The sequence below is a fragment of the Megascapheus bottae genome, chromosome 6 (genome assembly GCF_031878675.1).
Source record: "Megascapheus bottae isolate mThoBot1 chromosome 6, mThoBot2.hap1, whole genome shotgun sequence".
NCBI lineage: Eukaryota > Metazoa > Chordata > Mammalia > Rodentia > Geomyidae > Megascapheus > Megascapheus bottae.
The window spans coordinates 14,832,249-14,973,106 of record NC_143514.1 but is presented as its reverse complement, the minus strand read 5'-3'; the positions used below and the strand labels follow the sequence as shown (position 1 = coordinate 14,973,106).

The 140,858-nt window shown below is 35.3% G+C and overlaps 4 protein-coding genes across 8 annotated transcripts; all 4 read right to left on the bottom strand.

Moving 5' to 3' along the window:
• Positions 1 to 22,563: 22,563 nt before the first annotated feature.
• On the bottom strand, positions 22,564 to 31,735 carry LOC150061411 (pancreatic alpha-amylase 2a5-like). Its single transcript, XM_090333684.1, has 10 exons — positions 31,565 to 31,735; positions 31,082 to 31,228; positions 29,017 to 29,214; positions 28,412 to 28,642; positions 26,393 to 26,526; positions 25,384 to 25,506; positions 25,187 to 25,286; positions 24,187 to 24,305; positions 23,962 to 24,087; positions 22,564 to 22,787 (listed from the first exon to the last, which is right to left on the bottom strand). The coding sequence occupies exons 1-10, from the start codon at positions 31,730 to 31,732 to the stop codon at positions 22,598 to 22,600; spliced, it is 1,536 nt and encodes a 511-aa protein (XP_090189810.1). The 5' UTR covers positions 31,733 to 31,735; the 3' UTR covers positions 22,564 to 22,597.
• Positions 31,736 to 43,513: 11,778 nt separating this feature from the next.
• On the bottom strand, positions 43,514 to 57,942 carry LOC150061410 (alpha-amylase 2B). Of its 2 annotated transcripts, none has more exons than XM_090334288.1 (11): positions 57,861 to 57,942; positions 53,426 to 53,620; positions 52,672 to 52,818; positions 51,620 to 51,817; positions 50,716 to 50,946; positions 49,887 to 50,020; positions 48,629 to 48,751; positions 48,430 to 48,529; positions 46,156 to 46,274; positions 45,922 to 46,047; positions 43,514 to 44,448 (listed from the first exon to the last, which is right to left on the bottom strand). In XM_090334288.1, exons 2-11 carry the CDS (start codon positions 53,591 to 53,593, stop codon positions 44,259 to 44,261), a joined length of 1,536 nt encoding a protein of 511 aa, XP_090190414.1. In that variant the 5' UTR covers positions 53,594 to 53,620; positions 57,861 to 57,942; the 3' UTR covers positions 43,514 to 44,258. The 2 variants fall into 2 exon arrangements, with proteins under 2 accessions (XP_090190414.1, XP_090190413.1); XM_090334287.1 differs by lacking the exon at positions 57,861 to 57,942 and adding an exon at positions 57,621 to 57,692.
• Positions 57,943 to 60,373: 2,431 nt separating this feature from the next.
• LOC150061409 (alpha-amylase 1-like) lies at positions 60,374 to 67,451 on the bottom strand. Of its 2 annotated transcripts, none has more exons than XM_090334286.1 (10): positions 67,250 to 67,451; positions 66,791 to 66,937; positions 65,876 to 66,073; positions 65,190 to 65,420; positions 64,410 to 64,543; positions 63,425 to 63,547; positions 63,229 to 63,328; positions 62,316 to 62,434; positions 62,078 to 62,203; positions 60,374 to 60,598 (listed from the first exon to the last, which is right to left on the bottom strand). In XM_090334286.1, the coding sequence occupies exons 1-10, from the start codon at positions 67,415 to 67,417 to the stop codon at positions 60,409 to 60,411; spliced, it is 1,536 nt and encodes a 511-aa protein (XP_090190412.1). In that variant the 5' UTR covers positions 67,418 to 67,451; the 3' UTR covers positions 60,374 to 60,408. The 2 variants fall into 2 exon arrangements, with proteins under 2 accessions (XP_090190412.1, XP_090190411.1); XM_090334285.1 differs by having other exon boundaries at positions 67,284 to 67,333.
• A 7,863-nt stretch (positions 67,452 to 75,314) lies between these two features.
• On the bottom strand, positions 75,315 to 108,230 carry Rnpc3 (RNA binding region (RNP1, RRM) containing 3). Of its 3 annotated transcripts, XR_016535913.1 has the most exons (16): positions 107,971 to 108,230; positions 106,239 to 106,286; positions 101,367 to 101,485; positions 100,221 to 100,304; positions 99,403 to 99,514; positions 98,705 to 98,773; positions 97,207 to 97,349; positions 94,494 to 94,619; positions 92,562 to 92,713; positions 88,720 to 88,881; positions 87,887 to 87,981; positions 87,751 to 87,809; positions 86,466 to 86,598; positions 85,526 to 85,596; positions 82,507 to 82,584; positions 75,315 to 75,417 (listed from the first exon to the last, which is right to left on the bottom strand). XR_016535913.1 is itself a non-coding variant. In XM_090334283.1 (15 exons), exons 1-14 carry the CDS (start codon positions 108,160 to 108,162, stop codon positions 85,537 to 85,539), a joined length of 1,554 nt encoding a protein of 517 aa, XP_090190409.1. In that variant the 5' UTR covers positions 108,163 to 108,230; the 3' UTR covers positions 82,398 to 82,584; positions 85,526 to 85,536. The 3 variants fall into 3 exon arrangements, 2 of the variants coding, with proteins under 2 accessions (XP_090190409.1, XP_090190410.1); XM_090334283.1 differs by lacking the exon at positions 75,315 to 75,417 and having other exon boundaries at positions 82,398 to 82,584; XM_090334284.1 differs by lacking the exons at positions 75,315 to 75,417; positions 82,507 to 82,584 and adding an exon at positions 83,215 to 84,006.
• Positions 108,231 to 140,858: the final 32,628 nt, after the last annotated feature.

Sequence of the window (140,858 nt, the reverse complement as noted above, 5' to 3'; positions counted from 1 at the left end):
ATTTACTTATCAGAGCAAAGGAAGCTATAACCCACCTCCCTTTTGAAGTTCATATACATTTTCTTTTATTGTTTAATTTGTACTGTATTAAATAACTGATGCTAAAATTGCATGACAGTCAAACCTAGATCTAATTTAACTTAGCTGATTTATTAATGTACAAATATTTCTGGTATTTCCTTTTGAATAAGCAACACAATGACCAATCCAGTTGATTTCCTCTACCAATGAAATATTCAGTATCTAAATATCTTCACTAAGCCTTTAGAAAAGGCCCAGTTATGATTTTAAACACTCATTATTCATCTATTATTTATATTGAAATTAGGATATTCATAATTTCAATGTCCTCATGAATTCGCTAGCATGATCCTGTTCAAACAAGAAAGAAGGAGAGAGAGAAGAAAGGAAGGAGGGAAAGAAGGAAGGAAAGAAGGAAGGAATAAAGGAAGGAAGGAAGGAAGGAAGGAAGAGGGAAGGAACGAAGGGAAGGAGGAAACTATAGTTAAGCACTCATTATAAAATAAGCTCTTAATTTGAATAATTAGTATGCAACAATTTAATGTAAAAATATTCCCATTAGGAAATGGAGCAGTAGTAAACATAGAGTAGGATTTCATACCTATAAGGGCAAGAGAGTTTAATAAATTATAACCATAAGTGCCACTTAACATGAGTCACCATTTTCCAAAATAATCTGAATCCTCTTCCTACATGATCTATGGGGATTTAAAAGGATTAAATAATTGTTAGATTGATATTTACATAAGGTATCTTAGATGTCTGAGACTATTGCATGCATGGATTAAAGTATATAGGTAGAGTTCTAGTTACCCTTGGACATTCCAAATATTAGAGTTGAAAAACCAAGTACAAAGTGGAAAGAATCACTTGGCCTATCCATGGAAGAGTCAGACATGATTTATTGTTACTCAGCAATAATTAACTAATATGGAAAGAAAGGATACAGTTTGAGGACAGACCCATTACAGAAATAGAAATCATTAGATAAATTTAAGAGAGGAGAAAAACAAAGCATGAAAGAATAGATTTTGTACTTTGTCAATACAAATGAAATTGTCATTATCATTTTGATCATCTAGATCAAAATCATGTAGATTAGGGAGCATGCAGAACTATCAACAGGCAATTCTGATATTGAGATATCATATTTAAACACCTGTGGCTCATGGCTGTAATCCGAGCTTCTCAGGAGGATCTGAGGATCTGAGGATTATGGTTCAAATCCATCCAGGTCACTAAAATCTTAACATTTGATCCAAAAGACAATATAGTGATATATGATTTGTGTTTGTTGCTCTTAATGTACTATGTTATTTCTCATCTCTTTTGTTGCCCCTGGGTTACCTAATACTGTTACAGTATTTTACCTTATTATCTGCTATATTATATATGTGTCTATTTGTTTATTTGAAATAGGATAGTAAAGGAGGAAAATAAGATGGGGAAGGGTTAGGGGGAGGGAAATGGGAACAAAAACATGAGAAGGAATATCAATGTGTGTGAAGTAATGCACCTTCTATCTGGTGAATATAAGGTAACCCTTCTATTAATTACAATATAAAAGAATATTAAAAAAGAAAATATAGTGGGGTTGATAAATGTTCAAGAAACTCTAATAGTGAATGAATGGTACACCAAGTATTTGGCAAACAATGACCAGAAAAAACTCAATACCTAAGCAATTAGGATGCAAGGAATAAAACATATTAATTATCGGAGCTGAAGAACTGGATCTTTGACAGCAAGTAGTATATGAAACGAATGTTTATATTTACCACAGAAGATAGTGCAAGCCTCCTAGTTTAGGTAAACAAGAAGATGAAGATGTGATTACACTAGGGAGAATGACTTTCCAAAAAGCAAATTATGGAAGAAAATTTGCCTAAAGTGTGAGAGACTTCATTGATCTGCTTCAGAACAAAAATTATAACGTGACCGAAGGGTAATTAAACAGTGAACAATGACGTAAGGCTGATGCTATACAGAGATGAAAGTTATAAAAGGCATAATTTGAACTTCACCCTGCATTCAAGTTTCCATACAATGAAATTTAACATTTAGACACAACCTCAAGAACAAAACAATAAACAATGGTAATCGTGATCTTTCCATTATCAAGGTATTAAAATGGAATCTTTCTAATTTTCAGTTTTCTGGGAAGTAAAATACTTAGCTCTTCATAGAATTACAATCTTAAACAATAGAATGCAAACATAACTGCAAGAGAATGTATTTAACCTGGAGATTTTCAGGATACCTTGTATTTTCTGGTAACTGTTGTTATAACTGATCGGATGGCTTTCCTATTGAGTCAAAGGAAAATTTTATCCACTTATGCCTGGTTTCTTCCTTGTACTCTGCCCTCGTCTCCCAGAGGAAAACCCGTGTTTCACAAAGAATCAGTACTTGTTTTCTACATGCAGTTTTTGCTCAGATGTACTTGTTCCTTGTTTTTCCTTTTCTTTTTAATTTAAATTTTACTGTAAAGGTGATACACCCATGGGTTATAGCTATGTAAGTTAGCTACTCAGTGCATTGCTTTTGAACATGTCACCCCCCCTCTCATTTTCTCCCACTTTGCCCACCTGACTCCTCTGCTCCACAAGTTTTAAGTTTCATTTACAGTATGGTGTCCATTGAGCATCACTATTGAATTGGTTCACCCTTTATACAACTATTTCTGTGATTACCCATCACTTTCCCAAATCAGATAAACATATACAAGACAGAGGGTACATGAATCAAAAACAGTGACTACGGGGAATAAACCCAAAAAAAGCAGAAAGAAAAATGAAATAATTGAAAACAGTGGACTAAACAAACTCTAGTTTCTGTCTTCTGGAGTTTGAAAGCATCAATTTATGGGATCCTATGCTCACAGCTATTGAGCTATTTTGTTCCTCTCCTAAGTATATCTTCCTTTGTTCTCACTGTGTGATGCTTAAAAGTTTAATTAATCATGTCCAACTGTAATTATTTGTTTTTACTATCCATTGAGTTAACTTATAGATTTAGACATATTCTAATTATTACAAAAGAGGGAAACCATGTACCCTCTATTTCTTTGAGCCCAGATTACTTCACTTAATATATTTTTTCCAAGTCTTTCCATTTCCTTATGAATGGGGACAATGTCATTCTTTCTGATGGAAGCATAGAATTCCATTGTGTATATGGACAACATTGATTTTATCCATTCATCCCCTGATGGGAAGTTGTATTAATTTTATATCTTACTATGGTAAATAACACTTCAGTAAACATGGTGGTGCTGATAGATTTAATGCATGCTGGTTTATGGTCCTTTGAGTAAATGCTTAGGAGTGGAATTGCTGAGTCAGAAAAGCTCTATGTTTAATCATTTGAGGAACCTCCACACTGCTTTCCAGAGGAGTTGAACAAATTTACATCCCCACCAACAGTGTCGTAATATTTCCAAGGGGCAATATGCTGACCAGCATCTCTCATTGTTCATTTTCTTGATAATGAATGTAAGACAACAACGTTTCGATTTGCATTTCTTTTGAATATTTCTTAATGTATCCATTGGCCACTCTTATTTCTTCTTCAGAGAAGTCTCCTTTTAAGACTTTATCCCACTTATAAATAGGGTGGTTGTTTCTTTGAGAAAGGTGGGTTAATTTTAAAACCTCTAAGTATATTTTGGATATGAGGCCCTTGTCTAATGAATAGCTGGTGAAGATCTTCTCCCAATCTAAATAGCTGTGCTATTTATCCTACTAACTATGATCTTGCCTCGTAGAAACATTGAAGTTTAGTGCAATCCCATTTATCCTGCCTTTCTTTCTTTCTTTAATTTGTTGTAGTTTCTGGATTTTTATTTAGGACATTGCAACTGTGCTAAAAAGTCCTAGTGTATCCTTTATCCCTTCCTGTAACATATACAGGGTATCTGGTCTTGCATTGCAGTCTTTGACACAATTGAAATTGATTCTGGTGCATGGTGATACATAGGGAACTAACTTCAGTTTTCAATTTATGTATAGCAAATTCTGTCCGCACCATTTGTTGAAGACTCTCTCTTTTTCCATCCTGTGTTTTTGGCTACCTTATCAAAGATTAGGGGATATAGGTTTGTAGGCTTATTTCTGTTCAGGACTGTTTAAGTGCCAGTACCAAGCTACTTAATTTTTGTATTTGTTGTGTTTTTATTTTTTATTACTATGGCTTTGTGATAGAGTTTGAAGTTCGGTATTGATATTATTCTACCATTAATCTTCCTGCTAAAGGTTTGGTTTTGATATTGAAATTTTTCTGTTATTTCATACAAACATTTAGATTGCTTCTTCTACATTCTTAAAGAATATCGTTGGGATATTGATGGATATTTCATTTAATTTGTAGATATTTGCAGGCTATTTGATATTTTCATGATATTAATCCTCCAAATCTAAGAGAATGGGAGGTTTTCCTACTTCCTTAAATCTGCTTTAATTTCCTTTTCATGTTTTTGAAGTTTTCATCATAGAAAGCCTTCCCATCTTTGGTTAATTCTTAGGTATTTTTTGAGACTATTACAAAAAGAAGTTCCTTCACTGCTCCATTCTTCTCTTTGGTGGCATATAGAAAAGTGAGTGAGTTTTTGTGTGAATTCTATATCCTGCTACCAAAGTTTTCTATCAGAACAAGTATACTGGGAGAGGAGTCTACAGGGTGCTTTAAATTCAGGATCCTGTCATCTTCACAGAGGGAAAGTTCACCTGTTCTTTTTCTGTTTGTATCTCCCTTATATTTGTCTCTTGCCTTATTGCTCTACCCAGTGAAGAGTAGAGAGAATGAATACCTATATTTCCTTCTTGATTTTAGTGGAAGTAGTATTAACTTTTCACCATTAAGTATAATGCTGGTTGTAAGTTTGTCATATACAGCCTTTATTATATTGAGGATTGTTCCATGGATTCCTAGCTCCTCCAGAGCTTTCTTTATAAAGTGTTGTTGGATCGTGCCAAAAGCTTTTTCTGCATTTATTGAGATGAGCATATGGTTCTTGTCATTGTTCCTGTGCACGTGTTGAATTGCATTATTGGATTTGCATATATTGACCAGTTTTGTATCCCTGGAATGAATGTATATGCTGATGATGCTACGTGAAATATTCTGTAGATCTCTGTTAAGTAAAGTTGGTCTATGTGATTATTAGTTCTAAGGTTTCTCTCTCAAGTTGTTGCTGGGTTGATCTATCCAGAGACAGCAATTGTGTGTTAAAATCACCCAAACTCAATGTATTGGTATGTATCGGACATTTTAGGTTAAGTAGTGTTGTTTAATGAAATTGGGTACTATAGCTTTGGTGGTATAGATATTTAGGATTGTTATACCATCCTATAGAAGAAATAACTTTATTCATATGCAATGTCATTCTTTGCCACATCTCACTAATTTTAATTTTTTTTGTTTTTGTATTTTTTATTGTAATTAGTAAAAGGGTTACATGATATTTGCCAGATAGAAGGTGCATTAATTCACATACATTGCTACCCTTTCACATGTCTTGGTACCCGTTTCCCTCCCCCTCACACCCCGCACCCATCTTGGTTTTCCCCCCTTCCCTATCAAATTTCAAATATCCAAATACAAATAAATTCAATATATCAGATAACAAAGTGAGATACTATACCAATATGAGATAACCAACGGACAGCAAAGGAGATGAGAGACAACATAGTACATTAAGGACAACAACCATTCATTATATGGCTTTTGTTTCAGTATCCTGGAGGTCCTTTCAATTAGCTTCACATTATATGTCCTTATGTATCAAGATTTTGCTCTATTGCAAATCTCTGCTAGTAGAGCCCAAGGTTTCTACTGATTATGACGAATGAGGGAAACCATTGAGCCTAAGTTCCTTTGAGTCTGGCTTACTTCACTTAATATGATTTTTTTCTAAGTCTTTCCATTTCCTAACAAATGGGGCGATGTAATTCTTTCTGACAGCAGCATAGAATTCCATTGTGTACAAATACCACAACTTGTTGATCCACTCATCAACTGAGGGACATCTAGGTTGGTTCCATATCTTTGCTATGGTGAATAGTGCTGCAATGAACATTGTTGTGCTAGTGGGTTTAGTATGTCCTTGTTTCTGGGTGGTTGGGTAAATGCCAAGTAGTGGAATTGCTGGGTCATAGGGGAGTTCTATGTTTAGCCTTTTGAGGCACTGCCATACTGCTTTCCATAGTGGTTGAATGAGTTTGCACTCCCACCAACAGTGTAGTAGTGATCCCTCCTGGTCACATCCCCTACAGCATCTGTTGTCATTCGTTTTCCTGATCCTGGCCATTCTAGCTGGAGTGAGGTGGAATCTTAGAGTTGTTTTGATTTGCATTTCTTTTATGACCAGAGATGTTGAGCATTTCTTCATGTGTCTATAGGCCACTTTTGTTTCTTCTTCAGAGAAGACTCTCTTTAAGTCTTTGGCCCATTTTTTAATGGGATGGTTACTTTGGAGGTTAGTTTTGGAGTGATTCAATTTTTTGAGTTGTTGATATATTTTAGATATGAGGCCTTTGTCCGTTGTTTGGTTGGTGAAGATCTTCTCCCACTCTGTAGGCTTCCTGATTAGTTTACTAGTTATGTCCTTTTCCATACAAAAACTCTGCAGTTTAATGCAGTCCCACTTATCCAGCCTTTCTCTGATTTGTTGTGATTCTTGGTCCTTATTAAGAAAGTTGCAACCTGTGCCAAGGAGGCCTAGTGTATCTCCTATTCCTTCCTGTAGAGTTTTCAGTGTGTCAGCTTCTACCTCCAGGTCTTTGATCCATTTGGAGTTAATTCTAGTGCAGGGTGACAAAGAAGGATCCAGCTTTAGTTTTCTGCAGGTGCTTAACTAGTTCTGCCAGCACAACTTGTTGAAGAGGCTGTCTTTCTTCCATTCTATTTTTTTGGCTCCCTTGTCAAAGATTAGGTGGCCATAGGTCTGTGGTTTAATATCTGGGTCCTCAGTTCTATTCCATTGGTCTTCAGGCCTGTTCCTGTGCCAGTACCAAGCTGTTTTGAGAATTATAGCTCTGTAATAGAGTCTAAAGTTTGGAATTGAAATTCCTCCAGCGCTATTCTTTCTGCTAAGAAGTGTTTTTGCTATACGGGGTCTTTCATTATTCCATATGAAATTTTGGATTGCCTCTTCTATTTCTTTAAAGAATGACATTGGGATGTTGATGGGTATTGCATTGAATTTGTAGATAGCTCTTGGCAAGATTGTCATTTTCACAATGTTGATTCTTCCAGTCCAGGAGCATGGGAGTTTTTTCCATTTCCTTAGTTCTGCTTTAATTTCCTTTTTTAGGGTTTCAAAGTTTTCGTCAAAAAGGTCCTTTACATTCTTAGTTAAGCTAATTCCTAGGTACTTTATTTTCTTTGAGGCTATTGTGAAAGGAGTTTCTTTTCACTAATTTTAATTTGAAGACCATTTTGTCTGATTAGTATTGTGATTCCAGACTTTTTGTTGTGCCCATTTGGCTTGATAGGTTTTTTTGCAGGCTTTCACTTTCAGAATATGTTTGTTGTTGTGTGCAATATTTGTCTCTTGAAGACAGAACATGAGTGGATCTTGCTTTTTGATCTGATTAGTCAATTTATATTGTTTAATTGGAGAGTTAAATACATTAATATGGTCAGGGCTGAGAAATATTTAGTTCCCGCATTTCTGGTAATTTTTTAGGGTTGGTGCCTCTTCATTTCTTGATATATTTATCTGGTTCTCAGTGGTATTTCTCTGCCAATATTCTGTTCTTTTTTGTTTTCTATGTGAAGTACTTCTTTAAGTATTTCTGTAAGGCTGGTTTGGTGGAGATAAATTATTTACTTTATTTTCCTTGTTGTAGAAAGTTTTAATTTGTCCTGGGGTTATGAAGGAGAGCTTAGCTGGGTACACTGTTTTAGATTGGTAGTTGTTGCCTTTAGAGTGTGGCATACCTCAATCCCAGATCTCCTTGCTTTCATGGTCACTAATGAGAAATCTACAGTTATTCTGATTGGTATTCTTTATTAATTTTCTGATTGTAGTTTATTGATGGAGTAATATATAGTGGGGTTACAGTTACATTTGTCAGGAAGTAGGTATATCACTTCTTGAACACTGATACCCCTTCTCATGTTTTTGGTATTCTTTTATAGGTAATTGATCCTGTCTTTCATTGCTATTGATCCTGTGCAGATTACAATGGGGCAGTGGGATGTTCTGTTCAGGTCTTACATGTTTGGGATCTAAACCCTTATATCTGAATGGGTAGATCATTTTGGATGTTGGGGAAGTTCTGTGCTAGAATTCTGTTAAATATATTTACTATTCTTTTAGTTTCCTTCCCTTAACCTTCTAACTTCTAACCAGTCAGCATTAAATTAGGTCTTTTTTTCCTGAAGCTATTACAAAAGGAGTTGCTTTCCTGATTTCAGTCTCCCTCTTTTGTTTGTTGGCATAGAGGAAAGCTATTGGGTTTTGAGAGTCAATTTTATACCCTGCTACTTTGCCAAAGTTTCAGATCAGCTAGAGTAACTTGGAAGTGGAGGTGATAGGGTTCTTTAAATACAGGTTCATGTCATCTGCAAAGAGGGAGAATTTCATTTCCTCTTTCCTGTTTGGATCCCCTCAATGTTTGTCTCCTGCCTTGGATTTGGGATTATATGACATAGGTTATAAAACATAGGTTTTAATTTCTTCCATTCATAATTGAATCCCTTTTATATATTTTTCTTTATTTCTCTTGTTAGGAATGCCAATGCCGCAGTGATTGGAAGGGAGAGAGTGGACAATCTGAAAGGAAGTGTCTTGACTTTTGACCATTTAACATGAAATTGATTGAAGATTATCTTAAACAGCATCAAATATGTTAAGGTATATTCACTCTATTTCTGGATTCTCCAGAACATATTTCATAATAAAGATTTTGAATTTTCTCAGTTTTTGGCATCTATTGATATACTTCTGTATTATTGTCCTAGATTTTTAATGTGCTATAATACCTTCACTGATATCTGTATATTTAACCAGTCTTGCATTCCGGGGATGGAACTAATTTGATAATTGTGTTTGATTAATAATGAATTTTTATAGTTATTTTATTAATGAATTGCTTGTCTGTTCACCAAAGAAACTGGTTTATAGTTTAATTGTTTTTTTTGGGGGGGGGTTCATTCTCTGTGAAATGATTGTAATGCTGGATTCATAGGATAAGTTTGATAGTGATTCCTTTATTTCTCTTTCATACAGTATGAGAAGTATTGATATATCTCTGTGATTCTGTTGGTGCCAGGACTTTTGTGAAATTCTTTATTGTCACTTCAATTGTATTACTTGTTATAGATATGTTTAAATAGTGTATATCCACTGTCTTAATTTCATATGCTGTACTTATGAATAATGCATCTATTCTACCAGATTTTCCATATTCTTTGCATAAACATTTGCAATAACTTTCCTTATTTTAGATTTCACATGTATTTGTTGTGATATTCACCTTTCATTCCTAATTTTATTTTGCAGTTTATTTCTCTTCTTTTGGTCAGTTGACTTGAGACTTATTGAATTTGTTTATTTTCTTTTTGATTCTGTGTCTAGTTTCTTATTTCTGATGTAACTTTTATTATTTCTTTTAGTGTACTTGCATTAAGTGGGGTTTGTTCTTATTTTTCTAAGAGTTTGAATTGCTAAATTAAAATATTAACTTGAGTTCTCACTTGTATATTCTTTTTAATGTAAGTGCTCCTGGCTTCACCTTTGCTCTTAGATTTGATGTAGTGACACAAACTTTTGGATAGGTTATGGTCACATTTTCACTAAATTCTAGGAAACTATTGATTCCCCCTCTCATGAGTTCAGATGATTCTTGGATCCTATAGCAATGTTATTTTGTTATTTAGTCTTCAACAAGTGTAGATTTTACCCTATAGCAATGTTATTTTGTTATTTAGTCTTCAATGAGTGTAGATGTAACCTATAGGTTCTTTTCTTGTTAAACTCTAATTTTTTATTTTGCTAAGGTCTGGTAGAAAGCAGGACAGTTTTTTTGTATTTTTAATATTTGCTGAGACTTATTTTATATCCTAGAAAATAATCTGTTTTTGGAGAATGTTTCATGTTGCTGAGAACAATGTGCATGTTGTAACTACCAGATGACATTTTCCTTAAATGTCAGTTAGGCACAAATTGTCTATGGTATCAATTAAATCTGAGATTTCTTTGTTGCCTTATTGCCTGGGTGATAATATGGTGCTGAACTCTCCAGGTGTCAATGTCCTGTGATCTGTGTTTGATTTTTTAGCCTAAGCATGTTTGTTTGAAAATGTTGTGAGCTCCTACATTTGGTGATTAGATAGTAAAAACTGAGGCCTTCTTGATAAACAAGGAAGTGGCCTTCTTTATATGTTGTTACTGATTTTGATTTTAAATTTACTGAAACAGACACAAATACTTCTTTTCCTTTCTGATTATAGGATCTGGGCTTGGAAGATTTTCTTTAAATTTTCACCCTAAGAAAATGTTCAGTTTTACATATTAATATGTTTCTTGCAGACAGCAGATGATTGGGTTTCATTTTAGATCCTATTTGCTATTGTTATTTGCTATTGGACATTTATTAAATGTCCAAAATATAAATAGCATAAGAGAGAAAATAATCTGTTGTAAGATTTCTGTTCAAATTTTTTTCTGTTCAATCTGTTCAAAATTTCTTCTTATCCTATCCACTGATACCATAAATTACTCATTTATCCTAAGCTCTTCACAGGCATCAATGAAACTCAATGTTTATTGAAATAAAACTTGCATTATTAGCATGTTCAGTACAAAGTAGTTACCCCAGAAGTATTTGCATCTGTTTTTGTTTCTTAGTATATTGTGTTAACATTCAGCACTTGGACTTGCTTGGTAGGCAACCATTTTACCACTTGAGTCATGCCAAAGCCAATTTTGCTTTTCTTCCTTTTTGGAATAATATCATATATTTTTACTCTGGTTGGCCCAAGCCTCCTTATTCTTTCTGAATTTCTAGGTGACAGGCATGTATCTGTTGATATTTAATTAGTTAATATGATGACTTATTTTCATTTTCACTTCACAAAATCTTGATCAATTTCTCCCATGTACATAGAATTACAGAGACCATGATTAGTCCCCACTTATAGGTCCTTATACATCAAGGTTTCTTTATAATTAATTTATAAATGAATTAACTGTTAGAGGTGAGACAAAGTAGCTCTTTGCCTTTTGTCCCCTGTTATTCTATATCTCCAATGATTATAAAAGGTTGAAAATCAGAGAAGGCATCATTTGAAATTTATACTTGATTCTATTTTTCAGGTAACAAAATTTACTACTGTAGATATGCATTTAATAATAGGACAATGTATTGTTTAAAACCTGACTTTTTTCACTCTTAATGAATTGGAATATAAATGTTATAAATTTAACTTTCTATGAAGTAGAAAAAGTGGCCTGTACTCCTCAAAGTTTTTAGCTAAAGTAAACAAACTAGTGCAAACATAACTGTTACTGACGAGTGTTGAATGTAGAGATTCTCAGTATACTTGGCCATTGTTATTGCTTCCATAACTGTGCACATTGTTCCTACTAAAAACATTATCAACTCATGTTCTGTCCCCATGCTTACTCCATCATTTGGACTTTCTGTCATTCTGTTCTACAATTTCCAGCCTGAACCAGCAATAAATTATTGCTTCTCAGGCTTGTTATCATCTTTCTCCAAAGAAAGAATGGACACAAAAATGACCAGCACTTATATGTGGCCTGCAATTTTTAGGCACTTCATTTGTTTTCTCTGTTGTTTTTCTTTTTAAACGTTTCCTTCTGTCCTATTTTTGCTTCTTCTATCTCTCTTTTATTCTATTTCCTCCCATTAGGATTCATTTTTTTTTTGTTTTTTTGCCAGACCTGGGGCTTGAACATAGGGCCTGAGCACTGTCCTTGGGCTTTCCCGGGCTAGAGATCTACCACTTGAGCCACAGCACAACTTCTGGACTTTTTTTTCTGTTTGCGGTACTGAGAAATTGAACCCGGTTCTTCATGCAGGCTATGCAAGCACTCTACCACTAAGCCATGCTCCCAGTTCCCCAACTCTAGGATTTCTATTGGTTCCATTTTGGTGTTTAAATATAGTTGTCAGCAAATATATTTAGTTTAGTTAATTCTAAACTTTTCCTTTATAAAAAAATTGGTTTGTCCTTCTGTGTTAAGATTTTATCACAATAATGAAATACCTTGGGGATGTTTTGTAGAAAAATCCTTGACATCCAAAAGAGATGAAGTTATAAAATCATAATTATCTCCAACTATGATCACATATTTTCATATAATTTATTATTTATTATTCAAATTGTAAATGAATATTCCAATGAGCTATTGACTTTCATGAGAGGCTGCTAACCCAACAATAATGTCTTTTTAACTTATAAAGTATAATAGCAATCTAGAAAAAATATAAATAAAGAATTGAAGGTACATGCTCAGTTCTGTATTCCTAGCTATTCAGCTGAGATCTGGGAATCAGAGTTTGAAGCCAAACCTGGGCAGGAAAGTCTGTGAAATTCTTATTTCCAATTAATCGTCAATATGCCAACATTTTACTAAGACTATAAATCCTTAGATAATAATATAATAATAAACCTGGTCAAGATAGTGGTTGTTCTTAGAAAAAAATTGATTCTTCTAAATTTTACAATATTCTGAAACCTTCAAACACCAGTTTTCCTCAAATGAAAAAAGAAAATAACAACACACACAAGCATTCACACACACACACACACACACACACACACACACAACACTCACACAAATAACTTGAACATAAGTGTAAGATAAGTCCTATATTAAAGTAGAAGAAAGAATCAAGTTTCCTACATGATTTCTTTTCTCTTTCTTTCTTTCTTTCTTTCTTTCTTTCTTTCTTTCTTTCTTTCTTTCTTTCTTTCATTCTTGTCAGTCATGATACTTGAACTCTAGTCCTGGACCCTAAGCTCTTCAACTCAAGCCTAGTGCTTACCACTCAAACCACAGTACCAATTCTGCATTTCTGGTGGTTAATTGGAGATAAGAGTCTCATAGACTTTCTTGCCCAGCTGCCTTTGAACTGTAATCCTCAGATCACAGCCTTTTGAGTAGCTAGGATTACAAGAATGAGCCACCGATTTCTTACATTAGAGAACTTCTTGAGCCAAGGCTCAGTGGCATTTCCAAAATAAATAATACGTGCTGCGCCGCTGGTCTCTAAAACAAAGTGTTGTCAATAAATATTTTAAAAAGGAAACTGACAAAAAAAAGAAACTCTGAACTCTGTCCAATTTTGTGAAATTAAACAGTTATTTGAGGACAAAGTGGGGACTGTGTTTCTATATGAAACTCATAGTTTTAAACAAATGATATGTACTAGTTTAGACCAATAATTCCCTGAAACCTTTACTGCAGGATTTAACAATTACAGAAAATAACCTAGTTTTGGTTTTGGTCTCTCTGTCTGCCTGTCCGTCTCTCTGTCTCTCTCTTTCTCTCTCTCTCTTCCTGTCTCTGCACTTCTTTGTCTCTCTGTCTCTCTCTGTCTCTGTCTCTCTCTCCCTGTCTCTGCACTTCTTTGTCTCTCTCTCTCTCCCTGTCTCTGCACTTCTTTGTCTCTCTGTCTCTCTCTCCCTGTCTCTGAACTTCTTTCTCTCTCTTTCTTTCTCCCTACCTCTCTTCCTCTCTCTCTCTCTCTCCCTGTCTCTCTCTCCCTGTATCTCTCTCTCTGTCTCTGCACTTCTTTGTCTCTCTGTCTCTCTCTGTCTCTTTCTCCCTGTCTCTGAACTTCTTTCTCTCTGTCTCTTTCTCTCTCCCTGTCTCTGCACTTCTTTGTCTCCCTGTCTCTGTCTCTCTGTCTCTCTGTCTCTGTCTCTCTCTGTCTCTGTCTCTCTGTGTCTGTCTCTCTCTGTCTCTCTCTCTCTGTCTCTCTGTCTCTCTCTCTCTCTCTCTCTCTCCCTGTCTCTGTACTTCTTTGTCTCTATCTCTCTCTGTCTCTCTGTTACTCCCTTCCTTCCTATCCCAGTATTGGGGCTTGAATTCAGGACACAGGGCCTCTCAATCTCCCAACACATTTTCATTAACACAAGTGCTCTACCACTTGAGTCACATCTCCTTTTCCAGCACTTTCTGGAAATGAAGGTAAGAATCTCTCAGATTTGTCTTCTTGGAATATCCGGGAATGACAATGCTCAAGTCCCAGGTGCTTGGAAAGTTAGGATTACAGGCAATGTACCAAGAATACCAAATTCTTGCTACTTGTAAGCTGAAAGAAAAAAATGTGGATTTTAAAGTAAGAATTTTTGTGAACTCTTTATTGCAATATTTGCACTTACGATCCTACTCAGCTTTCTAAATCTAACCTCTGAAAGCAAAGTAATCTGAGTTCCAGAAGGCATACTCTCAGGCTTGTTTCCTTAGCAAACAATTGTTTCTGCCTTTGTTAAACTAACATAAGTAGTGCCTTGTTACCACTTCTGTTATCTCATACCTCCAAAATTGTTTACTTTCTCTTTATGCAATATCCTTCCATAGCCTCAAATAATATTTCCTCCCTGAAGCATTTGTAACAAGGTAGATAGTAAATGTCATTCTCTATATTTAAATCAAACTGGGCTCATAGGCCTAAATGTAAAAAACAAAACAATAAACACACCTAGAATGAATGAGAAAATCTGGATAGTTTTCAGAGTGGTAATCAGAAAATAGATATGAAATATCTATATGAAATATATGAATCATATATTTCATGAAGGACATAACTAAGCTTCAATAAAACTAACAACTTTTCCCTGTAAAAAGCTCATCTACTGACAACATACAAATAAAAAATGAAAGTATGGCTAATTCAAAATGCTGAAGTACAGTTAAAACTTACCAGTAAGAAAATAAGTATCCAAATTATATAACTGCCCAAGCATTTGAATAGATTCTCATAAAAACAATTGTTGCAGATAAATGAGTCCATGTAAATATACAGTGATTCTTTTACCATTAAGGAATTACAAATTATATAGCAATAATATGTAAATATAGATGTAGAATGATGAAAATAGAGCCAAATATTTCTGAAGATGAAGATCAACAGGAAATAATTTAAGAATTCTGTGAAACACAAATAGTGTAGCAAACATTAAATACATGCCTACCAAGTAATTCAGCAAACATGCTCTCAGTTTTTAAATTAAATCTAGATAAAAAATACCTATGTTTGAAACAGCTTTGTTTATTCTTGACAAACTTTGTAAACAACAATATTTCCCTTAGATGGATTAAAATGTAGAATAGTCATAAAATGGACACTCTGCAGTAATAAAAAAAGAAATAATCATAAAGAGAAGGACTGTTAGTAAGTGAAAGCAGAAAAAATGAAGACTAATGTGTGTAATGTGAACCATATTCTTAAAAAGTCAAGGTATTAACAAAATTAGACAGTTAGTGGCTACCAGTGATTTAGAGAAGTGGCAAATGAATGAATGGTGCTATGTGATCATTCACAGCAGCAGCATTGCTCTTTGCGATGCTTTAATAGAGAAGATGTGTCATTATGCATTTGTCAAAACCCATGTGATGTGCAATGCCAACAATGTACCTTAATTTAAAATTTTTATGATAGGGCCAGGAGTGTGGCCTAGTGGCAGAGTTCTTGCCTAGCATGCACGAACACCAGAGTTTGATTCCTCTGTACCACATACATAGTAAAAGCTGGAAATAGTGCTGTGGCTCAAGTGGTAGAGCTATAGTCTTGAGAAAGCCCAAGGTCAGTGCTTAGGTCCTGAGTTCCAGACTCAGAACTGGCACAAAAACCTTTTTCATGATAAAACTTTTCATCAATAACCATCAATATCCCAACCTTATTCTTTTATGCAATAAAAGAAGCAATCCAAAAAATATGGAATAATAAAAGGCCCTGAATAGCTTCAACTCTATTACAAAGTCATAGTAATAAAAGCAGCTTGATACTGGCACAAGAACAGGCCTGATGACCAAAGGAATAGAAATGAAGGTCCAGAAATGAACTTACAGACCTGTATTTGATAATGGGGGAAAAAACCAGAAAGACAGTTTATCAACAAGTGGAGCTGGTGCTGGCTAAAGTCATGCAAAAACTGAAGTTAAATTCTTATATCACTCTGCGACTAAGTCAATTCCAAATAGATCAAAGACTTTGAGGTAAGAGCAAATATCCTGAAAATATTGCAGGAAGGAATAGGGCAACCAAGCGGGCTCTGTGACACAAGTCAAATCTTCCTTAATAAAGATCCAGAAACACAAAAAAAGCAAAGTAAGGATGAATAAATGAAATTACATGAAACTGCTGAGTTTCTGCATGGCAAAGGACATAGCTAGAAATGTAAATAGAAAACCCACAGATCTACAATAGCCATACAATAGACAAAGGCCTCATATCAGAAATCTACTCACAGCTCAAAAAATTAAATTCACAAAAATAAGTCCTCAGAGAAACAACCACCTTATTAAAAAGTGGGCTAAAGATTCAAGAGAGATTTCTCTGAAGAAGAAATAAGAATGGCCAATAGACACATGAAGAAATGTTTAAAATCTCAAGCCATAAAAGAAATGTAAATCAAAACTACATTGAGATTTCATCTCACGCCAGTTAGAATGACAGATAAAATATCAACGGATGCTGGTTGGGATGTGGTCAAAACAGAACACTACTGCACTGTTGGTGAGAGTGCAAACTTTTTCGACCACTCTTGAAAGCAGTATGGAGGTTCCTCAAAAGACTACACATAGAGCTCCCTATGACTCAGCAATCCCACTCCTGAGAATTTATACAAATGACCACAAACAAGGGCATACTTGCCACCATGTTTACTGCAGTATTATTTACCACAGCTAAGCTATGGAACCAACCGAGATGCCGCTCGGTAGATGAATGTATCAAGAATATGTGGTATATATACACAATGGAGTTCTATGCTTTTATCAGAAAGTATGACATTGCGCCATTTGTAAGGAAATGGAAAATCCTGGAAAAAATATATTAAGTGAAACACACCAAGGTTTCATTTGTAATAACTAGAATATGTCTATGATATTACCCAACCACTAAGTGCATAGGCCCATATATAATGAAGCGTATCAAAATGAACTTCAAGAATTAGAAACAAGAGGTTTTTATTATGTCCTTTTTGCTGCTTTCTTTCTCTTTTTGTTTCCTTATGCTTCGTCTTGTATAAGAATTTATCTGAAACAAACTAGATACTCTATTGGAAATGAACTTTACATCTTGAGTTCATTTCTAATAGAGTGTCTAGGTACTTTCATTGTTGCATTAGTTCATCCTTAGTCCTGCTGTCTCTATGGTTAGTGGAAGAAGTGAGGAAAGGGTAACAATGGTTTAAAAGAAATATATCCATTTCCTTACTTATGCAACTGCAACCCCCATTCATTCACTTTACAATAAAAATAAATAAACAAAATATTTGACATCAGTTGTAATAGATACATACTATATGGTATGGAAAGTTGATGTTGGAGTTGTTTGTACTGGGGTCAGGGCAGAATTTTTGTTTTATTTTTATTTAATATGGGAGAAAATAATTTTTAAGTAATTACTACTAGAACATAGGAAATTATTTAAAATATTCCAAATTGATAATAATCCCAATGTCTGAGGTCTGGGACATCAGAAAGCACAGAACATTAAAACTTAGTAAAACTGGTTTGGGAAAAGTATAGATACATGGGTGATAGACTATGCAGAATAAAGCGCACATAGAAGACATAAAAAATATACTTTCCTAATATCTTTGTTGGGAAATCAAAACAGCACATAACAATAAAGTGTATTGAAATTAAAAATGCCAATATTGTATATTGGAAGGGAGGAAAATTATATGAGGGGGGGAGAGGAGGGAAGTGAGGACAAAAACATGAGAAGAAATAACAATGTGTGAGAATTAATGCACCCACTATCTGGTGAATGTAACTGTAACCCCTCTATATATTACAATAAAAATATTTTTTGTTGTTATAAAAGAAAGAAATTAAATATGCCAAAAAGAAGATTAAGTCTATTTATTGCAGCCTGTATTTGTTACCTTGGAAAAAGTTTATTCAGGTGTAATTGAGTTATAGTGGTCTTTCCCTTGTTTATTTCTTATAGTCCTGAAAGTCATCTCACCCAGTCAATAAAAGGGAAAAAGAGGGAAATGTGGCAGAAAAAGAAACAGTTAAGTCTTGAGACTGGAGTAATGCATCTTTAGTCAAAGGATTCAGCAGCTCTAAACTTAGCAGACCAGTTTTCTAATTTTGCTGAGAGCCTCTTCAAGGAACATGAATGAGCCTGATGATAGTATCATTTTGGATCTGCACTACTGGTTTGGGTTTTCCGGCATCTTGGAAGGAAATATGAGTCTGTCATTTTAAGGTACAAAACTCTTGTTAGCATATGGAAATATCCATACAAATTGAAGAAAAATGCAATCTTCTGTGTACATCAGTACTTTCTAATCACATACCAGCTTGAATGAAGTATAAAAGTGTCAGATGTGGATCAAGTCAACCAACAGAGGAACTGGTGTTTTACATTCTGTTGTGCTCCCAGCTCGTAGAAAGAAATCAGATACCATGCATAACTCCTCAGAAAAATATGAGAATCTACCATAGGACAAAGAGAGAAGCAAGGTGGAGGTGGGGGATGTGATTAAAGGTCTCTCTGGGTTTACAGAGAGAAATGATTGATGGAAGATTTCCCTGACTTTGGATAGGGGTGTATAGTAAGGGAACCTGGACAAGTAAGATGGGCCTATAGCAGGACAGAGTTGAGATCTATACAGGTGGTGGTTTGATGTTTGATCCAGTCAGCTCCACAAGATCAGGAACTGGTCAACATCTCAAAACTTAATCAATAGAATGTACAAAAATGGGTTCAGTACTTCCAACATTCACTTAGTTGTGTAGCTTTCAAATTAGGAACATGACACAATCTGTTTATTCAGTCATGTCATGACAAATTTTAGTTGTTTTCATTTTTTTGGTGAATTTTATTTTTGATAAAGACTCCAAGAAAAATGAAAAAGTAACATTCTTGATACCTGTCTTCGACATTTTAGCTGTTACAATTTTTTCCAGTCCTGATAATTTTAGACTTTTATTGTAAGTATATAAGCTTATTAAGATGCCAAAATTGTTGCACAAGAGAAATGGTGCCATATCAATGTAAGCCATCTGCTGCATGTTACTACTAATATTTATCATTTTCCTCTTTTGTAGCTTAAACACATTATTCCACTGTGACTGAAATGATCTCATTGTGGTTTTCATTTTTATTTTTCATGGCAACATAGAAGTGTCCATTCTTTATCTTTATCGTAAGTGGTAATACCTTCTCATTCATTCTAATTGGAGAAACAGCTTTTTATAGATGCAGCTTTTTTCAACACTTTTACTGTGAAGAGTTTGACAATAATGTGTCTCCCTGTAGGCTCTTCATATTAAATTAGTTACAGATATTTGAATTTTAGCAATATTAATGTCTATTTTTATCTTCATATATTGAAAGTTTTAAATTGTCACTAATTTATATAAATAGTGTATCTGACACTTTTTTCATCTTTTCACCTGTGAAGTTATTAGTATAAATGTCCATTTTCTTCATTATATATCATTGATCATTGATCACTATTTGGGGTTTTTTTCTTTTGGTTTTTTTTTTCTGTTTTTTTTTCCTTGGTGGGGGTGGAGAAGCACTACTAAGTTACCATGAGAGATAGCTCTTCATGCTTGATGTTTCTATATTCTCTCTTGTCAGGCATGTTGCTGGCCTTTTAAGCAATTTTTGTATGCACTAATTAATTTAAGTGATTTCAGTTATGTTACAACTGGGTTCTCTTTTACATTGCTGTGCATTTTTAGAGAGTAATTAAAATATTTTAGCTATTCCTTTCCATTCCATTTTTTCCTTTTTTCTTTTCTGTGCCAGGTTTTGGGCTTGAACTCAGGGCCTAGGCATTGACTCTTAGTTTTATCACAGAAGAATGTTATTCTCCTAGTGCGTCACTTCTGGTGATTTGGTGGTTAGTTAAGAGTCCTATGGACTTTCCTGTCCAACCTGTTTGTTATTTTATTTTTCTTAATTTTTTTTATTGTCAGGGTGATGTATAGAGGGCTTACAGTTATATACATAAGGTAGTGAGTACATTTCTTGTCGACCATTGTTACCCCACTCACATTTTTCTCCCAATTTCCCTCCCTCCCAATCTCAAACAACCCAAGTTGTAAAGTTCAGATTCAACATATTGGGTCATAATACTCAGAGCATGGCCTCCTGAGTGGCTAGGATCAAACACATAAGCCACCAGCACAAGAACTATATTATATCTCTACAGTTTTATGTTAAATTTCTAAAGTAATTGAAATTTCATGTTCAGTTACATTGTCTGTTGCTCACCTATTTCTTTGTGTATTGTATCTGACTCTATCTCTGTCTCTATCACTCTCTCTCTCTCCCTCCCTTTTTCCCCTACTCTTTGATGATGTTTCCCTAGAGCAGCCACAACTTTGCCATCCTTTGCAATCGAATTTCATCCAGAAAAGACTTTCTCTATGCTGATATGTCACTTCTGGGTTTTCTATGCCATGTCTTATTTGAGAAAGTAGGCTGTTTTGTTTTTGTTTTGTTTTGTTTTGTTTTGATCTACTGGTCTTGGGAATCATTTATTGAGTACAAAGGGACAAATCATTTTACAGTCATAACAATTCACTAATGCTATTATCTCCATTTATAAGAGAAGAAAATTTAAGAGCAGTCCAAGTTGTATTTCAGGATACGGAGTGAGGGTGAAGCCTGAAGCAAATTAGGCTAGCTCTAGAGTTATCATCTTTTCTTCCTTATCTACCTGCCAATTTAAGTATGGTTGCTACAAACAAGAAAGATTTTCCATGAGCACAGGCATTTTTTTCTCTGTGCTTCCTGGTTGTCTCTTCTGCCACATACTTTCTACATAATGGACAAACTGTGAGCCCAAATGAGACTTTTCCTTCCCTTAAGTTATTTATATGATGTATTGATATATCCATGAGAGAGCTAAAGCAAACACCTCCCATAGAAGTAGTTAAAAGACCCTCTTGTCCTCAGCATGGCTTCTTTACTTTGGGTGTATATGTATAGATTCTGTATATTTAATTAAATTATTGACTTGAAGAATGCAGAAAATTTATCAAATTCTACTACATAGAACATGGGTAGTGGACACAAGAAGTATGTCTTTGGCAGCTCTTTATGGAATACATTTGAACTTGCAGTGTAATCTCCTCTATAGTTCTGCACATGCCTTGACCCTCACAAAGCTTGAGTCACATCAAGTAGACATGACCATGTGTATCAAAAAAAAGCAAGGATTTGAAGGTGCAGAAGACAGCTTTAATTGACCTTAGCTAGCTTATGTTTCTTGTCCAGAAGCTTCCCGTTGTGCCTGTAAGCACTGCAGGCTAACTAGTATGGTCTTAAAATCATGGTTCTGGAACTCCATCTCTGATCTACAAGAAGAACTACAGCCTCTCCTGTCTAAATGAAGTGTGCTCTTCTGCTCCTCCAATCTGATACGTGGCACCTTTCAGTACTTGTTTAGCACCAAGGCAGAAATCAGGTTCTAGTGTAGCTTCCATAAAAGAAAAAAAAAAAACATAAAAATCAAGTGGGTGAATGTGATCTAGCTTCCTTCCCCACATAAAGAAAATGGAATTTGGGGCTTTCCTTCTAGACATGTCAGTGGCATGATTCTGAAAATATAGAGACATCTCTAATACAAGATTTCTGCTTAGTTCTCAGTGGGTCATGTTCCCTTGACATGATTTTATAGAAATGTCACAGAAGTGATTCTCTTGTTTTGCCATCATTATCGCCATCATTATTGTTATTATTAAATTTTTCATTGTGATTAAATGTGCCAATGAGAATACATTCTAGGAATGCTCTCTTTCAGATACCAATCTTTGATGTGATTCATGTTATTTTTCAATTTTACATCCCTATGTCATCTGCTGTTTTAAGTAATGATACTGTTGAGCCTTAAAAAGTATTTAAAATAGACAATTGATTCAGGTTCAGTGTGCAACATTTTCTTAGAATTTATGTTTAGATGGAATTTATGTATAGATCCATTTTCTGGCTGACCATCTCTCTTTTTGAGTCAAGGACAATGTTCTAATTGCTGCTTTAAATATCTGTCAACAGATACTTTGCATAAGCTGTGTCTACCTTTCTGGACATTCTAGTTTTCTAGTCAGCCATCAAGCCTTACTTAAGTTCTAGGCACTATAATTTCCAGGAGTTTCATACTTGGTTAAATTTATTTCTGTTATGCCACCCTACCAAGACTACCAAGATGAAACTGTATCTTGCCCAATGTAATAAAGTGTTTTTGCCACATTACCTATGACTGAGCAATTATATATTTTCTAAACCTTCTATCTAGTTTACTTCAAATTTTCACGAAATTAAGAAAAGGATAAGAAAATGAAATAGAAAATAGGATAGTTAATTATTTCTCTGAGTATATATATTTAATTTGCATTTTATAATTTAGATTCCACATGAATGGCAATAAATGGGTCCTCAGCGGAGTTGCTGATAGAAAACTGAGCTCTGCCATCACTGCCCACATAGATTTTGATTCCTGTGCAATTGCCATTGACTTTATCTCCAGAAATGACGTCACAATAGGTCCCAGCAGGAAGGCCAGTTTGCAACGATGTTGACAATGACCTAAAGGGAAAAAGTTAACATATCATTTTAATTCAACAAATTGAAATGCCAGAGAACAGGAGGGTATTAGAAGGGGAAAAAAAGGTCATCTGTACAACTATTTGCAGTTGAGATCTCCATAAGAGAGAAATCCAAGCATAGGGAATGGTGGAGAGGGTGCAAAAGCTTCTCAAACAAGATCGTACCAAAGAACTGGCAACCTCTGTCAGTGGTGACAGTAACAACAAAAATAGAAGATTATTGAAGTATAGATAGGATGGGTTCTGGTGGCTCATGCCAATAGTTCTAGATACTCAGAAGGCTGAGATCTCAGAATTTGATTCAAAGCCAGCCTGGAACCCTTATCCCCAGGCAACCATCGGAAACCACAGCACTGGCCTTGAGCTAAAGAGGTCAGGGACAGGGCTCAGGCCAAGAGTTCGAGCCCCAGGACTGACCAAAAAAACAAAAATATAAATGAATTAAAAAGTTAAAAAGTAAAAATAAAAGTAGTATAACTATTGAATTAATAGCTTTTCAAAGGGCATAGTCAGAACAAATAGTACAATAATCTGCCACAAGCATGCACAACTATTTCATGCTATCCATGTATCCATATTTTAATTTTGTATTTACTCAATTCTGAGCATAAGAAAATACTGTGTGTAAGAGTTAGAATAATATCTCCAACAACATTTTCCATGAGGTTAGAGAAAATGTAGGTTAAAAACAAAAAGAATCTAGAATGTCTAAGTAGGACTATATAGTTAGGAATCTAAAGTTCTGCTTCTGAAATTAATTTAGTTCTCTCAGCCAGCAAAGACAGATATTAAAGGAAAAGATGCTGGATTCTCAGATATATTCTGCCAATATATTTAAAACTTGGACATTAAAGAGAATTAAGATAAATTATCTAAGCTGAAAGAATGTAGGTAAACTGGGCAATACACGTATAATTAAATATGGTTCATTTGAAATGTTTTGTATAGATAAGTGCAAATGCAACATTGAAAATTGTTAATTTTTTTAAGAAGTGATGAGGAAGAACATAACAGTGTTTGGCCCTCATTGTAGAACACTGCAGGCATACATGAAAATATGACAACAAAACTCCCTTATCTATTAAGTATACATTACTAAAAATAAGGAATCCAACAATAAAAAGGTAAGTTTTTTTTTATTGATAGCTACTTACCAGTCATCATTGTTAAAGACAATGAATCCTTTGTTTCCTCTTCCAAAAGCTACTTGGTTGCTCCCATTATCCCACCAGTTGGTAAAAGGCTGGCCATCAACAACATTTCGAAAGGCAACCATGTTCCTACAAATAAATGAGGCAACCTTCAACTTCAGAAGATGAAATCAAATACTAGGGAAGTTCACTACCCAGCATTATCACTAAGTAAGTACACATTCCCACCTGATTTGGCGCCAGCGATGCTCACAGACCCAGCCATTGCCGCAGGTGGTATCAGCGTTAATGGTGACTTCTTTGATAGCTCCATTATTGTTGGGTGGCCCAATCCAGTCATTGACATCCTTAATTAGAGAACACAAAATTGTCACTATAATAGACACCTGTTAGCTATCCCCTTCCTTTCCACTATACCAAACCCAGTCACATTTGCTACATGTGTCCCTGCTGCGTCTTTAGATAGAATTTAAATATTCTAGTTTATTTATGTTTCATTATTGAGTATCTCTTTATGGATTCTTGTTCTGTGGGGTGATTTCTTTGTTGTTGTTTTGTTTTGTTGCCAATCCTGGGGCTTGAGCTAAGGGCCTGGGTTCTCTCCTTGAGCATTTTCTCAAACCTAGTACTCTACTACTTGAACCACAGAACCATTTCTGGCTTTTTCTGTGTATGTGACACTGGAATTGAAACCAGGGCTTCATGCAAGCCCTTTACCAGTAGATCACACTCCCAGCCCCAAATAGGTACAGTTTTTAAAAACAGTAATAAGTTTTTGTCAAAGAATATTTTCCCAAATACTTGTTTCCTATTACCACTATAAATAGATCGATGTCACCAAAATGAGAGCATCATTAGTATTAGCAGAAGCAATACAGACATTTCAAAATCACTTCCTTTAAATTGTAATCAACACATCTAGCTCTCTGTTCCTAAGATACTTCTGCAAATAGGGACACTAGTCATTTGCAAAATGAATTAAATCTGTGTGATAATGCTCTCAATTTATTTCCCAGACTAAAATCAGTTATATATTTTTCCTAGCTTTTAGATGTATCTATTAACAAACATGTCATCCATGACTAAAACAAGTTAACATTTTGATCTCTCTTCTATTTTACAACATTAAATTAATGCTTACTACCATTAATGTTTATACATTTGATCCATACACAGCTAGTCACCACATGAGTTCAGAGAAAGATGTTTTCATAACTCTGAAACTTACTTTTCCATTCTGAAAGTTTCTGTCCCAACGATAGCTTGACATTACTCGTGTAAAGCCATAAGGATGAGCAAGCATGAATCCAACAGCCACTTTATACAGTCTGAAAGTTACATGATAATGTTTGATGGAAGGTAAGTGAGTGAGTATGATCATCTCTAAAGGCAGGTTCACAGGAAGTAGAGGACATGCTTTCCTACCTGGCATCCCAGAACGTAAGGATGGATGCTCCTCCAGCCCCATGGCCTCGCTGATTGTCATGGTTGTCCACAAATACCAGGGCTTTGTCAGAGGGCACCAAGCCCCAGCCTTCTCCCCAGTTCCTATTTAAAATAGAATAAAGTGTGTGTGTGTGTGTGTGTGTGTGTGTGTTTGTGTGTGTGTGCCATTGCAGTAGATAGAGTAATCTGAATCGCTCTACTATCAGACTATACTTAGCAACAGATCCTAATCAAATACATATAGTAGGATTGTGTGTGTGTGTGTGTGTGTGTGTGTGTGTGTGTGTACATGAAACATTTTGTTCACATATTTACTGTTTCTATGAATGTTTGAATGGTTTCTGTTTGTGTGAATATTATAATAATTTCATCATCAGACCAAACCTCATAGTTGTTTGACTACACTAAAATTGAGATCTATTCCATGTGTCAATAATTATACCAAATTGCATGAAATGTGTAAAACCACAATACTGTCATAAAATAAAATTTCAATAGTTCAAATTAATTAATAAATAGGTATAACTGTGGTTTAACCACATTTAGATGATTAACAGTACTAGAGTGCTATTAATGATAACTTGTTTAAACAGGGTGGCTTAGGAGAGACATAAAATTGACCAGTCTACAGTCTCTTCATAAACTGCAAGTTGAACTGAAACCCCTTTGTTAAACCACTTAAATAAATTTATGTAAATTTAAAAATATGAACACAAAAACAGAAAGCATATGCACATAATGAAATCTTAAATGCTTCCAACATACAGAGAACAAATTATTTAAGGCACTATTGTTAGCTCCAACAATGTTTTCTTGTGATTGATATAATACATAAAATGAGGGTTCACTGAGGACTAAGGAGCAGTAACATTGTTATCAATCTACCAAATTGTCTAAATCAGAAGGCCCTATGAAGATACCAAGTACTGGAATAAGAGGACTAACAAATATGTGAAATAATTCAAATGACAAATGAAATTATATTTACTTCAGGTAAGCCATCTTCTCTCCATTCCACTTGCGGATCACTGTACCCAGCTTGGCTCCATATTTGAATTCTGTCACGCAGCCATTTCCAAAGTACTCACTGCTTGAAATTGCCTCACCTCCCAGATCAATGACCTAGGAAAACATAAGGAATTGATAAACAAATATAGGTGTTCTCAGAAAAAATTTTAAATATTAAATGGACAAAATAACACATGACCAAAAATAAATTTAATCTAACAGTGAGCTAGTAAAACTGGTTCATATCCAGTTCTTGATTTCTCATAAACTGTATGGTACAACATTGAAAGAAACTTATGGTGACCTGGTGATTGACAATATTGATCTCAAATGATTTTGTATGTGCCTCATAATAATAGCTGACATTGTTAACATGATATTTACTATCGGGCAATTGTTCTTAATGCTTCATACTTGTTAAATAACTTCAATCAATAAAGCTGACCAGGAAAATTTTGAACATGAGGGAATTCTTCCACAGAAGGGTGACTCTTTTTTGGTTTTGGGGTTTTTTTGTGGGTCATGGGGCTTCAACTCTCCCTGGGCAAAGTCCCTGAGCCTTCAGCTCAAGGCTACCACCCTAACCCTGGGCCTGGAAATTGTCCCTGAGCTCTTCAGCTCAAGGATACAGCCATACCATTGAACCAAGCCCCACTTCCCATTTTCTAGAGGTTAATTAGAGATAAGTATCTCAGGTCCTTTTGTGCCAAGGCTGGCTTTGAACCTTGATCCTCAGATCTCAGCCTCCTGAGTAGCTAGGATTAAAGGCATGAGCTACTGTGCCAGGCAGAAGGTTGACTCTTTTTCTTTTCTAGTTTTGTGGCCTTGATTTTAATGATCAAACCAAGGTGAATATCAGTAAAAAAAAAATGGAAAGAAAAGATGTTATGGATATTCAATGCAGAGTATAGAATATATAGTCATATACTTCCCAGACTACCTTGTTTTGAACTCAACTCCACAACACCATGTCTTTTACATGTATTCTACTGAATTTCTTTTTTTATAGTAATGTTTACAGGAGTTACAGTTATATTCAACAAATAGTGGGTGCATTACTTCTCACACATTGATAGCCAAAGACTAAACATAGAGCTCCCCTGTGACCCAGAGATACCATTCTTTGGTATTTACCCAAATGTCCAGAAACAAGGACATACTAAACCTATTAGCATAACTAAGTTCATCACAGCATTATTTACCATAGCTAGGATATGGAACCAACCCAGATGCTACTCAGTAGATGACTGGATCAAGAAGATATGGAATTCTATGTGGGCATCAGAAAGAATGACATCACCCCATTTGTAAGGAAATGAACAGACTTCAAAAAAATCATATCATGTGAAGTAAGCCACACCCAAAGGAACATAGGCTCAATGGTTTCCCTCATTTGTAATAATTAGTACACACCTAGGACTCTCATAGCAGAGGATTACAATAGCTCAAACCTAAATACATAAGGTCATATAGGATGAGGCTAAATGAAAGGATCTGCAGGATGTGATTGTTGTTTTTAATGTACTATGTTATTTCTCTTCCCTTTTGTTGCCCTTTGGTTAATCTCATATTGTTACAGTATCTGACTTCCTTACCTGACATATTGTATATATATTTATTGGTTTATTTGGGGAAGGGGAAGGGGTTGGGGGGGAGGGAGATGGGGAAAAAAATAGAAAGTTGACTCTTTAAGAAAAAACTTTAGAGCTAACAGTGCTTTAGACAAGATCTAAACCAGGACTGGCTTAAGACTAAAACAACTGAATGATACTTCAGATTCCATGAAGTTATCTGCAGATTCCTCATTAAAAGAGTAAAAATTGAACGTTCAAAAAGACACCTATAGAAGTGACTTCATGTGCTTTACCCAAATAAAATAAAATGAAAGAATCCTGTTTTACACAGAGATTCAGTCATGAAGCCCCCAAATACGTATTTACGTGAATCTGTTTTTACTTTTCTGATATGATATTTTATGAAGATGTACACATTGCTGTACCTCTTGGTAAATAAAAGGCTTGCTTCCTGCATCAAACCATTTGGTGTTCAGATTATTCAGCTTGTTCAAAACAGCCTTAATGTCTCCAGGCCACATGTGCTTAGCTGCATCCAGTCGGAAACCTGCCACTCCGATGCTAATGAGATTGTTCAGGTAGTCTGCAATCTTGGTACGAACATAATCCTTTTCAAGTGCAAGGTCAAGAAGACCAGTCAGTTTGCAGTTTCTGACCTGTTGGAGGAAAAAAATGTGCTTGTTTCAATAAAACATGATCTGTTGGCTATAATGACATTCTACTGCAGATGTGCTTCCTCTTTGCACATATTTGAACCCATGTGGGAGCAGATGTGTATACATGCATATATGTGTTTGTGTCTGATGCAGGATAAGAGTAGCCAATTCTAGGCATGCTGCCAATTGAACCCAGAACTTTGCAGGAAGCTCTTCTATACCTATGGAAATTCTTCATTGGATGCAATACATTCAGCTACCATATTTGTTACATGATATACAGTGTTTTAAATAATGTTCAATCAAATATACCTGTGTTAGTCAAGGCCCACATAGTTATTTATTCTAATTAATTAAAAAACAAGCAAACTAACCTCATTAGCATTGTTGTAGTTTTGAATCTCACCATTTGAAGTGGTACATTTACCATCGTTGAAATCCCAGCCAGAGTATGGAACTGCAGGAAAGTCCCTGTTGTTAGCATTGTAGTAGCTTCCACAAGTGCTGCTTGTTCCTGCACCGCCTCCTGCACCACACATGTGATTAATGACAGCATCCACATAAATTCTCACCTGAAGGCAAAGATTATTTCAGCTTCACTTTAGACATAAAGGTAAGGCTGTATTGAATTAACTGAAGCAAGATGTCAATAGTTCCCAAAGCAGTCTTTGGTTATCATTCCCTCAATTTTTCAAAAGGACAAAAATATTGTGAAATGAAGTCCTGCAGTCTTTCTTGGTAGTTATGCAGACACCTTTATAAGTGATGAACAGAGAAAGGTCAGAGGTGCCATAAATATGAATAAATGGAAAAAGCAATTTTTGAGTAGACATCTATAAGTACAGACAAGAAAACCAATGTTTTTGAATATCAGTGTGTAAAAAGCAGATGGAGGCAGTGAGATTCTTCACTGCTTTTGTCAGCTGAAGAGAGATCCGCAAGTCTGTTGTTATGATCCTCACTGGAGGCACTGTTTACCATCGCACCAATATAAGGGAGAAGACAAGGGAATAGTATGTGGACATATTAACCATATTAAACTGACAACTATTGTGGCTAGATTTGCTAAATCCTCTACAGAATATAAGAAAATGTGTGTATTGCTAAAAGAAAATATTGAATCTCTCAAAAACAATCTTCAAAAACAAACATTCCATTAAAAGTTTGGCTACAGACTTAAAGTCAGAATACTCTGAAGAATAATGGACACATGAAGAAATGCTCGACATCTCTGGCCATAAAAGAAATGCAATTCAAAACAATTTTGAGATTCCACCTCTCTCCAGTTAGAATGGCCAGTATCAAGAAATCTAATAACAACAGAAGCTGGTGGGGATGTGGCCAGGAAGGATCACTACTACACTGTTGGTGGGAGTGCAAACTCGTTTAACCACTATGGAAAGCAGTACGGCCATTACTCAAAAGACTAAACATAGATCTCCACTATGACTCTGCAATTCTACTCCTTGGCATTTACCCAAATGTCCAGAAACGAAGACACGAGCACGACGAAGCCACTAGCATACTGAAGCCACTAGCACAAAGATGTTCACTGTAGCACTATTTACCAGAGAGAAGATATGGAACCAACCCAGATGCCCCTCAGTAGATGATTGGATCAACAAGATGTGGTACTTAACACATAATGGAATTCTATGCTGCCACTCTAAAGAATGGCCTGTTGGTCAGGAAATGAAAAGACTAGGAAAAAATCATATTAGGTGAAGAAAGCCAAACCCAAAGGCACATAGGCTCAATGGTTTGCCTTGTTTGTAGCAATTAATACACATCTAGTACTCTCCTAGCAGAAGATTACAGTAGTTCAAAACCTAAGTACAAAAGGTCACATAGGATGAGACTAATTGAAAGGATCTCTAGGATATGGAAACAAGAGCTTTATCTTGTGTGATTTTTCTTAATGTACTGTTATATTCTTCTCTTTTTTTGCCCTTTTGATTAAGCTCATATTCTTAATATATCTGACTTTGTTACCTGGTGTATTGTATATATACGCATATTTGTGTATTTGAAATAGGAATGGGAAAGGGGAAAACAAGACGATTGGGAGGGAGGAGGAAAATGGGGACAAAAACATGAGAAGGGGTATTAATGTGTGAAAAGTAATGCACCTACTACATGGTGAATGTAACTGTAACCCCTCTATACATTACCCAACAATAAAAAAATAATAAAAGATAATAAAAATAAGAAAATGTGTGAATCTAAATGATTCAAATAGAATGATCAGGTTTTGATTAAAGTCAACTTCACATTTAATTGTACTTCTAGTAGCTAAAAGCATATGAGTAAATTATTTATTTTGAGCAATAAAATATGAATTAAAATAGGAGAAAAAATACATGCAAAATATTCTATACTGTAAGAATAGATAAAATTCTTTATTGAATGATAATTCTGAAGAAACTAAATTTCACTCACCCCAACATTGTTACACCTTGTCACCATGTCTCTGAACTCATTTTCATTTCCAGATCTCGTGCAGATTTTGTAGCTGATAGGTTGGTATCTTTCCCACCAAGGTCTTGGAGGGTTGTTCACTACAATGTTTTCATTTGGTGGGGAAACCTATAAATAAAACAAGATTAACAAATCCTGATTATGACTTCTTCTGCATCAGTAAATACTCTTCATAGTTGCCTGACAGTCTGAAATCCTTTCTGAATCTCTCTATATCTTCAGGTTCCTACTTTCTAATCCCTTGATTATGCATTTCATATTAAACTTGTGCTGGTCATGTCTTCAAACAAAATGTTCCCTTACTGAAAATTTTCTTCTTCAGAAAACCATCTTACAATACTTCCAAGTAAAATAACGAAGTGTTCTAGTTCACTAAAACTTGATAGAGTACCAACTTCTATAACCAGAATAAAGTTCATAACATCTTCTCTGCACAACACTCACCTGCACCCCTCCAAATCCCTTGGGACCTAAGTACCTCTCACATTCCTTAGCAATATCCACCCAGCGCCACTCAAACAGGTGGACTATAGCTGTTCGTCCTGGTTTAGTATTGGGATGACACTGAGCCCAGCAGAGCCCAATGGCTGAAAGCAATAGAAAGAACTTCATTTTGCTGTAGAGCAGTTAGGGTTCTTTCTTAGCAACTATTTATATTCCTGAGAAAAGTAACTGTTTACAAAGTCAACATTTACATGAGTACATATGTAGAGTACGAAATGTTTATTCATAATCAGGAAATGATTACCAGGTGGAGAATATTCATAAAATCTCCCAGGAATGTAATGTAAGTGGTCTAGGAAGATGTAATAAATTTTCTTAGTGAAGTTATATTAACCTACCAAAATATTTTTCCTTCATTGTTATAGACAATCTTTTTTTGTATTCATTTTTAGATTGGTTTACAAAGTCATCCACTTTGAGTGACAAGTAAAATTTGGAATTTAAAATGAAATTAAAATTTTAGATAAAAGTAGTTTTATTTTTAATATACATGAGTTAAACAAAGTCTTTCATTTCTTCCTCAATATTTTCAGTTTACAATGAGATTAATTGTGAAATTTGAATTAACAAGATTAATAGAACAGTTTCTTCGCCATCAGGATATTTGAATCTTTTGAAATGTCTTTGGCTATGAGTTGAAGGACTGAAGCAACAAGTTCTTATTTTGTTTTGGTTTTCTGTTTTGTTTCCATTTTGTTGTGGTTCATACATCATGGGTCTTGAACTCTGGGCCTGATAGTGAGTTCTTCCTATCAAGTCTATCGCTCTGCCCCTTGAATCACAGTGTCCCTTCCTGCTTTCTGGTAATTTATTGGAGATGACAAGCCCAGCCTTGCTTTGATCTGTGATCCTCAGATCTCTGCCTTCTGAGTAGCTAGGATTACAGGTGGGAGATTCAGGTGCCCATCTCAGCCTTAAGTCAATTGAAGAACAGACAACAGTATAAATACTGCAATTTTCCATGGATGAATGAAAGCTTAATTCTCAAGAAACTTTAGGAAGAACTGCAATGAAAAGATCTATGTGTAAAAATGGAGGATAAAACGGGGCGAGTTTAGAAAGACAAGCCAAATAGACAATATAATTACTGATAGACTAGCAAAAAGAAACTCACTGATGGTATAGGAAGGAAAGATGAAGTCTAAACTATTCTTTAGAGAAAAACAATAGAATCTTGCCTCAATAAGAGGCCAGATTGCAGATGAGTGAAATTAGAGAAATAGAAATCTGTAAGAAGATTGTAAATGGTCCAGAAAACCTGTGTATCTCTAAGACTGAAGCAGAGACAAGATTTGCTTTTGTGACAGGATATTTTAGAGACATTTGGTTTATAAAAGATGAGAGCTGATGACTGTGAAAGGAGAAATAGAAAACTAGGGGTATTTATGAGATGAGGAGAAATGGGGAAGGGCCGGCTGTATGGGAGTGCATCTAGCGTGCTGGAGGCCTTGATTCTTCCATATGAACACTATGCATATACACACTAGAAGTTCAGCAAGTTTCACACATGTCATGTTACAAGTTGGGGTTCCAAGAGCTAGTCTTTCTACAGTACTCTCATCTTCATCCATGATACACATTCAACTATAGTTACTTCTTTATCAAGCCTACCCTAGTATTCTGAGCATTTTCTTTTTTGGCCAGTCTTGGAGCTTAAACTAAGACTCTAGGATCTGTCCCTAAGCCTGTGTACTCAAAGCTAATGCTTCACCATTTGAGCCACAGCAGGACTTCCAGCTTTTGGTGGCTAACTGGAGATTAGTGTCTTGAAAACTTCCCTTCCCAAGCTCTCTTCAAAGCACAATGCTCAAATCTCAACCTCCTGAGTAGTTAGGATTATAGGCATGAGCAACCCAGGCCTTCTTAAAAACTGCTCTGCATTTGAACAGCTATAGAGCTGAAATGGCACTATTAAAACTCATTTAAACTTTATCATATACTGTCAATAAGTAAGTATATACAAGGTCACTATTGTAGAATAAGATTCTTAAAAGTATGTTTCATATCTAATGCTCGTAGAATCTGCCAAATGATTGGCATAATGCCTTAATAAATGGTTGTAATATACAGCCATTGCTGGACTTTGTGTAGCATACTGATGTACCTCAATTCTTTCCTCATTTTTAAGTATATGAATACTGTGCCAGAAATCATGTAATAGGAAAAATTTTGCATACATGAAATAACTAAGCAGAGAAGTCTTGATATTTAGGAAGTCTGAGACAATTACTGAGTTGAAAGAGGATGTGAAAAATTCTAGTAGTTCTTGGATATTCTATATATCAGAGTTCCATCACTGGATAATAGCAGGTGAATGTTTCTCATTAAATAGAATTACTTGCACAAGCACCACCTGGTCAAACCATCATGTTAAAAACATCATGTTGTTACTTAGCAGTAATTAATGAACACAGGAAAGAGATCCATCATCTTGGGAGAGAAAGATACAGGAAAAAAGTAGTTAATTGCAGAGGCACAAGAAAAACAGAAGCGAGGTATGGAAAGGAGATACTGCCATCACCATTTAGAGCACTGAAAAACTGTGTTCAGGGAAGCTGGAGAACTGGTATGGGGATTCATTAAAAAATGATATTAAAAATGAAGCCACTGGGGGAATCTCAACAAAGTCTAGTAGTTTGAGAAATGCTACACAAATTATTTAGCCATTCATCTTGCAGACAGGGAACAGAAGAGACGTGATTCCTAAGCAATTACTACAGGAAGAACAACACACAGCAGCTCCATTCTCAGAGCAGGAGAGCTGGAACCCAGATAGCTGACAAAGATACCAGATAAATATTTCATATTCATCAGACAATATGAATACAAAGGTATAAGTTGGAGGAAAGTGTCCCAGTTTGTGTAAGTAGGAAACGAAGGGTATAAAAGAAGTGCCATCATATCAGAGAGCAGGGTTTCATAAATAGAAAGAACAAGTAGTAGAAAAAGGTTTGCAAGGAGTACAAGAGACTAACGATTAATTGAGTATAAGATTCATACCAGGTATATTGTACAAATATTATTTATTTGCAAAAGGGGAGGTAAGGGGAAAACAAGATGAGTGGAAGGAGTGGGGGAGTGAAAATGGGAGAAAAACATGGGAAGGAGTAAAAATGTTCAATAAGAAATGTAACCACTACCTGATGAATGTAATTGTAACCTCTCTATACATCACCCCAACAATAAAATTTAAAAAAATAAAAAGACTGAAAAAAACAATTTTGATTAGACAATAAGTGACATGGGGCTGATTTTGTAAAGGACTGAGTGTTACAGAAGACATTACTTGAACTTCACACTTGATTCAAGTTTCCATGTTAACAAAATGTACTATTTTATATATTACCTCAAGAAGACAACCTATAATTGAAAACGTGGCCTTTTACTACCAAGGACGTGGAATATAACATTTCTAAATTTAAGTCATCTGTGAAGTTTAAAAAATACTTCTAACTTCACAGGGTCATTATCTTAATTAAACAATTTAATGCCAACGTGACTGCTATGTTATGTACACTGTGAGTGTATTGAACCTGGAGATTCTCAATGAATTTGGCTACTGTATTGTTGTCATAACTGTGCTATTGGCTTCACTATTGGTCCTATGAAAAATGTTATCTACTCATGCCCTGACCTCACCCTCACAGTTTCTCAGAATGATTGTCATATCCCCCAGAGAAAATGATGGGAACAAGAAAAGAATCAGCACCTGAAATTTTGCAAACATTTTTTTTGCTTTTGTTGTAATAACCCCTTAGTCAGGTCATGTATTTCATGCATTTGATCATTTTCTCTTTATCGTCAATACCAAATGAGGACCTTGAACTATTACAATGTCTTTATGATCTCTGAAATCAGCAAAAAAAAAAGAACTTGATAGCTTTGGCATTAAGAAATATAAAATAGAAATAGTTGCATATATTTCTATTATGGTATTTTGACAGCTGATTCCTAATAATACTGATATTTCTATTTCCTGCATTGCTCTACAAAGAGGAAATTTCCATTTATTCTGTACATTGATGTTTAAAATTAAAAATAATATAGCAATTGTTTAAACATATGAAAAAGAGTTAGGAATAAGTTTAGACTGTAGTTGAAGAACCTGTGTTTAGCATGTGTGCCCCAGGGTTCAATTTGCATCCCTCAGCCCTCACACCCCAGACACCAAATGAAATAGGACATTTGGAAATATCCTAATGGCAGAGAAGTACTCTTGACATACTATCTGCAATTGAAGTTTCAGTAAACCATATTCTATTGATCAGACTGTTTGAAATTTTAATACATGAATATTTTTTTTTTTGCTGCCAGTCCTGGGCTTGAGCTCAGGGCCTGAGCACTGTCCTTGGACTTTCTCAAGGCTAGAGCTCTACCACTTGAGCCTCAGCACCACTTCCAGCTTTTTTGTATGTATGTGGTACCAAGGAATCGAACCCGGGTCTTCATGCATGCTAGGCAAGCACTTTAACTGCTAGGCTAAACTCCCGGCCCTACATGAATATCTTGTATTAATCCAAAGAGAGAAATGAATATTTCCTACTCCCTGATACTGCATTATGTTGAAAGTTTTCAAACTTCTTTTTTCTGGGTGTTCGTACAATGTATTTAAGTTTTATTAGATAGTGAGCTCATTGATATATATAATTATGATGAGGTTTGGCCTGGGCCTTGACTAATGTATTTATGCTTTCTACATATGTGTTCAGAGTGACACATATGTTTTTATTAGTTGGGATGGAGTCTTGTAAATGTTCTATCCAGACTGGCCTTGAAAAAAATCCTGATCAGTGATTTCCAGGTAGTCACAATTACAAACACACCATGGAGTCTCTTTTCATAACTGTTTATGTATGTAATCATTTTTCAGAATAACTCCCTAGTAAAATAATTTCATTACTAAATTTATATTTTAAAATGCTGTAATATATAAATGAAATACCCATTGAATAAAATGGGAGATCTCTATTCCCCCCAGAGATTGCCCCCAGAGATTTGTAAGTTATGAATTATTCAGAATGAGAAAAGAAGACTCCGTTTGAACTTCACACCTGATACAAGTTTCCATATAACAGAATGTGATACTTGAGACACATGTTCAAGAATAATCCGCTTAGTTCAAAGTCTGACCTTTTGGTTATCAGGCACATATAACCTTTCAAAATTACTTATCTGAAAGGTAGATAATGTAGTTCATACTTCAAAGAATTGTTATCTAACTGAAATTAATTCAAACATAACTGCCATAAGAGTGTGTTGAACCTGCAGATTCTCACTGTAGTTGGCTTCTGTGCTATTGTGATAACTGTGCTGTTCTGTCCCTACTGAAAATGTTATCAACGCATGTTCCATTCCCACCCTCACTGGCAATTCTGTAATTATGTTCCTCGCTTTCCAATGTGTAGTAAGTTCTTGCTGTGTCTCACAAATAACATTACACCCCCCAGAAAAAAAGATGGGCCTAAGAAAGGATCAGCAGTCTCAAGCATATAATCTTACCTACTGACATCTGAGAATTATGGTTCAAAGGCAGCCAAGGCAGGAAAGCCAATGAGATTTTTAATCTCCGATTAACCACCGAAAGGCCAGACATGGAACTGTGTGGAGAGCATTTACCTTAACTAAAAGCTCGGAGACAGAGCCCATGTCCTGAGATCATGCCCCAGGAATGGCACAAAGGAAAAACAAAAAATAGAAAGGAATTGGAATTTTATTCTATCTACAATTTTTGCATTTTTTTCTGTTCTTTAATTTTTTTTACTTTTTTCTTTCCTACTTTTTGTTTCTGTTTTTTGCTATCTGTCATCCTTACTTTAAGATTTCTATTAGTCTTATATTGATTTTTAAATATATATTTTTATTATCTTTGCTTGTACAAAGGACCCTCTATCCAACAAAGCAGATTATAGATGCAATGAGTCTTGATCAATATGATGCTCATATTGATTTTGAAATATATTTCTTGTCATTGAATAATCAGTTAATTCTAAAATTTTATTTTGATAACAAATTAATGTTTCTCTCTCCATTAAGGTATTGCTAAAATGCAGATACTTAGGGAGAATTTTATTGGTACATACTCCCAAGATAGATGAAGATATAGAAATATAATTGTATATTACTAAGATCATGTGTCATATATTTAATCATTTCCTCTTAATCTTCCAAAAACACCAAGTTGCAAAAGCCAATGAGAGGTCCCTAAACAACTTTAAAATATCTGACTTTAAAATATCTGACTTTAAAATATCTGAAATGAAAACAGCAAATAAATCTTTGATGCCTCTTGCATTAAGCACAAATAAAAATACAGAATTGATATAGTTGTTACATCCAGTTTTAATAATGCTACTGTGAAAGCACAAACCAAATGTTACTAGTATCAGTCAATCATATGTGGCCCTATATTCATTTCCTGCATTGATTTACAAAGACAAAATGTCATGAATTCTGATATAATTTAATCTTTTACCCAAAACTATTAGCATAAACCATACCAGTATGAAAAAATGTAAATAGCTACATTATGACGCTAAACTGTTGGTGGGTTGATGGTGGTAGTGGTTTGCTTTGATTTGTTTTTTCTACCAGTCCTGGGTCATGAACTCAGGGCCTGAGCACTGTCCTTGAGCTTTCCCAAGTCTACTACCCTATAACTTTCATGAAAGTTAGGCAAATACTCTACCACTAGGCCACACTCCTGGCACTTATACTGATGAAATTGATATCTGCCCTTTTCTCTTTTGGTCACTACTATCGTTTAATGCCAGAACCTTGTTACTCTACCAGGGAGTCAAGTCCATAGACTTTCAATACGTTTCAAATAAAATCTTACAGTTGTTTCTGGGTACCCTAGACCTTGATCCTCCTATTTTTGGTTTCACATATAGTTAGAATGACAGATTGACCCAAATATATTTAGCTTCCATTTCAATTCATTAAATCAAATGAGATTTCCTTCCTTCTTTCCTTTCTTTCCTTTCTTTCTTTCCTTCCTTCCTTCCTTCCTTCCTTCCTTCCTTCCTTCCTCCCTCCCTCCCTCCCTCCCTCCCTCCTCTCCCTCTCCCTCTCCCTCTCCCTCTCCCTCTCCCTCTCCCTCTCCCTCTCCCTCTCCCTCTCCCTCTCCCTCTCCCTCTCCCTCTCCCTCCCTCTCTCTCTCTCTCTCTCTCTCTCTCTTTCTTTCCTTGGGATAGCCTCAAAACAAAGTTCAGCTGTCTGTTCCTGAGTGACTAGATTTGCTGACATGACCTGCTATGCCTGATGTCTTTAAACTGTCCAGTCTATTAGAAGATTTTTCCTCCATAATAGGAATAACTGTACATCTAAGATACACATTAGAATTTTGAAACATTCAAATGACTTTCATATCATTTATACATTATTTCAAAGCATACAAATGATTTTTTTTCTTTCATTTTTTTTCCAGTCCCAGGCTTTGAGCTAGGCTTGAGCACTGTCCTTGGGCCTTCTCAAGGCTAGAGTTCTACCAATTGAACCACAGCACCACGGCCGGCTTTTTTTTTTCTTGGTATGTTGTACCAAGGAATGGAACCCAGGGCTTCGTGCATGCTAGGCATGCACTCTGCCACTAGGCCAAAATCCCAACCCACAAATGATATTTTATTGTAAGAAAAATTATCTAATTTTCTTATTTATAGTAAGTACAAGACATTTTGTACTTACTTATCTTAATAATAAACAATTTAACAGAACTATACATTTTATTCTTTTCTAATACAATTCATTGCAAAGAACATGATGTTACATCTATACATTCTGTTTTACCAGGTATATCCATATCTATGTGTTGAACTATTGAACTTGGTCAAGTCAATGGCTGTTCTTTCAGAAAAAGTCATGATTCTTTTAAATTTTATATTGATTCTATACCATGTTCTCAAAACATTAAATCTTTAATAAACACTTCCCTCAACAAGAAAATCATAAAAAGGGGCAGAGGGGAAGAACATGAACCTAAGCTTAGTAGAGATGGCAGAAATAAGACAAAGCTAATCAAGTTGGCCTAATAGGAGCCAAGAGTGTGGCCTAGTGGTAGAGTGTTTGCCTAGCATGCATGAAGCCTTGGGTTTGATTCCTCAGTACCACATGCAAAGAAAAAGCCAGAAGTGTTGCTGTGGCTCAAGGGATAGAGCTCTAGCCTTAAGAAAATTCAAGGACTGTTCCCAGGACCTGAGTTCAAGCTCCAGTAGTGGCAAAAAAAAAAAAAGTTTACCTACCAGATCTCTGATATTGAAAATTGGAGAGCTTCTTGAGCTAAGGCATAGACACAGTTCCAAGCTAAAATAGTACATGTTATGCTGCTGCTCTCTAAGTCTCTGTTTTCAACAAACTAAATTTTTTAAGTGATATTATGAACTATTGCAGTCATGTGACAGAAACCACTTCAAGACAAAGTACAGAATGAACCTCTATATGATACAAGTATTTCAGATCAACTGTATTTTTATTTAAATTAACAATAATGCAGTATTTTTCAATTATGTGAAAATTCAAAATTGATCTCCTAGTTTGACTACTCTTGCATTGGAAGCAAAATACTGACTTCAAAATATTACACATTTTCTTTAAAATCTTCATTTAATATTCTCACATATATGTCCCTGCTACAGCTCTCAAAATCTAACTCTATAGGCACTATAATCTAAGTTTCAGAAGGTAAAGCATTGTCCATTTTCACTCTTATTATTTTGGCAAATGTCTTTCCTCCTTTGCTAAATTTCAACCTGCATCTCCACTTCTATTAAACTGGCACCTTTCAGTTGTTTGCTTTCTCTTTCTACAATAACCACCCATGACCTCCATTTTTTTTTTTTTGCCAGAGGCATTTGTATCAATGTTAAGTAGCCAGCACTCTTCATTAGTTTTACAACAAACTGGGCTGTAGATCTAAACATACAATATATTTTTAAAATGTAAAGCCCTATAGGATAATAAAAGAGAGCCTCTGTGTAGCTTTTAGTATATTTTCTGATTAGTAGATTTAATATCAAGAATATAATATATAAAAGGAATAATTTGATTGCCTAAGCTTCAGCAAAAGTAACAATGTTGCACTATGAAAAGTAAAACAAACAATAAATACACAAATTTTAAAATGAGATGGCAATATGTGCAAAAGTCATATGGGTTCAATATTTTATTTAACTTCTGATTTTTCATAACAGATGAGGTGGAGAAATTTCCTTTCTGAAATTGTTTTATGGCTTTCAATGTACATGTTTTATTTTTTCAAGTTATTGTTTTTTGTAGCCTTTGGTCCTATCTTGAATACTGTTAGTACAAATTCACTTTCTAATTGTTTCTAATATATAAGTACAATTGTTTCTAATATATAACATTTATCTTGTTTCCTTTGTTCCCTTGCTAGGACTAGCAGTAACAATTTCTAGGATTTTTTTTTTTGCATAAATGACTATAGCATTTTTCAACAGACATGATTTCTTCTTTTCTAACTGTAAGGTCTGCTGAAACTCCATGCAGTGCATGAAAAGAGAGTTTATTGTGTGAGGAAAGAGCCAACTCTTACCACCCAAGATGGAGTCGGTGAGCAAGAGAGTTTAGGGCAGGAAGTGAGAGATTATATAGGGGGAGGGGTGTGGCCACAGCAGAAGGGGATGTGTTCTCATAGGATGGGAAATACCTCAGACTGGGCAACTTCCCACTGCCCCCAGGCATGCCAGTTGCCAAGGTTACAGATGCTGGGCAGGAATTTCCAGGGTGCAAGGGGAGAGAGCCAAGGGAAGAAGTCATTTCTTCCAGGCAGAACCAACACTAACATATTGTGTTTGGTTTACTAACATTGCCTCCCTGCTTTAGCAAGTACTATGGAAAAAATACTGAATAAATCATTGCCTTGCTGATTACGAGACAAAATAAACTGTTATGGGTTAAATTGTGAACTTTTCAGAAAACATATTCAGAAGTTGATGTTCAGTACCTCAAAAGGGGATCCTATGTGGACTGGAGCTTTTGCAACAGTAAGAAAGTTAAAACCAAATTCATGAGAAATCATTCAAATCTAATACAATTGTGGTTCTTTCAAATGGGAAGAAATTGGTAAAAAGATGCCAAAGATGCCCACAAATGAGACGATAACTGTAGCAATATAGGAAGAATCAGAGCAATGTACATATCAGAAATTGCAAGTAATTCAGCAGCCATGCTCTCTGGGTTTAAATTAAATCTATGTAAAAATTTGATGTAACATGAAAATCTACATATCTATGTTTGAAATAGCTTTGTTTATTCTTGACAAACTTTGGAAACAACAATATCTCCCTTAGATGGATTAAAATGTTGAAGATTCATACAATGGCCACTTCACAGCAATAAAAAGAGAAATAATCATAAAGAGAAGGACTGTTAGTAAGTAAAAGCAGACAAAATGAAGACTAATGTGTGTAATGTGAACCATATTCTTAAAAAGTCAAGGTATTAACAAAATTAGGCAATTAGTGGCTACCAGTGATTGAGAGAAGTCGCAAATGAATGAATGGTGCTATGTGATCATTCACAGCAGCAGCATTGCTCTTTGCAATGCTTTAATAGAGAAGATGTGTCATTATGCATTTGTCAACACCCATGTGATGTGCAATGCCAACAATGTACCTTAATTTAAAATTTTCATGATAGGGCCAGGGGTGTGGCCTAGTGGTAGAGTGCTTGCCTAGCATGCACGAAGACATGGGTTGGATTCCTCAGAAACATACATAGAAAAATGCCAGAAGTGGTGCTGTGGCTCAAGTGGTAGAGCTCTAGCTTGAGAAAGCCCAAGGCCAGTGCCCAGGGCCTGAGTTCAAGGCTGAGGGATGGCAAAAAAAAATTGCCACAAACATCAGAAAGAATCCACTCTGTTTTCGTCTAAAAATTGTACAATAAATATCTGTCATATAAGCTAATCAGTGTGTGGTAATTTTACAATGGAAGCCTTGGAAAACTAACATAAAAAGCATACAGTTTTATCATTAAGAGTGAAAATAGCAAGCACTCCGGAGTATGGCCTTCATGAAACAATACCTGCCTATAAAAGCATGATGCTCTGAGTTCAAATTTTATTATTACCACCACTAAAGAAATTAGCAAGGAGAAAATGAAGGCATAATATTAGAAAAAAATGTAGGAGGGAGAAGAAGAGGAGGAGAAGGTGGTGAAAAGATGACCAGAAAAGAATAAGATCGTCTCAAGAAACTAAAGGAAGACAGTAAGAGTAGCCTGCCATGTTAAATTTTACTACAAACTGGCTGAAGATGGAATTGAGCATTGAATGGATGACATGAATATTACTGATGAGGCTCTTGGGGCCAAATTTACAGAATTCATGGTAGAAATGGGCAAGAGAAGTGAAAATGACTAGCTTTGAAATGCAAGGACTGTTAGATGGATACACACGTTTTGCTAGAAGAAAGTGCATAGTATACATATCTGAAAATAAAATTTGCAGGTCATGGGTTTTAAGAGGTCGTGTTGACTTCTATAATAAATAAGTAAATAGTAGAGGCAGAATACTGCATGAAGTGATTTGATGTCATCTCTGTTTAGGAGTCTGAAAGAATAAAATCAGTTCTTTTTTCTACATTTGCTGAGGTTCTCATTATGTGTCATTGTGACCCACATCACATGCAACCCCAGAAGCCAGAGCAGGATTCCAGGGTCAGCTATGCCACTTTGATACAATTCACTATCTTAGAAACGAACCAAGTTCCTGTAACAACTTGCTTCTATCCTTCTTTAGGCAGTGTCTTCATTGATAATTCATTAATGCACATGAAACACCAGAGATCTCATCCTTATCATATTACCAAAATGCAGACCAAATCTCTGACACAAGAAACACTTGAAGATGTGTCCAAACTAAACTAAAGCAGGAGGTTTTAGTTAAAAGAGTTTTATTTCATCTGAAGGGACCAAAATTTGTTTTGCAAACATGGATGAATAGTACCATGTCATTTGCACAAGTGGAAAAATTAATCTTTGGTGGAAGAAATTTTGTAAATCATAATAGTGAAAAGAAAAAGTTCTAAGGCAAATCCAAAATAATTCTGAAATGGTTGTAAATTAAACTAGTTTTTCTCCTTTCACTTATTGTTCTAGACTTACTCTAGACTGTGCTGAGAATTCTTCTTGAGATCGAAACAAATTGCATAAAGATCACAGAGCAATTCTAACAGAATTAGTTCTTCAAAGCCTAGGACTCCTGCATTAAATATTTTGGGCAAAAGTCCTCATTAAACCATCTGTATATAGCTTAATTCTACAGAAGAATGTAGGCAAAGAGAATTTATAAATACATACCTAAAAAATTGCTATTCTTTCTCCGTGTGTGTGTGTGTGTGTGTGTGTGTGTGTGTGTGTGTGTGTGTGTGTTTAAGTGTATGTATGTATTTGGTAAGTGACTTCATGAGCACTTAGATATTGTTTTGACAAAATGGCTTTTTTCACATATAATGGTATCTTGGCCATACTTATTCTGTACTTGTGCAAGCATATGTAATTCTCTACATTTTTATTTTGTTTACATACTGATTATTTAAAACTATTACTATAAGTCAGAAAATCATAGTAATTAAAAATAGAGAAATATTTGTTATTACTCTGTCTACATATATCTTTCATCTTATAATTTAGCTTCAGTATGAATGGCAATAAAGGGATCCTCAGCAGAGTAGCTAACAGAAAAGTGAGCTCTGCCATCACTGGAAACAGAGATTTTGATTCCTGTGCAATTGCCATCGACTTTATCTCCAGAAATAACATCACAATAGGTCCCAGCAGGAAGGCCAGTTTGCAAAGTTGATGATAATGACCTAAAACATAAAAGATAACAATTAACAAATTCAACACAGAGAACTTCCAGAGTGGGCTATCTAAAAGAAATAATCAGAGAGAGAGAGAGAGAGAGAGAGAGAGAGAGAGAGAGAGAGAGAGAGAGAGAGAGAGAGAGAGAGAGAGAGAGAGAGAGAAAAGTAGAACAGATAATGTACTACATAAAATTGTTTCTTTTTTCTTTCATTTCTTCCCTCCTATGGCTTATCTCCTATTGTTACCATAATTGATTTTGGTACCTAGTGTTTTGTATATAAGTTTATTTGAATTAGGGAAGGGAAAGGGAACAACAAAATGGGTAAGACAAAGGACAAAGGAACCAATGAAATAGCAATACGCACAAGATAATAATTTGGAAATGAACTTTACATTTGCAGGAGAATTATGACAGAAAGTGGAGAAAAATGTGGGAAGTGATAACAATGTTCTACAAGAAATGTACTCACTTCCTTACATATGTAACTGTAAGCTCTCTTTACATCACACTGAAAATAAAATTAAATTTTTAAAAATCTAGGATAATAAAATTCCAATATTGAATTTTGAAACTACAAGTCCTTTCTTTTCATTTTAGCACAGCAGGTATATTAACCACTAGTGTGTTTTGTGGATTGTTAAAGGTGAACATATAAATGTATATTTTATAAACATTTACACTGTATCTTCTTAATTCATTCTTTGCTTTTCCCTGCAAAGCAATATTTTATATATGAAAAATCTCTCAATAAATTGATTAAGATGTGCAGAATAAAAAAACGATGGTGACTCTTATTATATTTTATAGACTTTTGTTTTGAATAGAATTCCATACACACACATGCACACATATATATTTATATATATGTATATACACACACATATATAAGTGCTGTTCTACACATAAGAGGGGAAAGAATGAATAGAAAGGGTAAATGAAGATAGATAAGAATGAAATGATGTATACATGTATATATATGTTATAATGTATATACATGTATACACATACAGGACTTGTATAAAAATAGAACAGTGTGCCAGGCACCAGTGGCTCTTGCCTCTAGTCCTAGCTACTCAGAAAGCTGATATCTGAGAACCACAGATAGGAGCCAACCCAATAGGACAGTCTATGAGACTGAACCACCAAAAAGCCATATGTAGAACTGTGGTTTGAATGAAGGAGCATTAGTATTGAGCAAAAATGCTTAGGAACATTGCTCAGGCCCTATGTTCAAGCCCCAGAATCAGCACACACACACACACACACCCCACATACACACACCCCAAATAAAACCTACTGACTTTTTCTTTTTAGAGAAATGGGGAAAGGGATAAAGAATAGTAATAAAGAATGTGATCTTGATTGGGTACCTTGTGTGCAAATACAAAAATATCACAATGAAATCAGGTTAAGCATATGCTAATGGTAATGTAATAAATATAATGTGAAATATAAATTGTAATTAGTAGCTACTTACCAGTCATCATTGTTGAAGACAATGAATCCTCTGTTTCCTCTTCCAAAAGCTACTTGGTTGCTCCCATTATCCCACCAGTTGGTAAAAGGCTGGCCATCAACAGCATTTCGAAAGGTAACCATGTTCCTACAAGTACAAGAGCACATGAGATACTGCATCTTTAACTTAAGGAGATGAAACCATGCATTAATACAAAGTCACTACAGAAAGTATCTCTAAATAATTGTCCCCAACCTGATTTGACGCCAGCGATGCTCACAGATCCAGCCATTGCCACAGGTGGTGTCAGGATTAATAGTGACTTCTTTAATTGTTTCGTTATTGTTCGGTGGTCCAACCCAGTCATTGACATCCTCAATTACAGAACACAAAATTTTAATTTTAATATGCATGAGCCAGCTAGCCTCTCCTTTCCCCACCATACTATACCCAAGTGGTTCTGCTATTGTGTCCCTCCTGTGTCTATCAAAGCCTTCCTTTACCTTGTCCTCAGCATCTCTATTCTCTTGTTCTCTAAGGCTATATTTCACAAAACAGTAGCAACTTGTTTTTCCCTTTCCTTTCAAACAATAGCTTGTTAACATCACCAGAAGGCAGCTCCAAGTGCATTTATATGAGAAATATTCGTATTAAATGATATGCTCCAATGAATGCAAATACCTTAAAATCTTAGTATACAGGACATGTAGGAGCTTATTTTTCTCATCTCTACAATAAGAATATCAATTGAGTTTGTGTTGTTGTTATTTTGGCCAGTCCCAGGGCTTGAACTCAGGGCTTGAGCTCTGTTGTTGGACTTTATCAAGGTTAGAGCTCCATCACTTGAGCCACAGCACCACTTGCAGCTTTTTCTATGTATGTGGTACCGAGGAATCAAACCCTGGTCTTCGTGCATGCTAGGAAAGCACTCTACCATTAGGTCAAACTCCTGGCCACTCGATTGGTTTTTATTACACAAAATAATTCATGTATTGCAACAATGGAAAGGTTGATAGAAATTGTTGAGAACAATGAAAAGGGAGACATCAGTTAAAATGCACTGCATCCATAAACAGTTTTGTTGAGTAAAAACTCCTTTGTACAACTACTTAAAAATAATAAAAATGAATTCAAAAAATAATGTGAAGTTACTTTTGACAGAATAATTACAAATATTGTTTCCAATTATTTCTTGATTGCATACCAACTTCTAAATAAACATACTGTCCAACACATTCTAATATTCTCTACTACATTAGTGAAAAGTTCTAATATATTCCTTTCTGGTAGATAACACTTTGAAAGATATTTCTAGAATAAAATTAAAATAAGTCTAGTAGGGATTTCAGTATATAGAGACCATTTATGTTGCTCTAGGACTTTCATGATGCTAGTTAAGTAGAAATACAATAGGAAAAATAAATGAGCAATTTTCATGACTTCTGATATCAGCAGAACAATTGGTGAAAGTTTCAGAAATGTAGTCCATCTAAAAGGATGCACTCCAAAATTAAAAAGGTATCCAACAAAAGAAAGAATTGTCAGACAGAGATGTAGGGCACTCAAATTGGGAAAAAATGAGAAAAATTAAAAAAAACTAAAATTATATCTGTTATACTTGCCTGTAAAAGAACTTTTGCTTTATGTATAAAGTTTAATGTGGGACTACTTCTGAAATTGTTAAGGTTTTTTTTGAAATAGCTTTTCCAATTACTGTATACTATACTCCCAAATACTTTTCGTGTAAAAAATAATCTGCAAATTTTGGTTCTCTTCCTTTCTGCCTCTCTCCCTCTCTTCCCGTGTGTGTGTGTGTGTGTGTGTGTGTGTGTGTGTGTGTGTGTGTGTGTGTGCTGTTCCTGGAGCTTAAACTTAGGGCCTTGACACAATCCCTACACTTTTTTGAACAAAGTTGAACTACAACTCACTTCTAGAATGTTAGGGGATTAATTGGAGTCAAGAGTCTTACAGATGTTGTTGCCCAGGCTTGCATTAAACTATGATCCTGAGATATCAGCCTCCTGACTAGGTGTGAGAAACAAGTAACTAGCTAAATTTCTGATGTTTAATATACAGTTTTCCTTCTTTAGCTCAACTGAATCATTTCTTTGAATTCTATAGGAATTATTTAAAACAAGTATTTGATATTGCTAATACATTGGGCAGGAACTGTTTTATTTCTTTGATAGCATACGTAATCCCACATTAACTCTATAAAGTAGGTACTATAAAAAGGACATATTTTATAACTGTCTATATCTTGAATTTCTTTTCACATTTTTCCTTGGTAGTAGAGTTCGAGTGTTTGCTGTTTGTCCTATTTCTGAAACAAATATTACACTTCTTTGACAAGAAATAAATTTGTATTTATTCTCCTTTGCAATACTAAAATCAGAGGTTAACCATAAGCTACCATTCAAATAAATGCTTGACGAATAAATACTGAATATCATAATATCATGCAATTTTAAAATCGAACTGCTCTCTTTTCCTTGAGAAAAGTATAATCTGACCAATTCTAAAACTTACTTTTCCATTCTCAAAGTATCTTGGCCAATGGTAGCTTGACATTACTCGTGTAAAGCCATAAGGATGAGCAAGCATAAAGCCGACGGCCATTTTATACATTCTGAAAGTTACAAGACGATATTGTAAGTATAGATCAGACAATGGACACTATCATCTTTAAACACAGAGCTCCTAGGAAATAGAGGACATGCTTTCACACCTGGCATCCCAGAATGTAAGGATGGATGCTCCACCAGCCCCGTGGCCTCGCTGATTGTCATGGTTGTCCACAAAGACCAGGGCTCTGTCAGAAGGCATGAACCCCCAGCCTTCTCCCCAGTTCCTAAAAACATAAATACACTATTAACACATATTTTTTCCCAGCCCTGGGCTTGAGCTCAGGGCCTGAGCGCTGTCCTTGGACTTTCTCAAGGTTAGAGCTCTACCACTTGATCCTCAGCACCACTTCTAGCATTTTTCTATGTATGTGGTACCAAGGAATCAAACCAGGGTCTTCGAGCGTGCTACACAAAGCACTCTATCACTAGGCCAAACTCCCAGCCCTAACACATATATTTTTAAAACTGATTTAGAGTAAAAAAAACTGAATGGCTCTTTCCCAGTATTTTTGTTATGTTTGTGTGTGTGTGTGTGTGTGTGTGTGTGTGTGTGTGTACGTATTTGTGTAAGTGCACTCATTAAATCTGCAAAGAAACTCCATTTTAAAGGGGTAAATGGATTACTTCCATTCCATTCATGTTATCTATAAGAAGTATTCTTATTTTAAAAACATACTTTTAGACATTTCAATTTATTGCATCTTACATGGATTCCAAAAGAGTCAACATTTACAGCACATTACACAGAACACCAAAAAGTGCTTCAAATGTGCCCCCCAATAACTACTTCCAAAGTGATTGGCATATGAGACTGAAATTCCATATATGGTCACATTGTTGGCACTTTAAGCATCATAGAATTCTTTTCTTTTGTCAGTCCTGGCTTGAGATCAGGGCCTGAGCACTGTCCTTGGGCTTTCTCAAGGCTAGAACTCTACCACTTGAGCCACAGTACCACTTCTGGCTTTTTTCTATGTATGTGGTACCGAGGAATCGAACCTGGGTCTTCATACATGTTGGGCAAGCATTCTACCACTAGGCCAAACTCCCAGCCCCAGGATTCTTTTAATACTAATCAGCTTTCACAGATTATAGGCAAACATGACTAGAATAAAATACACTCATGTTATATGTAGGTCAAAAATCTTAAAGCAATGCTTGGGTTTAGAGAATCCTTTGTTAAAATTCTTTTTCCAAATGAAGAGGATGATGAATTGGTGTTTGGAAAAGAATAACATTTATTATTAATGATCACCTTCTTGGAAGTTGTCTAGATAGAAAGGCTCTAAGCTCATAACTAGAGTAATAGCACTAATTCATCTATTAAGTAATTCAAATAACCAATCATAATTTGTTTACTTTAAGTAAGCCATCTTCTCTCCATTCCACTTGCGGATTACTGTGCCCAGTTTAGCTCCATACTTGAATTCTGTCACACGGCCATTTCCAAAGTACTCACTATTTGAAATTGCCTCACCTCCCAGATCAATGACCTAGGGGTAACAAAAGAAAATACCTTTATAATGTGAGCTTTAAAGTATTTTAGTGTCTAGATTAGTATCCTTTTTGAATAATATTAAAACTAGCTATGTCTTTTGCAATGCTCAAAGTGGTTTCCTTTAGGTTACAGATGCTTAATTTTTTTATATAAAATGTTGTCCCAATCTTGAAAAAAAAGAAAACCTAGGGAAATGTGAGATTAACATATGAAGATCAGTACCTTTTCTGTTGACCAATAATAAACTGACCACAAAAGTGTTTGTAAAGACAATCCAATTCATAACACTCAAAAATGTACCTAGAAATAAAATTAAATATGGAAAAGAGAACCTCCACAGTTGAAAATGTAAAGCATTTTTGAGGTACTAGGGCCTCACACCTATGATCCTAGCTCTTCAGCTGAGATCTGCCTGTAAAAATACAAAAACTAATAAACAAAAAATCCGGAGACTCTTTTCTCCACTAGCCAGAGAAAACACCAAAAATGAAGGCATGGCTTATGTAAGAAGAGCCCTGCTGGTGAGTGAAAAAGACAAGAGAGATTGCTAGACCTTGAGTTTAAAGTCCAGAAACTACTCTGTATAAGTGACCCAGAAATTAGCCTATGGAAATTGCATGTTTACTTATTTTATTTATTTTATTTACTTTGCTTACATTATCTTAAATGCACACATGTGAGTTGATGTACCTCTTGGTAAATGAAAGGCCTGCTTCCTTCAGGGAACCAAGTTATGTTTAGATTATTCAGCTTGTCCAAAACTGCCTTTATGTCTCCAGGCCACATGTGCTTAGCCGCATCCAGCCTGAATCCTGCCACTCCAATGTCAATGAGATGGTTCATATAGTCTGCAACCTTTGAACGAACATAATCTTTCTCCAGTGCAAGATCAAGAAGACCAACAAGACGGCAATCTCTGACCTGTTTGGGGTAAAAATTTTTGATATTGATTCACTAAATATTTCTTCTTATGTGAAAATCTATGTCATTATTAATTCATGATTTGTTTATCAATATATATTCCTATAGTGATTTACACAGGGCACTGTGAATATTGATAGAGTATTGTGATATGCTTTTGAAAGTTTTTATACCATATAAATAGAAGGGTTATATTATATTCACCAGATAGAAGGTACATTACTTCACACACATTGATACCCTTTCTGAGCTTCTTGTTTATTGTTGTTTGTTATTATTACTTCCTTCTCTCCCTCCTTCCCTCCTCTCTCTCTCTCTCTCTCTCTCTCTCTCTCTCTCTCTCTCTCTCTCTCTCTCTCTCTCTCTCTCTCTTCCTTTTTCCCTTTATGAATCATGCAAGAGATCAAACTCAGGGTAAAAGAAACACATGATTATTTATTTGAGATCCTTTCAGACATTTATGGTCTGGCCTCAGATTCCAAGATCACCAGGTCTTTATCTTTTGAATGTTGGGATTATCACCCTCAATTGAGAAACTTCCTTCCGTTTGTAGTTATTCCAAAGGAATTTACCCCAGTATGTAAAATCATATTTATAATAAGATACAGTTTCATGATTTAAGACCTAATGAATGCTTTTTTCTGATCATTGTCTTTTTGAAAAGAGGACTTACCTGGGCAATATCATTATAGTTCTCAATGCCTCCACTTCCAGATCTGCATTTTCCATCATGGAAATCCCAGCCAGAGTATGGAACTGCAGGAAAATCTCTATTCTGAGCATTGAAATAACTTCCACAAGTGCTGCTTGTTCCTGAACTCCATACTTCACTGCACATATGGTTAATTACAGCATCCACATAAATACGAACCTGAAAACCGGAGGCTTCTCAGTTCGATTTTAAGAAGAAATATTAAGCATCATTGGTTATAGTATACAATATGAAATTAAGCTTCAAAACATTTCTGTCTTATCGTCTTACTTCATTTTCAGAAATGTTAAATGTTAAGTTTGAAGAGAAACTATTATAAAAGGCAGACTAGCAACTCTTCTGGCTACTCAGTCCAAAAGCCATACAAAGATAAATGGAGAAAATTAGAAATTATCTTAACTGTAAAGAACAAAAGGAGATATTGTTGAGATAAAAATCAGTTGAAAAGGGAGGATTATTGATTTTTTGAAATTCCATAGGTCATAAGCAGAAGAAAGCAGTTGACTACTATATATTTATATATTTATAAGTACTTATATATTTATATATATATAGCTTCTGGTGTATATAAATATTCTTCTCCCATTATGATCCACATTAGAGGGGGAAATGTCTATTTACCTTTAAAATAAATGATGTGGATTTAAACTCAAGAACTATGACCAGCTAATAAATCACATGGAAACAAACCAACAACTATTATAATACAATCTCCAATTCTTAGTCAGTAAAGTGCTAGTAGGAAATGTACATAGTTATAATAGTTAAAAGATGCTATTTACCTTGATAAGTATTTACTTTTTAAAAACAAACTATCACGTCTTTAGTAGACAAATGGAATGAAAACATCATTTACAAAAGTTCAACATAAGGCATTATTTAAATTTGAGTGAAAGCTAAATAGTTCAGTAAAATTTCTAAAAGTTTAAATATGAATAATTCAGTGTTTAAAAGGGCATGACATAAGACAAATAATTTTGTGCAATATTTTAAAGAATCTTTAAGCCACTCACCCCAACATTATTACACCTATTCACCATGTCTCTGAATTCGTCTTCATTCCCAGATCTTGTGCAGATGTTGTAGCTGATAGGTTGGTATCTTTCCCACCAAGGTCTTGAAGGGTTGTGAACTACAACGTTTTCATTAGGTGGCGAGATCTACAAAATTAATCAACCTGATAAGTGACAGATTATGGATTACATTATATCATCAAATGTTCTAGGTAGTAATCAGTAATCTAAAATTATTACTGGGTCTTACTATGCAGACACATCATATGTTTAAATTGCTTGAAAATGTTAAATGTAGCCAGGCACTTGTGGCTCACACATCAGCTACTCAGAGGCTGAACAGTGGGTTCAAAGCAAGCCCAGGCAGGAAAAGCCATGAGACTCTTTCAAGTAATCACAGAAATACCTGGAAGTGGCATTGTGGTTCAAATGGTAGAACACTAGCCTTGAGCAAAAGGTATTCAGGGACAGTGACCAGGCTCTGAGTTCAAGTCCCAGGATAGGCAAAAAAAAAAAAAAAAAGGAAGGAAGGAAGGAAGGGAAGGAGGGAAGGCGGGAGGGAGGGAGGGAGGAGGGGAGAAATTAAAAGAAAATGTTACACACACACTGAATGAAGCTATTCTGCTGATCTAACACAGAACATAATGTCGCCAACAACACTAAGGGTTTTCGTCTTCAAAAACTGATTAACAGCTCAGGAATGAAGTGTTACTGAGTTTACATTGAACTCTAAGATTTATGCTGTAATACTCACCTGGACTCCTCCAAATCCATTAGGGGCTAAATACCTCTCACATTCCTGAGCTATGTCAACCCAACGCCACTCAAACAGGTGGACTATAGATGTTCGCCGCAGTTGAGTATTTGGGGTATGCTGAGCCCAGCACAGGCCAATGGCTGACAGCAACACAAAGAACTTCATGTTGCTTTGAAGTTGTCACAATTCTTTCTGTCAAAAAAGAGAACAAAATATACAGTGCCTATGTTACAATAAATAAGTATATGAACAGTTTATATATAATCTGAAAAGTATTATTATTGTGTTGACTCATGACAACCTAAATGGCTTCTTAAACCCATGATTTTTTTTACAATGAATGAATATTAAGTTTTCAAACATCTGAGATTTTATATATATATGCATGTGTATGTATACTTATTGTTCAATAAGAAATTTTAAGAACTTGGTTTTCTTATGTTCCGCAATAATTGAAATAACAATTAGGACTAGCTGAGTTCACCTTCAAAGTATTATTAAAGAGGATGATTAAAGGGATGTCTCCCATCAAGAACTATACCTAGAAATAAACGTGCTACATTGTAACTCCCTTGTACAATCACTTCAAGTTTAAAAACTAGAGGCATTCATTGGGCCAGGAATTTGACCTAGCAGTACAGTGCTTGCCTAGCATGCACAAAGATCTGGGTTCAATTCCTTGGTACCATATAAATAGAAAAAGCCAAAAGTGGTGCTGTGGATCAAGTGGTAGAGCCCTAGCCTTGAGAAAGCACAAGGACAGTGCTCCGGCCCTGAGTTCAAGAGCCACGACTGGATAAAAATACGCCCTAGAGGTATTTATTAAGACGAGGAGAGATGGGCCAGGTGTCGTGGCTCATGCTTGTAATCCTAGCAACTCAGGAGGCTAAGTAGCCTCAAAGCCACTAAAGTCAGAGAGACACTTATCTCCAGTTAACCACTAGAAATCTGTAAGTGGCGCTGTGGTTCAAGGGGTAGGGTGATAGCCTTGAGGTGAAGAACTCAGGACAACTCCCAGTCCCAGAGTCCAAGTCCAAGCCCCACGACTAACAACAACAAAAAAAAAAGATGAGGAAAGATGGGAAAGAGCTATAGGCTTCTTTAGTTCTTTTTCAAGCAATCACAAAGCTCATCTTTGGTCAACATACAGACTTTATGCATATTAAAGAGTCGATGTTTCTCATGTTTTAGACAAAGTTTTATACTACAGGTTGAGATTCCAAGTGTTGCTTTTTCCTCCTATATGATTCCCTGTACGATCTTAGTCTGATACATGTTCAACTGAAGCAACTTCTTTATAAAGCCTACCCGTGTATTCTCAAGCATTTATTAACTCCTCTGCGGCTGGATAGATTTTTGGCTTATGTGACATTACATCATATTTAATATTTATTGTGAATAAGCTAGTGTGTGCAAGTTAATTATTTTCTGAAACAAGCACTTTAAAATTAGGCTTCATATCAACCATGATAGCATCCAGCAAATGATAGGTAGAATGTTCTTATATGCTCAAGAAATAGCTGTAATATACAAACTAAGTTCTGGGCATTGTGTAGCACATTAATAAGGTATGGGTTATATTCTCATTTTATAAAATAAATGAACACTGTATCAGAAATGATATAATATACTCAAGTCCTTGAAAAAAACATTGTATATATGAAGATTCCAAGCTCCACAGAAACTGTGTAAATTACCTATTTTTAAGTAATAAGGAACAGATGAAGAGTTTGATAGTAGTTCTGACTATAATCAGTAATCTCTTTATTTCATAGCAATTTTTCCTAGAATACTAAAGGTGTAAACAGTCTAACTAGACAAGAGCCTAACTAGACATAGATGAATATAAGAGCCAGAATAGGACACACAGCTGCTTTAAACACTGGGTAAAGTAGGCTGGCATTGTAAAGGCATTGTTTAAGATTGATTGAAGTTAAATTATACCAAAGTGTAATGTGTGAGATTGCAACTTCAAAGAGAAATGCAATCTATAATGCCTTGATTTGCCAGTTATAAAGAATTTTACCTCTCAAAATATCGCAACTTCAAGAGTAATACAATCTACAATGCAATCCTTGGTTGCATTCCTTCCTTCTGTCCTTCTTTCTTTCCTTTCTTTATCCTCCTACTTTTCCTTTTTCCTTTCTTTATCCTCTTACTTTTCTCCCTCTCCCCCATCTTTCCCCTCTTCCTTTTTCCTGTAAGTTTTCCGTACTGGTTTTGGACTACAACTTCCCATATCACAAGAGAAGTTAACTCTACTATCCCTTTAAGAACAATTTAGTTTCAATTATAGTTCATTTAGGACTTTGTTAAAATGGAGGATAACTTGTAGATGTTCTCTGGGAAATTTTATAACGTTCAAGGATAAATGTGTATAATCTACAGTTTTATACGTTTCCACCAAAGTTACACTTTGTCATATAGTTTCTCATTTCATCTTCATTTCAACTACAAAAACAAATCTGGAGGATTGAAAACTCCACAGAACTTGAATCTGCTAAGCAACATTTATATTTTCTTCAGATATCTACAAAGTTACTTTAAAGTTAATGAAACGTGAAGCCATCATGATTTGAGCATTGAGCATTATACATTTTTAATCACTTTATCATACCATTCCCCTATATACATTTATAACTACATATAAGTAAAATAAATTTAAAGTAAGTTCTGAAAATAGTAACTAATATCAAGAAAGTAATTCTAAACTAAAACTATCCAAGTTGTGATATGCTCAAAAGTATTTTTTTCACTATCACAACCATGTTCATTGTAGCACTATTTACCATAGCAAAGTTTTGGAACCAACCTAGATGCCCCTCAGTTGATGATTGGATCAGCAAGATGTGGTATTTATACACAATGGAATTCTATGCTGCCATGAGAAAGAATAGCATAGCCCCATTTGTAAGGAAATGGAAAGACTTGGAAAAAGTCATAGTAAGTGAAGTAAGCCAGACTAAAAGGAACATCGGCTCAATGGTTTCCCTCATTTGTAATAATTCAGTACACATCTAGGATTCTCCTATTAGAGGATTACAATAGCTCAAGACCTAGATACATAAGGTCATATAGACTGAGACTAGATGAAAGGATCTCCAGGATACGGAAACAAGAGTTTTATCTTGTGTGATTGCTGTTCTTAATGTACTATGTTATTTTCTTTTTGCCCTTTGGTTAATCTCATATTGTTACTGTATCTGACTTTGTTACCTGGCAAATTGTATATACATTTATTTGATTATTTGAAATAGGAAAGGGAAGGAGGGAAACAAGATGATTGGGAAGGGTTGGAGGAAGGGAAATGGGGACAAAAAGGGGTATCAATGTGTGAGAAGTAATACACCTATTACCTGGTGAATGTAAATGTAACATCTTTATACATTACAATAAAAAATTCAAGTAGGAAAATAAAGTATTTTCAACTTAATTTTTTTTAAAGTTTGTATTATCGCATTTAACATCAAAAGATTCCATGGCAAATACAAAATTGCCTTTAATAGAGTGAGTAAAATAAATTTAGTCATTGTATTTAAACTCCTAAGTTGCGTCATTGAAAAGTCTAACTTGCTTTAATTGAAGGAGCTCTATCAAAATGTTAACCTAAAAATAGCAACACCAAGAAAATTTTTCACTATTGTATAGCTTCCTATTTCCACATAAGATGTAGAATCTACAAAATTATTTCCTCTTATTGGAAGAAAGTCACCTAGATACTAAAATTTCTTAACTTAAAAATAAATGAATAGTGATCAATAACAGACAAATTACCTACCATTTTAACTTTTATTTATTAGCTTAGGGGGTCTCATGCTACAGAATCATTATACTAAACAGTTGAACAGATCTGTTGCTAAATATTTTAAGATCACATTGATGAATTCTACTTGATACACATATTTATGTGTATTATAATCTTTAGGGTTTTTCCTATTGTTAAATAATCTAAAGTTTTTAGGTTAAGATAGTAGATAGAATCTGGCCAAGTTACTGAATGTCTTTTACTGAAAAACAAAATTTAACTTTGTTCACATTTACTCTGAAATTTACATTGATTCTGTATAAATAGTAATCCTCCACCCTCCAGATAAAACAAAGAAAAAAGTTAAAAAGAAAATGAACCTCGATTTAGGATTAATCATATATGATGGAGAGAGAGAAAAAGTCATAGATAATCAAGTTTGCCTACCAGATCTCTGAAATTAGAAAAAGATCCTGAGGCAAGGAAAGCTACAATGCTGGCTGCAGTTCGAACATAAAACAGACAAATGTACTACTGGACTCTGACATTTGCTCTGTCAACAAATCTAAGAAAAAGATTGTGAAACTATGAACTGTAACCAATCACATGACAGGAATCACTCATTCCACAAGCAAAAGAGGAAGAGTGCTACATGAAACAGGGGAAAACAAATTAAAAGTAACTTACCATATTCACATTTTTAAATCAGCAATCTCCCAAACCTAGAGTTTACTCTTGTTTTTTTTTAAATAAACTAGTAAAAAAAATCTTATAGTTTGAGTTTTAGTTTCTCATAATTGAAAAAGAATCTTAAAGACTTTCTATAACCCCTTCATTTCTATAGACAACAAGGCCTTCTTGCTCTTAGAGGGCAAGTCTGTTTTCTACAGCAGTGTAATCTGAGCTCCAGGAGACACCATACTGCTTGCTCTTACTCTTGCTGCCTTAACAAATCACAGCCTTCCTTTCTCTGCTAACTGTGTAATCTGATCACCTTTTCTGATTACACCATCATTCTGAAGTTATTTGTTTTTTTTTCTTTCTACAATATCTTCCCCCACTTTCAATGCATCCTATTTCCCTGAATTTTTTTATGTCCATTATCAGTAAAAATCTTGCCTGACATAATCTTAAAGATAATATCTGCATATTATTAAAAAACTTTAAAATAAATGAAAATATAACTGTAATCACTGAATTTATTTTTTTTTGGTCAGTCATGGGGCTTGAACTGATGCTTGGATGTAGTCTCTGAGCTCTTTTTCTGAAGGGTAGCATAGCACTCTAGCACTTTGAGCCACAGCTCCATTTCTGGTTGTTGAGTGGTAATTGTAGATAAGAGTCTCAGAGGGACTTTTCTGCTCAAGCTGGCTGTCCTCAGATCTCAGTTTTCTGAGTAGCAAGAATTAGAGGTATGAGCCACTGAAGCCTGGCTCAAAGACTTAATTTTTGTCTAATTTTTGCACCTAATAGATGAACTCTAAAGAAATCATTATCATCTAAAATTGTTTTCAAGAAGATGATAGTGTAGTAAGTAGGTTTTAAATGACAGTGTTAGAAATAAACATGATATAATATAAAGGAAGTAGTAAAGTTTGTCCCGAGATATCTTGTTTTACAAATAGTCATTCCAAATGGAACTCCTCTTTCCTTTTAGAATTTTCCTTGTGTATTTATTCCCCCACAGGAAGAATGGGCTCTTGTCCACTGATACATAGTGAACTTCCTTTCAGATGAGAAACAGCTATGAAATGTCTCTGAAATTTGCTTTGGTGATGAAATGTAGGGAAAAATAAAGTTTTAGTCAGGAGCTTTCCAAAGTGTTAAAATATGTGTTGGTGTGGTATTTGGTCTACTTTTCAAAGGGCCTGATAAAAATTACTCATATGAGAAAGATAAGGAAAAAATAAACTTAGCTACTATGTCATGGAGACTTTTGACTGTACTGGAATGTTAGTCTCTTTTGATTAACACATCTGTTAGGCATCAGTAAGATCTTCAACCCAGAAGATATGTGTGACAATTTTTCTTCCAGCCTGGTATGGTGTCTCAGGCCTATAATCCTAGTTACTTTGGTGGCAGAAATCAAACGTTTATGGCTTGAGTCCAGTCCATATGAAGAGAAGGATGCAAGATTTCAGTTTTAACCAATAGCTGGGCATGCTGATGCACATCTGTCATCACCAGCAATACCAGGAAGCATGGGGGGAGGCGGAGGACTACAGCCCAGGCCAGCCTGGGCATACATTCAGACCCTACCTTGGAAATGACCAGTGTCAAAAGGGACTAGAAGTCTGCCCCAAATTGTACAATGCCTGTTTAGCAAGTACAAGGCCTTGAGTTCAATACTTAACACTACCAAAATAATAATAATAATAACAACCCTTTCTTATATTTCTTTTAGTGATGGAAAGGTAGAAAGACAAGAGAAAAATTAAGCTTTGCCTTAGAAAATATTAACCATAAAAAAGATTAATTCAATAGTGTACAGGCTTGCCATTCTAAGGAGTGTGTGTGTGTGTGTGTGTGTGTGTGTGTGTTGGTTGATAGGGATCAGACCTAAGGCCTTGCTTATGCTAGACAAGGATTTTAACCCAGATCTATAACCCTAACCCACATTTTTCAAAAATTGTATAAAATGATACTTTAACATTAAAAAATCTATTATTGGTACATTGTTCTTCTCTTTCTCATGCATTATTAACTTTTAATAAATTTGCCTTCACATCATGTAGGGTACTTAGCTAAAAATAAAGAAGGGGCAGAAGAATGGAGAGAGGAATGGAAGGCAAAAGCAGTCATTGTATCCAATAAGTGAATGTAAAAAATACTAGAATTGCATAACTCGAGGATATGGACAAGACTAGGAATGAGACAGAAGAGAATGATATATAGAATGAAGGATTAATTAACATTGATCAAGATGTAATGTGCTCATATTTTGACTTGTTGAAATAAAAGTCCTTGTTACAATTACTTAAGATTCAAAAAGCATATTTGTTAAGATGTTAATAGCACTCTTAGAAATTCTTGTAAAAAGCAGGTTAAAGTAAATTTTCCAAAATGTAATGAGATCCTTGGATGTAGTTGTCTTATGATTGTATATGTGACTGTATGATTTTTAGACCTTTTAGTTAATTTCAGTAAAAGTTAATGCCTTAAAAGAATGAACGGGCATAAAAGAAATAAAACACACTCGGTTATTGCTCTCTCTACATGTATTTAATTCATATTTTTACAATTTTGATCCAGTATGGATGGCAATAAATGGGTCCTCAGCAGAGTTGTTAATGGAAAACTGAGCTCTTCCATCACTGCCCACATATACTGTGGTTCCTGTGCATCGGCCATCGACTTTATCTCCAGAAATGACATCACAGTAGGTGCCAGCAGGAAGGCCAGTTTGCAAAGTTGTTGACAATGACCTGGAAAAAAAGTTTAAATAGAACTTATATTCAGTACAGATAAATGCAAGAGTACAAGCTATTTCTAAAATAGAAGTCACAGAACAGAAATCCAGAGACTTATGCAAAGGAACTGAAATCATTCTCAGCCCAAACAAGATCATAAGAAGTAGATAACAAACTCCTAGTCAGTAATGACAGTAGCAAATAGGAAAAAGAGGAAGAATATCAGCGAATATATTCAAGCACAGATAAATAAAAGAATATAAACAATTCAAAAAGTACTACTTAAACTGTTTATATTTTAAATCTATCTCTTTCTGAACATAAAAGAATATTGATTACTTTTAAGAACTCACATAGCATTATTCTTCAAAATTAACTTTCTTCTTGGAAGTAGAGCTGTAGTTGAAAGTGATAGAGCACTAGCCTTGACCAAAAGTGCTGAGAGACAGCACTCAGACCTTGAATTCAAGCCCCATGACCAAAATAAATAAATAAATAAATAAAAATAAAATAACTACTTCCCTCAAATTCAAAGAATTAGGGTTAGAATTTAAAACAACCTGATATTTCTATGAAGGAGTACATATACTTCTCTACATATTAGTTTTAGATAACCTACTCAGAAAGGACACATTAAAGTTAGAGATTCTTATGCCACAAAAATAGATATTAATCTACTTATTTGTTATTTTATTTATCTATAACATCTATTTTATTTATATCTATTTTATTTATCTATAAACTTAACATTTTCATGAGGATAATCATTGCCCATAGACATTTATTTTCTACACAGAATATTTCTCTCCATAAGAAAATCACAATTAAGATCGTGGAAGAGTATATGCCAAAGAGCAGACAGAAGAGGCCTTGAGATTGAAGAGCTAGATAGCATTCTAGCATTTATATTTTCATACTTCTAGATATTTTACAACTATTTTTGTGTCTTTTGGAATGAGTTCTGTGGATATATAATCCTAGCTACTCAGAAGGCTTAGATATCTGAGGATCATGGTTCAAAGCCAACCCAGGCAAGTGAGATTCTTATCGCCAATTAACCATCAGAAAACTGGAAGAGATGCTGTGGCTCAAGTGACAAAGTGCCTTGAGCTGAAGAGTTCAGGGACAGCATTTATGCCCAGAGTTCAAGCCCCACAAATGAAAGAGAGAGAATGAGAGGGAGAGAGGGGCGGAGGGAAAAGAGGGAGAGAGAAGGAGAAAGAATGGAGGGAGGAAGGGAGGGAAGAAGGAAGGAAGGAAAGAAAAAAAGGAAGGAAGGAAGGAAAGGAAAGAGAAAGAAAGGCAAGCAGGAAGGAATACAAGAGGCAGGAAGGAAGTAGAAGGAAGACAGGAAGGGAGGGAGGGAGGAAGGGAGGGAAGGAGGAAGGAAGATAAATCTTTAAAAATAGGAGGAAAATGTCATCAACAATTTCTTCTGCCCATTTCTGATTTCTATTCCTGCAAGTCTTCAATTCTGAATTGCTAGCTACTTACCAGTCATCATTGTTGAAGACAATGAATCCTCTGTTTCCTCTTCCAAAAGCTACTTGGTTGCTCCCATTATCCCACCAGTTGCTAAAAGGCTGGCCATCAACATCATTTCGAAAGGCAACCATGTTCCTACAAGTATAAGAGCTTATGAAATGAGGCCTCCTTCAACTTCAGAAAATGAAATCAAATACTAGGGAAGGTCACTACCCAGCATTATCACTAAGTAAGTACACATTCCCACCTGATTTGGCGCCAGCGATGCTCACAGACCCAGCCATTGCCGCAGGTGCTGTCAGCATTAATGGTGACTTCTTTAGTAGCTCCATTATTGTTGGGTGGCCCAACCCAGTCATTGACATCCTTAGTCATGGCAAGAGAAAAGGCTAATTTTTAACATGTATGAAATAACCTGTTCCTTCCCTAGTGCCCCAATCTCAATTGCTTCTACTACTTGTGTCTTCAACACATCTTTACTCAGCTCCTCCAGTTTGCTTATGTTCCTTGACTTGAGTCCTTAGCATCACCATGGACTCTGGTTCCCTGGGGACATACGTTAAAGAAGTGTAATAAATTTAATATCACTTTCTTTCCAAGCAACTGGCTTCTTTCTCTCACCAGACACAATTCAGTGTTCCGAAACTGCACCATGCAATCATATCAAGAATATTATAATGAAATATATACTCCAGCCAGGTACTGCTGGCTTATTTATATAATCCTATCGACTCAAGAAGCTGAGATCTGAGGATGGAAACAACCCTCCAGAGAAATGTCTGAGAGATACTTACATCCAATTAACCAGCCAGAAAGACAGAAGTGGCTATGGCTCAATGGGGTAGAGAATCAGCCTCAAAAAGCCAAGAGACATTACACAGGCTAGGACTTCAATCCCCCAATACTGGCACACATACTTAAACACACACATACACACACACACACACTTGCTCTAGTACTATTAGCTTAACATTTTTAATGTATACAACTTCTCTATGCCTTAAATTCCTCATCTGTAAAGTAGGGATATTAATTGTTTTTTTAAGAAAACAATGTTTCTGAATAGTTACTTTATTGAAAATACAGTGGGTATACTTGACCTACTAATTCCACAATTAACATTAGTTTGATATTATGTTTTGTCTGACTCTGAAACTTACTTTTCCATTCTCAAAGTATCTTGGCCAATGGTAGCTTGACATTACTCGTGTAAGGCCATAAGGATGAGCAAGCATGAAGCCAACAGCCATTTTGTACATTCTGAAAGTTACATAAGATAATGTTTAGCGGAAGGTCAGAGGATGGATACGATCACCTCTGAAGATAGGTCCATAGGAAATAGAGCATTGTTGGTACCTGGCATCCCAGAAAGTAAGGATGGACGCTCCTCCAGCCCCGTGGCCTCGCTGATTGTCGTGGTTGTCCACAAAGACCAGGGCTCTGTCAGAAGGCATGAAGCCCCAGCCTTCTCCCCAGTTCCTATTTAAAATAGAATGACATATCTATGTGTGCTCCATTACAATAAATAGAGCAATCCAAATCTCTCTCTTTTCAGGCAGTATTCAGCAACAGTTCCTAATCAAATGGATACAAGAGAATTTTGATAGTGTGTATTGTTCTGTGGGGGGGGGCAGGAAATAATCTGTACACATACTCATTCCCTTATTGATGTTTGGATGCTTTCCATTTATGTGACTGTTATACGAATTTTCTCATTAGGAAAAAAAATCTCATAGTTTTTTGACTATAATAAAACTGAAATATATTCTAGATATGTCAACAAGCATGTCAGATTACATGTATATGTGTAAAATCTGAATAGTAAATGCTACCAAATAAGATTTTATTACTTCAAGTTAATTATAAAATAGGTATAAAATGATTTTGCCTCAGTTAGGTGGTTAGAAATTCTAGAGTGCTATTAACACTAATTTGTTTTAATAGACTAAAGAGTGGCTTAGAAGAGACACAGAGGCCACATTCTCTTTATAAACTGAAAGTTGAACTGAAACTCCTCAGTTCAATTACTTCAGGAAATCTTTGTCAACCTAAAAATATGAACTCTAAGACAGGAAATTTTAGCACAGAACAAAATCTGGAATACTTCCATTGTACAGTTATAAAAATAGTAAAGACACTATTCTTAGCTTCAACAATATTTCCTTGCAATTGATATAGTAAGTGAAATGAGGATTCACTGAGGACTAGAAAGCAATAACATTGTTATCAATCTACTTAATTGTCAAATAAAGAAGAAGGTTCTAAGAAAATAGCATGTGCTGGAATAAGATGATTAACAAAACGGTGAAATAATTCAAATGACAAATGAAATTATATATACTTCAGGTAAGCCATCTTCTCTCCATTCCACTTGCGGATCACTGTACTCAGCTTGGTGCCAAATTTGAATTCTGTCACGCGGCCATTTCCAAAGTACTCACTGCTTGAAATTGCTTCACCTCCCAGATCAATAACCTGGGGATGCATAAGGAATTGATAGGAAAGAAAGTTTTCTTAGCCAAATTTAAAATATTAAATGGACAAAAATAGTATGCTCCCCACCAATTAACCTTAATATATTATCAATGATCTAGTAAAAATGTTTTTCTTCATATCCAGTTCTGGGTTTCTCATACACTGTATGGTACAACATTGAAATGGCAATCTGGTGACTGAAATGTTGAGCTAACGTGGTCCTGTAATGTGCATCACAGAAACAATAGCTGGCACTATTGGCATAGCATTTCCAGTCAGGTCAATAGCTGAAAATTTCATTCTCCAAGTCACCAAGGAAGGAGTTTGCACATGGAAGAATTCTACCAAAGAGAGGTTAAATCTTTGAGTAACAACTCTCTACTAAGTACAGTCATTTATGCTTTCATCAAGATCCAAAGTAGGACTGTCTTGAGACAAGAACAGCTATATGGTTTTTCACCCTTCCATGATGTTATCTGGAGATTAAAAGAGTAAAAATTGCACTTTCACAAATGAGACCAATATCAGGAATTCGGTGTGCTTCCTCTGAAAGAAGAAAATGAAAGAACCCTGTTTTACACAGAGATTCGAATAGGAAGCCCCAAAATCTGATATGATTTTTATGAAGACGAATATGCTGCTGTACCTCTTGGTAAATAAAAGGCCTGCTTCCTGCATCAAACCATTGGGTGTTCAGATTATTCAGCTTGTCCAAAACAGCCTTAATGTCTCCAGGCCACATGTGCTTAGCTGCATCCAGTCGGAACCCTGCCACTCCGATGCCAATGAGATGGTTCATGTAGTCTGCAATCTTGGTACGAACATAATCTTTCCCAAGTGCAAGGTCAAGAAGACCAGACACTTTGCAATCTCTGACCTGTTTGGAGTAAAATTGTGCTTGTTTCAATAAAGTATTATCTCTCACAGGAGAATCTCCTCCATTATTTATTCCTTCACTTATTCACCAGTGTTTCCTATTCATCCTTCCATAATGACTTTACAAAGTACATTGGCTATAATGACATTCCACTGCAGATGAATTTTCTCTTTGCACACATGTCTGAACCCATGTAAAATCATGGGTACATCCATGCATGTATGTGTTTGTGTTTGATGCAGGATATCAATGCTAAGCAATGCTGTCCCCTTGACCCAGGAATTGCAGGAAGCTTGTAAATACTGATAGAAATTCTCATCTTGACACAATGCATTCTGCTAACATATTTGCTAAATGGTATACAGTGTTTTAAATAATGTTCAGTCAAATATATCTCTATAATTTAAGGCCTACATAGTAATTGATTCTGATTAGTAAATAACAGGAAAACCTACCTCCTCAGCATTGTTGTAGTTGCTAACTTCTCCATTTCCAGATTTACATTTACCATCATTGAAATCCCAGCCAGAGTAAGGAACTGCAGAAAAGTCCCTGTTGTTAGCATTGTAGTAGCTTCCACAAGTGCTGCTTGTTCCTGCACCGCCTCCTGCACCACACATGTGATTAATGACAGCATCCACGTAAATACGGACCTGAAAGCAAAGATTATTTAGGCCTTACTTTAGGCATAAAGGTAAGGCTTTATTGAATCTAATCAATCAGGTGTCAATTGTCCTCTAAAGTACTCTTTGGTTATTCCCTCACTTCATTTTCCAAGGAAGAAAAATAATGTGAAATGAAGTCCTGCAACTATTCTTGCGTAAGTCCTGAACACACATAATGGTAAAAAGTATCCTAACTATGAAGATATGCAAATAGGCATTTTGAAGCAGGCAGGAATCAGTACTGAAAGACAAATAATGCTTGAATTACAATGTGTGACCATAAGAAGGAAACAATTAGACTCATCTTTACTTTTATCAGTTGCCTAGAGGCAGATAGACATTCTTTTATCATGATTCTTATTGAAAAGATAAATAACTAATTCTTGCTATGACAATGTCAGGGAGAAAAACAAGGAAATCTAGATGGATTCATAGACCACACACAAATGACAAAAACTATTGGGAATCGATTTACTCAAAGAATATATGGAAATGGATCTCTCTTTAGAGTTTAAAGCCCAGGATTAATTTTAATTAAACTAATTTTAAACTAAATTCCCTATTTTTAGCAGATAAAAATATATAAGGCAATCATTTACTTTCAATTAAAAACTATGAAGTAAAACTAGTAAACAGAAAAAACTCATCACAATGATGGTTAATAAAATTATTTTCTTTATAAGAAAGAAACTTGAATTCACTCACCCCAACATTGTTACACCTTGTTACCATGTCTCTGAACTCATCTTCATTCCCAGATCTTGTGCAGATCTTGTAGCTTATGGGTTGGTATCTTTCCCACCAAGGTCTTGAAGGACTGTTAACTACAATGTTTTCATTGGGTGGGGAGACCTACAAATTAAGCATCCTTAATAAGTACCGAATTCCTGATAAGGTTATATCCCTAAATGCTCTAGAAACTATTGAGAAGTATAAAACTGTTTTTCAATCTTTGTCTATTGTATATTTAAGAAACCACCTGGCACTAGTCACATCTCATTGGAGATGACTTGCTGATCTTCCAGTCATCTCCACTTGACAGCAATGATAAATATAGTTGATTTAGAATATGTATGAGTGAAGTAAACTATGGCTCTAAATCAACTGTTTAAGGTACAATTTTCCACAGTTAATTCTGCAATATATACTATGCACAACACTCACCTGAACCCCTCCAAATCCATTGGGAGCTAAATACCTCTCACATTCCTTAGCAATATCGGCCCAGCGCCACTCAAACAGGTGGACTATAGATGTCCGTCCATACTGAGTATGTGGGGTATACTGAGCCCAGCAGAGCCCAATGGTTGAAAGCAGCAGAATGAACTTCATTTTGCTGTGATATTGCCAGTGATCTTCCTGTGAAGAAAGCACAATTTACAGAATAAATGTTAACCGAATAAATACATAGAGTATGAACAGTTTGTTCACACCACGGAAAAATTACCAATAATAACATCACCAGGGGAAGAATATACATAAAATCTCTTTAAAACACTCTGAGTCATTTCTTAAAATGTAGTGATCTTTTTTATATTGAAGAAGCTCTAAACACCATAACCAACTATGATTTAGTTTATAGCAACATGAATTATTCATGTATTACTTAATTGCTATTTGATTTTATTTCTCATGCCCTACAGTAGAAAGAACATTACAATTAGAGCTAATGTACTTTATTCATAGTCTTTAAGGATAAACTATAATTAAAATCACACTAAAATCAAACTTCCATAAAATGAAGGAATTCTATTAAATCGGTAAGTAAATTATACCAAGGATTTGGGATCTTTCATAGTTTCCTGTTTATACATGTAAATATCAATTATTTACAAGATGCTTCTACTGGAAATAGGTTCACATTTGTATCATTATATTAAAGTTTTTCAACATACAAAAGAAGCGATATTGATAAAAAGGAATGTAGTTACTATTGTCATTTGTAATTATTTTACTACAAGCTTCACAGTTTGCTATCTTACGGTCAATAACAATAGAAGTATCATTGTTCATAAGAATGGAATTACTTTAAGATCACATCATTGCATGCTATTTTATTGTTTATTTCTAAGTGTTGTGATCTCTTGCTTTCCTTTTCAATGTTCCATAACTATATCGTTAGGTGACTAAGGAACTTGGTTGGTGGTTGCTTTTTCAGACCCAAAAAAAGCCTATAATTTCTTGATTGATTCTGTACTGTTTTCCCAGTTCACTTAACCATTCATCAGTTCCTTCCATTAGAGAAAATGTAAAGAAGGAAGCTAGGTAGTTCAAGGGCTAATGTGCTGCTCAGCAAGTATAAGGCTCTCTGTTCAAACACCGACACTGGAAGAAAGAAGACAAGCATAAAGTTTTGTGTTGTTAATCATAGTAACGTGTTTTGACTGCTAAGGGCTATATGTAAAGGCTATTCTCAGATTTCTTATTTTACAAATGTTCCTTCTAAATAAAATTCCTTTTCCTTTACACTTTTACCACCAACCCACCAGAAAGTATTAGTGCCTGTAAATGTTGGGTGTGTTTTCATTTAGGTAAAATACACACCCCTTGACCTGAGATTTTCTGTGGTAATGAAGTGTGAGAATGTGTTACTCAACTGTTAAAAACAAGTGTCAACTTGAAGTTTCTTTTGCTATTGCAAAAGGGCTAGTAAGAACTCCTTCGATCTGAGAAAGGCATGAAAAAGTTGATTATTGTGTCACTGACAATTTTGAGTTATTTGGGGCTTTAGTATGAACTGTTTTTTTTTTTTCCTAGCTGATACAGCCATTTGGATCCTGTGCTCTTTTTGGTCCCTATAAGAGGTTCTGCATAGCACTTTGTTTCCTTGATACAGAAAGTCAAGCAAAAAGCAAATCACAGACATGGAAAACATTAGCAATAATAGAGACTACTGGAATAAAGTACAACAAAAATGGTTTTGACAAGACAGCACAGTTCAACCCTAGACTCATAAATTATCTTTTTTTACATTTTACCAGTGAGAAGCTATATATATTTTAGTCCAGTGCTCAATATAACACAAGCTGATGTTGTGGGAAACATAGACATCAACATACATATATCTTTGAGCATATCATTCCAATCTTACAACCTTAGCTGTGTATCATGAGGACATTATTGCATAAGCAATGGTTGCTGAAATGCCATTGAGTGTGTAAGAAAAGTACATTTGAAACTATAATGGACAAAGGATTCACATTACCTGTAAAAAAATATTGTGCAATCTTGGTCTATACAAGACCCTTCTGCATTTTCTTAACATAATTCTCTACAAACCAGTGCTAAGTAGGATCCAAAACAAAATTTAGAAAAGTTGATATTGATACAGATAAAGGAATACCACTGAGGAAGGCTCAAGGAAAACAATATCAGCAAAGCAATGGTGGCTCATGCCTGTAATCCTAGCTACTCAGAAGGCTGATGATGTAGTTTGAAGTCAGAACAGGTAGGAAAGTTTGTGAGTTTCATCCCCACTAAACCACTAAATTTAAAAGGCCACCAACTTCGTGAATTAAAATAACAAGTGTTGATGAAAATGTGGGGGGAAAGGAACCCTGTATCACTGCTAAAAATGTAAGCAAGTACAACCACTCTGGACAGCTGCCTACAAGTTCCTTAAAAAACTAAGCATCATGGCGGGGATGTGGCCAGGAGGGATCACTACTACACTGTTGGTGGGAGTGCAAACTCATTCAACCACTATGGAAAGCAGTATGGCAGTTCCTCAAAAGACTGAACATAGAACTCCCCTATGACCCAGCAATTCCACTACTTGGCATTTACCCAACCGTCCAGAAACAAGGACATACTAAATCTACTAGCACAACGATGTTCATTGCAGCACTGTTTACCATAGCAAAGATATGGAACCAACCCATATGCCCCTCAGTTGATGAGTGGATCAACAAGATGTGGTATTGATACAAAATGGAATTCTATGCTGCTTTCAGAAAGAACGACATGGCCCCATTTGTAAGGAAATGGAAAGACAGAAAAAAACATATTAAGTGAAGTAAGCCAGACTCAAAGGACTCAATAGTTTTCCTCATTTGTCATAATCAGTAGAAACTTTGTGCTCTCCTAGCAGAGACTTACAATAGAGCAAAACCTAGATATATAAGGCCCTATAGTATGACACTAAATGAAAGGACCTCCAGGATATGAGTGATTGTTGTCCTTAATGTACTATGTTATCTCTCATCTCTTTTGGTGTCTCTTGGTTACCTCATATTGTTACAGTATCTCACTTTATTATCTGGTATATTGTATATATGCTTATTTGGTTATTTGAATTCAGATAGGGAAGGGGAGAAAACAAGATGAGGGGTGGGGGTGGGGAGAGGGAAATGGGAACCAAGACATGAGAAAGGGTATCAATGTTTGTGAACTAATGCACCTTCTATCTGGTGATTATAATGTAACACTTCTATTAATTACAATAAAAATATATGAAATAACTAAGCATCAATCTCCCTTACCACTCAGTCATAATATTCCTGAGCATTTATCCAGTACAACACAAACCAGGATGCCACAAAGACTCTTGCACATCCGTTCACTGCAACACTATTCCCAATAGCAAAAATATGGAAACAGACCAGAAGCCCTACAGTAAGTGAATGGACAAAAAATGTGATATCAATACTAGCACTAACGGGAAAAAATCACTTAAAGAAATCATCACAGATTTTCATATTGGAGGTAGAAAACTCAAATGTAACTTATATGCTTTCCAGAAATCAATAGCAGATGTTGTTACAGCACACCAGTCTGGAAATTCATGTCCTTTCACAGAAATAGGAAAGCTGGCACAAAGACTGCTAAATCATAATATAGATACCACAAAAAATAACTCTCATGTATTATGTAATCTGGAATAGACTTTAAACACAATAATAGAATGTCATAGCTATAAGAAAATGCATAGAAGGACATCAGGAATAATAGATATTATTAATATTTTTAATATACAGACTGAACTAACAGTATCAGATAGATACAAGTGCATCTTTTAGACATTCAGCAGTGGACGATAGGCCATTATGTCATCTCACATGGCATTATTAAAACCTAGCAATGACAGCAAATATCAAATTTCAGACAGAGGGTATCTTCTACATGTATTGAAATATTGCATATACAAGAATTACTTACTTACTTACTTACTGACATTCATAGTCAACGTGAATTTGATTCTACCACAAAGATATCACCTCATGGATACGGCATCTAGTCCAACATACATTAGGACTATAGGAGAATTTTTAAAAATCCTACGTCAGGATAAATACACTGATTGTCATTAACTTGGAGGATGTAAAATTTACAAATGTTCTCAATATGTTAATGAATAGGAAACCCTCAGCAGCCTTATACTTTCTTATAGGCTCTTATAATATCATCCAGGGACCTACCTGAGTCATCATTGCATTGTTGAAGCTAAGAAATCCTGTGGGATGGACACTGTTATTGAAATAAAAGGAACCTAAAACAGTATGCAATGTTTTCCACAAACCATAGACAAAGAATTCTATAGAACCTAGCAAACATGGAATCATAATATGAAATTTTTAAAAAATCAATTGCATTGGCAAAGGATATTGAAGACCTACCCACAGAATTCATACTTGCAAAACTAACCAGAAAACCTTTCAAGGCCTACATACCATGTACAGGTTTGCAGATTATCTGCAGCTTCTGGAACAGAAGTAGCTGGTATGAACTAACTCGCACAATTTATTCTCATCTAAGACAAATATTACTCTTATTATTGGCAAAGCCATATCAATTGCCCTTCCTGAAAAATTTGCAAAGCCAGATTCTGTAATGGATCGTGTGAAAAAGAAAAACACAAGGTGTGGATCTTCAATACATAGCCATGAGGCTCCGGGTCTCACATGTCAAGGGTAGATTGAAAAGTACAGGCCATGTCCTGCTGAGTTATCCATGTTGTACAAAACAGTAGCTTTCACTCTCTGCTTTGCTTTGAGGAAGTCCATTTTGTGAAGCAAAAGCTTGTCATGACTGATTGTTCCAATGTAAGACTTCCATTGTACATTAAAATTCTAAGGTAGAAAGACTCTATAAAACACTAAACCAAGACCATCTGAAAGCACAAGACCAGGCACACAGACAGATAACTGATTCATGTTCATAAAAATCACACTTTCAAGTTGTATCAGAAATACCAGACACATGAACTGACCTCTTCATCTAGATTCTACTACTACTCTACTACTACTACTAATAGAGTACTCTCAGAGGGGAGCACAGGGGAGCATAGAAAGCAAACACATCTCCTAGCTATGTCATAGGAGATGTATGCAGATAATTAACTGTTCCATCTGTCCCAGGTTTCAGCTCAAGCATGCTTCCTCCTACTGAAGAGACATGGTTCACTTAAAGTGGAAAATCCAACGGCTTCGCTTCACAGGTCTTTGCCTTAGAAACCGTGAAGATAAGATTTCTTAATTTCCTGTGCAACTAAATACAATGGAACTTGGGGAACAGTATGTGCTCTCTACTTTTGCTTTCAGTACTGATTATTTTAAACCTGAACTTCTTTAATACCTCTCTGAGCTGTTAGGTTTCTTTACATACTCGTGTGACATAACATCAAATGGGTTGTCTGTCTTAGTGTTACTGTTTGTTGCTAACGGGATAAAAAAAACTTGTGATTGCCCTGATTGTGACTGCCAAACTAACCCAAGATTTAGTGAATTAAAATTGGTAAGAATATTGTAGCTTGTGAAATTATTTTCCCTTGTTAAATTTTGACATTATAGATTTTGACATTGTTGTTTATGGATTTTTTTTGTAGTACAGCTTTCCCATGACAATTGGTATTTCCCATGACAATTGGTATTATCAACATGACTCCAATTTTTTTGCCAGTCCTGGGCTTTGAACTCAGGGCCTGGGCACTGTCCTTGGGCTTTCTCAAGGCTAGAGCTCTACCACTTGAGTCACAGCACCATTTTTGGCATTTTTCTATATATGTGGTACCAAGGAATCAAACTCAGGTCTTAGTGCATGCTAGGCAAGCACACTACCAATGGGTTAACCCCCTGGCCCCAGGACTCTATTTTTTTAAGAAAGGAATTCAGTGAATAGACCATACATTATTAAAAATATATGTGACATTATCTAACAAATTGAGTATTTTTAGTCTGGAGATAAAATGCCCTTTACTCTGAGGTTCCTTATAGAAACTTAAAATTCACTCTGCTAACCACTAGCCTATAAAATAATTCTGTTTAAGGTGATCCCTGTCTTGAATGCTAAAAGGAGGAACAATTCTAATCCATAGAGATCAAGAACCAACACTTAAAAAGGTAATTGTAATGTATAGAGGGGTTACAGGTAGTAGGTGCATTACTTCTCACACATTGATACCCTTCTGATGGTTTTGTCCCCATTTCCCTTCCCCCAAACCCTCCCAATCATATTGTTTCCCCCCTTCTGTTTCCTATTTCAAATAATCAAATAAATGTATATACAATATACCAGGTAACAAAGTCAGATGCAGTAACAATATGAAATTAACTGAAGGGCAACAAAAGAGAAGAGAAATGACATAGTACATTAAGAACAACAATCACTCAAGATAAAGCTCTTGTTTCCATATCCTGCAGATCCTTTCATTTAGTCTCATCTTATATGACATTATGTATCTAGCAAACTAATAATAGTTGATCTGAGAAAAGATGAACCACAGAGTAAGAAAAAGTACATGCCCTAAAACTACACTAAAATACTGGGATCTTTAGGTACCCTACAGAGAAAGGAATTAGAAAAAATAGATTACAATCACAGTCATAGATTATATAAAATTAAACAGATCCTATCGTAATAACGGCAAGCCCATTAATATATTGACAACTAGTATGTCTACTTCATCTATTGGTTAATTCACTTACAGGTTCTTATCAAATGAACAATTAGGAATTGGGGTTTGAAAGAATTAAGGTCCTCTAACTAAACACTGAGGCATGGCTGTAGAAAATAAATTCCTCGTGCCATGCCTTTGCATTGTATGATTTATCTTGCTCCACTTCCTGTCTCTCTAGTTCCAGCCCACAATAAGACAATCAATTTTGTCTTAGCTTGCTACATCCTACCAATGGAGACAAGTCAACTATGGAATAAACCATCTAAAATTCTTTTCGTTCTTTCTCTTTGTTTCTTTCTGTGTGTGTGTGTGTGTGTGTGTGTGTGTGTGTGTGTGTGTGTGTGTGTGTGTGGCTTGGGGGGGTGGGTCATGAGATTGAACTAGGCCTGGGCTGAGCTAGTCCCTGAGCTCTTCAACTCAAGGCTACCATCATACTCTCCTGCCTCACCCCACTTTCCATTTTCTAGAGGTTAGTTGGAGATAAGAGTCACAGGTTCTTTTGTGCCCCTGCTGGCTTTGAACCTTGATCCTCAGATCTCAGCCTCCTGAGTAGCTAGGATTATAGGCATGAGCCACTGGGCCCGGCCCATCTAAAATCTTGAATCAAGTTCTTCCTCCTCTTCAGTTGGCTTGCTCAGGTATTTATTGCAGAGACAAAAATATAACTAATATAGAACATTCGTACTTGAGTCCTTTCTTTTACTATACCTGAATACATACTACATTGGCCTTTGGAACTGGCTTGTGCGAAGAATTTGGACAAGTGGGGACAATCAGAAAACTGTTATAATTTTGTAATCAGAGCTTAGTAGATTATTCTGAGTTCAGTAGAACTGAATTCCAATAGAAATTTGAACAATGAAACTAGGCTCATAAAGTTTCAGACAGCAAGACCTAAAGTAAATAAATTAGATGTGTTCATTAGTTAACTAAACTGATAGTGAAAATTTCAAGAAAGCATAGAATTCGGGCTGTGGACTGGATATATTACTGGCTGCTAGGAGAATCAAGAGCAAAAGCAGAGCAAAAGTATTTGAAAAACGTGCAGATTGGCCACAAAAGAATAACATTTAAATTTTTCATCAAATGTAAGTTACTGAACAGGTTAATTATTGGTGTGAGGTTATCTCAAGAACTAGCCAGACATACATTAAAAACTGTTGTGAGAGGAGAGGTTTCAGTTATTCAGTTATTCACTCTTAGGGAAGTTTCCCCATCTTCGTCCTCTAGGAAGCAGAGAGTAGGTATTTCAGCCATAAACCAAGGTGGCCCAGATGTTGCTCCAGTTTGTAGCAAGCTTTTGATGTTATCCATGTAATGTTGGTTCTTCAGAATTCAAATAGTGGAGTAATAAAATCTGTCCAGATTTCTCAGGGAGCTCAGGCTAAGTGTGGCAAAATCTCTTTATATGGACTGTCTCTGAGATTGTGATGTACCACTATGTATGGGAAAGTGATGTTATTCATAAGATGAAGATACCAGGAGTTCAAAATATTAGAGGCACCAAGAATCTGTGGCTCATGATTGTAATACTAACTTCTTGGACACTGAGATCGAAGCTCAAAGCCAGCTCAAACAGGAATGTACTTGAGACTCTTATTTCTAATTAACCACCAACAAATTGGAAGTAAAGCCAGACACCAGTGACTCATGACTGTAATCCTAGCTACTCAGGAGGCTGTGATCTGAAGATCAATTCAAAGCCAGCAAAAGGCAGGAAAATCCATGAAACTCTTATTTCAACTAACCACCAGGGACAACATTCAGGCACAGAGTTCAAGCCCCATGACCAACAACAACAACAAATGTTGGAAGTGAAGCTGTGGCCCAAGTGGTAGAATTTCAGCCTTTTGACCTAGATACAGGCCATATATGATGAGGCTAAATGAGAGGACCTCCAGGATATGGAAACAAGAGCTATATAATGAGTGAATGTTGTTATTAATGTACTGTTATTTCTCATCTCTTTTGTTGTCCTTTAGTTATTCTCATATTGTTTCAATATCTTACCTTGTAATCTGGTAGATTGTATATATGCTTGTTTGTTTACTTGAAATAGGAAAGAGAAGGGGGGAAACAAGATGAGAGGAGAGGGTAGGTGGAGGGAACTGGGGACAAAACATGAGAAGGGGTATCAATGTGTGTGAAGTAATGCTCCTTCTGTCAAATATAACTGTAACCCCTCTGTTAATTACAATTAAAAAGAACAATGTCAGACTTTTGCAAAGTAGCAAAGGTATAGAAAGATAAAATATATAGAGATAGGTTGATAGGTATCTTGATGTAAATAAACAGACAGGCAAAAAGACAGAGATCATGCAATGTCAGCTGCGAAAAGCCATAGGCAGTGAACACAGTCAATACAAAACTGTTGTAACCCTATTGGTTACAACCATTAAGATAATAACAGCAGGGTTACCCGAGCCCTGAACACTGGACGTGATAAATCAGAATTCAATATAATTTGCCTTGTTGGTTTTCAGTTACTTTGTTTTGTTTCCTCCTCTGGGAATGTGAATATGTTCCCTATGTCAGTATAAGTCAGAAATAATGCGATTTTTTTTTTTTTACTTTACAGATATCACAGCTAGGAGTTTATCTTGTGTGTTAGAGGTCAGTTATACTTGAGTTCTGAGAAATGCAGGAACAATGCTGAGGTTGGGTGGGAAGCTTGGAGATTAATTTTACTTTTTGGAGGATGAGTGTTAAGATTTTGGAGGGCAGGATCAGAATGTGATGGCCTAGATATAAAATGTTCCCCAAAATGTCTCATGAAATGTTGACTTGGACTGCATCTGGAGGCAGTATTGGAAAGTGACAAGATTGTGAGGACATCTCCTTTGTCAATGGGCTGAGCTATTGATGGGTTCATACTAGGTGGACTCGTATGAGATGAGTCATTTTGAAATAAGTGGGCCACAGCAGCCATGCCGTTGAATGTTGTTTTCATTCTGACCATCTCCCATTCCTACCTCCTCTGTCTGTCTCTCCATCTGTCTCCTTTCTTTCTCTCTCTCTGTGTTTCTGTCTGTCTCTCTCTCTCTCTCTCTCTCTCTCTCTCTGCTTCTTGGCAATACAGTGTGGGCACTTTTTCCTTCACAAAATGTTTTGTATTACCACTTCCCAGAAGCAAAAAAAGCCAACCAGTGAATAGAGCTTCTGAAACTATGAGCCAAAATAAATTCTTCCACCTATTAAGTTCTTCCAGGTCTGTGTCATGGTGACCAATACAGTCTTATTGGAAAACAAACTTATTTAAACTTCCTTAAACATTGGATACCAAATTCTTTCATGTGTCATGTAAAAAGAACAAGGTATGTTTTCTTTGACTGCACATCTATTGGGCTCCTGTTCTCAGTAATCAAAGAGGAGATTATGAGAATGTTTTGGTGGATTCGCAGTTAATCTATGTCATAGATTAGCAGCTTCCAGGCTCTTCCTTGCTAAGAGGTTTTATAACATTCTATGACAAACATGTTCATCATGAGTTATTATTTGAGGGAAGTTTATGTGGCAGCATGTCTGTACATCTTGAAAAAACAAGTATATAATCAAACCAAAAGGCACACATTGGTGAATAATTTATTCATGTCAAAAAAATTGTACCTGGGGGGTATGTCAAATCATATGAGTAACATCAGATACCTGAGCTGATCAGCTATAATTCCTCATGTAAGTGAAGTAAGCCAGAACCAAAGAAACATAGACTCCATGGTTTCCCTCATGGTGATAACTAGTATATATCCAGGATAGTCCTAGGAGGGGATCACAATAGCTCAAGAGGCTTTTTTTTGTAGTTGTTTTTAATATACTGTGTGAAGTTATTTCTTTTTCTTTTCTTCCCCATTCCATAGTTTAAATCCTGTTGTTGCTGTATTCAATTTTGATACCCTGTGTATTGTATCTGTGTTTATCTGAATTAGGAAAGGGAAGGGAAACAAGAAATGAGACAATGGCCAAAGGGCAAACTAATGCAACAGCGATATTCCCAAGACAGTATGTTGGAAACAAACTTTATACCTTGGGAGGTTTGGGAGCAGAGTGGAAAGTGGGAGAAAAATGTGGGAGGGGTAACAATGTTCAACAAGAAATGAACTAACTCCCTTACGTATAACACATAAAGCCTCTGCACATTACCTTGACAATAAAATTAAGTTAAAAAGAGTGAGCACTGCTGCACAGTAGCAGACCAGTCTTGACCATTATCTGTCGAGACTTGTCCAGAAAAACAACTTCCACCTGTCCTCAACTTCAACTCAACAGTTGCTTTTCCTGGATTGAAGCATAGTTCTCTTCTACATAACACTCCAAAATACCACTGCCTGCAAATCAGACTTGTACCTGACAGCTCAGTGACTGCAGCCTGGAGGTAATGGAATAACCTTCTGAAAAAATATCTATTTGCTTTTAGTACTGGCTTTAATTCCTATTGTTTCTTTCCTTCCTTCCTTCAATTTCTTTTTTTTCTTTCTTCTTTCTTTCTGTGCTCCATATAGCATTATGGGTAGTCTGGGTTTTCTGATTTTCTTGTTTTATAACTAAAAACAAAAAAGGGGGGGGGAATAAAGCACCTGTTTGCTGTGGTTGTGATGACTAAGAGACCTCATGAGTGCTTATTGACTCAGAGGTAATGAAATGAATGTTGTTTCTGAATTGTTATTCAGTAAATCATTATGGACAAAAGGAATTTTTTTAATGTACCTATTTTAACGTCACAGCTGACTCAGAAAAAATGTATCTTCAGTCCAACAATGACCTTTTTACAGAGATCCTAGGAATCAAAATCCATCATTAAAACTTCTCACTTTTAGGGGGAAGAAAAGGCAATGAGTGAAAATGGCTCTGGTTAATGACACACAAATATTATCTCTGAGTGCTAGAACTGGGATCTTTGGATAAATCTATGCATGTGTATTTTCTTGCTTTTATCTATTCTGTAAGTTCTGATATAAGCAAGACAGAGACTGATTCAAACTTTTTCACCCCCCCCCCCGACACCACCAGCTATTGTCTCAAATAAACTTATTTTTCTATGTATATATTATGTTATTTTTTCATAATAAAAGTGAGTACTTGAATCCAGAGCCCTCTGGCTGAACACTCAGTAGTCATGAAAGGCCAGCAGAAGGAATTTCAAACTAGTGCAGCATTGAGTTTATGGCAACGATATCATGGGCTTCTGGCCAAGCTTGTAGTGAGAACTGGAACTAAAATGGAAAACAGCAAAGTCATAGACAAGGAAGATATTTGAGGAGATAAAGATATTGAGGAGATAAAGCCATTTGAAATAAGTTGTACACAGTGCACAGGAACAATATGAAAGAGGATTTGAGGGCATTTTAGGAACTGACCAGAACACACTATTTCCAGCTTAGGGTGTGAAGGAATAAAGGCATCTGAAATGTGTTGTGTTGAGAGAGCTTCTGAGGATGCCTTCCGGGAACACTTCTGTCTAGGAAGTTGTTTCTCCAGGACTCATTTCACTGCTCAACTTCTAACCACTTAGAAGCCACTGCAATAGACTATGGGAGTCCAGGAACTACAAAAGCAAAAAAGACTTTGGAATTGTTCACTTGAAACGCAAAGAGTTTCAAGCTAATGGGGGTTTCAAACCAGATTTGAAGGGCAATTTGGGGCGTTTCTGACAGGGTGACTCATGAAGCTGTGCAGTGACACCTACATCACAATATTTACCCAAAGATGCTGAAGTTGCCAGGAGCATGGAAGGTCTGCCAAGAAAAGCCACAGGCCTTAAGTGGAGCAGCACAGAAGGCAATGTGGACAGCAACCAGCAAAACTACGGAGCTGAGGTTGCCCAAGGTCTATGGGGATCACATCACACCAATTCCCCCAACTGCTTGGACCGGATACTCAGGATGTAGTACTTGCCCTTCTTGGTTTTGCTCTTGCTTTGGTCCTATTATTCCTTTACAGGTCCAATACTTTCATGTGGAACAAAAGTATTTACTGTGCCATTGTGTTGTGTGTATGCTCATCCTGTGACTTGAAATCAAAACCTGGACAATAACTCGAAAGTATTTTGCTCAAGGTTAGTCCTTTACTATTTCCAGCTTTTTTTTTTTTTTTTTGGTAAACGGCAGTAAGAGTCTCACAAAATTTCCTTAGGCTGGCTTCAAACCTTTATCCTCGTATCTCAGACTAGGTGGGATTATAAGCATGAACCATGTGTGGCCCAACTACAGTCTTATTTTATAGGGCTCACAGCTGAGAACCCTATGGGGGGGGGGTCCATCTTGGGCTTTTTTGATCAATGGTGGAATTGTTGTAAGTATGGAGAAACTTAAGAGTTGGGCTGAATGAGTTTAGTTTAATAAAACAGACATGAAGTTAGGCACAGATCACTATGGCTTAATATTTGATTGGCTATCAAGTTTACAAGGAGTGATCCTCAAATGGTTAATCACTAGACTCAACTTAATAATTAATAATTACTGAAGCACCACTATCAGTGGTATTGTCTATAGGACAGATATCTATAGATAATTTTAACAAGAGGGCTATGACCTAGTGAAAAGATTCTTTGGTGGATTCATGACATTACAGGAAGGACAAGAAAAGTAGGAGGTGGGGCTTTGTTGATCCAAGTCACTAGGGGGCTGTCTTCAAGTGTCCTGCACAATGGGCCTCAACCACACCTGCTTATGCATGTAGTCATAGTGATTTTAAAATTTATTGCCTCTGTTCAGTTTCTGGAGCTCCAAACAGGTGATTCAAATCTGATCCATGTCAGATCACTCTCATTTATCTAAAGAAAAAAACCTTACCTTATAAGGAAAATAAGAGAATTGTAGTCTGAGGCTAGTTCAGACAAAAACATGAGTATCTGAAAAATAACCTAAACAAACAGAAGCTTGAGATGAGTAGTGTGTTAGAATGTTTGGTCCATCTATTACACCTACAAAAGCGGAGATTTTATCAGGACATTATGTCCTATATACCTGTGGCCTTAAAGTTGTCTAAAGAGTCCCATCCTGTGTAGCTAGAGGAGCACTGAGCATCTCAGCAGTAATTCAGGTGGAAGGATGGTGTTTTGTCAAAGGCTTCATATAGTGTTGCAATTGCTTTGAGACAACATTGCTTATAATTTGAGGCACATTATTTTTTGTCTCGTTCCATGGTTGTACTACTACCTACTTCGGAGTTGTAAAGATACAAAGAATAAAAATACTGAATATAAATCTTAAGCATTAGTTGTCATGCTGCATTGTGCAGCTTCATTCTGTTTTCCATTGCTATAACAAAATGCCTGAGGCTTAGCAATCGTAAAATGTCTGTTTAATTTGCAATTGTGGAAGTCAAAGAGGATGGAACTAGTCTTTACTGGTCTTCATTAGTGTGCCATAGTAGACAGCATCATCACGGCCAAAACATATGGTTTAGCGATAGTGATCCCATGGTGAGACCACCAGATAGTGGAAAGGGACTTGTGCTTTTCTTTTTTCTTCTTGTGCCAGCCTGGGGCTTGAACTCAGGGCCTGGGCTCTATCCCTGAACTTCCTCACTCAAGGTTAGTACTATACCACTTCAGCTCCACTTGTAGTCTTTTGACCACTAACTGGAAATACAAAGAGTTTCATGGACATTCCTACCTGGGTTGGCTTTCAACTGCGCTTCTCAGATTTCAGTATTCAGAGTAGCAATGGATTACAGACATAGACCACCAGTGCCTGGCCTGTGTTTTCATGGTAATCCTCTTCTCCTGCAACAACTGGTGTCCTGTGAGGACTTTCTGAAAGTGACCCTAATCACTTCAAATAGATTCTAGTACTTCAACCCTGCCACGCTATAGAACAAGCCACCAACATATAAACTCATTACCACATCCAAACTGCAACTACAGCTAAGGCCAATGCTCAATCCTAAAAACTCATTTTTTTTTATTTCTCAAGCATAGCCGACAATTCTTTCTATATGAGATGCTCTCATCATTTGGTTCCAGCTGTTCCTCTTTTGTTTTCTTTAGTAGTTTCTTGCTTAACTGACAAAAAAGAAACTATTAGCATGTCCCAGGATTCACTTTTACTTATCTCATTGCTGATTAATGTCCTTACTTTCCATACTGAATAAGTAAAAGGAAGAGGTTGTGCATTATTAAAGATGTTACTGCATCATCATACAAAAAATTATGAACATATAAGATTTCACTAAGATAATATAGTAAATTTACAAATTTTCACCTTGGGAGGATAACTTGTTTAGGGATATAAAAAAGAAACTATAAATTAAAAAAATACTTGTGCAAATGCAGTATATCCAGGTAAATATTTTTAAATGTAGTATTTGTATGTTATAATGATTCTAGTAATTTTTGATTTACAAATTCAATTATCAAGTATACCTTCCGAAATATATAAGCCAATATTACTAAAAACAACAGAGACTTTATTGTTGGAAACAAAATAATTTATTATATATATCAGTAAAACACATGTAATATATCTCCAATAATTTGTCTTAAAGCCATATAGATCTACTTTGTAAATATATTTTCATAGTTGGTACGTACAGCTGCACAGTCCAAAAGGTCTATTTCTTCTCCTCCAGGCTGAGTAGTAACTTGAAAGAAACGGAATTCAATAGAAACCTAAAATACCATAAAAGCCCATTAAAAATAATCGTTGTTAGAAGATCCGAATTTGTTTAAAATACCTAAAAAACCTTTACTTAGAAAATTAGTGAATCACGTCAGTAAAACAAAGTTAATTATGTACATACCCCATAAATTTGTATTTCTAGTCTTAAAAAATGTGCATACTGAATGGAATCAGTATTTTGAAGTTTTTTGTATTGTTAGGGTAATAATTATTATTAATAAAATGTTGTGTAGTTTATGTAGTACTTATGGCAAAATTTCCCAAGTGCAATGCAGAGAGTCCACTTCTTTTCCTATTTATAGAAAGACTAGATTGCTAAATTGGTGATTGGTAATCAACAATAGACTCTAGTAAATTAGTATAAAAACTTAAAAATTACTAAGGTAATCTGCACATTAAATTCTTGGGTGCCATTCCTAGACATACTGATGTACCAATTCTATGCTAACAGCCTAGGAATGAAACTCTTCCTCTATTGTTCTCAACTCTTATGGCATATTAGAATCACTTTGAAAGTTGAAAAATTTCTAATATCAATGTAATACTAAACTGTTTATACCAAAACTGTGAGGAAAGGGAACATCAATATATTTTCCATAATTGTTTTCTTTATAATGCTTATGGTTTTGTTTTTAAGTTTCTGGTCACTCAAATGGTCGACCAACTTGGAGAATCAGTGTCCTCAATCATTCTGTTCATCACCAGTTCTAGACATTACAGTTCTTATTCCTACAAAGACTATTTCTTTTCACTTACTAATCAACTTGAATTCTACTTATGTGTTTTTAATTCCAAATTATCTTTTTGTTCTTTTTAAATTTGTTTGGTGTGCACAAAAAAAGAAAGAGTAAGAAACATACATCTTTCTAATTATTAGCTATATCACATCTTAGATGTACATTCTTACTTTGAGATTTATGTAGAATCACTAAACTGTCAATATATGTACTTTCAAAAAATAAAAAAAGAAACCTTTTCTCAATTAAATTTTAGAACATGTAAAACTAAATATTCAAACCAGATATATGATGGGGCACAACGCATTTGTTACTGAATTCGGTTTAGGAAATACACAAATAAAAGAAACATGGCCATTCTGTGTTAAAGTACATGTATACACTTGTAAGATGACCTGATTCACTAACTTTCCTTGAAAAAAACTATACAACCTAAATAACATAAAAACATTCAACAACAAATCTAAACACTACATAAGAGATTTGTTCAAGTGACACAAGCAATTTTAGAAACACTTCTTTTGAATTATTGCTTGATCAAAGGGTAGGAGGGACAAAACATTCCTAGGGAGAAAAAAAGAAAAAAAAAACAGAACACTACCCCAAAAAAGGATACAACAAGAAAGGATACACTTTGCATGACAGTATTACAGCAGTATTTACGCAGGAATGCTTCTAAAGAAGAACAGCAGAATGCAATTTAAAGTTTTCTTATCTTTCAGCAATAGGTTTACAGATAAATGGCTTTCTTAAATACATACTGAAACCATTCGATTTTTCCTGAACAGCCTTTAAAATGCATCTGAGTATACCAGTATAGGTATGTGAAAACAAAATCAAGATATTAATGGCACCTCAGAAAGAATAAACATTGTGTAATTGTCTAATTTAAGATTTTTAAGACAAATAACAGAAATTTTTAACCAGTTTAGTTCATGTTCTTCTAGTATGTAAAGATATAAAGTTTATTAAAACTATTTTTTTTTTTTACTTTTTACTGTCCCTGAGCTCTTCAACTCAAGGCTAGCGTTCTATCCAGTGAGCCATGGCACCACTTACAGCTTTCTGGTAGTTAACTGAAGATAAAAGTCTCATGGACTTTAGTGCTCACTCTGGCTTTAAACCTTGATCCTCAGAGCTCAGTCTCCCGAGTACCCAGAATCACAGGTGAGTACCTAGGATTTACTGGCAAAAGCCACAGGCGCCCAGCAGACTTTTTTTTTTAAAGAACATATTTTCTTTCTTAAAAAAATAATGAACTTATTTAGTGGTACTAAAGTTGAACTCAAGATCCTGCCCTTATTGATAGGTGATTTTGTTCATTATTGATATTTTTTAAAATAGCATCCCGATTTTTGCCCAGGTCAGCATGAACCACAATTCTATGTGCACTTTCTCAATAACTGGAATGACAGGTGCATTATTTATAGAGATGGAGTCTTCAATGGGCTACTGGGAACTGAGTAGCTAAACATGTAGTTATGAACTACCTGAACAGTCTAAAACTTAGGCGCTTAAAATGTTTAGTTATACCATTCCTACTCACAAAATTATTTAAATATTAAAACTACTTGGTCAAGAAACAAGTATGTTCCACAAAATACGTGTACACATATCACTGCCAAATTTTAAGAGTAGGAAACTCTTGTCTTTATTGTCCCTTGTAAAATGGGGTCTCTGGAATGATCACCCTACAACTGCTTGATGTTACATATAGTCTCAGATGCTATCAAGAGTTTTAACAATTTGCTGTTATTTTCTAGACACTTGTCCAAAGTACTGAATTGGGAGAATCTATCAGTCATAAGAAGTAGGACTTTGGGGTACCAACTTCAGACCAAATGAATCAGAATCTATTAGAAGATACAGCAATGTTTTATCAAGGTCTCCATGTGATTATACTGAATGCTAAAATTTAAAAGCAGTTCTTTAGGAAGAAAAAGTAAATGAATAATTAAAGATATACACCTTATGAAACTATTTCTTTCAACTTAATCTTTACATACAAATAAGCATTATTCTGTAATAACAATTTTGAACTTAATGGGAATAGATTATATACAGATAAAATTTGCCTAAAATTAAAAAAAAGATGTCCACATTACTTATAACTATTTTCTAATCTTAATAAATAATGCATTCTGATTGTTTTATTCAAAATAATGCATTCTGAGTATGTTTTATTCACACTTACCTTCTTAATCCTTATCGCTTTCTTTTTCCTTCTTTAGAATCTTGTTTTGGTCTAGCAGATCGAGCAAATTGCTAGCATTTAAAATTAAGGTTTCTTTCATCAATGTGTAAATGTTTTCTAAATAATTATCAATAACTTTATAGGACAGCAATGAACATTTTAAATTTACTTTTACTGACTCCTGCATGCAGTTAAATGAAACAAAGAAAAAAGTACTTTTTCTTTTTAGTCATTACTTTTCACACTTGGGTCCATTTTATCCCTTGATTTTTAGTTTGTGTATTCACTCCTAAAAAAAGATGGTAAATTACCGATATAACCTGGTAGTAAAATAATAAAAATCTGCTACATAAAACTATCAAGTAGAAGTTATAATGACATTCTTTTCAGTGATTCCAAATGAATTTCTGGAAATCTTTTAGATATATAGTAATATAAGTTTTATTTTATTTTTCTGGGGTTAGAGGGAGGTGCCTATCCTGGGGCTTGAATTCAGGACCAGAGAACAGACAAGGCTAGTGCTTTACCACTTAAGCCACAGCTCCACTTCTGGCTTTTTGATAGTTTAGTGCAGATAAGAGTTTCAAAGAGCTCCTGGCCCAGACTGGCTTCAAACCATGATACCCAGATCCCAGCCTTCTGAGTAGCTAGGATTGCAGGCATGAGCCCCCGGCACCTGGCACCTTAATGTATTTTCAAGCGGCATAAATGATAATTGGAAGCAACTCAAGTTCAGTACCTATATGTTACAGAAGTTCCCTTATTTTATATAAAAGTCTAACAAGTGTGTCACCTGTTTCAGTTAAGAAATATTTTAACTGTTATGAGGAAGCTCAAGCTAGTTAAGCTGTTGAGATTGTTACAAAAGATGACATGAGAATTAATTGTTAAACTCTTCTAAATATAACATAGTTTTGGGACAGACTGATTTAAAGGATACAACCACCATGGGTTTTCCAAAAAGGACATATCCATTTGCTTCTTTTAAGGCTTTAGCTGCAGCCTTTTCATTTGGAAGTCCAATGAAAGCTTGTCCTTTCATGCGACCTTCTTTCATTAAGCGTATATCAAACCTAAGAGAAATAAAAATCATTTTGATTCACAGAATGCCAAATAGTTTCAATATTGCATAGGAAAATACAGGAACTTAAAATTTTGCTATTCCAAGTCAGGTCCTGGAGGCTTACACTTTTAATCCTAGCTACTCAGGGGGCTAAAACGTGAGAATCATGGCTCAAAGTCAACTCCAGGAATGGATGTCCCTGAGACACTTGTCTCCAATTAACCACCAGAAAACCAGGAGTCTCTAACTGGCAGAGCACTAGCCTGGAGCTAAAGAGCTCAGAGACAGCGCCTAGGCCCAGAGTTCAAGCTATGACCAACAAAAATTTTGCTATTTCAAAGTAAAATCTAGTATATCAGGCTTTCTAATTCTACTTGTTCTTTCTACAAGCCAATGAGTTCTATGCTGCGTTTTATCTGTATTTTTTTAAGTATCAATGAGACTTATTTTAAGAACTATGAATCAACCTAGGTCTTCCATACGCTAGAGCAAGTGTTCCTATCACTTAATCAATAACGCCAATCATAACAAACTTTCCAACTTTTTATTTTACACCTCTATTTATCTTAATTTGAACATTTAATCCAATACTATCTGTTCAAATAAAATATTAAAAATAGAAGGCTAACAAGAACTCTTGTTATTTTAAGGATTTATAGAATCTCAAGGCAGAAAAAGTACTTAAGGAACTTGCTATTACTTAGCATCTAAACAAAAGTATCATTTTTATCAACAATATCTAAAAAGACTGAGCAAAGCAGATGACTGAAATCATAGGTACTATTTCTAGTGTTTTCATTATGCATTTTCAACATTTTTGATGGAAAAAGTATTTAAAGACTATATAAAAGATCAAGATTGGGGCTGGGTGTTTGGCCTAGTGGTAGAGTGCTTGCCTAGCATGCACGAAGACCTGGGTTCAATTCCTCGGTACCACATACATAGAAAAAAGCCCGGAGTGATGCTGTGGCTCAAGTGGTAGAGCTCTAGCCTTGAGAAAGCCAAGGACAGTGCTCAGGCCCTGAGCTAAAGCACAGGACTGGCAAAAAAAAAAAAAAAAAAAAAAAAAGACTGAGATTTTAATTTACAAATATAATATGATCTTGCACTAGATAGTAAAAACATATGATAAAACATGATTTAAGACTTTGATGGCACTTACATGATCTTTTGTGTTTCAGATGAAAAATCAACATATCTTCCAAAAATAAATTTAAGGTCCTAAAAATTCAACAAGAAAACAGTAAGAGAAGAGGATAAAAAAATTACAATAATAAAGTTTATAAAGTTCAACATACCTTTTCTTGAACATTTTTGGCTAAATTCTTTACATAAATTCTACAGTTGGGTTCACCAGGCTCGTAACTTCGGAAGACTGAAAGTTTTTCCATTTCTTATTTGAAAACAAAACAAAACAAGATATAAAGTTAAAATACCTTAATTTTTCCAAGAAAATTCTAAGTAACTTTAAACAGACAAAATGAAAATGAGCTTTAAGAAAATATTAATACCATAGATGATAGTAGCAATACTGCTAAATGATACAAGACATATGAAAAAGCAGGAACTTTTGCTTTAAAATTTTAAGCTATCTAAAATAACTAAAATTTGTCTAATATAATATAGACTAAAATATATAGAGACTAAATTTATGAGGACTTAAATTACTTAAAATGTTTAAAGCATCTCTGACTGTCAATAATCTATTCTTGACAACTATGTAAATAAAACAGTAGGTTAAAAATCCCATTTTTAATTATTGTGAGAAGGATTCTACACAACAACTTAAAAAATCCCTCAATTTATCTAAGATGTATTAAACAATAAAAATCTTTAAGATAGGCCAGAAGTGTAGAGTGCTTGCCTCACATGCATGAAGCCCTAGGTTCAATTCCTCAGTACCACATACTCAGAAAAAGCCAGAAGCAGAGTTGTGGCTCAAGTGGCAGAGGACTAGCCTTGAGCAAAAAGTGTCCAAGGACAATGCTCAGGCCCTATGTTCAAGCCCCACAACTGGCCAAAAAAAAAGAAAAAAAAAATCCTTAAGATGTGAAAATTTTGTAAAGACAAATAATCCTTCAATATAGCTCTCTAATCATGGAACAGATGGTATTTTGTTTTATGACAGTACCTTGTCTAGAAATTCTACCCTTTTCCAACTCTCTTCTAGAGATACATTCTGAGGGCATTTCATCAGAGTCGTCATTATTTTCTTCTGGAATGGTCAAATTAGGTTTGGGGAAGATTTTTCCAAAACCTACATTTGAAGCATCCACTTCAGTAGCAGGCAAATCTAAGAGAGCAATATTCACATAAATCATTAAAAAATCTTTAATTCTTTAACTACCACAATCATATTTCAAATGTATCAACAGCCACAAGTGGTTAGTGGTCACTTTATAGGACAACAATAAAGTTCACAAAAAGTTCTAATAAACATCATTTATAAGATATAATTTTTAAATAATATGTGATTTTTAGTTATTGACATTTAGGAAATGGCAAAATCTTGGGTCACATAGCCCTGTAATAAATCTTTTATCAAGTCACACCACACAGAAGTCTCTTCAGAAATTTTGTTTTTTTCCCCTCCAAGATAGGTTTGTACATTAAGTTTTCTTAGAACAAGCATAAAAAGATCTTCCTAATAAAATCCAAATAGTAAATAAATAATTCAGGCACTGAAGGCCACCGTATGACTTGTCATAACCATTCAGTTCTGATATTATAGCCTGAAAAAGCAACAGACAATAACTAACACATAATCTTTATAGTGCTACTTAGAAGGCATGCAAGATGAGAAAAAAAAGAGTTCCATTTTAATATACTCAAGCTGAAGTACCAAACTGGCATGTGATTAATGGTTAGGGGCTAGACAGTAGAGTGTTCAGGGTAACTCTGAAATATTATTAAATTTGTTATTATAATATTAAGTAATATTGTATGAACCATGAAGTTTGTAATTAAATAAATCACCTAATAATAGCATTTTGCTAACCAACTATAGCCACTCAAGATTATTTAATAGTTACAAAGACTTCACTGCGATATATCAGAATGTTATAAAACACTTGGGGTGGGGTCAGTGGAAAAGTCTTTGACAAGCTTATGCAGGACCCTGGGGTCAATTCACAATATTACTGTAAAGGTAAATAAAATCAAATTGAAAGCTGAAATAAAAATTTAAAAAACTAAAGACAGATACAATGCTGAATGAATTAAGCACCATAAAATTACAAAAACACTTTTACATGAGGACACTAAATCTATTAACCATTTCCTAGGCTATCAAGAAGAAAAGGTAATCATCAGAAGAACAAGTATTGCACATTTAAGAAATTACACAAAGGACCAGTGAGGTGGCTCATGCCTGTGATCCTAGCTCCTCAAGAGGCTAAGATCTGAGGATTAAGGTTCAAAGCCAGCCTGGGTACAAAAGGACCTGAGACTCATCTCCAATTAATCTCAAGAAACAGGAAGTGGGGCTTGGCTCCAGGGTAGGATGGTAGCCTTGAGCTGAAGAGTTCAGGGACAGTGCCCAGGCTGAGTTCAAGCCCCATAATTCATGCCCCCCCCCCAAAAAAAGAGAAATTACACAAAGGCAGACAGGTAGTTCATGTCAATAATTCTAGCTAGTCAGGAGGCTGAGACCTGATGTTATGGAAAAAAGCCAGAATGGGCAGAACTTCATGAGGCCTTTATTTCCAATCAACCACCCAAAATCCAGTGGCTCAGTGGTAGAACACTAGCCACAAGCAAAACAGAATAGGAATAGTGCCTAGTCATCAATGAATCATCAAGTTTAAGCCCCAAAATCAACACCACGGGGCGGGGTGGGGAGGAAAGAAAGAAAGAAAACAAAGAAAGAAAGAGAAATTAGTTAAATAAATGACTTTTCAAAAAATGGATTAAAAATTTCAGTAGTGATATACTGGATTTCTTTCCTAAAATATAAATGTTTTGAAAGATAAGGTTACATATGCATTAGAAATAGTCTATTTATATTATTGTATTTACAAAACTAAAAAATAAAGAGCTACTTGGGACAAAATGAAAAAACCCCAGAGAACTAAAAGTCTGGCTGGGAAAATGATAGAATATGATGCACACAGGATTATAAAATTTCTCTTTATAATGGAGAAATTTTATATTAGCAGAGAAATTTTGCAACTATAAAATATCAACAAAAACTTGAAAAATTTCCACTGATCTTTCAATATCACTGATTTGATACTGACATAGAATGAAAAGACTGGCCACCTTCATACATGCATAAATTTGTTTGAATTAGTTAAGGCTTTTAGAAAGGAATTTGTAGCCCTTAATGTGTAATATCATTTAAAGATTAAAAAACGAGTTATATGTTAAATCCATGAACTGGTTTCCCAACACTCTATCCTCTATTCTATTGTATATTTACAAAGATATGTTTTCATAGCAGTAAAAATTACCATGTTCTGACATGATAAAATATGCCCCACTCCAAATCAATAAACTCATAACTATCAGAGATAATGTGCTATTTTGTCAATAGCCTACTACAGAACAAACCTATGAAAAAAGAATGGTGTATATAAAATGTTTGTTTAAAAAAAATGAATGAAAGAAAAAGATGTTTCTGTATGTGCAGGTACTTTGGTTTGGATTTAGAATGACTCCTTGGTCTTTGGCCTGTGGGAATATTGAGAGGTGATTAAAGCTTTTAGAGATGCCACCAGTAAAAATTCAGAGCTCACTGAGGACTCTCCCTCCAAAGGGGTTTGTGGATTACAAGGTTTTAGTGTTTTTCCTTCTGCATACTGTCATATGAGCAACTTCTCCCATCCCACATTCCCCACATGATATGCTGCCTTACCATAGGCCAAGTAAACCTCAATAATTCTGTATAAATCACGACCAGAAGCTTCTAAAGCTAAACCAAAATACTATAAAGTAGAACATCTAAGGTACTTTGTTGCAGAAACATAAAACACATAAGATAATACCTGGAAAGACAGAGAGGCAGACAGATACAGACAGACAGACAGACAGACAGACAGACAGACACACACACACACACTCTTCACAAGGCTGACACACAGCAAACAGCTGGAAGGCTTTAAGATATGTATACACAGACACCCCAAATAACATTGATTCCCTCCATGAGTCAATGCACTAGGACAGGAGATAATGGTAGTTGAGGCATTTAAAAAAATTTTACACTCAGTTTTGACCACATTTGTATTGTTTTTATTATCTTATAAATTTAAAAATAAAGATTTAAAGAATGTCACTGTTACAACAGATTAATGGCTAACTAAAAAATTTACCTTTAATTTCAGTCTTTTTTTTGTTCATGCTAGTGCTCTTCCATTTGAACCACAGCTCCACTTCCAACTAGGGGTGCTAATTGGAGTAAGAGTCTCACAAAATTTTCCCTCCCAGATTGGCTTAAAACAAGTGTGAACCATAGGCAGCCAGCTAATTTCAGTCTTATATTTAAAAATATCATTTGTAAATAACCATTAGACTAAAAAACACAATAATCTAAAAAGGTTTATGATATGAAATATATTTATATGTGAATTTATGATATATAAAATTGACAACTCTTGGGATAGTCATATAGCTTACTTTATAACCATTACTAGAATTAGCTCATAAAACCATTAATCACATTCAACATACAATAAAAAGTCAACATAAGGAATTATTTTGTATATCTAATATGGACACCAGCAAAAAACCACTAGATTTTTATATCTGATGGCATCACTAGCAAAAACTAAGTGATAAACTAATCATTTCACTTAAACTTTTGTTTGTTATACTAAAAAGCTGGAAATGGATACTGTTTCCATGATACCGAGGATAACCAAATAACATATGTTGAATGAAGTTCATCAACAGCATATGCCAAAACAGTATATATAAAATACAAAACAATTCTAACAAAAAAGCTGATCTCAGCATATAGAAGAATATTCTTACCAGAATTTTTGTCTTCATAATTTTGTTCCTTTTCTAAATCTTTCTTAAATGCTGTTGAAATGTCAGTAGATATGTGGAACTCAATTCTTTTATTACCTACAGGTTGTGGTTGATCAAATACATCCGAAGGTAACAGCACAGGATGTAAGTTGCTATGTAAAAATAATCATACAATGAATCTGTATTATAAATAATCCTAGAAAAACTATTTACTGTTTCAAATTTATATCATCACCATTGTTTAAAGCCATTTATCTAGGTTTATTTAGGACATTAATAAATCTCAACTAGTATGTATTGTACTACTAAATTCCTAAAAAGTGATGAGGGGATTGAGACTAACAGATGCTAAAAATTTGTGTAAAGTCACTTGGTGTATGAATAAAGTAGGACCTTAGTGCTAATTTAAACTCCATTATATTTACCAATAATGAAAAAATAGAAAAGGCACCCAGATTTTCTATGTTTATGCAAGAATATGCTATATGTTGTACAGCATGTGACAGTGCTCACCCATATTTTCTATGTTTATGCAAGAATGTGCTATATGTTGTACAGTATGTGACAGTGCTGCTTTAGCCACTAGTTGCGTAAGACTAAATGTAAGAATTTATAATTCCTCAAGTTTCTATTTTAAACAATCCCTCTCCCACACCCCTACTTCCTGGTGGTAGGGGTTGAACTCTGGTCCTGGGCATCATCCCTGAGTTCTTCAGGGACAGCTCAAGGCTAGGACTTTAACATTTTGAGCCAGTGAGTTTTCTGGTGATTAACTGGAGATAAGAATTTCATGGACTTCCATGCCTGGGTTGGATTAGATTTGAACTGTGATCCTCAGATCTCAGCCTCTGGAGCAGCTACTATTACAGGCATGAGCCACTAGCAACTAGCTAACAGTAACCATGTTAACTTCTGTTTATTTTTACTCTTTTAATGTGATCACTGGAAAATTCAGGGTAGCCTACTATACTTTTTTTGGTTGATTAGCACTGCTGTAGGGATGAAAAGGATGGCAGTGTAAAGTCAGATGGAGTTGAGGTATCACACTATTTCTATAACAAATGAAATAAAGCCTGGTGGAAGTAGATCACACCTATTATCCCAGCTACTCAGAAGTCGTGAGATCTTATTGTCAAGTTTTGGATCCAGCCAAAACAGACAAATCTGAAAGATATTTTTATCTCTAATTAACCAGAAATAATCTACAACTGAAAATGTGGCTCAGATGTTTGTAAAAGCCAGTTATGGGCAGAAAAGCTAAGTAAGTGAGGTCTGAAAACATGAGAAAAGGTATTAATTTTTGAAAAGTAATGCACCTTCTATCTGGCGAATATAATGTAACCCTTTTATTAATTACAATAAAAATATATATAAAAAAAGAAAGTGAAGTCTGGTGTTCAAATGTAGTATGGCAACATAAAAGCAAAACAAAAAACAAAAAAGTGAATTAAAATTCAGTTATCCTAAAATGGGGAAAATAAAAAGTAATTTAGATAAACTCATTACTTGATTTACTAAGAATTAACATAACAATATAAAATGAAGGGAGGAAAATTTTAATGTATGGGTTATGAAATATTATGAATACTTAGGAATCTGGCAAATAAGAAGCCAGTTAAACTAATATTAAAAACATGAGTAAGACCGGGGCCCAGAGTTTGGCCTAGTGGTAGAGTGCCTGCCTCGCATGCACGAAGATCCAGGTTCGATTCCTCAGTACCACATACATAGAAAAAGCCAGAAGTGGTGCGGTGGCTCAGGGTAGAACACTAGCCTTGAGGAAAGTCCAAGGACAATGCTCAGGCCCTGAACTCAAACCCAGGACTGGCAAAAAAAAAAAAAAAAAAAAAAAGAGTAAGAAACAATGTAAGTTTAAAAAGTAAGACACATATATACAGACAACCTTCATTTCATAATTCTAACCAAAATTACCTGTGTGAGGCAAGTGACGGTGTGTTCAACATATCCTTTATCTTTCGCCTTTTTCTCACGTGACGTTGCTTGGTTGTTTGGGGTCTTTTAGGCTGAAGATTTGCTAGTTCCATTAATTTAGTCATTCTATATTTAACATAAGAAACATAAGATTTCCTTATCTAGAATTTAATTAACATTGACTCTGCTGAGCTTCAGTTTATATTTGGGTATTTAAAATAAATTATAGCATAATTTACTTAATTGAAACTTATTAATGAAATACATCTCCTAAGTCATAAATATGAATATGAAATGTATTTATATGGAACAAGGAAAATTTCTAAGCTATCAACAACCAATTTCATAAAAGCTCATACATTCAAAAAAATTAAGCACTTAATTAAAATTTTCTCTGGTTTTTTTCTACAAACATTATTCAATGCTCAAATGAAATGGGTAGACTTTATGTTAAACAAATGAACAAAGATGTATAATCAGTCAATACATATATATATATATATATTTTTTTTTTTTTGCCAGTCCTGGGCCTTGAACTCAGGGCCTGGGCATTGTCCTTAGGCTTTCTCGAGGCTAGAGCTCTACCATTTGAGCCATAGTACCATTTTCAGCTTTTTTCTATGTATGTGATACCTAGGAATTGTGCATGCTAGGCAAGCACTCTACCACTAGGCCAAATTCCTGACCCAATACAAGTAATTTTAACGCACTTTCCCAAACCAATAGTCAAATGACTTTAGTGAGAGCCAACTGTTCTGGTTAAAACCATTTTATGCATAACTTCAACAAATAAATCATTAAAATAAAAAGGTAACTACTATTTGAAGACTAAGTTTTCAATTATTATGCTCTGAAATAGCTCATAAGGATCAGTAAGTGTTTTTTATGTAGTATTTTTCAATTAAGAATATCAACAGCCAGGCTCTGGTGGCTCACATCACCACTAGCTACTGAGGAGCTGAAATCTGAGGATCAAGGTACTAAGCTAGCATAGGTAGCAAGCAGTTTTTATTTTACTGTTATTTCTTTTTAAGTTTTATAAGTTTCCAGGAGACAAAGAGAGAAGCAAGTGTGGGGAGCCGGAGCGGCCGCCATTACAAGATGGCGCCTGTTCCCTGCCTCGCTCCTTGTAAACAACTTCTTAGTTCTCCTTATTTGGTATGTGAGTGCGGAGCCTTTGCTCGTTCCACTGAGTCTGCCGTATGACGTCAGAGGCCTGACCAATCCCGAGTTTTAAAATGGCCCTGGCAACAGAACAGCCAATGGCAAGAGCCCCGTGTTCCTTGATTGTATATAAGCAGCTGCATTTCCCTGCCCCGGGCCCCTCTGCTTCAGCTCTCCCTTCAATCAAGTTGCTCTTCAATAAAGCGTGATACGAGAAGGATCCTCGGGTGGTGTCCGTTCTTCCCTGCTGGTCAGGGGTGCCGGGCACCGCAAGCAAGTAACCAGCAGTTGATACTACAAAAAGCTTTTTTCTTATTCATTACTTACTATGAAATAATGGTAACATTTCATACCATATCACTAAATAGAAATCAAAATAAAACAAAAACAAACAAAAGTGGATTTTTGTCTGTTCTTAGTTATCATTATGTTTACAAAAACAGGCAATTTCAAAGAGGGTAAGTAATTAAACAAATCCAACATTTTTTTGCTACTTTTTTCAGCAATAAATTTCAATCCAGAATGGCCAACTATATTAAATGATTGTATTGAAGAAATATACTATATCTACTCTCATTTTGTAGTTTTAGCACTACCTACTTTTGACTTTTAACATTTTCCACAAAGAATGAGTATGTATAGAATTACTACTTAGGAAATATTGACTTGGTTAAGAGTAGTATTGCTCTTGATAATTTTTGCCAACCATCTGTATGGGTTCTGACTCATATCAACCAGTCCTTTGAACATATGGCTTCTGCAAAGTTTCCTAAAATTCCTATCATTTGGTGACTAAAGTCTTGGGGGGCAGAGATCAACAAATTGAAGACTAAGGACCAAATCCAGCTGGCTTTTTGGTTGAATATAGCCACATCCACACATTAAGGTATTGACTTTGACTGCTTTGCTACTAGAAGAGGACACTGAGTAATATTTGTACCAGGGACCACCTATCTGAGAAAAACCAAAATATTTACTCTTCATAATTTCACAGAAAATATTTCACAGTTCTGGTACCAAGTCAGGTAAAGATTATATACCAGACATCATTAACAATTCACTATTCTTTTCCAGAATCTTTAAATAATTTATGTAGATTGTTAAGAACAATCAAGAGTAATACATTTAGCTAGGCACCAGTGGCAGATGCCTATAACCCTGGTTACTCAGAAGGCTGACACCTGAGGATTTTGGATTGAAGCTAACCTGCCAAGAAAGCCTGTAAGACTCTTATCTCCAAAAACCACCAAAAAAGCTGGATAAGGAACTGTGGTTCATGTAGCAGAGCACTCACTAGCTTTGGACAAAAACAGAGCTTAGGCGAGGACCACTACCATAATCAACAACAAAAAAATTCTATGCATAGGTCCCCAAATATTCCCTACATTCCTAGTGTTCATTCTCAGAACTTACTTTACAGATATTATATGTTTTAGGTGTTAGATGTATGCCTCCAAATTTAGAGAAATTACATGTAAAATATAAGAAAAAAAAGTGTTTTTTCCAATTCTGATTCTTAGAATCTATTCAGTTATTTATTAGTACAAACCTCTGTCGGTCTTCATTATCACTGCTCTCATATTCTGACTCTACACTAGATAATTCCTCATCCTCATCTGGCAAAGGAGGGTCCTCAGGAGGTCGAGGAGATGTAGGAGGAAGAGGCGCGTGCAATGGCATATAGTCTTCATACTAATTCAAAGAACAACAAAAAAAAATGTTTGCAATGGGTTGTTTAGAAGTAACTTTTATATAAATAGTTGATAGTTGGTACACATCAGCTGAACTACCGTTCTATATAAATACTTCTAATTTCTTGTCAGCTCATGAAATTCTTTTATAAATTCAAGGATCTCTACTATCGCAGACTACTGGCTAATCACAAAATTTGTTTTGTCCTCTTGGAGATCATATGGACTAAATTTGCAAACATCCCTAGCATTTCATCATGTAACTAAGTTGTAGTCAAAGAAATGATACAGAGCTTCCACACATAATCCTTACTCTTTTCCTATCTGTGGACTACTGATGATGCCTGCATTATGTTATGTAGGACATAATTGAAGACAATGTTCTTCTGAGTGACTTAGAACAGAATATCCCTCGGTGCTACTTTGAAATGGCATGAACAAGATACAATACATTGTATTTAAAGACTAAGAACTTAAATTTTGTGTGTTACCAGTAGGTAGTTATAAATAAAAATATGAAGCAAATAGTGCATACTGCAGAAAGGAAGGCAACACGAAAGTAAGTTTTCTTCTATTGGGATGTTAACTTTTAAACATTCTTGCACAATAAATTTTACTAAACATATTACTAATCTTACGTGTCATAAAAAAATATTAGTATTAAAACTACAATAGGGCTGGGAATTTGGCCTAGTGGTTAAAGTGCTTGCCTAGCATGTACGAAGACGCGGGTTCGATTCCTCGGTACCACATATATAGCTCTAGCCTTGAGAAAGTCCAAGGACAGTACTCAGACCCTGAGCTCAAGCCCAGGACTGGCAAAAAAATAAATAAATAAATAAAACTACAATAATCAATTTTATGTAATTTAATTAATCATATGTAATTAAAGAAGTAATGGAAAATGTTTGGTCTGTACAATCAATGCATTTTTCAATTATCTGGCTCTCTTCCACTTTCAGTTCTCAGCTATATTATTAGTATCACATTTACTTTACGCTCGTTCTTTATTTTCAATGAATATTAGTGGTTCTTAGAATACTTGTGCAAGCTGGGCACGCCTGTACCCCTAGCTATTCAGGAGGCTGAAATCTGAGGCTAAAGGTTCAAAGCCAGCCCAGGCACAAAGGGACCTGAGACTATTAACTCTAATTAATCTCTAGAAAATGGGATGTGGGACTTGGCTCAAGGGTAGAGCTGTAGCCTTGAGCTGAAGAGTTGAGGAATAGCGCCTAGGCCAACTTCAAGCTCCAAGACCCACAAAACCCCCCCCAAAAAACAACAACAAAAAAATTGTACAACTGACCACTGAGCAAGCGCAATTTTGGCTCTTGAAAATTCTGAAATTTCTCTTACCATGGGGGGTCGTGCAGTAATTGGTCCAAAAGGTGTAGGTAAATTCATTTTATTCATGAGATGAAGGACCTTAAGAGGGTAAACAGTTAAAATTACACAATATTAAAATGATGTACTGACTAACATCTTAGGTTGTGGTAATACAAGTGATTAATTTACTTCAAAGGAAGGTCACCTCTTTCCTTTTTAATCTCAAGACCAGTTGAAACCAAGGCAATGGTATATCTTAGAATGTTAGCTTTCCTTAAACATTAATCAATTCTACAAGTACAATTATTCACATTAGTAAGAATTACTAAGTCTCACATCATGCAATGTGAAACTTACTGAAAGTATTCATATAACATTGCTCCTGTGTGGGTTATGAAACAGTACAATAGAAGAAGACCCGTCTATATTTCATACTTCAAAGTAACTTACTGCTAAAAAATTCACCCTTTTGCTTTAGGAGTCTATTACGTCCTGTCTTTTCCTTTAAAAGTATCTGTATTCTAAAGTAACACAAAATTACCACAACACACTCAATATTACCTTCTCTTTAGTAATATCCGTTAGTAATACAGCCTATGAATATCTTCATTTGAGAGTACTGTAATATTTCATTACACTTATAACTAAGTATTGTGTACTGTCGGGAATTTTTCTGATTCATAATAGCACAAGAATCAGCATGAAAACATATAACTTTTTCAACATACCTGTACATAGAACTTAGGCACACTTGCCAAAGCATTTACAATATTTGCTAGAATCGTACTTGAAGGTGGTGGGTACATATACTTGAGGCATGAATTTAAAGGAAAAGTCAATCTACAAAAAAAAAAAAAATGCTTAAATGCCCAAAATATTTTAGTATATTACAACAATGCAATATTACAATAAGTTACTCTACATTTTTTCCTTTTTGAACTAGAAAGTTTGAAGTTACAGAAAATATTTAGCTTCAATTATTAAATTAATAAAACATTTTAATATCTTAATGTTATCAGTCATATTTATTTTAGTTACCTGGAATAACACAACATATTTTAGCTATCTTATTCTTTCTAAAATTTAATTAGTCTTTAAAGACAACTTGCCTGCTGATTGCATTAAAAAGAAGGCATGTTTACCAGAGTTTAATTATAGCTGACTGTTTTTGTTTTTTTTTTTTGCCAGTCCTGGGCTTGAGCTCAGGGCCTGAGCACTGTCTTTGGACTTTCTCAAGGCTAGAGCTCTACCACTTGAGCCTCAGCACCACTTCCGGCTTTTTTCTATGTATGTGGTACCGAGGAATCGAACCCAGGTCTTCATGCATGCTAGGCAAGCACTTTAACCACTAGGCCAAACTCTCGGCCCCTATAGCTGACTATTTAATAGATACTTTCTTTTAAAAGAATTCAGTGAGAAACACAGCTCAAAATGTTCACTTTAAAACTACACATAAGATAAATATGAAAATATCCTTAAAGATTTTATATTATAAAAATAATAGAAACAAAACCAGAGTTATAGAAAATAAACAAAAAATTCGAACCCATGGTTTGGTGCAATTCCATTTTCTATTGTTAAAAAGCCAAGCTCTTTCTTTTCTTTATCATCTTCCACAGTGTCATCAGACCTAGAAAATGTAGAATCAAATTGTTCTTATCTTTGGAAAGAGTAAACACTACATCCATAAAAAGACAAAGTATCATTGCAAATATAGCACGATAGTAGTAATTCTATTAATAAAACTTTTCAAGCATCTTTCCAGGAAACACCAGTAAAACTGGATCAAAGTAGAATTGTATTTCAACCTTCAAATGCTTCTTACATTATTATTGTACAATACTCCATTTTTATTTATGTTTCACAGCCAATTTATAATCATGGTATGGTAACAAAAAAGAAAACTAGATTTACAAAACATAATCATATAACTCATTTGTATCATGTATATTTTGTCCAAAGTCGACCCAGACTTTTGTACTTTAATCAAAGTCCTAAATGATGCAACTTGCTGAGGGACAATACTCTAGGACCAACAACTGTAAAGTAACGTTTGTAAAGACCACATAAGAAAAAGATGTAGGTTGCTACAAATACTAGTCTTCAATTTCAAAAGCTTTGTCTATCCATAACCCTTTTTATCTCTATAATAAAAGAAATTTATACTACATGTTGAAGTCTAATACCCAAAATTTAAAACATTTTGAAAGTAGACTTGATGCCATAAAAGTGGCAAACTCCACAACTGACCTTACCTAACAGGTCACAATCAAATTCAAGCATACTAAGTATATCTAAGTTCCTAATCTCATTTACATTTCCAATGAAATGTAAATGAATTTCATATTTAAGCATGAATTATAAACTCAAGGTAGCTTACTATGTATTAAGAAGTATTCAAAAATTTAAAACACTTCTAGATCATTTAAGATAAGGGATAATCAACCTGCCTGTGTTGCCATTTTTTCCTACTTTACAGCATTTATATTAAACAGGTTAAATCAACACTCAAGTATCTCATGCACAATTTGAAGCATAAATGTAAATTTAGGCTTTTTAAAATTAATATAGAAATACATATCCTTATAGTTTCAAACTATTTGATTTGTTAATCTGACAACAAACTAATACATATAAAAGTGCATTTTTTTAAGTATTTTAAGACAGTGGAAAAACCCAAATATCTACATACCTTTTCTTTTTCTCAGTGCTTGAAGTTGGACATGGGGAATGAGCTCGATCTTGTTCTTTTGCAAACTCAACAACTAAAGTATGACCTAAAAGTTTCAGCTGATGGAGTCGTGTCAAGGCCTTCAGTTAGAACAACAGTAAAAATTTAATAATATAAACACTTTACAACTTTTTGACTGTTAATACAATAAACTTTCCTTAGCTGTTTTTTCCCATTTCTAACTTGAATGTATCAGGTCTTTTTACTTATAAAAGCTGGCAAAATAAAAATGTTTAACTCCAACTCTGCAAACTCTGCTAATAAATTTAAACGAAAATGTGCTATGACCCTTCCAACTTGAAACTTTATTTAGACCTGTTTTGAAGTCCAGGAACAGATATTATCACATAGGCTTTATTTGGAGCTTTCTCCCCATGAGTCAAGAACAAATCATTCTTCCAGTTAATCAGAACAAAAATCTTAGAATCACCCTCAATATTTCCTTCACACATCCCATTCAAAACCAAAATATATCCAGGTTCTAATCCCTTATTAGACTTTTCCACTTCTCAGAGTTCACCTCCTTCAGTCTATTTTCAAACCACCAAATTTATTATTTTTACATGTAAGTAGGATCATGTCACTCACTTGCTTAAGGTAATTCTTACTGGCCTCTTGTTTTCTCAGAATAAAATCTGAAGTACTTATTACTAAAACTGACACAATAAGGACTTTATCATTTCTCTAGAGCTCAGATCGATTTCTTTATTTTGTTTGCTCAATGTAGGTGTCTTTCTAGAACATGATAAACATTTTCTGTACCCTAAATTACCCTGTTCTATTGTAGAATGTATTTCTCCCATCAATTTCTTTAGCTAACATCCTTTACCTCCTTCAAATCTCTGCCAAAATATGACCCTAACCATTCAAAGTGCAATCTGACTCCTCTTTACCCAGCAACCCTATACTACCATTTTGTTTTCCACAAAATCATTTATTGTCTTTTAAAATATTAGGCAATTAAGTATATTTTTTATGGTTTGTGTTCCCTTTTAAAAAGCTGTATGAAGATATCTTTGTTCTGTAATGTATGCTAGAACTGTGACTACAATTTAATTGTACCTAATTCTAGAACTCTTCTTTATCAGTGAATCTATAACTACCTAAAATGATGTCATCTATGCTAAATTATTTTTCTCAGAACAGAGGTCACACATTCTCTATTTTTTGGGGGGGAGGGTTTGGTTGTGCAGCTTGAATTCTAGGGTCAGGTTTTGTCCCTGAGCAATTCAACTCAAGGTCACTGCCTTACCCCTGGAGCCACAGCCACTTCCGGTTTTCTAATGGTTAACTGGAGATAAGAGTCTGAAGGGCACCTCTTTAGTGCCCAGGCTGGCTTTGAACTGGGATCCTGAGATCTCGGCCTCCTGAGTAGCTAGGATTATAGGCATGAGCCACCGCACCCACTTCACACATTCTCTTATGTTTAAAGATGGGTAATGCTCCTTTTCTTTTTCTCTTTCAATTTGTTTATTTCAGTATTGAGGACTGGAGGGACTGAAGCCCTGCACTTTTTTTCCCCCTTTCACTTTTATTCTTTTGTATTTGCAATCTTTGCCTGGGAGACATCAAATTTACAATTCTCTCTCTCTCCCTCCCCCTCCCTCCCTCTCTCTCCCCCCACCTCTCTCTTTCATTATGGGGCTTGAACTCAGGGCTTCAGCACTGTCCTTGAGCACTCTACCACTTTGAGCCACAGCTCTGCTTCCACTTTTTGAGTGGTTAATTGGAGATAAGAGTCTCCCAGGGACTTTTCTGCCTGGGTTGGCTTCTAACCAAGATGATCCTCAATCTCAGCCTCTTAAGTAGCTAAGATTACAGGCTTTAGCCACTGGCACTGGGCGCCTTTGTGAGAACTACATTTCACACATAACATCCTAGTGATGTGTCTTGACTATTTCCTTATTCTTTTTTTTTTTTTTTTTGAGGTAATGTATAGAAGGGTCACAGTTACATTCGTCAGATAGTAGGTGCATTACTTTTCACATATTGATACCCTGTCTTATGATTTTTGTCTCCATTTCCCTGCCCCCAACCCCTCCCAATCATATTGTTACTGTATCTGACTTGGTTACCTGGTATATTGCATGCACGCTTATTTGTTTATTTGAAATAGGAAAGGGAAGGGATGAAAACTATTTCCTTACTCTTACAGTGCTATATTTCACCCCTGGCCACAGATGATTGTTCCAGGAGTTAGAGTCTTTCCAAAGACCGTTAGCTGTTGATAAACTCTAAATTATAATTCATTTTAATATATTATTTTATTTATTACTTACACCTATTGTTATTTTGTATTTTTACAGAATCTCATTTTAAATGTAGACATACAACAAATACATATCAAACATCTATATCACGTTTTTCTGCACACATGTATTTTGTTCATGTGTATATATATATACACACACACTATTATTTTTCAAATACATAAAAAGTTATAACATATGAAACATTTTCATTTATGAACTATGCATGGGCTATTATCTTTTGTTGATAAATACCACCTGATTAATTATGACTCAACACAGGGATCTACAATATCTCATATGTGTAATGTCTGGGAACAGAATTCAGATTTTGGATTTTTTTTCAGATAATGGAATATTTATACATAAATGAGGTGCCTAGAACATAATAGTTAAATCTAAACAATATACATGCATTTCTTATATAAGTTTATACACAGTTGAAGATAATCTATTTTTATTGTGCTTTCACTTTGACTGTTCCAGTGTGGTATTTGCTGATATTTGACACTTGTAGAAACATGCCAAAGATCACAATTTTAGATTTTGGAGCATTTCAAATTTAGAACCTTCAATCTATACAAAAAAATTAAGGTATCCCTCCTTGTTATTGATGAGAATTTGAGACATCACCATTGTTTCAATCTTACGTTTCATCACAGGAAGTCTTCTCTTCTTTTTACATCCATAATACACATTCTTTTCTAGTTCTCTTTCTTTTTTTCTTTAACTGCTACCTAGTCTTTTCTCCTGGCTCATCTTCCTTTGAAGAATTAATTCCATTATTGACTGTGACTCAGCTCTAGAACAGTATTTTTAAATGTTCAGTATGCCTATAATCCCAGCTACAACATATACAGATATCAAAAGAATGTATGTTCTAATCCATCAAAGGCAGGAGGAATTCGTCTCAATCAACAGCTGTGTAATGGTTTTTACCTATCATATTTACTACAGTGGGTAAGGTAAAACTGTAAAACTATGATCCAGGGCAACCTAGACAATAAATGAAAAAAAACCCTATCTCAAAAATAAGCAGCACAGCTGTCTACGGGTGACTCCTAGGTACTCAATAGACATAGATCTGATGATCCAGTTTGAATTCCAGGCAGAAAACTCCTCAGTACTCTTACTCCAATTAATCAAGGTTCAGAAGGAGAGCTATGGCTCAAGTGGCAAAGCACTACCTTGATCAAATCTCAAGAACAATGTTTATGTTTTACTGTTATTAAATACTTCTTGGAAGCAATCGAAATTATTTCTCAAAAGTTAACAGATTACATAAGAGCTTCTTATGAAAGCTAATATATCCAAATGTTCCTCACTCCTAATTCTACCTACATAATCTCCATGTATGTATATATATATATATATTCATATATACACATATACATCCATATACATGTGTGTGTATATGTACACACATTTCTCTTGTCTTCTAAGTACATTTTTTAGGGAATTATTTCTGCCTTGGTCTTAAAGTCAGCTTTGTATTTTGTTTTCTTGCTCTAGTACTTTTTTTTTTTCTTTCTTTTTTTTTTTTTTTTTTTTTGCCAGTCCTGGGGTTTGAGCTCAAGGCCTGAGCATTGTCCTTGGGTTTTCATCCAGGTCAGCACTCTACCATTTGAGCCTCAGCACCATTTCCAGCTTTTTTTCTACATGTTCCAAGGAATCAAACCCGGGTCTTTGTGCATGCTAGGCAAGCACTCTACCATTAGGCCAAATTCCCAGCCCCTCCTGTAGTATTTTTCTACATCCACTCCATGATATAAATTTAACCAGATAATTTTCATGTCTGATTATATTTTTAGACAGTTCAAAAGTATCAAATGCCTTTTAAACACTTACCAAACAAAAACTGAATACACTTCTCCACATTTTTCAAATCCTATTTCCATTTCAATCCTTAGCTTCTTCCCTATTTACAACTCCCCCCCCCCCCCATATCTGGTAGCTTTACTTGTCCATAAACACAGGACAATCTTTTCACATTTTCTTCTAAAAATCCAGGTAAACAGAAGTCTAATTCAGTCACCCCATTGGAAAGGATTTCTTGGACATACATATTTTAATACTTAAAAACAGCCAGCTATATAGTGACTCACATCTGTAATCCCAACCACTGGAAAGTAGTAGGTTCAAGGCAGTGGTAAGGAGATTCTGTCTAAAAAGACAATAAAAACAAAAAAGGCTGAGGCATTTTGAACGCAAGTTATGAAAAATTTCCCTGCATGCCCTAATATAATCCTCAGTGCCAAAAAACAAAACAAAAACATCTAAAATATCTTAACTTGTAACTATTACAGATAATTATCCATTTTTTGTCCTTAACAACTTGACATGTTAAATTATATGTGCAGCTAATTTTAATTTGCTTCATAGCTAATCAATTATTCTTATATCCAAACACTGAACAAGCTCTGCCATCGGACAAACCAGTTGAATGTAGCCTGCTGGGCAAATTCTTTTGAATATAAAAGATTTTGTTTAAAAAAAAATACAGTTTAAGAATAACAGTTTTGCACTAAGATTTGTTAAGAAACTGTTCATGATTGTACTAGTTTAAAAAAAAAAAAAAACATACCTTTACAGCTGCCTTTTCATTAGGGAAAGTAGCAAAAGCAGTATGCTTCTGTAATAGAGTTAAAGTACAAATTACTTCCAATATAATCTTTGTTTCTCATAAAATAAAAAAATGTTGACATTTTGCCAGAAGCTATTATGTTCTACATATTCAAATAGTTCAAGTCATCAGCAATTTGAAAACCTCTACTATCTAGAAGGTCAATTTTAAAACATCCATATATAAAGAAGCTCCAATAAGACACTTAATGATCTTAAACTTTTTTGTCCTCAAAGGCAAAGTTGAAATCACTCAAGGTGTGTTTCTTTTGAGTTTTATTTTTGTAATTAGTTTCACCTGAAGTCTATATTTACATGTAAATTACGGACATTTTAAAGTCATGAGGAAAAAAATCTATTACTGAAAACTTCCTATCAGTATTTATAAAAAATGCTTGAGAACATATATCACACAATCATCTAATTTTGAGATGGCCAAATAAACCAATCAGAGATGATGTATATGATAAACTAATCAACACTGGTCTTGTAAATTGGCTGCATATTAGAATCTCTTAGCAGATTTTAAAACGATTGACTTGGACCCAGCACAGATCATCTTGCCAAAAACCACACCAAATTCGGGCATTAAAAAATTTTTTTTGAAAAAAGTATATCCCTAAAAGTGCAACCTTTTTATCTGTTAGATATATTGTTCCCTAAACACTTGTCTGGAAATCGTTAGGAAGATGGACTCTACTCCTCAAATTTGAAAAATAAATCTCAGCTCTAGAGTAATCCCATCTTCAATTACCGCAATTTCCTTCTCTTTCTCTTTTTATTTTTCAGTGCCAAACCTGGGTTTGAACTCAGGGCCTGTACTCTAGGACTTTTGTGTCAAGACTAGGAAACCATAGCTCCCCTTTCAGATTTTTGTTGTTTAACTGGAAATCAATGGCTCACAGACTTTCCTGCCCACACTGGTTTCCAACTGCAATCCTCAGATCTCAACCTTCTGAGCAGCTAGGATCACAGACCTGTGCCACTGGTGCCTGGATTCTTCGTTTTGATCTCTATTTTAAACCGGTTTCTAAATGAACCCAGGATCAAAAAAACAAAACTATAAAAACAAAAACAAAAGTCCACTAGGATATACTTGTAAGAGTACTCTGAACCTAATACAAACATCCCCCAAACTCAAAAAAAAAAAAAAAAAAAAAAAAAAAAGGGATGGGAGATTACCAGGACAGGTTTAAAAACAGACTTATACAGCCAGGCACTGGTGGCTCACGCCTGTAATCCTAACCACCCCCGAGGCTGAAATCTCAGGATGGCGGTTTGAAGCCAGCTGGGACAAGGAAAGTCGCTTAGGAAACTCTTCACTCCAATGAACCACTCAAAAAATTCCAAAGTGGTGTCGTGGTTCCAAGTGGTAGGGTCCTAGCCTTGAGCACTGAGGCTCAGGGACGGCGTCCAGGCCCTCAGGTCAAGCCTCACGACCCAAAGACTCTATATCCACGGGTAACTTTCCACTCTAGCCGTGCTCGACTCCACGCAGCGCGGTGGTGAGATTATACCCAGGCTTTGTTTTTCTTCGGGGAGGGGGCTTGTTTGTTCTCATTTGCATATTAAAGAGCACAGCCGGGGCCTCCCCAGGCCTCTCCCACCCCGCACCCCACCCATCCCGGACTCCAAGCGCCGGCCTCCGTGTCAACCCCCCCACCCCGCCGCTCCCGATGGCTCCGCGCCCTTACCAGTCGGCCCTTATCCGACAGGACCCGCACCGACTGCGCCCCGAAATACTTGAGCAAGTCCTCCTTCTCCTCGGTGGTCAGCTCGGCAGGCAGGTGTCTGACCAGAAGGGTTCGGTCACCCCGGCAGGGAGATAGCGAAGACGAACTCAGACATCCTCTCGAGACAGGCAGCGGCTGCTCGGGGGCCGCCATCTTTCAACCGAAAGGCATAAAATTAAATAAATAAAAACAAAAGCCACAGGGGGCGGAAAAAAGAGAGAGAGAGAGAGAAAGTTACGGGAGGAACCGGGGCCAAGACCACACCCTCCCACTGCGGCGGCGCGGGAAGAATTCCGCCTCGCGCGGAGGATTCTGGGGGAAATAAACAAACACCGCGAGAGTTGCGATCCTCGCGCGAGAATGAGAGGCGCGGTACTCTCAAGTCCGTCGTATGCTGGCGGCGGGAGACGCGCGGTACCTGTCTGCGAGCGTAGGTTAAGAGAATCATCGTGATTCAGGTTTCAGAAAGGTGCTCCAAAGCACTCATTTCTTTGAAAAGAAAAAGTAGCCTCAAAAGGCGCGAAGATTACTTGTGGGGGGGTGGGGGTGGGGAGGAGGGATCTGAAAACTCGCTCACCTGGACCAAAGGCCTCGCACCACTGCGCGTGCGCGAACGAACACTTCACTGGGACTCTGCAGCTTGGGTGGGTTTAGATCCGCCCTGGGGTTTCTAATCCCGCCCTGGAACCGTGAATCTCTTCTGCTGTGGGGATCAGGCATGGATGTGTTCTTATAGTCCGGGAATGGGCAAACTCGAGGGTAGCCAGTCTTGTAGTCATGCGCCTGTTGGATTCTATCTGCTGTCTTAGAATGGAATATATACAGGATAGGGAAATAGCATTAAAAATCCTGTTGTAAAATTTTATTTTTGTAGCAGGTACAGCTTTTTAAAACGTTCAACCTAATGGCTGTATTTTTTAATATCACCTTTAAAAAAAGCCAAAAAATTGAAATATACTAAAGATTTAGGGAAAATGGTTCAGGTAAGAAATGTCAGTAACATAAAAACTTCTTTCTGTAAGATGATAAAGTCCTCTCCCAACATGGAAAACAGTAAAAACACAACTCGGTTTTTAACTCTCATAGACGGGGAAATCTTTCTTCTGTAAAGTTAAACACTATGAGAAACTTTGTTTTTGCAAACACATGACATAGAGTTCCTAATTGCCAGGACAACATTAGGACCTCTGACTTCCATAGCGAAGTCCACAAAACCCACTCTTATGTAACAAACACCTTAAGATCCCAAACTTGCTCCTGATAACTAGGGGCTTCCTCTGATAAGCAGAGGCCCTTTCCAATACACAGGAGACAAAAATAAACAAATAAGCCTTCTGCACTGTCTGGCTCTTGATAGTGCTTGAGCAATCTCAATTTCAGATTACCCAGTCTCTAAAGGGAGTCTGTACATAGCACTGCAATAAATCTGAACATATGCAGATGCATGTTTGTTCCATAAGTTACACCGTCCATCACTGTGTACAAAAGAGTTTCTGCCAAATGAAAGCTAGCCTATACTTCTTCCTGATCCTTAACTCCTTAACAGACAAAGGGTTTAACGCTCAAGAGCCTTGCTCTTGAGTCTCTGCTGTCTTGTAGGAATCTCTCTTTAATAGACCATTTCCATCATGCTTCCTGTTTAGACTGAATTATTTTGGAATTAAGTTGCTTAAATTCTCAGTAACATGAGGTTTAGCTCATGCCTTTCTGATAACACATCATTGCCCTGTGGAGTTGAGCTTTTCAGATGCCTAAACATTGAAAGCAGTTTTGATCACACAGGTCAAAACTTTACATTTGTATTTAAAGACAAGATTTCACATTCATCTTAGCCTTCTAAGAGCCCTAAACCCACATCACAGGTTAGTACTGGTTACTAACATAGTCATTCCTCCTCCCCCTCCCCCCACCATAGTTAGTCCTGGACCTTGAACTCAGAGCTAGAACACTCTCCTTGGGCTTTCTCAAGGCTAGAGCTCTACCATTTGAGCCACAGCACCACTTCTGGCTTTTTTTCTACGTATGTGATACTGAGGAATTGAACCCAGGTCTTCATGCATGTGAAGCAAACACTCATACCACTAGGCCAAACTCTGGGCCTCATGCTTTTTTTTTTGTAACACTGAAGAATTATTCATTTAAATTTTCAGAATATCTTGTTCCCAAGCTCATAGGAACACTAGCTCTTCCTCTCTGTTTTGGTGATAAATCTCCTAATTCTCCTGTGTAGTTTCTCTTACTATATAATACGGCTAGCTTTGTCAGGATATGAACGTGACATAATTGTGTGGTATTTAAGCAGATTTATCAGTAACTTAATTTTTTCTATAGCAATTCTCAAGAACATTACATTGAATATGTAGTGCCACATTAAATGTAAATCAGCATGGAAATGAATTGTTACAGGCCACACCTGTAAGATGAGGGGAATGGTAGGGGGGAGGGAGATGGGAACAAAAACATGAGATGGGGTATCAATGTGTGTGAAGTAATACATCTGTCTGGCGAATATAACTGTAACCCTTCAATTAATTACAATAAAAAACATTAAAACAAAACTGTGAGGTTTATGTTTTTGTTTCCCTGTATGAGGTTTTAGTTTTCATAACTGTAAAATAGAATAATATTATTGGCTTTTGCCTTTGTTATTGTTGTTCAATAAAGAATGTGAACTCCTGGGCTGGGAGTTTGGCCTAGTGGTTAAAGTGCTTGCCTAGCATGCACGAAGACCCGGGTTCAATTCCTTGGTACCACATACATAGAAAAAAGCCAGAAGTGGTGCTAAGGCTCAAGTGATAGAGCTCTAGCCTTGAGAAAGTCCAAGGACAGTGCTCAGGCCCTGAGCTCAAGCCCAGGACTGGCAAAAAAAAAAAAAAAAAAAGAATGTGAACTCTAGGCTTTGTTCTTGCTAGACAGGCACCCTACCATTTAAGCCATACCTCCAGTCCCTTTGCATTAATTATTTTTGAGATATGAATTTGTTTTGTGCCCAGATTAACTTGGATGATGCCCTACTTATATTTCTTGCATAGCTTGGATGACAATGCATACCACTGCACCAAGTTTTTTCTATTGAGTTGGGGGGTCTTGTGAGCACTTTTTCTCAGGCTGACCTAGACCTAACTTCACAGCTTCAGCAATTCACATGGATGAGATGACAGGCATGAGCCACTAATGCTCAGTTAATCTCATAGGGTTTTTTTTTTTGCTTGTTTTGTAAATGCCATTCCTAGGGTTTGAACTCAGGGTCTGAATGCTGTCTATCACTGAGCTTTTTCCCTCAAGATTCAATCTCTATCACAGCTCAATCTCCAGGTTTTTGGTAATTAATTGGAGATAATAGTCTTATGTCTGCCCAGACAGATTTTGAACCCTGACTCTCAGATCCAGTCTCTTGAAGAGGCTAGGATTACAGGTGTGAGCCACCAGCTCAGGGCTCTGCATAGGCTTTTTATGAACAGGATGAATTTGTATTGTAGAGAGTGCTTGACAAGTTATCTTGGCGTCTAACATAATTGTGTAAGTAATGCTTTCCTCATTAGAGTTTTACTAACAATATTGATTATATTTATAACTTTATCTCTAGATTCCAGCTCATCATAGTAACTCTATAAAGATTTTAGGGCAAGTAAAGATGGATTAAAATTTATTGCAAATTTATTTCACTTACAAGTCCTATGGGTGGTAGTTACCAATAACGGTCACTAGATGGCAAGATGGTCTAGGGAATGAAAAACACTGCCCACCTCCTCCTTCATAAGTTGAAGCCTGAAGGCTGAGGTAAGTATCATGCGTGACTATAGGATCACAGAAAGGTGGAAGTTTAGTTACAAAAACACCAGTTTCTTATACTTTATTTCCATTCATATCATTAACATACTGAACTCTCCTGTTGCTTTTGTGAGTATGGTGATGCCTTTCAGTGCTTTACAGGCCTCTTTGCTATATAAATATATTTCTAATTTTCTGTAAAATATTTTACAAGAACCCTAAATGAATTTGTTTCTAAATATCTAAATCTTTAACTACCACTTAAAATATATTTTAATTTTATCAGGGACTTATATTACCTTCTTCTATCTTTCCCAGTCTTACTATTTAACAAAATGTGTTTCTGTTGCTTTGTTTTGGGTTTGTGCTTTCTTGATTGCTTTGCTTGTTGAAATTAAGCTTGCATCTCTTTGGTTCTCTTCCAAATCTCATATCATCCTAGGAAAATTAATTAAATGAGGGAGGAGGTAATAATGTTTAGCAATGTACTCGTTATCTTAGGTATGTAATTGTAACCCTTGACAATAAAATAAAATTAAATTAAAAGACTCCCTGCATTTTTCTTTTAAACTTTTACATAGAAAAGTTGTAAAGATAAATTGCTACTGTTATTAAGCAAAGGAAAAATATTCAATGGCCTACAGATTAGATAAGCAATCTCTAGTGGTCAGTTTTTGAATTATTGGGGTTAATTTGATCAACTACTTAGAATGAGTTCAATGTATATTTTGTGAAGTTAAATTTATGAAAATACATTAAAAGTTATGAACCACTTGTATCTCTTCTCATAACTGTCCAATTCATTTGCTGTCCAATTTACCAATTGATTATTTCTTCTTTGATGTTTAGTTTTTCCAGCCCTGGATATTAGTCAGAATATAATCCATTAGATAGTTGGTAAAGAATTGCTTTCAATCTGTGGGTTGTCCCTTGATTTTTTAATTATTTCTTTTTTATTATAATATATAGAAGGGTTTCAGTTATATTCCTAGATAGGGGGTGCATTACTTCTCACACATTGATACCCCTTCTCATGTTTTTGTCCCAATTTCCCTCCCTACATCCCCTCCCACATCTTGATCCAATCATCTACTGACAGAAATCTGGGTTGGTTCCCTATCTTTGCTATGGTAATAATTATTTCTTTTGATGTGCAGAAACTTTTAGATTTGATTCAGCCATCCACTTTTGCCCTTAATTGCTTGTCTATTGGAGTCCGATTCAGAAAATAATTAGCTATGTCTTTGTCTGCCAAAGGAGAGAGTAAACTTGTTCAAAGACTACTTATGTAATTTCACAATGAAATCTCAAATTTCAAATAAATGCTGACTTAGAATATAAATATTAAAAATATGGAATACTAAATGAACACCTCAAGACTGTGGTAATAGTTTTCATTGTAGTAATTACTAAAAATAATCATATTTTCTTTTTCATTTTTTGTTTTGTTAGTCATAGTGCTTGAATTCTGGGCTTGGTAGGCTGTCCCTGAGTTCTTCAGCTCAAGGCTACCACCCTACCCTTGAGACACAGCACCACTTCTGGTTTTCTGGTAGTTAATTGGAGATGAGTGTCATGGTCTTTTGTGCCTGGGCTGGCTTTGAGCCTCAATCCTCAGATCTCAGTCTCCTGAGTAGCTAGAATTAGGTGTGAGCCACCATGCTATATCATCTATCATTTTTTTGAAGTAGTCTTTCTTTTCTTTCTTTCTTCCTTTCTATCCTCCTGTCCCTTCCCTTCCCTTTCTTTACCTTTCCTTTCCTTCCCTTCTCTCCCTCCCACCCTCCCTCCTTTCCTCCCTCCCCACCTTTCTTTCTTTCCTTCTTTCTTTCTTTCTTTCTTTCTTTCTTTCTTTCTTTCTTTCTTTCTTTCTGTCTTTCTTTCTGTCTTTCTTTCTGTCTTTCTTCCTTTCTTTCTTTCTTTTTCTTTCTTTCCTTTTTTCTTTCTTGCTTGCTTGATTGCTTTTCTTTCCCAGTCCTACAACTTAAACTACTGGCCTAGGTGCTGTCCCTGAACACTTTTTTGCTCAAGGCTAGATACTTTTACCACTTGAGCCACAGCTCAAGTGAATTTTTTTTTAACCACTCCTGGGCTTGAGCTCAGGGCCTGAGCACTGTCCTTGGACTTTCTCAAGGCTAGAGCTCTACCACTTGAGCCTCAGCACCACTTCTGGCTTTTTTTTCTATGTATGTGGTATTGAAGAATTGAACCCAGGTCTTTGTGCATGCTAGGCAAGCACTCTACCACTAGGCCAAACTCTCTGCCCTGATTTGATTTTTTTTTTTTGGTAGTTAATTGGAGATCAGTCACAAGGGCTTTGCTGCCTGGCCTACATTTGAATTTTGACCCTCAGATCTCAGCTTCTTGAGTAGCTTTCTCTTTTTTTCACCTTAATAACTTTTAATTATTTTTAAATAGTTGCACAAATGGGTTTTAATTCCCTAAGTCAGTTTTTCAGTGCATCTTTTTTCATATATTTTTATTGTAATTAATAGAAGGGTTACATTATATTCACCAGATAGAAGGTGCATTACTTCACAAACATTGACACCCTATCTCATGTCATTCCCGAGTAGCTTTCTAGCTGATCAGATCTGAGGCAGCAGCACTCAGTTGAAATGATTACCTTTTGAATGATTATAGACTTTCAAATGTTTTTCTTTATGTATGGATGTGACAGATTGATGGATAAAAGAAAGAAATTGACTGGGCATGGTGACATATATAATTGTAGCAACTCACGGCTACGGAGATCAGGAAGATTGTAGTCCTAGACTAGCATAGGCAGATATGGTGGTTCACACTGTGACCCAATCTTGGCAAAAAAAAAAAAATGGCACTTCAACCTTGGACTAAAACATTAGAATCTATGTGAAATATAACAAATGCAATTAGGGCATGTTTCAAGTGATAGAATATACACCTATAAGTTCAAGATCATGAGTTAAAACCCCAGTACTACAAGAAATATAAAGGTTTATTTTTCCTCTTTCTTTCTTCCTGTCTTAATCCATTCGTATTGATACAAGAAAATATCTTGAAACTGACAAAAACATTTCTCACAATTTTGAAAGCTGAGAAACACAGGACCAAGGCAATAGCAGAATCAGAATCTCTTAAGGCCCTGGTTTCTATAGCCCTTCCTTCAGGAGTCCCTCACAGTAGGAAGAACAGAATAGCTTTCTGAATCTTACTTTGTAAAGGCACTAAATTACCCATGACTTAATCACTGCCCAAAGAGCTTCTTCCCTAATGTCCATCAACTTTGGAATTCGAATTTTAACATTTTTTTTGGAAGGACACAAACATTCAAAACATAGAATCTCTTTTCAGTAAGACATAAGATTATTCATTGCTTAAATTTCTTCTTGGTTATTAGGTCTTAAAATAACTACAAATTTTCAGCTGCTGACGTTTTTTTTTTTTTATTTTTCAAGTTCACTCAATCATAGCTAAGATCAATGTTGATAGTTATTCAACTTACTGAATCTTGCTCAGGTAAGATGATTCAAAGTGTGGTGGGTGGGGGGAAGAGGAGATACACATTAATTGACAATGATTTTTTGGTAGACTAACAGTACATATCCTGAGGTTTATATTACATTGATTTCTACTTTCGTGTTATTCCTCTTAGCCCATTTCTACTTCTCCTTCAAATTTGATCCATAAAATTATTGAAAACTCATCTTTAGAAGAGGCTTCATGAGATGAACAGTACAGTGAAGTCCTCTGCCAAGCACATTTTTTGGCTGCAGTTCTGCCTGGTAAATATGCTAGACTTAGTTACCTTGAAGATTCATATTTCAAAGATATTTATCAAATAAATTTCAGCTATACAAATTACAGGGATCTGGATGCTGGTGGTTCAGTCCTGTAATCTTAGCTACTCAGTAAACAAATATCAGAGGATTACTGTTTGAAGCCATCCAGGGAAAGAAAGTCCATGAGACTCATCTCCAATTAACCACCTAAAAACTGGAAGTGGAGATGTGATCCAAGTGCTAGAGCACTAACCTTGAGAGAAAAAGTCAGGTGAAAGCCTGAGACCCTGAGAACAAATTCTAGTACTGGCACAAAAAATAATAAAGATTTTAAATTTATTACCATAACTACCTGAAATAATTATATACTATTATTTTCCAAAGGCACTATATAACCGTTGTTGAGAAATTCTACACTTACTAGCAAAATAAAAGGAAAAAATATACTATCCATTGATATGTTTATATAACTCAGTGTAATTTCTTCTCATACTATCTGCATTACTTAAATATATTTGTGAAAATTCAGTGTTACAAGTCATATTGATTTTCAGCATATTCAGTGAACATTTTTATATGATTGTAAGTTGTTTTGTAATTCATAAGTTCACCACTGGATGACTACATGTAACAGTAATAAACTATATATTTCAAGAAGCTAGAAGGAAGTGTTTAGAATTCACCAAAAGTAATGTTTGAGAAGATAGATATATTTAACCTAAGTATTATGCAATATATATGATGCACCATCACCCCACTAATAGATGCAGTTTTGTTTTTACATATCAGCATAAGATTAAGTTTAGTAAAAATATAAAAACAGAAGTTATTTGCTATAAAATAAATAAAATGACTTAAATTTGTTTAAAATAATATGCTAGTATAACACTCCACTTGTTGACTTTAGAGTCTTAAGCTTCCTGTGTGTAAGTTTTACAATCTGTGAGTTGAGTTCCTATAAATTCACTTAACGTTTATGCCCTAGCTATAAGATTTTTGCATATACGGTGCATTGGTTTTTGCTTTCCTTTCTCATAATCAAAGGCCTACTTGGAGAAAAATCACAATATTAGCTAAAAGGATTTTCTGCATTTGTTTATAAAGAAGACATGAAAACTTTAAAATACAATTAAGTTCTAGATTATATTTGTTAGCATTTTAAAAATATATTTTATTAAGTGTGAGAATAGTTATTTCTAATGACCAAAGTAATATTTTAAGATACTGTGGGTGGCTCATGCCAGTATTCTTAGCTACTCAGGAGTCTGAGATATGGAAGCTTGCAGTTCAAGGCTAACTTGGACAGAAAAGTTATATTTAATTCTCAAGACATTCCAAAAGATTAGTGTGGAAGTGTGGCCCAAGTGGTAGAGTGTCAGAAGCTATAGGTCCTGAGTTAAAGCACAGTATTGCCTGTCCTCCAAAGTAAAAAAGTACCCTCTCCCCTAAAAAAAAACATAAAACAGTACTTTACATTCTTCTGATAACTTTTAGTCTATGTTCCACCAGTTAAAGACTGATATTTAACCAATATTTGCTAAATAAATGGTTTTAGACATTACAGGTATTTAGTCATTTATCTAGAATTAATAAAATGGTTTATGCAAATTTACACCTTACAGAAAGAAATTGTTTGCTCACTCAGAATTTAATGAAATAAAACAATGAATTTAACCTATATAACTAAATAACTATATAACCTATAAAACTGAAAGAATCATGAAGTTAGTAGACTGAATTTTCTTTTTTATTTCTTTATTCCAAGCCTCTAAACTAGTTTCTTACAAATGGTAACTTCTCAAGATTATTTAATAAACAAAAGAAGTCCATTACAGCTTTGAAAAAAAAAAGCCTTTGCCTAAAATAGATGGCAATTGAAAAATACATGGCTGATAATATTCACCCATGCATTGGTGGATTATGGCTACAATTCTAGATATTGAGGAGACTGAGATTGAATAATTAACATTCAAATTTCCCTTGCCTACAAATCTATGAGGCTTATTTCCAATTAACTAGAAGAAAATCCAGAAGTAGAGGCATGATGGAGTCATAAAGCACTATTATAGATCATGCTAGTATTTCAAAGATGGGCTGAAATATTTATTCTCCTTAGTCATATAACCTCTTGGTAATAGATCTATTTCCTCATCCTTTCACCACTATTCAATCTTTTAATTAGTTTCTCAGGTGAATTGCTGCAGCTGACATGTTTGAATTGCTAGAATGAGGCCCCTGTCCTAGGACTCTGGTTAGAACTTGGTTGTGACTATGAAAAATCATTTCACCTCTGTGAAACTTCTCTGCAAATTGCAATTATTATAATGAGAAAGTAAAACATCCTGTAAGAATTTAGTAATTTATGTAAAATATTTGTAAGAATTCAATGAATGTCAAGTAACATTGTTGAAAGGAATGTGTTATCAATTTTGTCTGAATTTAATAATTCCTGGTTATTAATATGGATAGAACTTTGAAATTTTGTGGAAAGATGTTTAACAGGTGAGTTTGACACAGAGAATATCCAATCAAATTTAAAAATATATATTCTATTAAGTAGTGACATAAAATTATCACATCAATTGTCTTAAGAATTCTACTAACCAAGCACCATTGACTAATACCCATAATCCTAGATACTCAGGAAGCTTGAGATTTGAGCCTAGGCAGAAAATTCTGTAACACTTTTTTAAAAATATTTTTTATTGTAATTAATAAAAGGGTTACATGATATTTGCCAGATAGAAGGTGCATTAATTCACATACATTGATACCCTTTCACATGTCTTGGTCCCCATTACCCTCTCCCTCACCTCCTCATCTTGGTTTTCTCCCCTTCCCTATCCAATTTCAAATAACCAAATACAAGTATATCCAATATATCACATAACAAAGTGAGGTACTGTAACAATATGAGATAACCAAGGGACAGCAAAAGAGATGAGAGATAACATAGTGCATTAAGAACAACAATCATTCATTATATGGCTTTTGTTTCAATATCCTGGAGGTCCTTTCAATTAGCTTCATACTAAATGGCCTTATGTATCAAGGGTTTGCTCTATTGCAAATCTCTGCTAGGAGAGCCCAAGGTTTCTACTGATTATGACGAATGAGGGAAACCATTGAGCCTAAGTTCCTTTGAGTCTGGCTTACTTCACTTAATATAATTTTTTTCTAAGTCTTTCCATTTTCTAACAAATGGGGCGATGTCATTTTTTCTGACAGCAGCATAGAATTCCATTGTGTACAAATATCACAACTTGTTGATCCTCTCATCAACTGAGGGACATCTAGGTTGGTTCCATATTTGCTGTGGTGAATAATGCTGCAATGAACATTATTGTGCTAGTGAATTTAGTATGCCCTAGTTTCTCGATGGTTGGGTAAATGCCAAGTAGTGGAATTGCAGGATCATAGGGGAACTCTACATTTAGCCTTTTGAGGCACTGCCATACTGCTTTCCATAGTGGTTGAACTAGTTTGCACTCCCACCAACAGCATAGTAGTGATCCCTCCTGGCCACATCCCCTCCAGCATCTGTTATTAGTTTTCCTGATCCTGGCCATTCTAACTGGAGTGAGGTGGAATCTTAGCGTTGTTCTGATTTACATTTCTTTTATGACCAGAGATGTTGAGCATTTCTTCATGTGTCTATAGGCCATTTTTGTTTCTTCTTCAGAGAAGACTCTCTTTAAGTCTTTGGCCCATTTTTTAATGGGATGGTTGTTACTTTGGAGATTAGTTTTGGAGTGATTCAATTTTTTGAGCTGTTGATATATTTTAGATATGAGGCCTTTGTTGTATGGTTGGTGAAGATCTTCTCCCACTCTGAAAGCTTCCTAATTAATTTACTAGCTATGTCCTTTGCCATATAAAAGCTCTGCAGTTTAATGCAGTCCCACTTATCCAGCTTTTCTCTGATTTGTTGTGATTCTTGGTCCTTATTAAGAAAGTTTCGACCTGTGCAAGGAGGCCTAGTGTATCTCCTATTCCTTCTTGTAAAGTTTTCAGTGTGTCACCTTTTACCTCCAGGTCTTTGATCCATTTGGATTTAATTCTAGTGCAGGGTGACAAAGAAGGGTCCAACTTTAGTTTTCTGCAGGTGCTTAACCAGTTCTGCCAGCACAACTTGTTGAAGAGGCTATCTTTCTTCCATTCTATTTTTTTGGCTCCCTTGTCAAAGATTAGGTGGCCATAGGCCTGTGGTTTAATATCTGGGTCCTCAGTTTGGTTCCATTGGTCTTCAGGCCTGTTCTTGTGCAAGTACCAAGCTGTTTTGATAATTATAGCTCTGTAATAGAGTCTAAAGTTTGCTATTGAAATTCCTCCTGTGCTGTTCTTTCTGCTAAGAAGTGTTTTTGCTATACGGGGTCTTTTATTATTCCATATGAAATTTTGGATTGCCTCTTCTAGTTCTTTGAAGAATGACATTGGGATATTGATGGGTATTGCATTGAATTTGTAGATAGCCCTTGGCAAGATTGTCATTTTCACGATGTTGATTCTTCCAATCCAGGAGCATGGGAGGTTTTTCCATTTCCTTAGTTCTGCTTTAATTTCCTTTTTCAGGGTTTTAAAGTTTTCATCAAAAAGGTCCTTTACTTTCTTAGTTAAGCTAATTCCTAGGTACTTTATTTTCTTTGAGGCTATTGTGAAAGGAGTTGCTTTCCTGATTGTTGCCTGCACTGGCTAGGAATTCTAATACTATGTTAAAGAGGAGTGGAAAAAGTGGGCATCCTTGTCTTGTTCCTGATTTTAGAGGGAATGGCTTTAACTTTTTGCCATTAAGTATAATACTAGCTGTAGGTTTGTCATACACAGCCTTTATTATATTGAGGAATGTTCCATGGATTCCTAGTTTCTCCAGAGCTTTTAACATAAAGGGGCGTTGGATCTTGTCAAATGCCTTTTCCGCATCTATTGAGACAATCATGTGATTTTTGTTCTGTAGCTTTTTTATCTTCAATTAAGCACCAAAAAGTTGAAAGTAGAGCTGTGGCTCAAGTGGTAGAACACTAGCCTTGAGCAAAAAATTCTCAGGGAAAGCACCATGAGTCCTGAGTTCAAAGAACTAAGACTGGAACAACAACAAAAAATTGTTGGTAGCATTTTTTAATAGAATGCTTGACCAATGCTGAAAATCTTCATTTGCTTATTAAAGTGAATTAATTTCTTTATGGCAAATAAAATGTTTTGGAGAATTAGAGTTAGTGTTATCAGTTATTAAAAGAAAGAACATTTTAACAATCAAAAATTATATAGTCTTCACTTGTGCTAAATAATAACTATTAAAACAACTACAAAAACAACAATAATAGTAAACTAAAGGATGTATATAATCTTTTCTGTCTTTTCCAGCGAAAGAAGTCTACTGAATGGACTTTCAATGGAATTGACTATATTTTAGAAGAACCGTTAGTGAGACAAGAAACTGCATGTTAGTTTTCTTTTTGTTTCCCCCACCTTGGTTCCAGACTATGTATCTTATGTAGCAATATGTATTACAAAGTAAATTGTTATCAGCAGAGATTAATTATATTACCACACTAGGAGAGATACAATTATAACTTTAATTAATATTGATTTGAGTCAGATTATTTACTTTTTCCTTTAAATATGTGCATCTGCATAGTTTGCAATAAACACAGAGCTATATCTCAGTAATTACTACCTGAAGTTTATATATGTAGTTAACATTCCTGTGCTTGCTCCATCATTCACCTCCTCTCTTTCACACTTATTAACTGACAGAATGCCATCTACAGGAGGGTTCTAATTTCCCTTCAAGCCAGATATCACTGCGTACTGTACAATAGGAAGTAAGCAGATGATTTCTGCTTCCTGTGTGGAACATCATTGAAAGAATAAAAACGATTTTCCTCTGTTTTTCTCTTCGTCTACCATTTAGAATTTGGGAAGGAAATGGTAGCCCTCCTGGGAACCTTAAGATATGCAAACTACAGGACAGAAAAATGCTGACCTGCAGGATACTTTACAGAACATAGCTACCATGTCAGCCCAAAGCTCTAACGTGCATGAGAATAAACTTCTATTGCATTTAATTAAATTCTTAGTAGCATTTTATATGAAAATCATGACATGAAAAATGCAGAGTAGCCATGTTCTGTAAGTTCAGGCCTGTAATCTTAGCTACTCACTAGTCTGAGACCTGAGGATCATGGTTCGAAGCCAGCCTTGGCAGAAAAGTCCCTGTGAAATTCTAATCCCCAAATAACCACTGAAAAAGTGGAAATGGAACTGTGGCTCAACGTGGTAGAGTGCTAGCCCTGACAAAAGAGCTCAGGGATAGCACCCAGGCCCCAAATTCAAGCACCACAACCAGTTAGTAACTATATAACTTAGTAACAAAACAAATATTGCTTTGAAAATAACAAAATTAATGTGTGAATGCATTTTTGCATTGAATAACCAACAAATTTTACCCAATATACTCCTCTGTTCATGGATAAGAATCTGAGGCAGCTTCACTAGGCCATTATTAAAGTTCTTCCAATCCTATCCATGTAAGGTTATCAGATGTGACCTCATCAAAACCACTGGTGAGAAGCAATTGAAAGACAAATTCTTCAAAGTATAGGCAAAGAGTAGAGAACGTAGGCTTTTGGACCATTAATGTAAACAGGAAAAAGAAGAGGAAAATAGAGAGGATAAAGGAAAAATATGGGACAGGATACAAACAACTAGTTTCCAAACATACTAATATTGAATGATCTGTCCCATTCTCAAAAGGGTGGGAAATTAGGGGTCGAAATCAAAGATAGAACAGCAGACATTGCACATGTCTTATCTATCTGGCAGAGCAGAAATAACTAAGATGTGGATTATTATCTCATTTTTTTCACTATCTTTAACTCTCAGGCATGTTTATCCTTTCATATTTTGAAGTTGCATTAAACTTGACATGCACAATTAAAGAGGGCTGTGAGGGCTAATTTTTATGTCAAATTGGTTTGGCCACATTACTTAAATATGTGGTCAAATATTATTCTGCATATTTTTGTGGAAGTGTTATGCATGCTATTAGCATTTAAATTGGTCACCTTTGAGTAAAGCATTTGGCCTTCCATGAAGTAAGCTTTGTTTAGTTATTAAAAGGACTGAAAGAAAAAATGGACTTCCTCTATTCAAGTGAGATTTCTGCAGTCCACATTCTTTAGATTTTAACTTAGAATTTTCTTCTAAGTTCTGTACTTTTTAGCCTGCATCATCATATTAGCCACGTCCTTAAAGTAAATCTTTTACTCTGTCTCTGTCTCTGTCTCTGTGTGTCTCTTGGTCTCTTTTTCTCTGTTATGTGTGTGCATGTATATCCACATATTCTATTGGTACTGTTTCTTTGGGGAATTCACTAAAAGAAGTACAGCAAAAATAGTTACTAAATATAAAGTATTCACTGGGAGAAATTTCTGTTCCCCATGAAAGTAAGATGGTGATGATGATGAAGAAGATGATGATGATGATGGAAATTTGGCTACATTAATTTGTAGTTGATTTGAAGATTTTACATTATTGTATCATCCCTCACATATTACTGACCATCTCTCTTGTATATATGATTTTAATGTAATTATCTCATAAAATGATTGGGGGTAGTGAAATAGTTCAGTAATAAATCATATGATTTACCAGGCTATGTAAGCAGGATGTTTACCCACTGAATTCTGCCTTGAGTTTTCCCTGCCACCAGTGAAAAGTGTTCCCTTGTACCGATGAATAGATTCAGTGAAGCTGCCCAAAGCACCTGCCAAAAATACCTTTACAATGCTTCTTTCACACATGCTCCAAATTAAAAGTGTCCAAAATGTTAATTTAAAGTACTAAAGGAACAAACACATACCTTGTATTAACTAGTGTTTATATAAAATAGGAATGCAAATTTCTGAAGCTTCATTATATAAATCAACCTGGGACCTGGCAATAACTTTTGGATAAGTTGTTTGTGTAGGGCACAGCCCAAGTGAGAAAATGTCCTCTCTGATTTTATAAATTGAATTAATCACTTTTGTATGTTTATTTTCTCTCTGGGGGGGGGGAGTAAATAGGCTTTAGTAAAGTATCAAAGAGAATAGATCCTGATTATAATGCTAGCGATAGCAAACTAACTAGTCAAAAGTGATGACTGGGAACTGGAGGAGTGATATGATTCAAATGGTAGAACCTGTAAGACCCTATCTGAGTTCAAGCCCCAGTACGGGTGGGGGGGGGAGAAAGAGAGAGAGAGAGAGAGAGAGAGAGAGAAAGAGAGGGAGGGAGGGAGGGAGGGAGGGAGAGAGAGGGAGAGAGAACTGAAAGCTTCCAATGGAAACTTACTTAAGATGGGATATTCTAGAAATATTCCCCTGAAGGCTGGGCTCTGTCTTCACCTCTTTGTCAATGGGGAAAAATGATAAATATTTGATGATCCTAAGCTTTAGAAACCACACATTCTTCATTTAATTAAGAATATTGTTTCACATATTCACAATTATCTCTTTTCATAGATAAATTTCTTAACATTTTCTTCTCTGCAAAAAATAAATGAATATATTCAATTTCCTTTGTGCAAGAAACACCCTCCTTCATTTCTATATAACCCAACCAAGCTCATGTCTTGACTTCAGAGTCAAGCTTCTTGTAATTATATTTATTGGTTTGCTTTCTCCATCACTTCATTCAGATATTCAGAAATAATCCCAATCAAGGTCTAGAGATTGGGAGTTGTGTATATTGTCAAATTTAATTACTCATGGTAGGGTCAAATATGCATGCTACCCCTCAGTCCACATTTGCTGAGAAGAAAATATTGAAAAATGCTGTAGAACCCTCTAAAAGTTACTTGAACCCAAGCTTCCTAGAATGTGGATACTGTTATTCTCCCCCAAATATTGTACTTGGTACCTATTATTTCCTCTGTGACTAACTACTTGGTCCTAATTGAGGTAATCACACACATAGTTCTTTAATTCTCATGGCATTCCCATAAATGGCATTCATTCATCAATTCCATAATCAGATAGTTTGTTGCTCTTACTCTGGTAAGTCATAAATAGTAACCTGAATGCAGGTCAAAAACGCATCTCTTTTTGTTGTTTATTTTCTGTGGCATTTAGTACTTGTAGGCATTCTTGGTAGAAGGAGACATGTACAAGAATCATTTTATTTTATTTTGAAAACAATTTTATTAGCATGGATTATTTGTACAACAGGTTCACTGTTATATTTCCACACGTAAATAAGATGTACTCCGTCAGTTACCTCCTCCACCTCTTCCACTTCCTACTTTTCTCTCTTCCACCTTCTTTAACATTTTGAACAGTTTTCATTGCTTCATATTTATAATTTTGCAAACTTATTCAATCATACTCACCCTATTATATCCTCTTCACTGACACTCTCCTCTCACACTGATATCTTGCCTCTAAGATAGCCTATTTTATTTTCCCATGATTCACTTCTAAAACTGTTTGTAATGTGTATTAATTATGTAAAAGTCTTTTGATTTCCATATATTTGCAATAAAAATTTAAATACTGATGAAAAAAGAAAACAAGAACAATTATCCAGATATCCAGGTAATTAACATTATTATACTTTTAACTTCTTTCAGGTAGACATTTAACATAATATAACAATAAAATATTTTTATCAATCATTGGAAAGTTTGTGGTTAAGGCCCTTGTTAAAAAAAAAAAACAAAAACAAAAGCCTTGTAGATTACAAACAGTAAAGCACATGAACTGATACGCTTCCATGTGTGTTCTACATGACAGGAAAGCCTTTTGAAATGAAGACCCAAAGAAATGTGGATCTGTGTGTCTTATAGAACAGCTGTACAGTGGTATAGCTGAAGGACAAACTGGTGTGACCTATTAGTAACACACAGGAGAGAACTCAACCAGACCTGTTTGTTCAGATTCTTCTGAACTTCACTGATGAGAACATTCCTTTCTTCCAGACATTGGGAGGACCCTTCTGGAATGAGAGTTTTATGACTTACATCTGGGGAAGGTTAGCTTGGTTTTATGGTCTGCCTTAAAGGAGAAGAGAGGAAGCAAGTCCAAGAATGATCTGCCTTTTCTGTTGTTTCCTGAAATTCCTAGGTACTACATTCAGAAGTAGTGTATCCAGAATCCCATCATAAACATTTGGTGGTTTCACAGTATAGGTGTATCATGAGATATTTAGTCAGAGCTTAACATGTCTTCATTGTTTTTTATTTTTTTCTTTGGCTAATTTTTAATAAGTGTGGTGTTTTTCCTCAGTATAATTTCCCTTAAGTGCAATGAAATGTCAAAAATTATATATAGTTTCAAAGCTTGGAATATAGTTAAATTTCATTCATAACTTTCTAGCTCCTCCTTGAATATTTGCTTGGATCACTGTTATTCTAATACTCTACCAACTCAAACACTATTCATCTCTCTCCCTTAATCAAAGTTTCTGTTCCCCAGGGACAGAACTACTCTCTTCTCACTACACACACTCTCACTGGTACATATCACACAAACAGATGACTACTACTTCTACCTTCCTTCATAGTTTCCTTACTGTATTTTCACTGTCATTAAGTTTCCTTCCCACTATTTTTTCGGGACAGGATATCATTACATGGCCCAGAATATCTTTGAATTCTGTATCCTTCTTTATCTATTCTAGGGATCCTCATCAGGTACAGTCCTTTACTTTTTTTATCTTTTTCAAAATTTTATTGTATTTTATAGTTGGAATAATGTATAGAGGGATTACAGTTACATTTGTCAGGTAATGGGCACATTACTTCTCAAAACTTGACACCCTTTCTCATGATTTTGTCCCCCTTTTCTTTCTCCTGCCCCCTCTCAATCATTTTGTTTTCCCCCTTCCCTTCTGTAATTCAGATAAACAAATAAGCACATATACAATGTTTCACCTAATCCCAAAGTCAATGTCATTTATTCTAAACTTAAATAGTGCAGACTCAAACCAGAATCTTTGTGGTTTAAAAAATGAAATAGGTATATGGATCAGTAATTGGGCTAGACTTGATCCTGACATTAATCTTCTCATGGCCCAATAGGAGAAAGAGGCTAAGGTGAACTTTTCCCTATTACACCTTAACAGATTACAAAAATTTAGTCATCCACTAATGGCACAGATTAGTTGTTCATATCACTTAACTGATTCCTCTGCTCTGAATTTCACAAAGCCAGAAACCATTTGGCTAGCTGGGCTCCAGTAAAAATACTCTTAAGTACACTCAGGTTGTTGACTGTCTCAGTATTGTAGGACTTACTTTTCCAGTAGCTGTCATCTGGAGGAAATTTTCTTAGTTCTTAGAAGTATCTTTCTTCCTCAGTCATTGTATGTAGACCTCTACATCGCAAAGCCAGGGTTAGTCTCTTGGATCTTTCTCAAGCTTTGAGTCTTTCTCCTGATCTCCCTCACTTCTGCTTTTCAATGAAATTGCAACTAGTTATGTAAAGGAAAACATATTAACACATCAGGGTGAAGTCCTGAGGTCTGGGGTTTGAAGTAAACCCAAGCAGAAATGTCTTCCAGATTTCATCTCCCATTAGCCATCAGAAAGGTGGGTCCGAGATGTGGATCAAATGATACAAGCGCTAGCTCTGAGGAAGCTAGCTAGCTGACTGAGCAAGTGAAAAGCCTTGATTTTGAGCCACAGTCCCAGAAAAAGGAAAAAGAAAACAGAAAAAAAACAAAAGGAAAGGAAAGAGGAGGATAAATGAGGGAGGATGGGAGGAGGAGATAGGGAAGGAAGGGGAAAAGGATAGAAAGAAAGAACTGAAATTGAGTTTGCTTTAGATACATTGCTTATTTCTACAATCAAGGCAAGCTATCATAAATTCTCTTGACCAATTAAGATCACTCACAATCACACCTTAAAATCTGTCCATAGGATTCTAGTCCTGCAGGTGCTAAGATCACTTAAATAAAATGCCATCTTCCTTTCTACTAGACCGTCAAACAAGATGACACTTTTCCATTTCTATTTAACTGGTCAATCTCCATTTAAGATCAATGGTTCTTTAATGAGATTTCCTATAACCACATTAACCCTTCTCTTTAAATGGATGTTTACTAAGCCATTTAAGTTACTTTCTCACTGAAGGCTTAAAATCACAATTAGTAGTTATATTCTTTTCGTATGGGATTAGATTTGGTTTTTCTTCTATTCTGCTTTATTTTGTTAAAGATTTTTTTAAGGAAAGAATGTCAAGAAAGTTTGAAAAGTCTCTTAGCAACTTACAAGGACAGATAATATCATTGTAGAGGTGATCACTGAGGTATGTTTACTGTTATATTCTTGTCTTGAGTTATATTGGAACAAATTTTTGTGATATAAGCTTCTTGTTTTGGCTTAAAAACTGCCCAACAAATCATAGAATAACAGAGATATGAATTTTCATTTGGTTCTGTTCATTACTAGTGATATAGCATTGTTTTGAGTTCCTGTTTCTTACCAAGCAATGAATAAATATCGGTTTCATTGGCCAGCTGTGAAGAGTAATGTGCAATTAAGATAAAACATAGAGTACTGAGACTTAAAATAAGCTGTTTACAATTCTCTCACAATTGTAATACATTCTCTACCCTTGCCTTTTCCAAAAAGTGAGATCACTCATAAAATATATAGCACGCCAGGAAAATATTCTCAGTAGATTCGTTGTTGAAGTTGTTTGTTTCAAAACATTTATAAAACTTATATATCTGTGCAAGACATGGTAATTTATTGATGAAAGTCTTTAACAGAAAATAAAGTGACATGCATGTACTTATGCATTGCCACTAAGTGCAAATGAAGAGTCTTCAAGCACTATCATTGTCTATTTAGATGCAGAAACTACTTTCCTCTATATTGTTGAAAGTACAATTCCTGGGTAATTTCATATCTCTCATCATAAGGCAGAGATATTGGCACTTCTCTTTGGAACCCATTTAATTTTAAATAATCAGGCCTTTTTGCTTCTGTACCTACAATATTTATTTAATGTTGGCTAGTTGTTACTTATGAAGCTGTGTCATTCATTCTGCTGCCGTGACTGTTGGTACCATGCCTCTCTCAAAGTGTTTTTATTGTCATGACATTTCTGTACGCTTTGAAACACTCAAATGTAATTATACTTCCTCCTTTTTAAAAATTCACTATTTGTCATTTCATAGCATAAAAAAACAGTGACTCCTTTTCAAGCACATCATCTCTTGAACTCTTCAATCTGCAATGATTGTCTTCCATTACTGTGATTTCTCTCAGTGCAAGCAGCTCCCCTTCCTCCATGTACTGCCAAGAATTGGGAGAACACAAGAGGGGCTATGGGCAATGCAAGAAGAGTTGTCCCATTTCTATGATGATTGGCTGTTTCTCAGTTGCTAACATGACATCAGCACACCAATTAAATATAAAAGAGAAATAAGCAAGAGAAAGAGACAGATGGCATCACAGAAGTTCTCCTTCCCAAAGAAAATGGCTTGGTGTATGGAACATAGTCAGCTGAGAGGATGAGCTAACTACTTTGGGTACTAGTGGCAAAGAGTTCTCAGATTAGAGAATGTCTACTCCTATTTGTAATATCCCAGCCATTTCGGGGTGTGGGGGGCCCTTTGGAGTCTCCAGCAATAGCACTCAGTGAACCGAGGTAGGAGTACTTTTCTTTTCTCTTTTCTTTTCTTATCTTTGGTCGCTCATGGGGCTTGAACTCTGGGTCTGGGCCCTGTCCCTGAGCTCTGCAGCTTAGGGCTATGACTCTATCACTTGAGCCACAGCGCCACTTCGGGTCTTCTGGTGCTTAATTGGAGATAAGAGTCTCATGGACTTCCATGCCCGGCTTTGGACCGCCGTCCTCAGATCTCAGCCTCCCTGAGTAGCTAGGATTACAGGCATGAGCCTTCAGAGCCCAGCATATGAATCATTATAATAGCAATGCAGCGGCTACTCTGCATCTTCGGACTGATAGAGAGCAATCCCATCCTTCAGTGGTGCTGAACTTTTAAAGGTAAACCCCACATGCAGGTGGACATCACCGTTCGATGTCTAGTCAATAAGTGCGATGATGGACCACACACAGGTCATCATAAACACACACTGGTGGTCAAGTAGGGTAAGCATTTTTTACAAAAATAAAAACAATTTTGGCAGCTAAGCCTGCCAGGTTCTTACAGTATTCCTGCTTGTTTTAGTATTCTTGATCAAAGGTGACACCATGTGGACAATAGCTCACATATAGGCCATACTTGGAGAGTGATACTAGGGTGTGGTAAAGGATTATGGCAACTTATTGCATTGGACTTGACCTCTGTGTCAAATTTACTACAAATAAGGGTTCAGCAGCAGTTATTACTACTGTTGAGTCTGAGTAGAAACTCCAGCTAGAGAGTGCTGAGGGAGAAAAAAGAGAAATCAAGGTCCAGGTAGGCTTTGGACATAAGCTGCTTTCACAACTCTGACTGATTAGAAGACAACTTGGAAGGTAACTTTGAGGTTCTTAAGGAAGTCAATTGAATGTATACTTCAAGTGTTAGGCCTCTAAGATGGTTCCTACACCTAGGACTCATTCTGCGTGAGCATCCTAATCTCTCTGAGATACTTGAGAAGCCACAGGAAAGATCATTTTGTTCGTCAGTTATTCTTGCTTGAAAATTAAGCCATTCTCCAAGACATCAGCAAAATAACTATCTGAAGCCAAGTAGCAATAATAAATTTCCTCTGAAGTTTAAGACCTAGTTTTAATCTAGAATCCTTCTGAGGTCTTCTACAAATCTAGCCCCTTCTCATTCATTGCGAGAGGTTCTGTTATTAGGAGAGGGAAAAAAAGTGAGATTATAAATGGATGCTTTGTTTTATTTCAGGTATTTCATCAAGTGATTTTTATTTTTCAAGTAGACTTCTGGCAGTTTTTGTCTTATAATTCATAATCCTTAATACAGATATAATCTTGGTTCTTGACATTTTGTACCAATATTGCTTGAAAAATGGAAGTATTACATGTCTTCATTTGTAATATGGTACTGCAATTAATTCCAAAATCCACGAAAACTAAAAGATGTAAATATCTTGCAAGTAAGCTGATATCACAATATATTGAAAAGTGGCGATTAATTTTCCAGACAAACAAGAGAAAATTTGTGATCAAGCATTTGGTGAATAATTTTCTCCAGTCTCTCTCCGCTAAACCCAGCTTTGAATTCATTTTCACTATCCTTAACTTCAAACTCAATTCAACCAGTTTAGCTACATACAAAGAACTGTATTTTAAATCTTCTTTTATCATATCCCTTCTTACTTCTTTTGTAAGTTATTTCTGTAGAGATTACAGTTTGAAATTCTTATCCTGTCATGTGTGAAGTACCATAGTACTAAATTTTATCTAAAAATTCTATAACAGCAAAATTCCATTTGCATCTCATTCCTGATGGTGTCATATATTTTAAACTTACTTGTGTAATAAAAATAATACAGTGTTCTACTTTTTGCTGTGAAGTGTTATTCTGAAACTATTAAAATACCTTTTGCTCTTTTCTAAGGGGTTACCCACTAGTTCATCATTTCTGTTTCTTTTCATTTTTTTCTTGATTTTTTTACATGAGTTTCAATCAATTTTCCATCAACTTGAAGAATAACATTTACCATTATTACAAAGTAATCTGCTAATGACTTATTACCTCATTTTTGTTTATTTGAAAATGTCTACCGTAAGCCCTCAGTTATGCTTCCCCAGCCTACTTAGCAATGCAAAAATATCATTTTCTAGTTGTATTTTCTATCCTCTGAAAAATCAGCAATAATTATAATTATTATTTATATTTAATATATTTTGATATTATGCAAAAAATTCCTTCTCATCTGCTTTTCAAGTTTGACTCTTATAACTTCATTGTGGCAGATTTTGCTTATCATTCTTTGGATTAAATAAGATTATTAAACACTAGGTCAAAATTTTCTTCACAATTATTTTGAAAAATATGATTTATGCTGAATTTATTCTGTCATTTACAGTTACTGGTAAACTGTATGAGTGTGATATTTGTCCATAGGCATTTTTTGTATTACTACGGGATAATACAAAAAGGAAGGTAAATGATAATAATAATAACAATAATAGCAATTTTCTGAAGCCTGGCACCAGTAGTTCATGCCTCTAATCCTGTCTTCTTAGGAGGCAGAAATCTGAACATTGTGGTTTGAAGATAGCAAGGCAGAAAAGTCTGTGAGACTCTTTTCTCCAATTACCACCCCCTCCACACACACACACAAAAGCAATGACTTATAAAAGCAATATGAACTAGATAAGTAAGTCATCACTTTTTCTATGCCTGGACAGAGGGTTTGTGTTCTCATCCCATGTATTATAAACATATAGCGTAAATAGAGTATAAACTGAGGACTGAGTTTAGTTCATGGCCCTATAAAAAATGAGTGACAATATCATAGAGATATGCTAATGAAACCTGTGACAAGCCCTAAGTACCTCCAGAGCTCTAGGAAACATGTCTCTTTCAGAGTTATGGGAAAATGTGATGATTAGAGCAAATAAACTGTGCTTCATATCACTGTAGAGAAAATCTATTTAGGTCTCCCACGTATCTCCATCCTACTCTTCTGAAGTATGCTGGAGCATGTATATGATAAAAAAATCTCAATATTGTGTTTTCATTACACAATATGCATCCTTAGATCTGCTTCTAGGACAATTTTGTCACTCTACTTTGTTCACACCAAATTCTTCAACTCCAAAAAATTTTGAAAAATTGTGCATAATTGCACATATTTTAGCTGACTTCTAAATTTTTGTTGCAAATTTGTGTTTGCTGGGATATATTGAATACAATTGCTGCTGCCATTCTATTATTTAAAAAGTTAAAATATGATTCTTTGAAGTGGAATTGAATTGCTCTAGGAATTTAATATTTGTCATGCTAGTTTGAATAGAATACATTTGTAAATCGTATCCAGAAATATTTGGGCTGTGGAAACTAGAGAAAGCTAATGCAGATTTTGATAAAAAGAGTAAAAAGTTACGAGGACAAATATCTAAAAGTATAGAACAGTTTTGGAAATGGGTTTTGATGGAGGCTTAAAGATTTTTGCAATACCTGACACAAAGGTCTGAGCTTATTCATTAACATCTGTTGAAAAATGATATGGAAGGTAAGGGACATTTTTGGTTCACGTGGAAATAATGTAATTTTAGATATGGAAAGAAAATAATATTTTGTCATATTATCTAAAGATAGTTCTAAGAAAGCATATGAAGTATAGCCTAATTTCTATTTGCTTCTATTATGAGACCTGGGGAAAGAAAGATAAAACAAGGAAGAAATTCTTAAGCAAAAAATAGAAATGAACTTGATAATTTGGAAATGTCCTAGTCAACTCATGTTACAAAAGTGGTGGAGCATGCTTTGGAGAGATCTTCATGGGTATAGACAAATGGAAAGTAATTTGTTGAGAAAAGGTGGTTCCAAGCATTGTTATACCTCAAAAGACATTTGCACTTGGATTCTTTTTTTGGATGTCTTTAAAATACTCTCTTTTATTGTAATTAATAGAAGGATTACATTATATTCACCAGATAGAATGTGCACTACTTCACAAACATTGATATCCCTTCTTATTTTTGTCTCCCTTTCCTTTCCCCCACTCTCTCCCCTCATCTTGTTTTCCCTCTTCCTTATCCTATTTCAAATAAACAAATAACCATATACACAATCTATCAGATAACAAAGTAAGATACTGTAACAATATGAGATAACCAAGGGACAACAAAAGAGATGAGAAATAATATAGTTCATTAAGAACAACAATCACACCTTATATGCCTCTTATTTCCATATCCTGGAGGTCCATTATCTTTAAGAAATTTGTCTTACTTCTATTTGGTAGTTTTAGCCTTTGGAATTATAGAGAACCCCTTAGTTTCTTTTCTTTTAGGGTCTATTGTAAAATTAAGCATATCTTTTCTTCTCTTCATGGTAAACACATTTAAAACCTTTTCTTCTTACTTCCTGACACATACAGTTCATTATCTATAACCTCTAACTGGGCAAAAATAACCAAAAACTTCTTACTCTTTTTTGATCTCTTTCCCTAGATAATTAACATTTTAAATAAAGTCTTTGGAATGTTACCTGCAGGGTCAAAGGATTACTCCATGAATTTTGCACTTTTATATATTAGGAAATTATCTTAGAATTTTACAATAGGCCTTTGGATTCTTGTAACATGGATACAATAAATATGTTGGTGCAACAGAAGCTAGTTGATAATTACATATAATCATCCAATGCCTTTGTCTATTTGGGCTACTTTGAGAAAACATCATAAGCCAATAAGTTTACATAAAAATAAACATTGATTCTTTATGATTCTGAAAGCTGAGTTGTCCAAGATAAAGACATAGGCTGGTGTAGTACATAAGAGTTTGTTTTCTGGCAGATAGATAATGCCATCTTTCTGTGTCTTCACATAATAGAAGAGATAAAGCTTTCTTGTGCCTTTTGGAAATGGACACCTATGTCACTTATGAAGTCACTTTCCTCGTGACCTAAATACTTGAACACCTTCCAAAGTCTTTTCTAGTTATTGACTGACTTGAGATAGAAAGAATCTTAGAATGAGCATACAAAATAGTTAATTTAAACTATTATTAGCTATCAGTTATCAGAACAGTTAAGATGAAAAGCAATATTGTGACCTCTCCTAGTGTATTTAGACAGAATTATCAAATGTAAAATTGTAGACAGGGATATATGTCTTGACTCAATTTAATTGTAATTTTGAAACAAAGAATTGAAACATGTTAATATTTTAAAAGTACAATTTTTTTTGCCAGTCCTGGGCTTGAGCTCAGGGCCTGAGCACTGTCCTTGGACTTTCTTAAGGCTAGAGCTCTACCACTTGAGCCTCAGCACCACTTCCAGCTTTTTTCTATATGTGATACTGAGGAATCGAACCCGGGTCTTCATGCATGCTAGGCAAGCACTTTAACCACTAGGCCAAACTCCTGGCTCCTAAAAGTACAAAATTTAAAAAGCAAATGTCAAATGTAGTTCTAAAATTAAGATAATGTTGGTAAATTGGGAAACGTTTTATGAATATTCACATGAAAGAGATTTTCTTCTTTTGTATCAACTTTCATGTTCACATGCTCCTCAAAAAAATAGTCTGTAATATATTTTTCTTTATTTTTCTCTAGTGACTGACTAACCTTAACACTTAAATTTTTCTACTAGTATAATTCATTAGGAGTTTCATAATTCTATTTTAATCAGGCAGCTAAGGGTTTTTTCTTTCTATTCAGGATCTTTTATCACTCCATATGAATTTTTGGACTGCTTATTCTTTTTCATTGGGATATTGATGGGTATTACATTGAATTTGTAGATAGCCTTTGGCAGTATTGTCATTTTCATGATGCTAATCTTCAAAATCAAGATGCATGGGAGTGTTTTCCACTTCCTTAGTTGTGTTTTAATTTCCCTTTTCAGATTATAATGTTCATCATAGAGTTCCTTCACTGTTTTTCTAATTTTTTTTTTGCCAGTCCTGGGGCTTGAACTCAGGGCCAGGGCCCTATCATTGAGTTTTCTCAAGGCTAGCACTCTACCACTTGAGACACATCACCACTTCCAGCTTTTTCTGTATATGTGGTATCCAGGAATCAAACCCAGGGCTTTGTGCATGCTAGGCAACCTTCTACCACTAGGCCATACTGCCTTGACTTCTTTGGTTACTAATTAGGTATTTTCTTTTGAGACTATGGATTTGCATTCCTGATTTCAGCCTACCTCTTTTCAGTATTGGCATACGGAAAGCCATTGATTTTTGTGGAATAATTTTATACTTTGCTACTTTGCCAAAGTTTAAGATCCATTCAAGTAACTTGGGAGTCTATGGAGTTCTTATACAGGATCATGTCATCTGCAAAGAGAGTTTCACTTCATCTGTATTCCCTTTATGGTTATCTCTTGTCCTATTGCTCTGGCTAGGAATTCCAATACTATCTTGTAGAGGAGTGGAGAGAGTGGACATCCTTGTCTTATTCCTAATTTTAGAGGAAATGGTTTTAACTTTTCAGCATCAGGTATAATGCTGGCTGTAGATTTGTCATATATAGCTTTTAGCCTTTATAATATTGAGGTATGTTCCATGGATTCCTAGCTTCTCCAGAGGTTTCATCATAAATGGTGTAGGGTCTTTTCAAATACTTTTTCTGCATTTATTGACATGATTATGTGGTTCTTGCCTTTGTTTCTATTGATGGGTTGAATTACCTTAATTGATTTGTGCATATTGAACCAGTTTGCATACTTGTAATGAATCCTGTTTGATCATAGTGTATACTTTTTTGATGAGTTGTTGAAGTTGATTGACTAAAATTTTGTTGAGAAATTTTGCATCAATATTCATATTAAGTGAAATAAGCCATACTCAAAGAAACATAGACCCCCATGGTTTCTTTCATTTGTAATAATTAGTATATATCTAGGACAGTCCTAGAAGAGGATCACAATAGCTCAATTGCTATGTACATATGATCAGAAAAGATGATGCTAAGCAAAATGAATTCCAAGATATGGAACAAGGATAATTCTTTGTTTTTATTGTTTTGAATGCACTGCATGAAGTTATTTATTTTTTCTCCCTTTAGTTTATCTTCTGTTGTTATGGTGTTTGATCTTTGTACCCTATGTCTAGTACATAGGTCCATCTGAATTGTGGAAGTGAAGAGGAACAACAAAATGGTGAAACAAATGTCAAAGTGGTAATCAATGTAACAGTAATACTCACATGACAATTGTTGGAAATGAACTTCTCAAACTGGGGGAGAGAGGAGAGGTAGGGGTAGGAAAAGTGGGAGAAAAAAGAGGGAAGGGACAACAATGCTCTACAAGAAATGTACTCATTACCTTATGTATGCAACTGCAACCCCTCTGTACATCACCTCGAATGTAAACTTGAATTAAAAAATAAATAAGTAAATAAATGAAAAAGACAACTAAGAATTTTTCAAGAATGATTTTGTTTACAAATTAGAATCCACAGATATATATGAACATAGTTACTTTTGTTAGATTTAAAGGTTTTAACATATGAATTGGTTTTGAAGATCTTAGATATCTTACATTTAAAATCATTCCTTTCTGAATAAATCTGACCTAGTTAACATATTTTATTGTTGTTTTAAATGACCTCTAGAGGTCGCTATTCGCAGAAAAATGAAAAGCATTTTGAATTACATGCTAATATAGCTGAATTTTAAATTCTATCTTCCCCACGTTACCAAGAAATGTATTATACTATGTGGTACAAATACATTGGGTAAAGGTGCAGAAATTTTAAAATTATAATTATTTGGGAAATAAGATAGTAAACTAAGCTGTTACTGTTTAAATGGCTTAATCAGACTATGTGATTTCCAAAGCTCCTATATCTGTGATTTCACAGGCATCTTTGAGCTTTCTAATTACTCACTGCTTTTCTTCTCCAATATTTCATGTAAGAACCCATCATATAGGGAGAGAATCCAGACTTTGCTTATATCCTGTGAATATGAGGTGTGTCTTAGAAAGTGTAGGTTTTATTGATTAAAAATAAATGAGGAGGTAAATCTAATAAAAAGTGATATAAACTAATAACTAATGTTTATTCAGTTAGATGCCAGTGAGTAAGAAAAGAGCAGGAGTGTTTTATAGAGAAATCGCCTTTACAATGAGCACTGGTTTAGAAACGAATCTAAACAACAACATAAAATGCTCTTTCAGAATGAAGGGAATCTGTCACTTTTTAAAAAAATAAATTCTTTTCTGTTTCCATAAACACAGCCGTAATCAATTAAAGACCCACTTGTGAAGGAGCCATTGTTTGTGGCTGACTCAGACCTTGCTGAGTTGTCTTTTAAACAGCCCATGCGGAAACCCTGGTAAGGTAATGAGAAAGTTCAAAGCATCTAACTTTTCAATGTGGATTTTGTTCTTTAAGATTCACTTTATCTTTTTATTTACTTAAACCTGTAGTGTAGTATCTGGGTTGAAGCTTGGTTCTAGAAAGGAAAGAGCTTAAAGAGTAAAACAAATGCATGTAAATCCTCTAAAGATACAATTGCTTAAAACAGTTAGTGATCCAGGAGTTTAGGAAGAATCTCACACTTGCAATCCTAGCTACTTAAGAGGCTGACATCTGTAGGTTGTAGTTTAAAGCTGGCCAGGTAGAAAAGTCCTCGAGATTCTCATCTCTATGTAACCACTGAGAAGCTACAAGTGGGCTGTGGCTCAAGTGATAGAGTGCCAGCCTTGAGTGGGAAAGGCTCAAGGACAGCACCCTGTGTTCAAGAGTCAGTATTGGCACAAAACTTAGATAAATCAAATGAAAGAAGAATTTGTTTAAAAAACTTGTAAAAAGGTAAATAATACTACTTTATCATAAATCTCTTGGCTGATGATAAAAGTGCTTTCTCTAATATAAATAATTATATTTTTGTCATGATTGCTAATTTATTTTTGTTCTCTCCCTCTCTTCTAAACCCCTGTTTCAAATAAGACACTGAAACTGGTGATATTAAATTGTGGTTGCTGAAATTGGGAAATCGGTGGAGCTTACTAAAAAGGCAGTTGTAAAAACATTTTCAGACTACAATTTGGCCTCAATGATTCAAAGAATTTAATGAAGAAACACTAAATATTTGATGCTACTGAATGTTCTAGAAAGAGGGAGTAGACAAATACTTTCTTCCAGACATAAAGAATAGAAGATAGTAATAAAAATAAACCCATAGGTATTTTCTCCCCCTAGGTAGGAATGGACCTTTTTTTCTCCCTCTGGCTGTTTAAAGAATAATCTGAAGTAGGCCTAGAGGAAGTCACATTCAACCACATTTAGCTGAATATTTGAGCCAACTATGAAAGTGTTTGGAATGGAAATTAAGGAATGAAATGTTCCAACAGGAATATGTTTTCTTTTCTAAGTCTCCTTTGCTATTCTAAATCAAACGAAGAGAACAACTTTCTTTGGGGATACAATTTAACAAAACTGCAGTGTCTTGTCTCAGGTCTGCAAACACATAGGCCTCTCTCTCCTTTCCCTGAGTGACATGTCTGGAGAGGATAGAGGGAGAGCCCTGGTGCCCAGATCAGCCACTGTACAGACGACTCAGGACACCTTCACTGAATCCATTCATTACCTTGGCCCTAGTGGGAGTTACAAGTAAAGCCTGCCAATTTAGATGTTGGTAATGTGGACTCTGCTTTGGGGAATTGGGTAAGACTGCCAGAATTCATTCCTGAACTTTAGCAGCCACAAAAGAGTATTTTTCTGTCGTCTGAAACTGGTTCAAAACAGGTCCCAAAAGGACAAGCTTCCTTTTGTGCCTCATCTACCCTCAAGTCCAGTGACTAATAATGTCACAACATAAGGTTTTTCACAAGATCACAGGAAACACCCGAGGAAGGAGAATAGAAAAGAGGGCGGAAAAAGTCCTCTTTTGGGTTGATTAGCTTCTATTTCACTTTCTTTTTTTCTTCCGAATTTTGAATTTAGTTTGGAAAATAAAATTACAATGTATTCTACCAGAAATTAAAGGTGCATATCACTAAATGCTAAAGTAAACCTGTGATGTGTCATCAAAAATGGCTTTCTTTAAATACTTAGAGAAGGGGTAGATATTAATGCCAGTTCATATTTGAGACTCCTTGCCTTTGCCTTGAAAAAAAAACATTTGCAAAATCTTCTTCTGAAGTTATATTAAAATTTCTACTTCCTTCTGTAATAAGTGAGCAAGTGGAAAGACAAATGCTTTGCTTTTACTTAAGATCATTGACATTGATTGTTTTAAATTTTGGGAAACATGGATACATAAGTGGGATTTGGAATTTTTGAGGAAGCTGAAGTAGATTTTCTTTAAGGATTCATAAATACTTTACTAGTAACATGCAAAGCTCTTGGAAATTTTCCAGGTCAATTTGTATGAAATGTCAGAAAAATCTCAACAGTAGAAAATTTCAATGTTGAAACTGGTAATCATTTCCTAGAGACTAGTCAGAAAGATTTGGTCCTATATCTCTGTATCGAGGTGCTTTTTCTCCTGCGGTTAACGCTATATATTCCTTTAGGCTTTGCTCTTAATTTTACTTTAAAACTCATTTCTAATGTTTTTCAGACAGGCTTCTTTCTGTCCAGGTCTTAAATACATGTACTGTGTCTTTGTTTTGTATTCTTGTACAAATATATTTTATTGGGAACCTACTTGAAATTCTTTTTAAACATATGAGCTTATTCAAAGAAATGCACTCAAGTGCTAAAATTGCAGGGGTAGGAGTTGGAACAGAGGAACCTATGTCTTTTTCTCAGGCTGACGGCCTACTCTTAAAGAAAAGAGTCCTTACACAATATGGGCTGGGCACATACTCTTTCTGATAAGATGTTCATGCACAGAAACATGTGCACACATCCCTATGATTTCACGGGATAAAAACACATCAGCCATAAGTTGAAAAGAAGGAAGTAAAGCCTGGAAAGCAACTGCACAGAACTTGAATGAATTGCTATAGTTTTCACCAAGTAACTGGCTGGCCTTCTCAGGCAGGCTCCAAATTCCTGTTGAAATGAAGACTTTCTTTCCTGGACTAGGCCTGGCATTCCAGGAAAACAATGGCCCTTTTGAAAGAGGCTCTGAAATTTCACAGGTGAAGGGACAGGGGCAGTCATTTGATCCCACCCACAAGAAGCTTGCAAGTATTTTAAAAAGTGAAGACAGAGCCTATCGTGGAAGTGTAGGCGTAGCTGGCTAGTAGCTAGAGGTGCAATCTAGACTTACCATTCTACGAATGCCTGGGAAATATGGATCAACTTCAATGTTCTGTCTTTGACTCACATTGCAATTCTTTTTCTAGCTTTTCTTAAGACCAGACTACAGAAGCACTGAAAGTGGGTTCTTACTTTATGTCAAATTAAGGAAAGGCAGGATTCATTTTCTTCAATTAGAATTTGACAGTAGACTATGAAATAAAACCATTTACCAATGATCAGTGTGTGTATCAAGTCAATTTAGGAAAGATGGGAGGTAAAGTATAGATAAACACACATATATAATCTAAAATGGAAGCTCTAGCTTATATCACATAAAATGTTAGGTCTCATTATATTAAAATAAATTCATTTAAAATTTCAAAAATGTTCACTTTTAGGAATACTTTATAAAATATGGATAATATGAAGACTGAAGGAATTTGGGCATATTAAATCCAAATTATTGTTCTTGCTTGAACTTGGGACATTATTATCTGGTTCATTTGGCTTTCAATCTCAAGGCTGGTACTCTGCTG

Bases quoted from the DNA above. Each gene is read 5' to 3' on its own strand.
- LOC150061411 (XM_090333684.1), bottom strand. From the start codon at position 31,732: ATGAAGTTCTTTCTATTGCTTTCAGCCATTGGGCTCTGCTGGGCTCAG. The intron at 29,215-31,081 runs GTGAGTGAAATT...CTTTGCCTTCAG, and splicing joins CAAGGTGTAACAATGTTGGG to GTGAGAATTTATGTGGATGC. The intron at 24,088-24,186 runs GTGGGAATGTGT...ATTTATTTGTAG, and splicing joins CATCGCTGGCGCCAAATCAG to GAACATGGTTGCCTTTCGAA.
- LOC150061410 (XM_090334288.1), bottom strand. From the start codon at position 53,593: ATGAAGTTCTTTGTGTTGCTGTCAGCCATTGGCCTGTGCTGGGCTCAG. The intron at 50,021-50,715 runs GTACATCAACTC...TGTTACCCCTAG, and splicing joins GGCCTTTCATTTACCAAGAG to GTCATTGATCTGGGAGGTGA. The intron at 44,449-45,921 runs GTAAGTAGCTAC...TTTATGTTTTAG, and splicing joins GTCTTCAACAATGATGACTG to GTCATTATCATCAACTTTGC.
- LOC150061409 (XM_090334286.1), bottom strand. From the start codon at position 67,417: ATGAAGTTCATTCTGCTGCTTTCAACCATTGGGCTCTGCTGGGCTCAG. The intron at 63,548-64,409 runs GTATATATAATT...TATTTTAAATAG, and splicing joins GAGAAGATGGCTTACCTGAA to GAACTGGGGAGAAGGCTGGG. The intron at 63,329-63,424 runs GTACCAACAATG...TGTAACTTTCAG, and splicing joins CTTACTTTCTGGGATGCCAG to AATGTACAAAATGGCTGTTG.
- Rnpc3 (XM_090334283.1), bottom strand. From the start codon at position 108,162: ATGGCGGCCCCCGAGCAGCCGCTGCCTGTCTCGAGAGGATGTCTGAGT. The intron at 106,287-107,970 runs GTAAGGGCGCGG...ACTCTATTACAG, and splicing joins TGTCGGATAAGGGCCGACTG to AAGCATACTGCTTTTGCTAC. The intron at 98,774-99,402 runs GTATGTTGAAAA...TACCCTCTTAAG, and splicing joins TGCCTAAGTTCTATGTACAG to GTCCTTCATCTCATGAATAA.